We start from the raw sequence: 144,179 nt of genomic DNA on the forward strand, positions 1-144,179 counted from the left end.
TTTAAACGAGTCCGATACAATTCGCAAGCGGAAACGCAAGATAAATAGACATGCTGCAGATTTTAAAATACGCACCACCAGTCAATTTACGTGCAGAAAAAAAAACGTAATGTGTAGATGAGATTTCTTGAGATCTCATTTACTTTGCTGGTACTGCGGATTTGCCACAGAAAAATACGTGCGGCAAATCCACGTGTAATACGCATCGTGTGCATTTGGCCTCAAATAAACATTATTTATGGGGTTTTCAGGTATTCTCATTTCAGATATTTATGGCATAACCACAGGCAATGCGATGATCCCTGATCCATGATCCCTGTCCTGCCTCTGAGTTATAAAGTGGCAGGGTTTTCCAGAAACAGACGAGCACATTTTTCTACGCGGCTTCCGGAACTTCCATAGAAGTTAAAGAAACATCAAGCTCAGGTGTTTCCGTACTTCCGGCCACCTCATAACTCAGTGGCTGGGGAACCGTTGCAGAAGTCCCATTCTAGACATAGGTGCCACATCTATTAACCCCTTCGCGCACCCAGACGTGGTACTACATCTGGGTGCGGGGGGTTATGTTTGGTGCATGCTGAGAGGGCTCTATAGGCTGCGGGTGTCCGCTGTATTTTACAGCGGACACCTGGGACTAACAGCCGGGGTACCTGGCTGTTTAACCCCTCGAGTGCTGTGGCCAATCGCGACCGCAGCATCTGAGGTTTTGAAAAGAGGGGGTCGGCCCCCTCCGACAGCTCACCCCCCCTCTCCGCAGTGATATCGGGGGGGGTGACGACGGTTGTTATGGCAGCCCAGGGGACTAATGAAGGCCCCCAGCACATCCTTCCGCCTGCCTCTGCTAAGCCCTGCGGCAGGGCTTAACAGAAGCCTGTAAATATGACAATAATACGTTAGTATTGCAGTATATTGTACTAACGATCGCTGGTTCAAATCCCCTAGGGGGGCTAATAAAGTTTGTAAAAAAAACAATTGAAAAAGTTTTTAGTAGTGAAAAAAATATATATATTAAAAGTAAAAAAACAAACACATTTTTCCCCTAAAGTAATGTAAAATATTGGTATCGCTGCGTCCATAAAAGTCTGAACTATTACAATATAGTGTTATTTAATGCGCACGGTGAATGGCGTAAAAAATTAAAATGGAAAATTTGTGCTAAAAAAAAAATGGAATAAGTGATCAAAAAGTTCTACGTACCGATAAAAACTACAGCTCGTCCCACAAAAAAATAAGCCCTCAAACCGATCAATCGGTGAAAAAATAAAAAAGTTATGGTTCTCAGAATGTGGCTTCACAAAACATTTTTTTTTTTTTTTAAAGAAAGTTTATTATCAATAAAAGTAGTAAAATAAAAAATCTATATAAATTTGGTATCATCGTAATCGGATTGAGCCACAGAATAAAGATAAGTTGTCATTTTTATCGCATGGTGAAAGCCGTAAAAACTAAACCCCAAAAACAATTGAGGAATTGCAGTTTTTTCCAACTTCAGCCCGCAAATAATTCCGTTTGGAAGTTTGAGGTAGATTTTCCTCTGCCTGCATGCCGATTTTCACCCGCGGCCATTGAGCGCCGCGGGCATAAAACGCTGCAAAATAAGCTTTCTCTGCCTCCCATTGATGTCAATGGTAGGTCAGAGGCGTAAACGCCCGAAGATAGGGCATGTCCCTTCTTTTTCCCGCGAGACAGTTTTTCCGCTCACGGAAATAAAAACTCCTCCGCCTCCCATTGAAATCAATGGGCGGCATTTTCAGCCGTTTTTTGGTGCGTTTTGCGGCACTGTTTCTGCGTCAAAAAACAGTGTGAACTCACCCTTATACTGGCAGAAAAGTATATAAATAGCAAAGAAATGCATGTCCATTTTATTTCTTTTTTTAATAAATTAGGAAAGAGGGGGGAAGGTGGGCTGGAAACCCCAAATTATGCCTTCTTAAAGGGTAACTAAACTTTCAAAAAACTTCTAACATGTCAAGTTTTGATCGGTGGGGGTCCGAGCACTGAGATCCCCACTGATCGCTAAAACGAAGCAGCAAAAGCGCTCAAGTGAGCCGCTTGGTTTCTGATCGGCTTGGTTTCTCAATAGTCTATTAGTCCATACACGTTACATCGGCTTTCCGAGAAAAGACTATCAGAAACTTAGCGGCTCAGCGTTTACCCGAATGCATCTGCCGCTTCGTTTTAGCAATCGGTAGGGGTCTCAGTGCTCGGACCCCCACCAATCAAAACTTCTGGCATGCCACTAGTTTTCTGAAAGTTTAGTTACACTTAGGCTGGATTCACACGAGGTCATTACGTCCGTAATTGACGGACGTATTTCGTATCATCCACTTCTCTTCAGAACGCCCAGCTTCTGGCAGTGCACAGACACACAGCGTGTTCTCGAGAGATCACGCTGTGACAGCACTCACTTCCTGCCCCAGGTCCTGCATCGTGTCGGACGAGCGAGGACACATCGGCACCAGAGGCTACAGTTGATTCTGCAGCAGCATCAGCGTTTGCAGGTAAGTAGCTACATCGACTTACCTGCAAACGCTGATGCTGCTGCAGAATCAACTGTAGCCTCTGGTGCCGATGTGTCCTCGCTCGTCCGACACGATGCAGGACCTGGGGCAGGAAGTGAGTGACGTCACAGCGTGATCTCTCGAGAACACGCTGTGTCTGCACTGCCAGAAGCTGGGCGTTCTGAAGAGAAGTGGATGATACTTCTCGTCAGAACGCCCAGTTAGTAAAAGTAGTAAAAACGCCCCGATGTACGCACATAATACACGCCCACTTGGACTTTTGCAAGCCTCATTTGCATAAATACAAAAATGGTCATAACTTGGCCAAAAATGCTCGTTTTTTTAAAATAAAAACGTTACTGTAATCTACATTGCAGCGCCTATCTGCTGCAATAGCAGATAGGGGTTGCAAAATCTGGTGACAGAGCCTCTTTAAGGAAACATTGAAATCGCATTATTATTTTACTGCAAATTGTGGATGACGTTGTGATGCCATGAAGCCCTAACCTATTATTCTGAAGGTGACTTTTTTCACCCAAGGCAAGAAGCTGTTAAGGCCTTCTAAGGGCCAATGGACATGCAAATCAGCGTTCATATGAATGCTTGATCCCGATCAGTGCCCTGTATAAACAGGGTAACGATCAGCCGATGAACGAGCAAACGCTCGTTCACCAGCTGATCTGCTCATTTATGCAGCATTAAAAATCGTTGTTGGCAGCAGATCTTGTTTTTACGGCCCATGTCGGGCCAGGCAATAGGACCTTTATCATTGGGGAGGCTCCGCCTAGGCATATGCTGGCTGCTGCAGGAGAAATGTTGCATTAAGTGGTGACCATTCAAATGAATGGCCGTCCATGTAATGCATGGACGTGCCGGATCCACCAGAGCGCAATTGTGGCTCATATTGGGGTGGGGGGACCCTCTTCTGTGATTTCCATATGCCATAATAGGACAAGGGCTGCTCTCTTGAGACAATCCCCTTTAAAAATCAATTCTACTAAAAATAAAAAAGTATTTCTGCTGTTAAACATGTTCACTTATTTCTCTTCCCTTTCCAAATATGGGGGGAAAAAGTCAGTATAGCTTCTCTAAGGGGTTGTCGAGAAGCTTTCCTAGGCTACTGAATGGCAAAACTTTATAGTTATGAAGTAATGGGGAAATTCTCTTTTAGGCCCTGGTACACAGTGCAGATGTGCTGAAGATTTTGTGTGCATTTATTAAAGCTAAAACCAGAACTGGATCCATGTGGAGACACTTTAAGACTTTTTTTTTTTTCTTTTTTTTTTAAAATAAATTCTTTTTGTTATTTTGTATTACAAAAACGTTCAAAGTATACACAACATAGTTCGAAAATGGCAGTGCAAAACATTCAACAGGTCACAGGTCAGTTATCAGCATCACATAAGTGCATGGGGTCACTTGAGAGTACCATGTCGCTGGAAACAAATGTTTAAGGAATCTCCGATATGCACCCTGAACCCGCAGCCGTGCATGGTATTCCAGAAGCGAGCATGAGAACATTAAAAGGAGGAAAGAAAAGCAGACAGTGAGAGGGAAAAAAAAAAAGGGGGGGGGATGCTGACCTGACACACCGGATCTAGGTGGGAATTCACGAGGCCATGATGGTCTTATATTCCTCGGTTGTTTGGAATCGGATCCAATCACGCCATGTTTTTAGGAAGGAGGCATGGGTCCCCTTCATTGATGCCGTGAGGTCCTTCATTCTCATGATCTCCTGAATCTTGTCGAACCACATGCCCACTGTCAGGGGACGGGATTGTCTTCACAGTGCAGGAACACACGCCCTAGCCGCGTTCACCAGGTGTTGAACTACCGAGCGTCTATATGAGGACAGGGGGACCTCACACAAATGAAGCAGGAAGAGGCCCGGGGATCGCAGGAGGGGGAAATCCGTAAATTTTGAGGAAATGCGCCACACCTCGGACCAGAACCTAGTCAGGAGTGGGCAGTCCCAGAAAATATGCATGATTGTACCCACATGGTCCCCACATCTCCAGCATAAGGGCGAGGCCGCCGGGATCATTGCATGCAATCTGGAAGGCACCCTATACCAACGGGACAGAATCTTGAACCCTGCCTCCTGAAATCTACTGGCCATGGAGGACTTATGTGTCATGGTGAACAAGCGTTCCTGTTGTTCAGGGGTAAATGTTTCGCCTAAGTCCCTCTCCCAGCTAAGCAGGTAAGTGGGTGGAGGCAAATTGGAGGGTGAGATCAAGAGCGTATAGAGTCTGGACAACTAGTGACGGATCGTGCCCGTGCCTGTACACAGGAGTTCAAACGAGGAGCAGTCTCGTAGTTGCGCTCCAGGATGGTCCAATGACGCCAGGAAATGTCGCAACTGGGTAATCTGCCATGCCGAGAAAGGGACCGGATCTGACAGAGACCGTATTTGAGCGCTCAACATCCACCTCCCATCCTGCTCAAAATGTATAGCCTGTCCCTTACCCGCCCTCAACCATACTTGAAATGGGCCACTATCCAGTCCCGGTGGAAAGGCAGGATTGCCTAAAATCGGAAATAGCAGGGAGGGGGACGGCGAGAACTCCGCCCCGAGGGTGGGGCCTATTGTCGGGTGTGTCCGCGCGACCCGGGGAACATGTCTGCCCAACCAAGGTAGTGCCTGCAAGGGGATTGTCATAAAAGCCTGTTCCATAGATACCCATTCTTTTATCCCGCCGTGCCAGAACCAGTCTAAGATTCGTGCCAAGTGGGAGGCGTGATGATAGGAGACAAAGTCTGGTAGACCAATGCCCCCCTCCCTCTTTACATGAAAAAGCAAGGATCAGGCAATATGTGCCGGTTTCCCTGCCCATATGAATTTGTGCACCAGGGACAGCAGAGATTAAAAGAACGGGCGCGGGATATGTATCGGTAGGGCCTGTAGGAGATACAGAATCATGTTCATTTTAAAAATCGCACACCTACCAAACCAGGTGAAAGTGCCCGACGTCCAAGAGTCCAGATCCACCTTTATACGTTGAAGAAGCAAGGGAAAGTTCACCGCATAAAGGCGAGATAGATCACTGGGAAGTCGGACTCCCAGCTTTTAAGTGAGTCCCTTGCCCACTTGAAAGAAAAGGACTCCGACAGGTCAGTAACCAGAGTCTGTGGTAACGAGATGTTAAGAGCCTCTGACTTCTGGTAGTTTATTTTGAAGTTGGATAATCTCGAGTATCTACTCAACTCCGCCATCAGGTTGGGCAAGGAAATTCTAGAGGCTGGGAGGAAGAACAGTAGATCGTCCGCGTATGCGGCAACCTTATGGGATCTGCCTCCCAGGTCCAAGCCTGTAATGTCTGGGTTGGAGCGGATATGACACAACAAGGGTTCCAGGCATAAAATAAAGATCAGTGGAGATAAGGGGCAGCCTTGTCGTGTACCGTTGGTGATCCTAAAGGAGGATGAGAGGTGCCCCTTGACCTGAGCTGACGGGGAGGAGTAGAGACCAGAGATCCAGGACATCATATGAGTCCCTATTGCTATATGTCGTAAAGTGGCCAGCATAAAGTCCCAGCTGACCCTGTCGAAAGCCTTTCCGCGTCCGTTGAGTGTGGAGTGACGAGACTGCCGCCTGGTACATTAAATTAATTGCCCGCGTGGTGTTATCTCTCGCTTCCCGTAAGGGCATAAAACCCACTTGGTCGGTATGTATCACGTTATGAAGGAACGGAGACAACCGATATGCCAGAATCTTCACAAAGTGTTTCAAATCTACATCCAGTAGAGAAATAGGACGATAACTCTGGCATAGGGATGGGTCCTTCCCCTCCTTGGGTATAACCGTGATGTGCGCCCTCAACGTATCCCCTGGGTTGGAGCCCCCCTCGGTAAGCGAATTAAAGGCCCGGATAAAATGAGGTGTGAGCACGTCTGAGTAGGTCTTATAGTAAGGCAGGGACAGGCCGTCCGGTCCCGGGGCCTTCCCCGTGGGTGAGTCTTTCAGTGCCCATGACAACTCCTCAGGGGAGATGGGGGGCTTCTAAGGCTGCAATATCGTCCAGTCGCATGGATTTCATCCCAGAGGATCGAAGATACTCCTCGATCTTCTCCAGTTGGCTACCGCCGTCCTGTTAGGAGGGTGCCTTTGGGAGGTTGTAGAGAGAGTGATAATAGGCACGGAAGGTCTCTGAAATGTCATGTGGGAGTTGCAGTCGTTCATTATGTGTGCCTAGAATGTGCCTAGTATGTGCGCGAGCGGGTTTTCCGGAGGGCACGGGCCAATGTCCTACTGGGTTTATTACTGAATTCGTAAAAATGTAGTCTACATTTAACTAGGGTGGCCTTCGCCTTGGCAAGACAGAGTGAACGTACCTGCTCCCTCAATTGCGCCAATTGTGCCCCTAATAACCGGTCCTGTGATACCTTATGGGACTGTTCCAGTCTATATATTCGGGACAGTAGGTCTCTAAGGTGGGCTGTCCGCTCCTTCTTAAGTTTGGCTCCCATTCGTATAAGGGACCCGCGCACCACACATTTACGCGCCTCCCATATACAAAAAGGATCCATCCCCGGTGTGGCGTTTTTGTCAAAGTACTCCACCAGGTCTCGGCATACATCGGAGACCACTGTCGTATCCTGCAGGAGGGTGGGCCATTGGACGAGCTATGATTAAGAACGCAGTCTGCGTTCTAAACACGTAGGCTTGGGTACATACCCGGATACTCCTGTCTTGAGACTGCGTCTCCTCTCCAATTTTAATGATTTTTTCAATAAACATGGGAATCGTCTTTTTCCCTTTTAAACTATCATCAGCGCTGGATCATACTTTCCTTTTCTCTTGCAATATACACCGCGGGCCGTCGCGGGGATCCGAGCGATACTTCTGGAGACGCAGAACCGGTGAGCTGGATGTTTCCTCCCTTTATACTGTCGAGGGTAATAAGGGCATGGTCAGATATCGTTATGTCATCTATTGAGGATGATGTAAGGCTAGGGAGATGTGCATGACGCAGGAAAAAGTAATCTAACCTGGAGTAGGAATTGTGTGGTGCCGAGTAGTACGTGTAGTCCTTGACTGAGGGATGCAAAACCCGCCACGCGTCAACAAGTTGGTGTTCATGCAGCAGTCGTCGTATACGACGATGCGCTGCCCTGGGTAGGGAGGAGTGCCCTCGTGATGTGTCTAAGACGGGGTCTAGGGTGACATTTAAACCCCCCCCCCCCCCAGGACTAGGGTGCCTTCCAGAAAGCCATCCAGAGCCCTCAAAACTCTGTCCAGGTAGGCCACCTGACCAGAGTTAGGGAGATAGTATGAGGCCAGTGTGTACAGTGCATTATCCAACTTACCCTTCACGAAAAGGTACCGTCCCGCTTCATCTGTGCAGGTGTCCAAGTGTTCCCAGTGAAGGGAACGGGAGACCAGGATGGAGACTCCCTTGGTCTTGGAGTCAGGGGACGCACTATGATACCCATCGGGGTAGTTAGCGTCTGTGAGCTTCGGGATGCAGTCTGCCCGGAAGTGAGTTTCCTGCAGAAAGGCCACGTGCTCTTTTCTTTTCCACAGAAGACGGAGAATGGAGGACCTCTTTTCCGGAACATTCAAACCCTGTGCATTTAGGGAGACAACAGTAATGTCACACATGGTAGCGGAGTTTTTAGGGATGGACAGAGGGGGAAGGAGAAGAAGAAAAAGAACGAGCTCCTACACAGGAGCGGTAGAACCAAATGTATCAAAAGCAAGCTCTCTAAAGTCGGAGTACAATACCTCTCCACTACTCAACGCGAGCTGTGTCGCCCGCAGAAGGCCTTCAAACACGACACAGCTACACGGATCCCTAATAGGGAACGAGGAAAGACCGGAGTGCGGTAACAGCAATTAAAGTGTCAACTAGATAATTCAATTAACTAAAGTGCCTTGAAGCCCCGGACTCACCCCATCAACAGTTAACATTCCCAGCACCCACCTTCCCCTACGTGATGACACAGATTAGGCAGGTGAAACAGTTAGAGCAGTTAAAACATCCCCCAACAGGTGCGGACCTTCCCGCCCCCCAGTAATTCAACTGGCTATATGGCAGTACCAGCAATGTGTTCCTGACAGTCCTCCAAGAACCCTATGGGAAAAAAGAGAGAAGGAAAAGAAGTACAGGAAAAAGTCCACATAAAAGGTGTCGGTGAGCATTCAGTCCCTCCGCGGCGAGCGGCGTCCAGGGGGATGGGGGTCAACGGGCCCTGTCCCTCGGTCTCTGCATGGAGGTCAACGTTCGGGTGGCTCCGCTCCTGGTCGGATCGGAGGACGGGACCCATAATCCGGATACGGGCCTCCTCTGGGAGCGAATGGTGCCGGCGGTTCGGTCCAGTCTGGTAACCGCACTGGTGGGGTCTCCAAAAACCGGAATGCCTCCTCCAGGTCTTCAGGGGAGCGGACTGCAAACGACATTCCCTCATGCACCCTGCCCATCGCGTCCGGGAACAGGCTGGTGCTGAATATTGAGGAGGGGGATTGTCTCTGTCGGGGCCGGTGGAGGTGGCCCTGTGCTTTCTGCCCCACACTGACCTCTGTCTGCCGGCTGCATCTCTCCTCCAGGGCCTCTAGTACAGGCGCCGATCTGTAGCTGGCCGGAGGGGGAGGAAGGCGGGGTGTGTCCACGCGGCGACGGGGAGGCTGGATGCGGCCTACTGGAGGGGACGAGGAGGACCGCTGTGGGGTGTCTTGTGTGGACCGGAGGAACCGGCCGATAGACGGGGTGCCCGATGTGTCCGGGAGGTGCCGACGGTGTTTCCCCCTTGTCATGCTGGTTCAGGCGGCTGGTAAGTATGCCCTGTCGGCGATTTTCGGCGGGGTGAGTCCGGAGCTGCAGTCACACGCGTCCTCACACCGCCATGCCCCCCAAGACTGCCTTTTTTTTTTTAAATATATTTCTTCTGTTTCGGACTTTATATAAAAAAATAAATAAATGCAAACTCTACATAATATTTGCCCTTTGTGAATGAGACCAAAAGGCTAAGGCTCCATGATATTGCCCTGAAGTGGCTGTAAAACGTTAAGGTTGTGTCACTAAACTAGGGTTGTCCCGATACCGGAATTTAGAGTTAGATACCGATACTTTGAGTAGTATTGCGATTCTCGATACCAAAATGATATTTTGGCAACAATAATAACTAATGTTCTTCCATTTTCTGATGTAAGGCACGTAGTGTGATGAATTTTGAACCTCCATGTGCCTCACATTAATAGTAATTAACCCCATCATGTTCCTCAGTCATAAGACAACAGTTAATGTGTGAGGTACATGATGGGGTTAATTACTATTAATGTGAGGCACATGGAGGTTAAAACTGCATAATACCACATGCCTCACATTAATCAGCGTACACATCATAAATGACGCTATAAATATGTTGTGCAAGTTATTAGTCGCGACAATACCGATGTGTGTATTTTATGTATTGACTTATTTTAAGGTTTATTGTAAAAAATGTGTTTTTATATATTTTTTTTTAAACTGTAATGTACAGGCATATCTATATACCAGTACATTAGCCTGTGTACTGCTAGTACACAGGCAATTGTTAGGACATACCAAAGTATGCCCTAACAGGAAATATGGTCAGGCAGGCCTGGGGTCCTTCAGTGGACCCAGGGCTGTCTGCCCATATATGGTATGTCCCTCAATCCCTGTGACGCGACCCAAGGGGCATCCCCCCTTCTCATTTCCTACTTGAATGCTGCGGTCAGCTATGATCGCAGCATTCAAGGGAATAGCGGCACCGATGAGGTTTCTCGGATCTCCGTTACAGCGGGGCTGCGGCTGTGTAATACAGCCATGTTCGGTCTTCAGTGCCGCCGCTCATTAGTGCAGCGCCGGCCACATCACATCGTGCTGACCGCGCACGCACACTTGTCAGGAATGGAGCAATGGTTGTATCAGTCGCCGCCCCGCTCTAACTACATTCCTGTGTTACAATACTAAGCTGCACAGCCTCATATCGAAATACATGAATTAACGGTATTGAACATTTCAGGGTGCACGGCGTCAAAATAAGATCGCTATTTCGATGCATCGTGCAACCCTATCTTAAACTGGTAATTTTACTGCAGCTCGCGGGTGACACTGGGAAGCACTCGCCTACAATGAGATGCTCAGTCAGTTGAGTGTCAACATCGGTCAGGTGTAAAAGAAAGTAATCCACTTCACTGACAGCTTTATGTAGGGGTCTATTGTCAAGTACCCTCATCTGTGCATATGGAAGGTGGCTAATACACGCTCTCCTTTTGAACTCTTGGGCAATGCCAACCACTCAGTCCAACACTGCTTGTAGCAAAATAGCAAATAAATTTACCAGATAAGTGGCATCCCCGGAGGAAAACAAAGATTAATGCACTGAAATGATCCACACACACAATGAGCCTTTTTACTACCTTTATTAAGAACGTCCCAGACAGGTTGCTGTCCCACACTGCAGGACAAGGACACAGGTTTCAGGGCAAGTTGTAGACCGTACCAATGCAGTCTAAGCCCTGTGGGCTTGCTCACACACACACAAATATACAAATGTTAAAACCACCAATAACACATTTTCTGGAGTTGGAAATGTAAGGTTAACAGAAGAAATATGCACTCATAATGGGTATTGCCAGGGAAAGTAGCTGCAAGTAAATCGAAGTCCTGTAGTTGTCGACAATCTCCTATTCAGTTATATCTTAGTTATGTGATTGGCTGCAATTAAAGCTTCCACCAAGCTTTTCTGCCAAGTTATACAGTGAGACGGTAAGGTAGGTTTGCCACTAAAGGAGGTAACCGGGTGAGAACGCCTGTAAAAACTATAATGGCAGCCATATTTGTTGTACTCACCTTCCCTAAAAACGAAGATCACCAAGAAACTTCTAAGTTAAATTTCTAACATGATGACCAATCAGGAACTTCTATATTTATTACAGCAGGGAATGTTCTTTTAATCATTGACTATGAAAGACAGACATTGTCCATTCTAATATACAGGAGTTAAACCATCCTAGAAAACAAGGCAGATTATTTTGTTTTTCTCCCTTTAATGTTTGCATAAAAGAAAGTGTCCTTGTGCTCAACTTGACAAGGGCCTGTTTCTCACATGTTTGCTGTGCCAGTATTTTGCATGTCGATTTGCGGAGAACCAATTAAATAAGTAATTAAAATATTCAAAGGGCCCTAAAATATCAATGAGGTGAACTGAAAGGCTATTCTCAGGCTACACGCATTTCAGTCCAGTGGATGGCTCCACTGTGCACAGAAGCCAGATCCATATAAAACCATACCAATAAACTACTCATACAGCTCAGTCTTTCCTTCAAAAAACATGAGAAAAGATGCCATGCCAGCACAAAGAATAAGGAAAGACTTTTCCAAAAGGAACGATCTTTGTTTTCCCTCCCACTGGGATCCTCTAGCTTATAGAAAAAAAAATGACCGCAAGAAGAAACATGGAGCTCAGATAAGGTCTTGCAGTGCCAGTCCATTTTACACATGTCAAAAGAGCAAGCTGGGCGATGGGCTCCAGAACTAGAATAGTCTATTTCCACGAAGAGTAGCAGAAGCCAATTATCAATTAAAATTTTAAGAATTACATTTCTAAATCCTTTTCTACCCCTGCACTGGAGTAAATTAAGGCTGTATGTCCTGTCTTCTGAAAAAAGGGATTGGATGGCACAAGCAGATTAGTAACCTAAGGTGAATACAAATAATGCCCTCTGTAGACATTTACTATACAAACACATTTATATTCGTCCTAATGAATGACAGTCCATAAGTGGGCATTTGCGGGGAATCAGCCAACAGCAATACCCTTAGAACCCCTAGTAACATTTACTGATATGATGATTGATCGGAACTCAATTTGAAGGTGCAGAATCTGCTTGAACGTGTTATATAGTACAGTGCATGATTCTATTTACACATATTACATACAAAATACAAATATTATATATAAATACATTTGCAGAGAAAATGGTACTTGGCTGCACTGCTTACACAAGGAAGATTGGACTTGGCTTCAGAAAATTTCCTAAGACACAGCTTCATTCTCAAAGAACTAGTCACAGAAATCCAATGATTTTGGACCTGCATCAGCGAGTCAGAATCCATAACTCAAAGTGTATCAAACGTACTGGGAGAGTACAAATCCTAATGTATCCAACAATGTACTCATGTGCGCAGTGGATCCTTTACAGGTGATATCCCTGGGAAGAAGATATGTACATTACAGTCATCAATGTCCAGGGATTTTAGGGCAGATTGTTTATCAACTCACCAAGTAGGAACTGAATCCAGAACAAAATTTTGAGCAAAAAGTTCATATTTACAGCCCAAGGGAAAAATGATAAGTCAATCAATCAATGAGGAAGCTAGACTTCTATATCCACGAGTGGACTGTGATGGCCTTTCTTGGTGTAGCCCTACTACAACCGTGTAATGCCCAATCAAATAAAGAAAGGGGCAAGTAACTATAGAACAGGTCTCATCCTGCCTTGCACCAGTAGGGTCATCATCTGTTTCTGGTCTTTGAGCCTCCTCTTACAGTACAAATGATAGACTAGAGAAAAACCCCAGGACTTGGCACATTTGACTCCATTCTTCAGTTTATCCAGGCCACAGTTTACAGGGTCTCACCAAAATGATCTTTTCTGTATTCGGCTGCATCCACTTGCCCATCATTTTCATCATCTAAATAAAGGAAACAAAACATTAGGTAAAAATGCAAAAGCCACACATACAATAAACTAACGACTGCCGAAGAGGAAACTGGTATCGACAAGATAGCGTGCAAATATGTTTAAGCCACGCCAAAGACTACCCAACCTAGCCCATCTTCCCTCAGACATTCTGGAAAAGGCACCCCTAGGCGCAAATCTTCCCCGTTAAATTTTTCCTAGAGCCTATTAGTTAGCCTGGCTAATGTACCATATTTAACCCTTTCATGACACAGCCTGTTTTAGCCTTGTGGACGCAGGCGATTTTTTTCAAGTCTGACATGTTAGTTTATGTGGTAATACCTCCGGAATGCTTTTACCTATCCAAGTGATTCTGATATTTTCTCGTGACATATTGTACTTTACATCAGTGAAAAAATGTGGTCGATAAATTCAGTATTTATTTGTGAAAAACACCAAAATTGAGAAAATTTGCGAATATTAGCATTTTTCTAAATTTGAATGTATCTGCTTGCAAAACAGATAGTAATACCACGCAAAATAGTTACTAGTTAACATTTCCCATAGGTCTACTTTATATTTACAACGTTTTTTGAACGTCCTTTTATTTTTCTAGGACGTTACAAGGCTTATAAGTTTAGCAACAATTTCTCACATTTTCAAGAAATTTCCAAAACCTATTTTTTCATGGACCAGTTCATTTATGAAGTGGCTTTGAGGGCCTTCTATATTAGAAACTCCCCATACATCACCCCATTTTAAAAATTGCACCCCTCAAAGTATACAAAACTGCATTAAGAAAGTTTCTTAACCCTTTAGGTGTTTCACAGGAATTAAAGCAAAGTAGAGGTGAAATTGACAAAAAAAAATTTTTTTTGCAGGAATTCATTTGTAATAAAAAAAAATCTGTAACACAGAAGGTTTTACCAGAGAAACGCAACTCAATATTTATTGCCCAGATTCTGCCGTTTTTAGAAATATCCCACATGTGGCCCTAGTGTGGTAATGGACTGATACACCGGCCTCAGAAGCAAAAGAGCATCTAGTGGATTTTGGGGCCTCCTTTTTATTACAATATATTTTAGCCTCCATGTCTGGTTTGAAGAGGTCTTGTGGTGCCTAAACAATTGAAACCCCAAAAGTGACCCCATTTTGGAAACTACTCCCCTCAAGGAATTTATCTAGCTGTATGGTGAACATTTTAACTCCACAGGTTTTTTTTGCTGAATTTATTGGAATTAGTCTGTGAAAATGAAAATCTACATTTCTTCTGAAGAAACCGACCGTTTTAATTTTTACAAGGAATAAAGGAGAAAAAGCACCTCAACATTTGTAAAGAAGTTTCTCCTGATTACGGAATTACCCCATATGTGGTCATAAACTTATGTTTGAACACACGACAGCCCTCAAAAGGGAAGGAGCGCCATTTGGCTTTTGGAGCTCAAATTTTGCTATAATGGTTTTACGGGCCGTGTCGCATTTGCAACGCCCTGGAGGGACCAAAACAGCGGAAACCCTTCAAAAGTGACCCCATTCACGGTCAGAATCCAAGAGAGCAAATGCCTCTTCAGCGGTATATAACTTGCGTGCCATTTTTTTACGTATTTCTTTTTAACTTATTTTTTGTAACAATTTTAAATAAAAGTAACAAAGAAAAAGTCCACTAATTCATTGATCAATAAATTTATACACTACCAACAATCAATTAGTATCTAGAATTAATAGAACTGTAAAATATAGGAAGAAATTATTGCATCTAAATGTGTGTGTATATGTATATATTACGTATGCATATATAAATCAATTGAATCTTCACAACTAATCAATTGTTGAATGACTAATAACTTTATGAACGACCCTATCAATTATGAGATGTAGAATTAATAATTTATATGAATGTTTGTATAAGTATATATTACGTGTGCGTATATCTATACCACATTATAGATATATGTAATTAATTAAATCACAACTAAATTATGACGACCCTAATAAATAAATTTATGAACAACCCTAACAATGAATCAATGTATAGAATTTACAGACGTGTAAAATATATGAAGAGATTTATGTATGTGTGTATATATTACATGTACGTATATATCTCTATGATGTCCGTTATAGAACGTCCCTAATGATTAATGTTTAGTATTAACAAATTTCAAATATGTCTATATATAATATACATTACGTGTGTGTGTGTGTGTGTGTGTGTGTGTGTGTGTGTGTGTGAGATATATATATATATATATATATATATATATATATGCGCTTGAGAAAGGCTCCAGTGGACGGAGCTGAAACGTCGCACGGGCAATAAAGTACCCATTTCTTCACTTGAACCTTGGAGTTGCTGCTTATTTTTCGATTTGTGTATAGTAAATATATATATATATATATATATATATATACACACACACATATATATACACACACACACACACACATATATACACACACACGAATATGATTTTATAGATCTACTGTATATACACATTTATTATAAGCCCCAATTGATAATTAATTGCCCTAATCTGCGTATTATCTACCTTAAAGCCTGTTCACATCACCGTTCGCTTTCCGTCGGAGGTTTCAGTCGGGTGAACCCCGCAGCGGAAAATGAAAGTGAAACCACAGCTTCCGTTTCAGTCACCATTGATATCAATGGTGACAGAAACATCGCTAATGGTTTCCGTTCGTCACCATTCCGGCAGGTTTCCGGTTTTCCGACTGAATAAATAGCCCAGTCGACTACGGAAGGTTTCCGTTTTAACACCGGAATCCATAGCGGAGTCGACTGGGCTATTGATTCCGTCTGAAAACCGGAAACCTGCCGGAATGGTGACGAACGGAAACCATTAGCAATGTTTCCGTTACCATTAATATCAATGGTGACGGAAACGGAAGCTGTGGTTTCAGTTTCACTTTCCGTTGCGGGGTTCACCCGACAGAAACCTCCGACGGAACCCCGGAACGGAAAGCGAACGGTGATGTGAACAGGCCCTAACTAAGACTACCTAAACTAGAACTAGCTGCCTACACTAAACTATGTGGAGGTGGTTTTTGTGTGTTTCAGTTAGGCCCTGTTCACACAGAGTATTTTGACGAGCTTTTTGGAGCGGAAACCGCTCCGCAAAACTCATCAAAAACCAGCCGCAAATGGCTCCCATTGATTTCAATGGGTGGCGGGGACGGTTTTCTCCCGCGAGCGGTAAAACCGCCTCGCGGGAGAAAGAGGGGACATGCCTTATCTTCGCGCATTTAAGTCTCTGACCTCCCATTGACATCAATGGGAGGCAGAGAAAGCGTATTTCAGAGTTTTTTGCCCGTAGCACTCAATGGGCGCGAGCGAAAATCGCGGCAAACGACATGCAGGAAGGCCAAAATCTGCCTCAAAATCCGAAACAGAATTTTCCTCCTGCAAAAAAATTCTGTATGTACGAGGCCTTAGGCTGGGTTCACACGACCATGTTACGTCCGTAATGTACGGAACGTATCTTCGGCCGGAACACCCGGACCGAACACAGTGCAGGGAGCCGGGCTCCTAGCATCATAGTGATGTACGATGCTAGGAGTCCCTGCCTCTCTGCAGGACAACTGTCCCGTACTGTAATCATGATTACAGTACGGGACAGTAGTTCCACACAGAGGCAGGGACTCCTAGCATCGTACATCACTATGATGCTAGGAGCCCGGCTCCCTGCACTGTGTTCGGTCTAGTAGTGGACAATCCCTTTAAGTTGAGAAAGTTCTCTCTCAGGCCCCTTTTAACTTTTCTAGCTCCCTATTCTTCTACATTTCTATTATTTTATGGCATGGTGGAATAAAATCTCCAGACACACTTTTCAGTGTAGAGGGTATTTTGAATGGAGACGCTCCTTTGCTCAATGATTAAAAAATAAATTAAAAATAAATCAATGAAAAGGTAGTAGTCACACGTGTAGTCTGGTGCATGTGGTGGGGGGTCCAAAGTCCCCTCTGCCACATAAGAAAAAAAACAATATGATAAGTAGCTGGGGGGGGGGGCAGATTTTGCATTGGGAGCTTTAAAGAGGCTCTGTCACCACATAAGTGCCCTATCTCCTTTATAAGGAGATCGGCGCTATAATGTAGGTGACAGGAGTGCTTTTTATTTAATAAAACGATTTTACCACTATTAGTGATTTTAGATTTATGCTAACGAGTTGCTTAATGCCCAAGTGGGCGTAGTGGGCGTTGTACAGAGGAGTGTATGACGCTGACCAATCAGCGTCATGCACTCCTCTCCATTTCCTCAGCACATAGGGATCCTTTTAGATCGCTATGTGCTGTCTTATACTAACACATTAACAATACTGAAGTGTTTAGACAGTGAATAGACATTCCACGGGATGTCTATTCACAATCTTGGCACTTCGTTACTGTGTCTGTGGTACTTACAGCAGAGGAAGCGTAATTTCATTGTAACCTGTCATTTACCGCTTAATCTCGCGAGATTACGCTTCCTCTGCTGTAAATACCACAGACACAGTAACGAAGTGCAGAGATTGTGAATAGACATCCCGTGGAATGTATTCACTGTCTAAACACTTCAGTATCGTTAATGTGTTAGTATAAGACAGCACATAGCGATCTAAAAGGATCCCTATGTGCTGAGTAAATGAATGGAGGAGTGCATGAGGCTGATTGGTCAGCGTCATGCACTCCCCTGTACAGCTCCCACTTGGTCTAAAGTAAAAACACGCCCACTTGGGCATTAAGCAACTCATTAGCATAATAAAGTGGTAAAATAGATTGTTTTATTAAATAAAAAGCACTGCTGTCACCTACATTATAGCTCCGATCTCCTTCTATAGGAGATAAGGCACTTATAATGTGGTGACAGAGCCTCTTTAATGTTGGACCTCTGGACTTTCTGCAGTAAGAGATTAAATAAGAACTACACCTTTCAAACGTTTTCTATGTCAGAGACATATCAAAAGTTCATATCGGTAGGGGTCCAGGTGCGGAGACCCCACCATTGCTGAAAAAAAGGGAGCAGAAGTGCTCAGCTGAGTACTTTGCACCTTCGACAGTGCTCAGCGCTCCATCAGGCTGAAGACGGCTTACATAGACATTCTATGGAGCGCTGATCACTGCCGAAGGTGCAAGGCACTCAGCTGAGCACTTCTGCTTCCTTTGGATCGGTGTGGGTCCATGTGCTAAGACCCCCACCGTTGCTGAAACAAACTTCTGATGTGTCTCTGACATTTCAAAAGTTTAATGAAAGTGCAGTTACTTTTTAAAACTGTTCAGAAAGCGACTGAAGCCAAACAACCCTTCTCCTAAAAAAATAAAAACATCTAGGTGAAGCTGTAAATCAAGGTCTACTGGTCACTATTTCTACACAATGCCAGAAGGCCTTCTCCTCAGAGCGATAACAACCAAATGAAGCAGTAAACATCTGGACAAAAACAACACACACATCCGGAGCAAATAGTTACGAAATGTAAGATTATTTTTTTTTTATTATTATTATTATTATAAAAGATCTCTCCTTAATGACCAAGCTATTTTTCACGTTTTTCCATCCTTGCATTCCAAGAGCTCTAACTTTTATTTGTGTGTCGACATAGCTGTATAAGGACTTGTCCCGCCAAAAATTTTTATGAACTTTTTTTTGGGGAGGTAATAGAAAGAAAGAAAAAAAAAACAGCAATTGCGCCACACTTTTTTGCGTCCTAGATTTACGCAGTTTACCACGTGGTATAAATAACACTAACTTAATTTAGCAGGTTGTTACAAAATAAATTTGTACATTTGCAATCGTATGTTTTACTACTTTTACACTGTAAAAAAATTAATTTTCTCCAAAAATTTGTGTCTCCATATTTGAAGAGCCATAACTTTTTTTATTTTTCCCGCTGATGCAGTTGTATGAGGGTTTTTTTTTGGTTTTTTTTGCGGGACGACTTGTAGTTTTTTATTGGTACCATTTTGGAGTAGATGTGACTTTTTGATCACATCTTACTACATTTTTAAGGCAGGATTCACAGAAAACAGCAATTTTTGCATTATTTTTTTTTTTTTTTTTAATTAAAGCAGTTCAAGTGGAAAGAGTGGGTTTTTCATTTTTTTTTTACTTTTTTATTTATTAACCTTATTAAACTTTTTTTTACCAGTCCCACTTGGGGACTTCACTATATGATCATCCGATCGCAATTATAATACACCGCAATACTTCTGTACTGCAGTGTATTACTGCCTGTCCGTGTAAAACGGACAGGCATCTGCTAAGCCATGCCTTTGGCATGGCCTAGCAGGCATTAACTGGGGCAGACCTGGGAGCCTTTATTAGGCCCCTGAGCTGCCATTGAAGACACCAGTACCCTGCGATCACACGCAGGGTGCCGGTGGGGTGAGAGATGGAGCTCTCTCCAAAACCACCCAGATACAGTGCTCGCTATACAGCGCCGCATCTGAAGAGTTAAACGAGCGAGAGGGATACGGATCGATCTCGCCCGTTCTAGCATGGATTTTCCCAGCCCTCAGCTAACTCCGGTAGCTGAGAGCAGGGAGATTTAATGGCTTCCTGGTCTATTTATTTATTCTGATGCAGCGCCGTAAAAAGGCTACTGCATCGGAATAAAGCCCGTTAGTGGCCGCTGTAAAAACACTATGGGGCGGTCACTAACTGATTAATCCTCCTCAGGCCCCATGCACATGACAGTATTTTCATCTATCCCGAAATACTGTCTGTAAATACAGATTCGTATTCCATCCGTATATACGGATCCGTACAAAAAGAGAGGTTGCAAATAATGCCATCAACCTGTTGCCTAGCAATGCTTCCGTGTATACAGACGGTTTACAGATGCACATCCGTATTTACGGAAGCTCCCTCAGACTTCTATGGGAGAGTCCTTTCCGTAATTACTGACAAAAATAGGACAGGTTCTATCATTTTTTCAGCACGGACACCCATCAGTAAAAATGGTGTCCGTGGCCAATAGAAATGAATGGGTCTGTAATTACTGATGAAAAATACTGTGTGCATGGGGCCTTAGATAGAGATCTCTCATGCAATTACCTCCTTCCAAAATTCTAATGCGGAGCTCACACATGTAATTGGGCTTGAGAGAGGGAGAGAACAGACTTTTGCTTAATACCGCTCATCCAGCTAGTGGTTGGATGTTGGACAATTTTACTCTACTACCCATATTCACATCCCTACTTTTCTATTGCAACCCTCAAGTACCCCCCAACAGGTCATGGTTTCCAGATACCCTAAGTATTTCACAGGTCATATAATTATTATCAGTATATCAGGGATTGCCCCAAAGTTCTCTCTCTGGGATATCCTCAAATCATGAACTGTAGGGGTTACTTGAGGAGTAGAATTGAGAAGTCTTAGAGCATATAAAGAGTCATTCACTACATGCGCGTTTTAATATCCTCATCCTACAGGCAACCCTTTCAGGGCTGAACGTAAACTGTGACAAATCCAGTATAAGGCTATGTTCACACGGGGTATTTTGCAGAGTTTTTTTACGCGGAAACCGCGTTGCAAAACTGCAAAAACGGCCCGAGAACGCCTCCCATTGATTTCAATGGGAGGCATCGGCGTCTTTTTCCCGCGAGCAGTAAAACTGCCTCGCGGGAAAAAGAAGAGACATGCCCTATCTTCAGGCGCTTCCGCCTCTGACCTCCCATTGACTTCAATGGGAGGCAGAGAAATCGTATTTCGCGCTGTTTTATGCCCGCGGCGCTCAATGGCCGCGGGCGAAAAACGGCGCGATAATCGGCGTGCAGGGAGAGGAAAATCTGCCTCAAAGTTCCAAACGGAATTTTGAGGCAGATATTCCTCCCCCAAAATACTCCGTGTGAACATAGCCTAATAGATCTGGGAGGGCCACACTCCATAACATACTTTGCCATTAAAATATCTTGCAAAATTTGATATACTAAATTCCAAGCTTGTATTTGCCTTAATTCAATGTAAGGCTTATCCCAGGAAGAAATTTACTTACCACCTCCCTTCCCAGATGCATTTATAAAGGCCACAAATCAGAAAGGCAATATTAAGGTCAGTATTTGTAAGCCAAAATGAAAACTTGGTCCAAAGAGGTACAAATCTTTACAACATACTTTTTCACAGTGTAGGTTCCACTCCTGGTCAGGGCTTTCAAATACTGACTTAAATACTGCTGTGTGAAAGAGACTTAGGTTGGGTTCACACGACCTATTTTCAGACGTAAACGAGGCGTATTATGCCTCGATTTACGCCTGAAAATACGGCTACAATACGTCAGCAAACATCTGCCCATTCATTTGTATGGGTTTGCCGACGTACTGTGTCGACGACCTGTCATTTACGCGTCGTCGTTTGACAGCTGTCAAACGACGACACGTAAATTGACTGCCTCGGCAAAGAAGTGCAGGGCACTTCTTTGCAACGTAATTTGAGCCGTTCTTCATCGAAGTCAATGAAGAGCAGCTCAAGATTTACTAGCGTCAAAGACGCCTCGCATAATGCGAAGAGGAGCTTTTACGTCTGAAACAACGCAGCTGTTTTCTCCTGAAAACAGTCTGTCTTTTCAGACGTAAAAGACAGTTCTCGTGTGCACATACCCTTAACGCCTAAAACAGAAAATGTTTCACATAGGTTAAACTGCGATGGGAGGAAGAGCCCATCACTTTTCGATGAGAAGGGGGACTTACTCCTCAACTTTCCAAACACTATTGTTCCAAATTGAAATTAGAGGCTTCTATATTCATCAATTTGATAAAGAGTATCTTGTCCACAAATAATGGACCACTGATGGTCATATATGAAAGAACGAAAGCCACAACGTATGGGACCTCAACAAGCACTCAGATCACGAATAGATAAAATTAGTTATTTATTGTAATACACTAAAAAAAAATTATAGAGGATTTTATAAATGCTGTGCAACTACATCACAGACCTAACCAAAGCCTGTCCTACAAACAAGCCAGCGATAAATATAAATCTTTACATATAATAAGTAGACAATCATTTGATAAATGGTTACTATAGGACACCTATAATGTGTAAGGATTTGCTGTGGAATCGCTGTGTGAGACCAACCACAAGAAAAAGTTACAGTTAGAGAGCGGGATATATAATGTGTGTCCAGGATTTTTACAATAATGGCAACCAAATAGGCTGGGATTCAAGAGTATTTCAATGTTCCAAATATAAGTACCAACAAATCCGGTGCAGGTGCATATGCCATGTAACCAGCAGAGCATGTATATTGTACAGCGGCCAGTTTGTTTCGGTGTTACAGACCGTGCATCAAAACGGATCCTCACAGCTTGAGCATCTGCAAAGTTGGCAAAGTGGCATAATATACATACTTCCAAGGTAAGACCTGTAAGGCACCAAAAAGAAAAACTAGCTCGAGAGGTTGAGCATGTACACAATCCCCTTAAAAGTCACCGCTGTGCTCAACACAAGCCAGTCCAAAAAACCAGGTCTGACAGTGCCAAGAGATCACTTCACAATATCGCAAACAGAGAACTATTATAATACTCTGACAACTTATAAATTAAGTGTAATTTCATTATTTAGATCCAAAGAGGCAATGTGTTCAATACGTAAATCCAGAGCGATTCTAAGGCAAAACCGGAGAGACCTTTTTTATGGACACGCATAAAGTAAGATGCCAATGGCTTTTCTAACATTAATATTTTTACACGGACGCTGAATAATATATACTATTATTGTGGATCTACAGTTAAAGAAAGTTTTCACATCAAGAGGTAGTTCTCACACAGTATTTAGGCGCTGGTTTTGACACAAAAACCACGTCTGAAATAGCGCCAAAAAATGCCCGAAATCGCCCCCCCCCCCCCCCCATTGATTTCAATGGGAGGTGGGGTGTGTTTTTCCCGCAAGTGGTAAAAAAACGCTTGCTGGAAAGAGACATGCCCTCTCCGGGTGTTTCCATCTCTGACCTCCCATTGACATCAATGGGTGGCAGAGATCGCGTTTTTCGCGGCAGTCTTTGCCCGCAACGCTCAATGGCCGCGGGCGAAAAGTGCCACGAAAAACGTGGCAAGTGTTTTGCCGGCAAGTCCAAATCTGGCACAAAATTCCTGAGGGAATTTTGAGGCAAATTTTTTCTGCCCGCAAAATACAGTTTTAACCCCTTCACTCCGCAACCCTTTTTCAGATTTTAATTTTAGTTTTTTCCTCCCCACCTTCCAAAAGCCATAACTTTTTTTATTTTTCCGTCGATATAGTACTATGAGGGCTTGATTTTTGCGTGACAAGTTGTCGTTTTTCGTAGCACCATTTATTTTGCCATATAATGTACTAGGAAATGGGAATAAAAATAATTTGTTGGGTAGAAAATGAAAAAAAAAACTGATTCCTCCATGGTTTTTTACGCGCCGTTTTTACGGAATTCACTGTGCAATTAAAACAACACGTTAACTTTATTCTGTGGGTCAATACGATTACAGCGATCCCAAATATATATAGTTTTTTATATATTTTACTACTTTTACAAGTAAAAACCTAAGTGTAAAAAATAAAATTTACTTTGTGTCGCCAAATTCCGAGAGCCATAACTTTATTTTTCCGTCGATTAAGTGGTACGAGGGCTTATTTTTTGCGGGATAAGTTGTCGTTTTTAATACCATTTTGGTGTACATGTGACGGGTTGATCACTTTTTATTTCATTTTTTTTTGTGGGAGATGAGGTGACCAAAAAATAGAGATTCTGGCGTATACAATTTTTTTTTTTGTTCACTGTGCGGGTTAAATAATGATATATTGTAATAGTTCAGACTTTTACGGACGCGGCGATACCAATTATGTTTATTTATTTACTATGCTCTAGGGGGAAAATGTTTTTTTTTTTTTTTACTTTTAATTTATTTAGTTTTACACAAAAAAAAACATTAATTTTTTTATTCGTCCCCTTAGGGGACTTCAACCAGCGTATTGTATTGCAGTTTATCGTGATTCTGACAGGCAACTATTAAGCCGATGCCGCTCGTTACTCTGAAGTGTCGGGTGTAATAAACAGCCGACACCCGCATCGTATGGAGCGGATTCACTCAGTGAGCCCACTCCATACTTCCCCCTACCCGACTTTGGCGTATGGGTACGTCGAATGTCGGGAAGGGGTTAACTAGTAGAATCAGTGAATGTATCATTCTTTATCACAAAGTTGCATATTGAACTACTATACCATACTTAAACATGCCCTTGCGGTGATTGTTTAGCCACATACTGTTAGGGTATGTGCACACGACCTATTTTCAGATGTAATTCAGGCGTTTTATGCCTCGAATTACGTCTGAAAAGACGGGTCCATTACGCCTGCAAACATCTGACCATTGCTTGCAATGGGTCTTACGATGTTCTGTTCAGACGAGGTGTCATTTTAGGCGTCGCTGTCAAAAGACGGCACATAAAATTACGCCCGCGTCAAAGTGCAGGACACTTCTTGGGACATTTTTGGAGCCGTTTTTCATTGACTCCAATGAAGAACAGCTCAAATTACATCCGTAAAATACGCCACGAAAAATGTGAGTACATGCAAAAACGTCTGAAATTCAGGAGCTCTTTTCGCCTGAAAACATCTCTGTAATTTCAGGCGTATTTTGCGATTGTGAACATACCCTAACAAGAAACCTTCCTTTTGAATCCACTTCTTACCAAGATGTCACGTAGGTTTAATGCCCTTCTGGCAACCACTCTGGAGTCTTTACCAACATTGGACTTTATTTCATCATTAAGCGTCAAATGACGCTGATTTTTATAACATTTGTTGTAGTTGGTCCCAATGGTTAGCATATTTGGTAATCTGGTAAACCCTATTATCTCTTTTGTTTTATATTTTTTTTAGTTTATCCATTAATCAAAACATGGGGGTGATGGTAATCACTGGGATTAACTACAATATTACAAAAAAATTATATAATTGGTATCAGTTGATGCTAAATTATGAAATTAAGTTCATTGTGGGTGAGTACCAGAGTGTGGTTGCCAGAAGGTCATCAAACCTATGTGAAATATTAGTAAGAAGTAGATTCGAAAGAAAGGTTTCTTGTAACAGTATGTGGCTGATCAATCGCGCAAGTGGGCATGTTTAAGTGTGGTAGAGTAGTGGCAACTTTGTGATCAAGAATGATACATTCACGGATTCTGCTTTCAAAACATTTAGGCCTCATGCACACGGCCGTGATTTTCGGGTCGGCCGGCTGCGGACTGTCAGCCGCAAGCCGCCTGCAAATCGCGGGCCATGCACATGGCCACGTCCATTATTTTCAATGTGCCCGGACCGCAGAAGACGGCCGTAATAAGGCCGTAATAAGGCATGTCCGTTCTTTCTGCGGTGCGGGCTCCCAGGCCATGCATGGACTGTAAAAACTACGTCGGGTGCACGGCCCCATAGAAATGAATGGGGCCGCAATTCTCCCATGGATTTTCGGGGGAATTGCGGCCGCAAAAGCACGTTAGTGTGCATGGGGCTTAATTGTGAAAAATTTATTGACCTGTAGATCAACAATAATAGTGTATATTCAGTGTCCATGTAAATTTTTTTGGGGAAAAACAAGAAGGGACATAAAAATGATTGGGCATCTGACTTTATACATGTCCAGAATAAATGTCTCTCTGGTTTCGCCTCCATGGGCATCTATCAATTATATAAGGCTAGGAGAGGTGGTGACAGAGACCGGTTCCTCCTACAAAAGGAACCCATGTGGATGTATTTAACACGTTCACCCCTTTGTGTCAAAATAAATTGTCAGAGTATTATAATATTTAATAGTTTGTGATATTGTGAAGCTATCTATTGGTGAGACTTGGTACACAGACCTGTTTTGTTTTTTGTTTGGCTCAGGTAAGCTTTACGCATTGCGGAATTATACATGTATTTTCTCCTTAAGAAACCTGTTTACCTGGCCAGTTTGCCTTTAAAAAGCGAGCTCATCTTGCGCTACGCACACACGCACGAACCCTGATGAAGTCTTGATTGGATGAAACTCGTTAGTGACATCCGATGCCGCAGCCATGTGTTGTGAACTCCCGGCTGGAAAGTCTTGTATTGAGATAAGCATTGACTTCAGGAGGAATATGAAAATGGTCTTCCTCTCGGCCTAGTTTTCTCTCGATGTATATTAAAGGGGTAGTCCCAGAATCAAAAATTAATCACCTTTCCACAGGATAGGTGACAATTTTCTGATCGCCGGGGCCCTGCTTGTTGCAAGAACAGGGGTTCCAAACTCCCATATCCTTTCACTGCAGCCCAACCCCCCCCCCCCCTCCGCAGTGAGGAGGAGCTTGAATGAAGCGGCGGTCGAGTACGCGCCTGCCGCTTCATTCAATGTCTGAGAATGATGGAAACAAGCACCGGTCCATTTAATGTTCTCACTTGCAGGTGAGCTGTGAGGAGAAACAGAGTTTGAAACTCCAGTTCTCGCGATCGGTGGGGCACTCAACTATCAAAAAATTATGACCTATCCTGTGGATAGGAAATTTTTCATTCTGGTACAACCCTTTCAAGCCACCTCACCAACTTTGCAGATCCCCAAGCCATGAGGATCTGTCAGACGCATGGTCCATGAGTAACACCGAAACCACTGCCGGTTATACATTATACATGCTCTGCTGGTTACATGGCATATGCACCTGCACCGGATTCGTTGGTACTTCTATTTGGAGCCATAAAATACTCTTGAATGCCAGCCCTTTTAGTTTCCATTATTGCAAGAAGCTTGAACACTAATTATATATATATATATATATATATATATATATATATATCTCCCGCTCTCTAACCTTAACTTTTTCTTGCCATTGATCCCATTTGTAATTTGAACTTCCATTCAGCTAGGAATCCATAAGCCAATGGTCTCACACAGCGGTTCCTTACACATTATAGATGCCCTATAGTAACCTTTTATCAAGACGGACCGTTGTCAATATATGCATGTATCCGGACTGTGTGTATATATGTGCGCATATATATATATATATATATATATATATATATATATATACACAATCTCTATCTTTTGTTGGCCTCACTGTCTTATTAGCACTTTCCGTACGCGGTCGCTCTCTCCCCAGTCACTGCTTTGCAGGTTTGAACGTGTTACGTCTGTTTATTTGTGACTGTGGTGCGAGACGCAATGGCTGCACCACTTGTGAAAAAAAAAAAAAGCACCGTGCAGGGACTAGTTTTTTGTGGTCTGAGGGTGTGTCTGGTGCCAATATATATCAAAGATTTTGTGCACAGTATGTAGAAAGTGTTTTGTCGCTAAGAAGTGTGTATGAGCGGTTAGAGAAGGTCATAAAAGTGTCAGCCATGAAGAAGGAGTGGGACGCCCGTCCACGACTGATAATGTCGAGCGTGCACGTGAACCGATTCTATTGGATAGACTATCACGGTTTGGTCCCCTGAAAGAAGCCCTACAAGAATGAAGACTCACATCTGATGAAGAGCTGAAGACAGCGGTGCATTCGTGGCTTGCAGTTCAGCCTAAAACACTTTTTAATGTAGAAATATGAAAGCTTGTTGACGGATGGACAAAGTGTATTGAAAAGCAGGGAGATTGTCGAAAAATGTGTCGTGTGCAAAATCACTAATACATTTTATTTGCCGAAATGCAAATGCTCTGGAAATACTACACATTCAATCAAAACAATTACATGGATCCAGTTTGTGTTAATACTTTACAGAAAGTGAAGAATAATGAATATTAGGCTGTTCAAAACAATAGCACGGCCAGCTAAAAAAAAATAGTCACAGCCGTTTGGAATTTTGGGGCAGATTTTCCTCTGCCGCCGATTTTCGCTGCGTTTTCCGCCCACGGGCATAAAACGCAGCCAAGTACGCTTTCTCTAGACTCCCATTGATGTCAATGGGAGGTCAGAGGCGTAAACACCCGAAGATAGGGCATGTCCCTTCTTCCCGCGAGCCATTTTTTCCGCTCGCGGGAAAAAACGCCTCTGCCTCCCATTGAAATCAATGGGAGGCATTTTCGGACGTTTTTTGGTGCGTTTTCCGCGTCAAAACTGTGTGAACTGGCCCTTACTGTATAAACAATTTTTTTTTCAGATTTCACTTTACTAAACGAATATTTAGTGGCATAACCATTGTTTTTGTTATTGGCATAATATTTATCGCTGGCTAGCTTGCAGGACAGGCTTTGGTTAGGTCTGAAGTAGTTGCACAGTATTTATGAGCTTTCGAACATAAACTTTTTAGTGTATTACAATAAATAATCGCTTCTATGTAACAGTGATCTGAGTGCTCGTTGAGATCCCATACTTTGTGGCTTTAGTTATTGACTTCTCCTTGCGATGCACCATACATTCATTTATTGTACCATGACTGAGTTGTGGGGTTTCTAATAAAATAGATGCTGTCCAGATCAGGATAATAAAAATCTGGCTGACCCATACAGCTTGCCTACACCTCCCTCAGGCTCCATGCACACGACCGTATTTTCATCTATCCCGAAATACTGTTTGTAAATACGGATCCTTAGGCATCCATATTCCATCCGTATATACGGATCTGTAAAAAAAAGGGAGGATGCCAATGATATCAGCATGTTGCATAGCAACGCTTCCGTAAATACGGACAGAATATGGATACCGTCCGTATTTACGGAAGTCCCATAGGCTTCTATGAGAGAGTCCTTGCCGTAATTACTGACCAGAATAGGACAGGTTCTATAATTTTTTTCAGCACGGCCAATAGAAATGAATGGGTCCGTAATTACGGTCAGTTATAACTGATGAAAAATACGGTCGTGTGCATGGAGCCTCAGGCTTAGACTATCCAGTGAGTTTGTGTGGTGGTGATTCTTGGTATTGTTCAGATATGTTGTTTTTAGCATCATTACTGTTCATAACATCTAAAGATCTCCCCCATCTTGGCTAGGACGCAAACCAATATAGGTGGTACGGCTCGGATGATGTTTTTGAGAATACATGGGGTCCTAATTTAAAGCAAATCCTTTAAGAAGACATGGCACACTATGCAAGCAGTAGTTACGTTAAAACATGCAATTATATTTCTTACACCATCAGGGCTGGACTAAACCCTGGAGCCAGGTAGCCATTGCTTCCGGTGTTTTTTTGTTTTTTTTTCTTGTTTTTATGTTTTTATTACTATGCCACTAAAAAGGTCTAACTTAACTAGGTCTATAGGGCTTCTAGTCTAAAATCAACTTGTCCAACCCCATATTCAATGCAAACAGGAATTCATCGCACACTTTAGGAAAGGTCGTTTTAACCTATTCTAATGTACATACTCTTAACATTGTTGCAAATTTTTTTCACACCAAGCATTAGGATCAATATATAACATATGCGACAAAGAAAGATAAAATACCACAAACCAGATGAACCCTATACACAAACACATGAATGATGGTGGTGAGTAAAATGAAACATAAAGATTAGCGATAACACGGAGACATACAAGAAACATGCAGTCCAAATACTAAAATGTACAGAGAATCACACCTCAGAAAGTAAAAAAAATGGAAGCCTTTACTAGAGAATTAATGCACAGAAATCAGGCATGCAGAAATGAAGCACAGAACCCCACAGTCATCTAATGTCTCCAGCAATAAATGTATTGAAAGCCATTGCTGAGAAACGGTTATAAATAGCAGAAAGTCTTGGTGACGAGTTATGTGACGTGGACAATCCAGAGCTGGATTGTAAACAACATGGGGATAATTTGACGCAGGCAGAGCCCACGCTCACCTTGTACGTCTTCTTCTCCCCCATCACCATCCTCTTCCTCATTGTAGGCCAGCTCTGCCTGCTTGTCTGCCTCGTACTCACCCACATTACCATCATCCCCGTTATAATCTGCCACTTTAGAACCATGTTGAGCATCAACAGGGGACTCATTCTCATCAAAAAACCGACCTGGAAAGTCGGGAGTGGGAAGGAGCAGAAAGGGATAGAAGAGAAGGAAAGAAAATGTGAGAAAATTAGGAAAACATCAGTATAGACAGGACATGACTTTTATCCTAAAGACGAAGTCATCTAAAGATCACTACACCTGTCAAAGCAATGGCGAGGTCTAAAAATGTGGCAGCAAAGTCCCGGACAAGAGATTCATTGTACCTTTAAAATTAGAGAGAGGAAATGCTCTGACAGAGGGTAGGGGGCAATAGTATTTAGCAACTCAAACTCAACACAGTTATATGACACATACAGAAGAATAAATTACATCAAAACTTATACTCCATGTCCGGTAACAATAAAACACAACCGTTGTATTTAAATAGCAATCTATTTATTATTAGATAGTGGGGACTTGCACAAATCCAGAATAAATGGCACATGCATGGGGATCATGCATTAATAGTGAGCAGTCAAGTGTTATTGTGCTGCCACAAAGGCAAACTTTACAGGAATAGGAACCACTTTGTATAAGGAGTTTTACTATAAAGGTCAATATGATGTTAGGATCAGAATCTCCCCTTTTGTAAGCAAGAGCAATTCCAATTGTTAATCTGTAGGAATGTGATGATATCACAGCACCTGCAAGGCAGTAGAAGGGAATGGAAGTAGAATAGATATGTAATTTAAGGCCCTATTACCCCAGTCGATAATTAGCAGATGCAGCGAGCGCCACCAACGAGACATCGTTGATTGGGCCTTGCTTGCTCCTGTCATATGGAGCTATGGATGGGGACGAGTGGTCGTTACTCCGATCGCTCGCCCCCATACATCATGAGGTGTGCTGCCGGCAATGATAATATTTGACTTTTTTTTAAAACTATACGACCAGCAGATGATCAAGTGTTTGCTCTTACACCTGCTGATCGCTGCCCTGTTTACACAGGGAATCGGCAACGAGCGTTTTATGAACGCTTGTCTGCTTGATAATCGCCCAGTGTAAAACCTCCTTTACAGTAGGCTGTATTCTATACCAAAGCCCATTATTACATCAGCCCAAGACCAGAACAAAGGCTGCCAGAAATGGCACCTGCATTCTGACAACAACCTCCAGAGTGACCAGGAGCCTGCTTTTTCCTTGAAGCTCTTGAGCCCCATGCAAAATCTGTAACAGAATCTGTAATCTAACTATCTCACATCATTCTCCCCATATGAGACAGAGGGATCTTTGCCCCCCCCCCCTCAGGCTCCAGGGTTCAAGTGTGCTCGTAACTTCTGCACCCTTTATAGTAATAGAAAATATACTGATACTAACAGATGACAGAACTGCTCAGAATACCACAAAGGTAAGTCCACACGTACATGTTACATGCAGATTTCACTGCGGATCAGCTGTGTATTTCACCAATTACAGAAGAATGAGCATGCAGATCTGAAAACCCTCAGTTTGCTCTGATTTGCGGGCAGATTTTTGGTGCATAAAATAATATTTAATGTACAGGGTGGGCCATTTATATGGATACACCTAAATAAAATGGAAATGGTTGGTGATATTAACTTCCTGTTTGTGGCACATTAGTATATGGGAGGGGGAAAACTTTTCAAGCTGGGTGTTGACCATGGCGGCCATTTTGAAGTCGGCCATTTTGTATCCAACTTTAGTTTTTTCAATGGGAAGAGGGTCATGTGACACATCAAACTTATCGAGAATTTCACAAGAAAAACAATGGTGTGCTTGGTTTTAACGTTACTTTATTCTTTCATGAGATATTTACAAGTTTCTGACCACTTATAAAATGTGTTCAAAGTGCTGCCCATTGTGTTGGATTGTCAATGCAACCCTCTTCTCCCACTCTTCACACACTGATAGCAACACCGCAGAAGAAATGCCTCTCTATCTGACCCCCTTAGACTTTTATCTTTGGGGTCATCTGAAGGCAATTGTCTATGCTGTGAAGATACGAGATGTGCAGCAACTGAAACTACGGATACTGGAAGCCTGTGCTAGCATTTCTTCTGCGGTGTTGCTATCAGTGTGTGAAGAGTGGGAGAAGAGGGTTGCATTGACAATCCAACACAATGGGCAGCACTTTGAACACATTTTATAAGTGGTCAGAAACTTGTAAATAACTCCTGAAAGAATAAAGTAACGTTAAAACCAAGCACACCATTGTTTTTCTTGTGAAATTCTCGATAAGTTTGATGTTTCACATGACCCTCTTCCCATTGAAAAAACTAAAGTTGGATACAAAATGGCCGACTTCAAAATGGCCGCCATGGTCAACACCCAGCTTGAAAAGTTTCCCCCCTCCCATAGACTAATGTGCCACAAACAGGAAGTTAATATCACCAACCATTCCCATTTTATTTAGGTGTATCCATATAAATGGCCCACCCTGTAGATCCAAATCTGAGCGGTACTTGAATGTAAAAATAAGACCAAAAGTAGCATAACATGGGTGAGAATAATGCGAAACCTCAACCATCAGTTCACACATTTTATTGGCTCTGATTTTTGACGTGGACACCACGTCTGAATGAGTGCCAAAAATTTGTTTATAGAATTGCCCCCTATAAACTGTATTTGCGGAAAAACCGACGTATTATGGAGTATCAGATGTGGAGGATGTGAACATAACATATCCATCAAGGCAACCCCTTTTTAAATTAAAGCCAGTGATCAGCGGATCACAACGGGTCCGGCTTCAGAATCCCTCGCCTGGCTATATTTGACATGACATTGGGGCACATTTACAAAAATTGGCACAGACAGTCATTTTGATCAGATGTGGAGTAGAAAAGGGCATATAGTGTTTATATAGCGCACATCTAGCCGTCACTTTTCTCTTTTTCTAATAGCGGAGGGTTATCCAATGATAAATGTGGTCACAAAATGTCAAATAGTCACCTGATTCATAAGGCTGGAATCACACATGCAATTTTCGTGGCAGTGTTTTGTGCCAAAGCCAAGAGTGAATCCATAAAGACGGAAAGCTATAAAGGAATGACTGATACTTCTCTCTTTTGTATCCACTCTTGTGTTTGGCTTAGAAGACTGCCACGAAAACTACATGTGATTACAGCCTAAGGCCGGGTTCCCACGGGTCGGATACTCTGCATAAAAATCACGAATTGTGCCCGGCCTTGAACCCGAACTACATTCCGTCCGAAAAATCCCACCACATTGTGGCGCGGTTTTTTCAAATGGAATTTCCACAGCGGAAGAAAATCGCTCATGTTTACCCCCTCCGTCATCTCTGCACGTAGTCCGGCCTCCTATGACGACGTTGCAGGCCTTGACACGATGCAGCCTGTGACTGGCTGCTGCGGTCACATGGGATAAAACGTCATCTCAGGAGGCCGGACTGCAGGAAGAAGGAGAGCGTTTTGGGCAAGCATTTTTTATTTATTTATTTTTTCCGTAATTGCGATTTTTGCGGTGTAATCGCTGCGAATACGCTGCAAAAGTCGCAACACTTGGCTTTCTGTTGCAAGATTTGCATCCCCATTGAATTCAGGATTAAACCCGCAACGGAAAATCAACTAAAACGCAGCATAAGTCGCTATAAATAATTTATGCTGCAGAATTAAATTCCGCACCGCAGATCAATTTATTAACGTTTACGCTGTGGGTTTTTTCCGCAGTGTTGGCATGAGATTTTCTAAACCTCATCCACTTTGCTGCTACTGTAAATGCTGCAGAAATTCCGCAGTGTTTACGCTACATGGGAACCCGGCCTAAGAGTGAATATACACACGGCAGATTTGTTGAAGAAATTTCTGGGACTGTTCCAGTCATTTGAATAATAAAAATATCATCCGCCCACCAATGCGACATCAGACCACACAAAACTTCTAGAAGCTGAAATGTTCAGGTTATTGCCGCCTCTCAATCGCTGACTGATTTCTGGTAGATGCTTTACAATATAGAATTTGCTGTATAAAAAAAACAATAATTGTATTTCAATGTCTGAGAACCTATAAAAGAATATCTTGTCACCAGTAGTATAAAACCACCTCTAGATCAGAAGAGTGGTAAGGGTGGCATCAGTTTCCTCTAATCCGCCATACTGATATCTGCAGCGCACCCTCCACACTTCATATACTATTTCCATACATAAATTATTAACTCAAAGTGGCCAAACGTTTAATTAACCTACTCAAAGCATGTTACATAAGCAGCTCTAAGCAAGACACGCTACAAATGGGTAGCCCGGCCCACCGTACAGAGAACGACCAATGGACTAGATGCATTTATATTCAACTGCAGCAAACCCGGTCCCCATCCAGTACTCTCATGGGTCAATGGAGAAAAAACCTTGTGTCTGGGGAAAGCTGGCTATATGTCAGGGCTTGCAGATGGCGGTTCTCTGAATGACAGTCATGGTCGGTCTGTGAAGGCTGTCGTTCTGCACAACGCCGCTATAAGTTAAAACCACAAATCGCCGTTTGATATCGGTCTGAATCTGTGGCCCGGCCGCAACTTCTATTGATGGGATGCAGATTTGGCATGAGCGACTATACAAGACTGCAACCAACAACAACCGAAAAGATCCAACTCGGTAGATCAACTTTCCCCAGATATTTGTCTTTGGTCGGTGTCTGCCACGATCGTTCTGGACTCTGACAGTCAGCACAACAGAGTATAAATCTGGCTTCTGAGCCGTCCAAGACTGTTCACACTACTGCCATTTCTTTTGTTATTTCATTTAGAAACGGATTCTAAATAATCCATTTCAGCTATAGGTATAACTGTAGCTGCAGACTATTATTCTTGCCCTCAAAAACACTAGAAGCCAGACTGAATGGAAAAATACGGTAGTGTGAACAACGCCTAAGTAACTGAGAATAAATGTATTTTGGAGGGATTTTACTAACTATTCCGCTGAAAATTCTGGTTACGGTCAGTGATCAAGTCTGTGAAAATCATTTGTATTATATAAGCTGATCAAACTGACATTACATAAATAATATGAGTTTTAAGCAAAATTGTTATGTCTACGAGCACCTTTAATAGGGGTTGTCGCATGAAGACATCCCCATCAATCCGCTGTTATTGCCAGGAAACCACGTCTAGCCATAGATTTTCTGTGCAGCCATAACTGGAGGTTTTCAGATGTTAGTTTTTTTTAATCAAGGCCATCCCATCAAAGGAAAAAACCGTGTGTGCCAACACTTACACACCAAAGAAGCGTGTGGAAGGATATGGAATGACAATACGTTTTACCCATTCACTAAACAGTATCTGTATGAACTGGTTTACATTAGTTGTAATACCTGATGAGACCACAGGATGGCAATGCATCCCTCTGCCATAAATTGTCAGGTATCCACTAAATTGTTAGCGCCAGTTTACATCTGCGTTGGAGGCTCCTGTAGGGGCTCTTCGTCACAGATTCGGTCCAAAATGCCGGATACAATTGCGTAGCCTGCTGCGCTATATTTTACGCAAAAATGACAGGCACCATGATACCTGACAGAACCCACTAAAGTCAATGGTGTCAGTCATGCAGCGGAACCAGCGCTTCCGGTATTTTTATTGTTCTGCTCCTCTGACGGAGCAGAGGAACGGAAACCCTAAACGCAGATGTGAACAGGCCCTTAGGAATCCCCTTTCACATACTTTGATTTTTGCACCTATAATATCTTTATATTATAAAAGAATGTGCTTGCCAGGAAGGACCATGCAGAAAAATGACAATTATTACAAACCATTAACCGCAAACATGCCAGCAACACAATACCGGAAGGGAACAATAACGAATGACGACATTACTAGCAATGGAGTTTCACTACCGATAACATGTTGCAACTACAGCTATCCGTTTTTTCTTTTCTTTTTTTATAAAAAGGATTGTTTAATGAAAACATAAGAATTTCCTAAGCAATTCAGAATTTCAGACTTACTTTGCTTTATATTTGGAAACATCCTGGACTTGGTCTCTTTGGGGATTTGCTTCGGAGGCAGCTGACCAAAATGCAGAGCGTTGTCTTCTATGGGGGACAGAGACTCCTTCTTGGCAGCACCAGGAGGAACGTGCTTGGCTAAGGCAGTAAAAAAAAGACAATTTGCAGCTCTGCCCTTAAAGTCGTTTTATCCAAAACACATACCTCCCATATTGGTGGTTCATTAGTGTACCCTTGGTTTAACTGTACAGACATTTTTAAATTGACAGGTCAGCTCTCAACTTATTTTATTGGGAATACATTTATTTGCTAAAACATAATTCTGGAATTCTCTTAGATCTTTATGTTGTGTTGTCCCTCATTAAAATGTATAACTAAATTGACCGATGCGTGTTATCTTTCATATTATCAATAAGGTGCGTCCTTACAGTATCAGGCCGGATTCACACGAGCGTGTGCGTTTTGCGCGCGCAAAAGGTACATAACAGCTCCGTTTGTCATCACCATATGATGTGCGGCTGCGTGCTTTTCGCGCAGCCGGCATCATTATGACACTCTGTTTGTAAACAGAAAAGCACGTGGTGCTTTTGTGTTTTCATTCATAGTTTTTACTGCTTCCGTGTGCTGCGCGTGATTTTCACGCACCCATTGACTTCAATGGGTGCGTGATGCGCGAGAAATGCACAAATATAGGACATGTCGTGAGTTTTACGCAGCGAACACCCGCTGCGTAAAAATCACTGACTGTCTGAACGGCCCCATTGACTAACATAGGTCTGTGCGAAGCGCGTGAAAATCACGCGCGTTGCACGGACATATATCACGTTCGGCTGAATAAGCCCTTACACTGTAGGGACACGTCCCATTGACACAGGAACGGTAACACCCAGCTGGTAATCTATTCACGTATTTCCAGGTGGAATAAAAAGAAGAGCGACAAAATTCAGCTGTCTAAGAACCCAATCATTTACTAAAACCGACATGTCAAGAAAGCAGAGAGGTCCTCTAAGTTGTTCTGCCCAAAAGCATTACAGCGTATTCATAAGCTTTGTGCCCCCCATTGAGTGCTTTCTGGGTTTAGTTTAGAGCCTCTGTCGGTAGTGCTGTCACATTTGACATTAAAAGGGGTTATGTGGGGACCAAAAAGTATTAGCAGTGTAGTCACTGCAGTATGTGAGTACACTCGCTAATATACATTCTGGTCCCCCGTCGTGCTGATTCTTAGAATATCAGATTTATATAGCGCTGCCGGGGGGGACCAGAAGTCTAGTTGTACAGACTTTCTTCATGACGACACGACTCATCATGTGACTGGCCCCCCCCTGTACGGATATGAATCAGCGCAACGGGTGACCGGAATGTATATTATCGAGTATACTCTCATACTGCGGTGAGTACATTCTGGCTGTCAAATCGACAGACGTGGCTTCCGTACAGCGAATCCCAATGGCGCCCACCTGACCCCCTGTAATTAGGTCTCTCTGGGTTCTGTCTGGCACCATTGGGATCCATCGTATGGAAGCCGCAACATAGATGTGAACAGAACCTTTGATATATATTATTACTATTAGCATTGTATGTTCTATAATGTCCAGCCCTGCAGTTTAGAGTCTGCAGTCCACTATACTTTCCCCCAAGTATAATAATTTTATAGCGACATCAATACTCTTTTGCATAGGAGAAATGCAGCCATTCGAATGAATGGCACACTATGTATTGCATGTACGACTTGAGTCTGTCAGAGGGAGAGCCACTGCTTGTTAGAATCCCTCTGCTCTAGTATATAGAGGGGAGGACCAGTCTATGGCGTTCATACGCCCAAACAAGACATGTGTACAGGGGTGGTCTTTGTAAGAAAAAAACGGATGTGAGGTGACAGAATACTCGACATTACTATACAATTCAAAATACATAACCTTAGGAAACTGAGCGCAGAATTTCTTATACTTATCCAGTTCTTTTTTTTATAATGTAATGATTGTGTACTAGAAAATGTATGTTTAGACAACTCCCTATTGAAGGAAAAGGACAATAAAGTAGAGTTCACTTGAGCCCCTTCCCAACATCTGCCCTACATGTACAGGGTAGGTATGGAGCGGGTTCATGAGCTATGCATGCTCCATACGCAGCGGGTGTCAACTGTATATTAAAATGGACACCCTGCTCGAACGGTCGGTATCGGAGAAAACTCTGATCCCGGCTCTTTAACCCCTTTGATGCCGCAATCAATACAGACTGCAATATCTAAGTTGTTAGAGTGGAGCCCCTCTGTCACCCCATTTGCAACCTCACAACACGATCGTGGGATGAAGAGGAGTGGTCATGGCAGCCGGGGGCCTAATAAAGCCCTCAGGTCTGCCACGTTAGTCCTCCTATTAAAACCTGCCAGCACAATACACCGCAATACATAAGTATTGCAGTGCATTGTACAAGCTATCAAACGATTGCTTGTTTAAATCTCCTAGGGAGTAAAAAAAAAAAAAAAAAAAAAAAAGAAACAAATAGTACAAAATATGGTTTAGTAAAGTTTTTAACAATATAAAGATTCAAAAGTTTTTTCATTTTTCAGTACATTATATGGTACATTAAATGGTGCCATTTAAAAATACACCTGGTCCCGCAAAAAACAAGCCCTCATACGGCTATGTCGACGAAAAAATAAAAAAGTTATGGCTCTCCTTATGGCTGGTAGGGAAAAAAAAAAAAAACTAAAAATGGCTGCCATGGTAAGGGGTCATCTAGCCACACTTCTATGTCAGCACAGTGCAAATGGTACCTACCTTGGGCATTTGCAATAGAGTCCGGTTGCAAAGAAGGTTGTTTCTCAGACTCCCCAATCTCATTTGCCAAAGCACCAAAGTCTACCTTCTTCTCAGCTACATAAGAGACGTGAATGAATAAAGAACTGTAAAACAGACCACGGAATAGTTCAACCCCATTATATCCACCTCAGACTTACCAGTGGGCACCGCGTCTGGCTTCGCTGGCTCACTGTCTTCTATTTCTGGCATTCCTGCATCCCCTCCAGCTTTGGCAGCATCTAAAGTGTAACATATCCAATCATAAATATACAACTAGATAATACACAAAAGACATTGATAATGCCATGCAGGAATGAAGTAACCTACACATCAACTTATAGCTTTCTAATGAAATGCAATAACCCATGCAAAGCATATGAGAAGGTCACAGATTTGTTCTGTCGTGCCATGAATGGAAATCGCCCTGCCTTCCTTCTGTAATATAGAGGGTAATGGTCTTCCTGTGAAAAATAGCCCTACTGTGCGATTGGTTAGAATAGGGGAAACTAGACTGAGGACAGGGCCCGATGTGAGCACACGCTCTGCACAACACTGTGGAATATGTTGGTGCTATAGAAATGCCAAATAAGAAGATTAAATGCAAACAAAGGCACTCATTTTAAAGCGTAACTAAACTTTCGGCAAAAAAAATAAATATTAAACTGCTATTATGTCACTATGTGAACACATTACTACTACCAATTTTTTTCACTGCAAAGTACCTTTTTTTGCAGCTTTTTTTTTTCTTGCGAAACAGTACACATCTATTTTCTCACACTTCCTGATTTTGACCATTTGCTAGGGACACGTCTTACCGTGTGTGATGTTTGCCAGTACTGCATGCAATATTCAATCTGCCCATAGGACGGTCTCTCTGCCTCTATGTACTATACAGTTCTCTATAGAGCAGCAGGCAGCAGAATGCAGGGAAGAGAATGTGATGCGCTCTGCTGCTGTCCGGTCTATAGTATGGGACAGGCGCTTCACTAGAAGCAGTGCAGGTCTGGCGGCTCCCTGTACCCCTATTTCCCCTCTCTATACACTTGTGGAACTGGCAGCAGCAGAGAAGAGAATGTGATGAGCTCTGCTGCTGTCCGGTCTATAGTATGTGACAGGCGCCTTTAGGAGAAGAAGCGCAGGTCTGGCTGCGGCTCCCTGTACCCTCGCTAGACCTGCGCTTCTTCACCTAGTGAAGCGCCTGTCACATACCATAGACCGGACAGCAGCAGAGTGCATCACATTCTCTTCCCTGCGCTCTGTTGCTGCCGGTATAGAGAGGGGGGGGGGGGGGGAAGAGGGTACAGGGAGCCGCCGCCAGACCTGCTCTTCTAGTGAAGCACCTGTCGCCAGTGGCGGATCATCATTTGGGTGGCCGCCCGGAGCCCAAGGCTCCCAGGGGGCCTATGGCCGCTCGAACTGCATGGACCCCCTCATGCCCGGTGGCGTCACTAGCACCGGAGGGGGTGCCAGGGCCACACCCGTCATGAGGCAAGGAGAGCTTCTGTCCGACTCCCAGCTATTAGCAGCCGTGGTCTGTGCTGCGATCTTACATCTCCCTGTGCTGCTTTAGAAGCTACCCCTCCAGCCCCCTTTCCCTGCTCTACACACCTCCCCTTCTCCTGCTGTTACCAGTCAGGACGTGAGGGAGGGTAAACTGTCTGCGGCCCTGTGTCGGGCCATCAAGCTGCTGAACGCCCTTCACAAATATCCTACATAAAAGGAAAGTGCATGTGTGTTTACAACGTGTAGATGGATAGATTAGATTGGATAGATTAGATTGGATAGATAGAGTGTATATATGCAGAAATTCCGCTGCAGAAAAAAAAAACGGAATTTTTGCTGCAGAAAATGGTGCGTATTTTGCTGCGTTTTTCTCAATGTTGGGAGATGGTCACGCAGCAATTCTGTCCACTTTCCGCAGCAGGAATTGACATGCTGCAGTACGAGAAATACGCACCGCAGGAAAAAATGTCTGGTCGGAAATTTTACGCAGCGTCTGGATGAGATTATACAGATAATACAGTAGCAGCAGACTAAATTAGATGTGAACTATTCTCATCCACACGCTGCGTAAATGATAAGTGGGAAAAAAAAAAGCTCAGAAATTGACACGCGGTGCGTTTTTTTATTCCGCGGCATGTCAATTGTATTTGCGTAAACGCTGCTTATTTGTTTCGGGTTTTCCCTGTTTAATTCAATGGGGAGGTAAAACCCACAACAAATAACCGATGTTATGTAAAAACGCAATTTAGAAAAAATAAAAATCTTATACTTGCCCAGAATTCTGTTTCTTCGTCCGGGCCGGCCTCCTGGGATGACGTTTCACCCCATGTGACCGCTGCAGCCAATCACAGGCCAATCACAGGCTGCAGCAGTCATATGGGATAAAATTTCATCCCAGGGATGTGTATACAAGGAGGGAGTGCTGTATGGCACTATATACAAGGGGGGAGTGCGGTGTGGATCTATAGGGGGCGGTGTGCCGCTATCTACAGGGGGGCTGTGTGTGGCGCTATCTACAGGTGTGTGGGGGGGGGCGCTATCTACAGGGGGGCTGTGTGTGGCGCTATCTACAGGTGTGTGTGGGGGGGGCGCTATCTACAGGTGTGTGTGGGGGGGCGCTATCTACAGGGGTGTGTGTGTGTGTGTGTGTGTGTGTGTGTGTGTGTGTCTGTCACTATATACAGTGGGGCTGTGTGGCGCTATATACAGGGGGTTGTGTGTGTGGCGCTATCTACATGGGGGGGTTGGTGCTATCTACAGGGAGCACTGTGTATGTGGTGCTATACTTTACAGTGTGTGACACAATTCTATTCAGAGGGCAGTGCATGGTGATATTATATTTAGGAGCTGCAGAAATGGGTCATGGCCGGGAGAAGTCGTCATGAGCTCTGGACCAGGTGGAGAAGAAAAGAGGAAAAATAAAAACTACTAGCATCTGAGACGTCGTCACCTGTGAGTCACTGGATTTGTAGAGAATCTGTCCCCTCTCCTGACGTGTTTATTATTGGAAAACCTTGTATTCCACATAAAGTCTGTGCAGTCCAGGACTGATAGAAAAATTGGTGTTACCAATCCCCTGGTCAGGAGGATGTGTCCCTGCACAGTGTGATACTGTCAGTATGTAGGGACACAGCCCTGTGAAAGGGGAATCGTAACACCCATTTGTTAATGCTTGCGCAAAAAGGTAGTGTTAGCAATAGTTACGACGCGGCAGTGTGGCGGTGGAGAAAAGGGGCCCAAGTTTGGGTAACTGCCCAGGGTCCATGGTCTTCTTAATCCGCCACTGCCCGTCGCACACTAAAGACCGGACAGCAGCAGAGCTCATCACGTTCTCTTCCATGCACTCTGCCTGCTACTCTATAGAGAACTGTATAGTACATGGAGGGAGAGAGACCGTCCTGACGTCACGATGGGGGTGTGCACGTCTGACGTCAGGATGGGGCCGTCCACCCGTAAACACAGGCAGCTCAGTCCGAACACCGAGTACATGCAAACGGTCTATGGATTTCTGCTAGCAACAGGAGTGGCCATTTAAAACACATAACACAAAAAGGAGCCCAAATTCATTAATAAAGTAGATTACAAAATATATTTATATTACACATGCTGCTAGAAAATAAAAAGTTGATTGAATGTTTAGTTACGCTTTAAGGGATGTTGCAACGAACAGGGATCATAATGAGGAAATCTCAGCTCTTTGTGACTACTCTAGTAACCAGTGTGAATACTACAATACTTTAAAAATATTTTTGTTGATAGTCAAAACAAAAAATTATATTATAATATATATATTTTTTTTATTTTTTTTAAGTGTATAATAAAAACTAGTTTTAAAGAAGTGATACGATGGCTATATACATGAAACCTCCAGATACTCAATAGCACGAGGGAGGGAAGTGTCTCGCTGTGGCTTATCTCCCAGCACAAGAAATTATCAGGCATGTTGTAATCCAACATTCACGTTTTACACATCTGCCGTCAGGAGGCCCCTATACACATTCGTTTGTCCGATTACGCCAACATTAATCGAATTTGAAGGAGCATCTTAAATGGAGTTGTCACACCCCAGAGAACCAGCAAAGTACGATTCCTTCGCCCAGGAACACGTGATACACCATAGCAGCTTGTTCATCCAGCAATGATCCTGGATGAACAAGTCAGAAAGTATACAGATGGAAGAAGTGCTTTACCTCTGTCAAAATGTAGGCGGTTACTTGAAGGGTCCTCTGCACGTTCCTCTTTGGCTATGGTGGCAATTATGTGCATCTTATTCTCAGGTTCAACTTCACCGGCTTCCACATTGCTGGGGAACTTCTCTGCTTCCTCCTACAAGAAAGAAATAAAAAAAAGGTTTCGTTTACACAGTGTTACTACCACATCAGTTCTTTTTATAGAGATGAGGGTTTTGTCAGATTCAAAAGTATTAATTTAAAAACAGCGCTATCCGAAAAAGTTTCAGACTAATCTCAAGATGAATCCGAACCTGTAATTCCACCCAAACATAAACCATTAAAAAAAAAAAAAAAAAAAAAAAAAATGGTTGTCATGTCATCACAATATGGATTGGTTGGCTGAATCCTAACAATAGGTATATGACATAAAAATATGACTGACATAACAAGCAAATGATATAAACACTATCAGGGGAATAGAAGTAATCACCAGGGAAGTGGCAGCTTACTGTTCAATACTACCGCAGTAATGTAGTAAAGTATTAAATAGCAGCCACAAAGACAAAAATCAATGGGAGGTGGTGTGGCTGTTTAATAGACAGAAGCGCACTTCTTTGGCTGACCGAGGTAGACCCAAAGCTCCAAAATAGGGATCATGGAAAGGAGGTATTCCAAATTTAAAGGGATTTTCCACTTTGAAAAGTAGATCCCTCTAATCTGAAATTTCCCTAGGAGTTTGGAGAAGTTTGTCCTACCTTGTTAGGCCTCATGCACAGGGCCGTAGCAGTGTGCACCGTCCGGGATTACGACATGGACGGCCGCGGAGTGTCATCTGCGGGCCGTCCGCAATTCACGGATCGTGCACACATTCAGTTCAATGAGCTCAGACCGCTAATCCTGACCGTATCGTCCTATTTCTTTGCGGTTCGGGGTTCCCAGCCAATGCACAGACCGTGGAAACCACGGTCGTGTACATGGGCCCATAGAAATGAATGGGACCGCAATTCATTTGCACTTTTGCGGATGAATTGCAGACTCAAAAACACGTTAGTGTACATGAGGACTTAGTCTACCTTTACACAAGCATAATACGGGTGCTCTTTTGTGGCCGTATTATGAAAGCAATACTTGGACCGCCGTAGTTCTTCATAACCGGAGCTAGAGCACCATAGGCTCCCGTTCTGATAAACCGCAGGCAGTCCAGGTGTTGCATTCCTAATAAAATAATCCATATTATGCATGTGCGAAATCAGCCTTGGGGAATTGCATAATGGGTCATTCTTACCTCCCCATACACATGCATGGATGGAGAGAAAAGTGTTTAACGGTGGTTTATCTTTCAGCGCGACAAATGATCAGACATGCTGAAATTTAAAATGCCCCATCCTCGTTTCTCTCAACATCTACTGCTGAGGAACAGTCGTGAGACCCCTATACACAGTCGGGATACCGCAAAATTAACTTAATGCGCATGAGCAGCTTAAAGGGACTGCCTCAAAAGAGAGCCCCTTTTATACGGGAGCCGCCGCCATGAAGGGGCTGTCTTCATGAGACAACAGCAGTGGGAAAGGCTTCGCTACTAAAAAGATCAGTTGTTAAAGGCTATTACACATTAGAAATAGTATTTCGTTTTTATTTTTGATAAAAATTTGTATCAGTGTGTTTGGTGCAACTTTCTAAATACTTTTTATTTTTACTTCGAGATGCAGCTGCTTTGTATACTGTATACAGAGCAGCTGTATCTTGCGCGGAGACCTGAATCTGTCAGGTCCGCGGGACTGACTGGTTCAGTGACAGCGGGTCCTGGGTGTCTCTGACATGCAGGATCCACCTATTATCGATCACATCTAAGTGATGAACTTATATGTGATCGGTAACAATTCGATCCTGCATGTCAGAGACACCCAGGACCCGCTGACCTGACAGATACAGGTTTCAGCGCTAGATACAGCTGCTCTTTATACAGGATACAAAGCAGCTGTATCTCAAAAAGTAAAAATAATTTTTAATAAAGAGTATTTAGAAAGTTGCACAAAACACACTGATAGATAATTTTTATTTCAAAAAATAATAATTTCAAAAAGGTGTATATAGCTTTAATTAGATTTCTCTTAACATTTTATCAAAAGTAACTTAAAAAATACAAACATGTGCTAGTCTACAAGTAACCTTCTCTTATTCCGCCCACCTTGTCTTTGTCCGTCTGCTGGAGTCTCTGTATGCTCTCTTCACATTCACGCTTCTTATCCGCCAGCAGTTTTGCGCACTGTTGACTAATATGAAAATCGTAGAATTAGTGGACTAGTTAGTGTACATGTAACCATATAACCATTGCAGCGGAACAGAAGGATTTGTCCTGACCTCTCTTCCCTTAGCGTCCTCTGGAGAAGGGTATTATTGTTCTTGTTCTCATGTAGCTGATCCTCCTGTTGCAGAAATTCTTGACGAAGCTCATGTAACTGTTCTGTAAAGGCAGGAACAGATTATACCGGGAGTGGTAAAGAGAGACGACATTCCTAAATATTACCGCAGTTAGCATTCAATGGCACCAGCCAATCAGAAGACTGATCGCTTAATATAATGTATTCAATATAGGGATTTCCATCTAATTATACCTTTCAAACATGTTTTGATATAAGTGGGACAAATTTTGTATGGAAATTAATTCTAATTATTGCAAAACTATTAACAAATGCATTTCCAAACTGACCTACATGAGATATTCCATGCGGATGTCTGATAAATGCTACAATAGTACAGCTAATGGCGAGAGATGTTTCAAGGATGTCTGACATATTTTTGGCTTTATGGGGCCGATTTCTATGGGTTTTAAACAATAGGATTACTACTATGGAAACCAAAGGATAAAGCTGGCCATAAAAATAAGATCTATCAAATGTGAATGAAGTCAGGCCAACCGTCCTTGATGAAAACAAGTATCAGGCACGTTAAATGGTGTCTGACAGCTGCTTAACCCCTGAAGTAAGTCTGCATGCTCAGCCCATCCGATCTTACATATTTATGCGAGTGAGCTATCGGACTAACGCTCGTTCAGCTGACGGAGATCTTAGGTCTATGGCCAGCTTTACACTCATATTTAATGATGCTATCAAATTTCACTGGCTCGTTTTCAGACCTTGTAGAAAAAGAAATGGATCTTTTTCCTACAAAAGGGGGGGGGGGATTATGTTCTATTCAGGACCTCCACTAATCAAGAATGTATTTTCTTACTCTGGAGGACCTGCACAATGATTTCAAAGACCATCATGTAATGCTTAATCTGCCCTGTGGTGGCGCTGAACATAATTGAGCACTTGCTGAAAAGGTTTATAAAATAGAAAAACTAACAACCCCTTTAAGGGTCATCATTTCTTTAGCTTCATTGCGGCGGATCTGTTGCAGAGATTCCCGTCCCATGACTACATGAAAAATAACGATCGCACCCGATTCTGAGATCAGGCAAAAAGAAAACTGAAAATTCAGCAACGTTGGCATATAAATGTACAAAAAGTGAAACACAATGAAATGCAGTAATTTGTCATTGTCCTGTAAACCCACACAGTATTGAGAGACAGACAGACATTTATCCGGCAGTGCCAGGGCATACAAATATATCTTACCCTTCAGACGAGTGATGTCTGCCATCTGGAGTGACACGTTGCCCAGCAGCTTCTCCTATAAAACAGACAAATAATATTTATACAATGAGACTGCACCGTAAATAATACACCACAATCGTCGGCTGGTAAATACTAAACAGTCGTAGCTTACAAATTAATTTGCTTGTTAAAGAGGCTCTGTCACCAGATTTTGCAACCCCTATCTGCTATTGCAGCAGATAGGCGCTGCAATGTAGATTACAGTAACGTTTTTATTTTTAAAAAACGAGCATTTTTGGCCAAGTTATGACCATTTTTGTATTTATACAAATGAGGCTTGCAAAAGTCCAAGTGGGTGTGTATTATGTGCGTACATCTGGGCGTGTTTACTTCTTTTACTAGCTGGGCGTTGTGTATAGCAGTATCATCCACTTCTCTTCACAACGCCCAGCTTCTGGCAGTGCAGACATAGCGTGTTCTCGAGAGATCACGCTGTGACGTCACTCACTTCCTGCCCCAGGTCCTGCATCGTGTCGGACGAGCGAGGACACATCGGCACCAGAGGCTACAGTTGATTCTGCAGCAGCATCGGCGTTTGCAGGTAAGTCGATGTAGCTACTTACCTGCAAATGCCGATGCTGCTGCAGAATCAAATGTAGCCGCTGGTGCCGATGTGTCCTCGCTCGTCTGACACGATGCAGGACCTGGGGAAGTGACGTCACAGCATGATCGGCCAGAAGCTGGGCGTTCTGAAGAGAAGTGGATGATACTTCTCGTCAGAACGCCCAGCTAGTAAAAGTAGTAAAAACGCCCCGATGTACGCACATAATACACGCCCAGTTGTACTTTTACTTTTCAACACGCCCAGTTGTACTTTTGCAAGCCTCATTTGCATAAATACAAAAATGGTCATAACTTGGCCAAAAATGCTCGTTTTTTAAAAATAAAAACGTTACTGTAATCTACATTGCAGCGCCTATCTGCTGCAATAGCAGATAGGGGTTGCAAAATCTGGTGACAGAGCCTCTTTAAAGAGGCTCTGTCACCAGATTATATGTGCCCTATCTCCTACATAATCTTATCGGCGCTGTAATGTAGATTACAGTGGTTTTTATTTTGAAAAACGATTATTTTTGATCAAGCTATAAGCAATTTTAGATTTATGCGAATTTGTTTCTTAATAGACAACTGGGCGTGTTTTTAGTTTTGATCAATTGGGCGTTGTACAGAGGAGTGTATGACGCTGACCAATCGGTGACCAATCAGCGTCATACACTTCTCCTTGTTCCAGCCCATTGTTAGTGTGATTGTGCAGTGAAAGAAGCTGGGCTGGAACAATGAGAAGTGTATGACACTGATGGGTCACTGATTGGTCAGCCTCATACACTCCTCTGTACAACACCCAGTTGGTAAAAAGTAAAAACACGCCCAGTTGGTCATTAACCCCTTAATGACCGGGCCATTTTGCACGTTAATGACCAAGGATTATTTTTTGTTTTTTCACGGTCGCATTCCAAGAGTCGTAAGTCTTTTTTTATTCCGTCTACATAGCCGTATAAGGGCTTGTGTTTTGCGGGACGAGTTGTATTTTGTAATTGTACCATTTTTAGATGCTTATAATATATTGATTAACTTTTATTAACTTTATTTTAGGAGAGAATTGAAAATAAGCAGCTATTCCAGCATTGATTTTCACGTTATAAATTTACGCCGTTTACTATGCAGCGTAAATAACATGTTAACTTTATTCTGTGGGTCGGCACGATTACGGGGATACCAAATATGTAAAGGTTTTATGTTTTCCTACGTTTGCACAATAAAAAGCCTTTTAGAAAAAAATTACTTGTTTTTGCATCGCCGCATTCCAAGAGCCGTAACGTTTTTATTTTTCCGTCGATGTGGCCGTACGTGGGCTTGATTTTTGCGGGACAATGTGTAGTTTTTATTAGTACTATTTTGGGGTACATAGGACTTATAGATTAACTTTTATTTTATTTTTTATGGGGGGAATGGGAGAAAAGAGAGAATTTTGACGTTGTTTTTTGCGTTTTCTTTGGACGCCGTTCATCCGGCGGTTTAATTAATATGTTCATTTTATTGGTCAAGTTGTTACGATCGCGGGGATACCATGTATGTGTATGTGTGATTTGTTTTGACCGTTTTACTAAATAAAACCACTTTTTGGGCCAAAAAAGTAGTTTTATTTGACTTTGACTGTAATTATTTATTTATTTTTTTTACAAACTTTATTTAACTGTTTTAAATTTTTTTTTTTTTAGTCCCACCAGGGGACTTCACTATGCGATGTGCTGATCGCATATATAATGCTTTGGTATACTTAGTATACCGAAGCATTATTGCCTGTCAGTGTAAGATGCTGAAGGCAGACCTGGGGGTCTTTGTTAGACCCCCGGCTGTCATGGAAACCCGACGGCGACCCGCGAATTGTTTGCGGGGGCGCCGATCGGGTGACAGAGGGAGCTCCCCCCTCTGTCAAACACATTAAATGCCGCTGTCACTATTGACAGCGGCATTTAATGGGTTAAACTGCCGGAATCGGCGCGCGCTTCGATTCCGGCAGTTGCAGCAGGAGCCAGGCTGTGTATAACAGCCGTGCTCCTGCCGCTGATCGCGTGGGTACACTGGCAGTACCCGCGCCATCACAGGACGGATATATCCGTCCTCCTGCGCGAACTAGCAGCTGCAGAGGACGGATATATCCGTCCTTCGGCGTTAAGGAGTTAAGAAAGTCATTAGCATAAATCTAAAATTGCTCATAACTTGCTCAAAAATGATAGTTTTTCAAAATAAAAACCACTGTTGTTATCTACATTACAGCGCCGATCAGATTATGTAAGAGATAGGGCACTTATAATCTGGTGACAGAGCCTCTTTAAAGGGGCTGTCTGGTTTAGAAAACCCAATTTCAAATACCATATTAGGGAATTCTGAGTTGGAGGGGAGTCTTCCACTGGAGATCTCCATCTAGTAGCCGGAGCGGAAAGCAGCTAAAGAGAGCAGTACAATCCGTATACAGTAAACTACTCCTAGCATTCCTGCAGGCACACAAAATATTCAGCACAGAATGGTCCTACAAAAAAAATGGTGTTCAAGGGTGGAAGGTAGACCTTCTCTCTGACATAATCCCGAAACAGAAATGGCCTGCTGCAATACGGGATCAGAAAGTTACTTCAGTTTATTCCTTTTCTCCAAGGTTAGGTCTATTTTTAGTATAATCACAGGACTGGTTTGGTGTGCACTTTACACAGCTTTATCCGTTGTCCGACTTAAAGGAACAGTGTCACCCAAAAAAAATTTTTAATATCAGTTTGATGTTAGTGTTTTATTAAAAACGTTTGTATTAATTTGTGTGTTACTTTTTTTTATTTTTACACTTTTTCTTCCCTATGGGGGCTGCCATTTTTTTTTCCATTTCTGTATGTGTCGATTAACGACACATACAGACATGGAATACGGCAGCTCCAGTCCATAGGAGTCAATGAACGGGACCCGTCCCATTGACTTTGCACTATGGCTCTGTCCTGCGCAGACGCAGGTCAGAGTCACACAGAGCAGAGCAGCTGTTTGCAGGGAGAGAGCAGGCGCCATCTTGAAGACCAGCTGCACTGCAGGTAAGATGTGTGTCTCTGCATGTCCCACTCTCTACCTCACAGACCCCGCTCTCGTGAGCCCTGCCCTCATGCCATAGTTGTGTGGTTCTGTCTGCGGTGATGGCGGTGGGTGGCTCTGACACCCGCCTCCCCCGTCGGGTCATCTCAGGACAGAAGGGGTGTCCGGATTGGAGACACAGCGCCGCACCTGTCCTCAGGTTGTGTCTGGTATTGCAGTTCACCTCCATTGAAGTGAATAGGACAGAGCTGTAATACCACACACGACCTGAGGACAGGTGCGGCGCCATGTTTTCCTGGACGACCCCTTTAAGACTTTTCCTGTGTGTGTGTGTGTGTGTGTGTGTGTGTGTGTGTGTGTGTGTGTGTGTGTGTGTGTGTGTGGCGCAGAGTGGAGTGTGCACGGGCGCCGCTGATACTTCATAGCCGCTTATCAGCTGTTTTGAAGAATCAGCGGCGAGAACACACACACACACACACACACATATAAAATCAAGTGTAATCAAGCGTTTTTTCTGTGTTTTTTTTGCACGTAAAATTTGCAAAAAAAAAAAAAAAACATGGCAAATACACGGCGTGTGAACCGGTCAACTGAAAAGTCATTCACTTCACTTTCATCATTCTAAGGCTGGGTTCACACGACCTATTTTCAGGCGTAAACGAGGCGTTTTACGCCTCGATTTACGCCTGGAAAGACGGCTCCAATACGTCGGCAAACATCTGCCCATTCATTTGAATGGGTTTGCCGACGTACTGTGCCGACGACCTGTAATTTTACGCGTCGCTGTCAAAAGACGGCGCGTAAAATAACAGCCTCGGCAAAGAAGTGCAGGACACTTATATACAGGACACTTCTTGGGACGTAATTTGAGCCGATTTTCATTGAATTCAATGAAGAACAGCTCCAAATTACGGCCGTAATTGACGCCTCGCAAAACGCGAGTACGAGCAATTACGTCTGAAATGACGGAGCTGTTTTCAGCTGAAAAATCGGAAGCAGAACGCCTACAAGCATCTGCCCATCGGTTTCAATGGGAAATACGGCGTTCTGTTCCGACAGGGCGTTTTTTACGTGGTCGTTTTCCAAAAACGGCACGTAAAAAGACGCCCGACCAAAATGAAGTGCACATCACTTCTTGGGACGTTTTTGGAGCCGTTTTTCATTGACTTTATAGAAAAACCGCTCCAAAAACGGCCGTTAAAAAACACGAGTTTGATTAAAAAAATGGCTGAAAATCAGGATCGGTTTTCCCTTTGTTTAGTAAGCGTGTGAACATACACTTAGGCCTCATGCACACGACCGTAGCCCGACCGTAGCCGTGTGCACGCCCGTGATTTTCGTGTCGGCCGGCTGCGGACTGTCAGCGGACTGTCAGCCGCAAGCCGCCCGCACATGCACATGGCCGGGCCATTGTTTTCAATGAGCCCGGACCGCAACTCCGGACCATAATAGGACATGTCCGTACTTTCTGCGGTCCGGGTTCCCGGGCCGTGCACGGACCGCAAAAACTACGGTCGTGTGCACGGCCCCATAGAAAAGAATGGGTCCGCAATTCTCCCGTGGATTTGCGGGGGAATTGCGGACGCAAAAACACGGTCGTGTGCATGAGGCCTTAGCCTTTTGGTGTGTCCTATAACTTCTTCCAGCTGCAAAATCACACCCAATATGGCTGCCAGACACTGCTTAGCAATTTGAAGACACCTTTACCTGGCTTGTGAGAGGGGGGGTGAGATTCCCTCCCACATTTACAGCAGCTATGAGTCAGGTTGCTTTGCCTTATTCACCTTGCTGTAATTCTGGGAAGTGCTCCCCCTGGTGGCCAACATTGGAAAACATGTCAAATTATTATTTAATTTTTAATACTTTCCACCATACGGAAAAAAAAAATAAAATACAGCAAAAAACGTAAAAAATATAATAGAAATAAGTAACGACACTTAAAAAAAAAAGGTTTAATTTGCGACACATTCCCTTTAACCGCCTTTAGCTCAAATACAATCAATCTTTCGAAAAGAATGACACACCTTTTGGACTTTACTACTGACAAGGTTGTACCATGGGATGTACGCCAAAAAAAAAATTAATAGCCTACTGAATTGGAGAGCAAAGTCTTGCTCACTCCCCAGGTTCACTCAAAGTTTCTGCTGTTATCTTTATTATTTTAGTCCAATGAGGTGAGGGTTTAAGTACGCTGGCGAGGTGTGTAACAAACAAATATTTATCGACATCCATGAGCCTTCTCTCTCTTAAGGTCCATTTACATGGGCCAATGATCGTGAAAACGATTGTGTATATGAATGCTTGTTCCCGATCATTGCCCTATGTTTACAGAGCAATGATCAGCCGATGAACGAGCAAATGCTCATTTAAAAAAAAAAACAAAAAAAAAAACGGCAGATCGCATAGTTTATGCAGTACTAAATATTATTGTTATTGGCAGCACATCGCTCGGTTTCTGCCGTGATGGAAATGTATGGGGAAGAATGATCGTAATAACGATCGCTCGTCCCCATATATAACCAATTATAGCTTGGGAAAAGAGCAAACGATCAACGAGCGGTCTCGTTGATCGCCGTTCGCTTTCACAGCCCATATTGGCCCGTGTAAAAAAATAAATAAAAAAAAAATACTTTGTGCCACGGCTAAATATTACATTTCTCTGTTAGATCATGCAAAACATTAGCATGTTTTAATTAGAATCATTAGAAACTTCTGTGTCTAGATATTGATGTTGCATACTTGTTTTGGCACCCCCTGGTATTCTTCCCTCATTCATTCTCAGAACATCCACCTAATGTGTCCAGTGCCAGTGATCATACATGCTCAATCCCACTGCCTGGAACTTCATGTACAATGGGTCGAGTATGGATTCCGGCTATTGTGTAGGCCATACATCTTAGATATCTGCCGGCCGAACATCTGAAAGCTATTCTTCCCAAGCCCCCCATACCCACATATGCTCAGGCAAGATTGCATGTGTACTCAATGTAGAGAGGGGACACATTAGAAGATAGTCAGGTCCAGATGGAAAAATTTATGGCCTGTTTAATCTATCTCACTATAGTGGATCTACTGGCTTCTGAACCCTTGTTGGGACCATGGAACTTAAAAAATTTTCTGAGGTTCTTAAATCTTTAGTGATTCTTAGGTACTGGACTAGGCATCTCCTTACGTCCAGGCAGTTAAACTGCTGTTCCCTCAGATTTTTCGGGGAATCAAAAAAGGAGGGGAGAATAATCTCTTGGTCTAGATGAAAAGGAGAGACCACCCTAGGAAGGAAACCCGGTGTAACGTAGGGTTCGTGGATCCACAGGGCCATACTGCCTTGGCGGTATGGCAGCTGGCCAACAGGGCGCAGGTCAGAGTCCGTAGTTCATATAGGGTACCAGTGGCAGCTCGGACAAGCAAGGCAGGCTTGGCTGGGACTAGGCAGCAGGTAGACGTCAGGCGTGGTATACAGCACATCACGGCAACAGCTCAGCATGGCACTAGATCAGGATACAGGAACAGGGAACACTGGGAGCAGGAAACACTAGGGGACCATTTGCAAAACAGACTTAGGATTCGACAACACTCAGGCATAGAAGCAAGGGGCTGAACCCCTCTTATAGTCCAGGGACTTATGGGCTGATAGTACATTAAAGTCCGGTGCGCGCGCAGCCCCTTCAAGAGCGTGCACGGGCGTGCGCGCGCACCCTACAGGATCCGGCTGAGGTGAGTGGAAGCAAGCGCTGGCGTCTCCTGAGGTGGAGACTGGGGCCAGCCCTCAATGACTCGTGGCTGCGGCTGTCAGGGAGAGAGTGGAACCGACGGCCCGCAACCACGGACATGACACCCGGTAAGGTCTTTAAGATGTCTATCATTTAATAGTAGAGTATATGGAGGAAAGGCAGAAAGGGCCTGAATCTCACTTAGGGCGGATTCACACGAACGTGAGCATTTTGCGCGCGAAAGGCACTTGACAGCTCCGTGTGTCAGCCCCGTATGATGCGCGGCTGCGTGCTTTTCGCGCAGCCGCCATCATTATGACACTCCGTTTGGATGTTTGTATACAGAAAAGCACGTGGTGCTTTTCTGTTTACATTCATTATTTTACTGCTGTTGCGTAAATCACGCGCGTCCCACGGAAGTGCTTCCGTGTGGTGCGCGTGATTTTCACGCACCCATCGACTTCAATGGGTGCGTGATGCGCGAAAAACGCAGAAATATAGAACATGTCGTGAGTTTTAGACAGCGGACTCACGCTGCGCAAAACTCACGGACAGTCTGCACGGCCCCATAGACTTGCATAGGTCCGTGCGACCCGCGTGAAAACCACGCGGGCTGCACGGACGCAAATCACGTTCGTGTGAATCCCCCCTTACTCTACAGGCCAATGTAATGGCTAACAAGAACGTAATTTTGAGTGTCAGCATCTATATGTTTATAGAGTCTAGTGGTTCAAACGGTGGGTTTGTCATAGCCTGGAGAACAATATTTAAGTCCCATGGAGGAACTGAGGATCTAATCTGGGGTTTAAGTCTAGAGGAGGCTGTCAGGAATCTCCTAACCCAGGGGTGTTCCGCCAATCTGAAATCAAAGAAGGAACTTCGTGCGGATATCTGAACCTTTAAGGTGTTCGGCTTGAGGTTCTTATTTAATCCTGCCTGGAGAAAATCTAATATCAAAAGGGATATCTGGTTTGGTTAGAGGATTTATGTCCACCCCTGAAAAATTTGTAAACGCTTTCCGGGCTCTTCGATATATTTGAGGTAACATTTTTCCTACTTGCTAGCAGAGTAGAAATGACAGACTGAGAACCCTCTCTGTCTAAGGATTACCCTTTCAGTCTCCAGGCTGTTAAATTAAGCTTTTGAATTTCAGGGTGCATTACTGGGCCCTGGTATAGGACATCTGGTATGGTCGGGAGAATTCAAGGCTGGTCTGAGGACATTTTCCTTGACCATGTGAACCATGGTCTCTTTGGCCAGAAGGGGTTATCAGGATTATTGAAGCTTTGTCTTTCCTGATTTTTTTGATCACTCTTGGGAGAAGGCATAGGAGGGGGGGGGGGCATAACCCGTCTCTTGACCCCAACACTGGGAAAATGCATCTATTGCTGTTGGGTGTTCTGATGGATCCAAGGAGAAGAATCTCTTGACCTTCCTGTTTCATCTGGATGCAAACAGGTCTATTGAGGGAATCCCCCATCTGTAAACAATCTTCTGAAATATTTTTGTATTCAGAGACCATTCTGACTGGCGTAACCGTTCTCGCTTAGGAAGTCTGCCACCTGGTTGTCCCTTCCCTTCAGGTGGACAGCTGAGAGGGTCAACAGATGGTGCTCTGCCAGAGAAAATATCTGGGAAGATAAATCCATCAGTGGAACAGATCTCACCCCCCCCCCCCCATAGCCTGAAAAACTGCTACAAGTTCCCTGAAGTTGGAGGATCTCTGCGCGGTCTGGTGATCCCACTGACCCTGAAGACAAGGGGAGTCGTAATGAGCTCCCCAACCCCAAGGAATCGCATCCGTAGGTATAATGAGATTAGGGGTTGTTATCCATGGAATGCCACCTTAGGTTTTCCCTGTTCAACCACCATCCCTCCAGAGGGACAGCCTGGATGAGATGCAGAGGGATTGATCTGGGGAGGCACTGTTCTTGTCCCACTGATCTAGAATGTGCCTTTGTAGAGCCCTGGATCTGAAGCGAGCCCATAATACTACTGGGATGCATGATGTCATGAGGCCCAGAACGGACATAGCTTTCCTGAACGAGGTTATATGGTCTACATATAGCTCTGTGACTGTCCATCAGGGGATTGATCTTCCCTTCTGGAAGAAAGGACATCTGCCTGGAATCTAGCAGAAATCCCTAGAAAGACGCATTTGTTTGATGGGATTAAACTTGATTTTTTTTTTTAGATTTGTGTTTCATCCTAAATTCGTTAGGATAGAGGACATTTTTTCTATTGGGTCAAGTTTTGAGATGTTTCTGCCACTATTAGAAAATTGTCCAGGTAGGTGATCAGGAGGCCAAGGAGGACCCTTGGGGCTTGTGAAATGCCAAAAGGAGAGGACTGTACTGTAGGTGAAACAAAGACTTGTTGAGCGTCACTGCTACCCTTCGATATTTCTGGTGAGGACTGCATATTGGCACGTAATAATATGCATCCTCCAGGTCTAGTGATGCCATCACACAATCTTTCGAGAGGAGATTTATGGTTGAAGGAATGCTCTCCATGCGAGTTTAAATCCTTTAGATTTATTAGGACTGTGTATTTTCCTTCTGAATAAAAGCCCTGGCCTATCTCTGCACTTAGGACTTGAATTAGAACCCCTTTTGTTTTTATATAAGTGACAGAATTTCTGACTCTAATACTTACTAAACCTCTGAATTTTTTAGGGTCTTTGTGGGAAAGAATCTGTTTGGGGGAAGAGAACCCTGTTTTTATAATTCCTAGGATCCATGGATTAGTTGTTTTTTTTTTCCCCAATTTTTGAAAAACGGATAGATGACCCCCTACCATGGATCCTCTGGCGTCATTGTTGGTGGTTGGTTGTGTTTTTGGGGACGTTTTGAGGCCTGAAGAATCCCTTTTTGAGGCCTTAGACTCCTGTCCCCTAGGGTTAGGTCTTTTATTAAACCTCTTGGGACAAAAGGAATCCATTGGTTTTCCTTGTGTAGGGAACCCCTTCTTTCTATCAGACACTTTCTCTAATAGTATATATGTTCAGATCGCACCAGATACGGGGGGAGTGGGGTTTTGCACAGCTAGGGGCCCAACCCGAAGAGGAGTTAGTAAAGAGTATCCGGCACACCAATTGGAGATAAAAGGTAATTTTTATATATGGCGCCATGACAGCGGCCAGCCGCTATTATTTTGACAAGCGCTCGTCCATACAGTCTAAACAGCACGATTCAGTGCCTGAAGGTCGCCTTGACCAAAATGTTGCACTCTGCCGCTGGCATTAAAAACAAAATAAAAATTACCTTCATCTCAAATTGGTGTGCCGGATACTCTTTACTTACTTTCTCTAATAGGTCATCTAGCGGTGGCCCAAACAAATAATCTCCACAGCAGGGAATAGCACATAGCTTCCCTTTTGATCCAGTGTCCCCCTTCCAGGTTTTTAGCCAGATAACCCTTCTAGCAGAGTTTGAGAGAGCCGCTGATTGGACAGAGGCGTACAGAATCTACCGAGGTGTCGGCCAAAAAATCTGCTGTCTTAGATAGCATTGGAAGGGAGGAGTGGATCTGCCCTAGAAGTCTCATCACTAATGTGAAGCTCTAATTGTGCTAGCCATATCTTTAGAGACCTAGCCACACATGGCTGCAATGCCTGGCTTAAAAGCCCCCATATAAGCTTCCCAGGTTATCTTGAGGTAGTAATCAGCTTTTCTATCCAGGGGATCGGATAAAGAGCCTAGATCCTCAAAGGGGAGAGCATTCTTCCTTGATATTTTTGCCACTGGGGCTTCAAGTCTATGGGTATTATCCCAGTCCTTGCAGACCTCTTCTTCAAAGGCATATTTCCTTTTGAAGAAATTTGGGAATACCAACTTTCCTATCTGGATTTTTCCATTCCCTTTTGATGAGGCTTAATACATTCCAATGAATGGAAAAAGTTCTGTTTTCTAGGCCCTAAGCCTTCAAACATTATGTCCTGGATGGAACGAGGTTCTTTGGGGTCATCAATATACATAATTGCTCTTACAGTTTTAAGGAGCTGGTCTAAGTCTTCTGTTAAGAATAAATTACCCCCCCCCCCCCCTTGTCCTCTTCTGAGGAATTATCTGAAGGGCTCAGCTCTCCTTCTAGCCGAAAATCCTCTTCAGCAGAGGAATCCGATAAATCCACCCAACTAGAAGAGGTGAACGGTAGATCCTTCTTTTTCTTTAGAGACTTTAGGGAGTTCCTAACTTCTGCCCTCACAAACTCTTTAATGCTTGAAGCCAGATTTGTAGATTCTTCCGTGATGATCTTATCTAAGCAATTCTGGCAAAGTCTTTTATTATAAGAGGCTGCTAGATTTTTATTACAAACTGCGCATTCCTTGTTACAGGTCTTATCCAGTTTCTTTCTAGGACCTTCCCTGGCCTAAACATACGTACAAGAGAAGAGGACAGTATTAGCAAAGAAAGAGGGTTTTTTTGTATTACCCTATAGTCGTGCCTTCTCCTCAAGTCCCAGACTGGAGGATCTTGTGGCATCCGAGCGGTAAGTGCGTCCTATTTCTTCTCCTGGCGTTTCCATTATGGGAGGAGATGCTGGAGACTGAGGCTCCGTATCGTTCAGGCCAAAATTGGCCTTGGATTGGCTGGGGAGGTCCTCTGCTCTGGACGCATGGAGTCCCTCTTCCCCATTGGGGGTCGCCGGAACCAACGCTTCTTGGAGCGTAGGACGCGTCACCCCGCCGGAGGTGACGCGTCGCAGTGACCAGAAGTCTTGCACAGAGTGCGCCGGAAGCCGCCAACGCTGTGCATGCACACCGGCCCCACCAGGGAACAGAGTATGACCCCGGGAGAACCGCTCTCCATCCAGAGGAAGGTCTCACCTCGTGGGACCTAAAACCACCTCCAGGGAGGGAAGCGATGAACTGGGAGAGGAGGGAGTAACCAAACCCAGACTTAAAGAGGCTCTGCCACCACATTATAAGTGGCCTATCTTCTACATAATATGATCGGCGCTGTAATGTAGATCACAGCAGTGTTTTTTTTATTTAGAAAAACTATCATTTTTGACTGAGTTATGACCTATTTTAGCTTTATGCTAATGAGTTTCTTAATGGACAACTGGGCGTGTTTTACTTTTTGACCAAGTGGGCGTTGTAGAGAGAAGTGTATGACGCTGACCAATCATCTGAGATTACGATTTAACCTGTCATTTTAAACGAGATTACACTTGCCTTTCCGTAAATATCACACAGACACTACAGAAGTATCAGGATTGTGAATAGACATCACTTCCTGGCTGGAGATAATGTATATTCACTGTCAGGACACTTGAGTAACGTTATAGTGTGTTTATGTGGCTGCACATAGTGATGTAATAAGATCACTATATGCTGTGTAAATGAATGGGGAGAAGTGTATGACGCTGATTGGTCAGCGTCATAAACTTCTCTCCACAACGCCGACTTGGCCATATAGTAAAACACGCCCAGTTGTCCATTAAGAAACTCATTAGCATAAAGCTAAAATAGGTAATATCTCCGTCAAAAATGATAGTTTTTCTAAATAAAAAAACACTGCTGTAATCTACATTACAGCGCCGATCACATCATGTATAATATAGGGCACTTATAATGTGGTGACAGAGCCTCTTTAAGGTTGCTCCCTCCAAAGGAGACTTACCTTTTCTCCCTAGGGGTGCTCTGGAAGGTGTAAGAACCTTGCTAGGGGGTCTGCAACCCAGGGAGAAGTGCTTTTTTCCTTAACTGGTTGCCGACACAGGACAAGAATGCTCGTCGTGGAGCATTAGGAGGAGCATTCTCGTCCTGTGTGACAGCCGTCTGTGGGCGCGATAGAGAGCGGGGCACCGGCTGTAATACACAGCCACGGCCCGCTCTGACAGCGGAGAGGAGAGAAACATCTTGAGATAATGTGCCTAGGCACACATGGGTCCCAATTTCCCAACCACTGTTTAGATTGTAGCAGTAAAAATGTAACTTTTATTAGTATATCAAATAGAGGACAAACAACAAGCAAAAGTTAAAATTGTTTTCAAGAAACGGCCAGTTGTCATAGGAAGTTGAACCAGTGTATATAGCACGTCGCTGTACACAGTGTGAAAGACTGATTTGGCAGCTGCAGACTGCCGTTAGTTCATACAGTCACACACACACAAGTGAAAAGGATCACTGAGCCGTCAGTGAATATTAAAATGGCGATAGCCCCCCCGACATGTTTCGCTGCATAAGCAGCGTCCTCAGGGGATAATTCGGGGCTACTGAGCGCGCGTTTGATTTCCTGCTCCTAATATAAGCTTGTACTCATGACGTATGACATCATCATCACTCCTTAGTGCCAATCGGCTACTCTCATAAGACAGGCCTCCATGTCGGGTGAATGACACAGTCGGCGGCCAATGAAGTGCCGAAAGTCAAGGTCCAATCAACGCGTGCCTCACGCGCATGCGTATAGCAGTCAAAACGGGTGACTGAAACTACCACCGACGTCTACCATACAGATCGTAAGTAGAAGATGAAAATCAATAAATGTATATAACTCGGTGGGGCAGCTAATAGCATTAGATGACAATAGGGCGCCAGTGAGTGGAGAGTATAAATTCAGATATCTACCCCCACAACAAAGTTATCACTGGGCACAAATAGGATATATGCATCCATGAGTACAGTGGATAATGATCATGTAATGGAGAAAAAGCAGGAATCAAAATACTAAGTTGTCTGTAATGTCAGTGATATCAAATCAGGAATCCATTTGCATTAGTAGTGTTTTATAAACTGTCAATCTGACAGTAATAACATGCTGCAAAGGTAAAATTCTACAAGAAGGCCATAAAGGTGAAGCCTTCATTGAGACCATTGGGGCTGAGGGAATTCAGCCTATGTATCCAACGGGCTTCCTCCTGTAAGAGCCTCTTGTCTAGGTTGCCAGCCCTGGGGCCCAGTTTTACATGGGTGATGCCCCAAAATTGGAGGGCCTTTGGGTCGCCCTCATGGAAGAATCTCACATGCCTAGAGAGGGGAGTGTCCTCTTTCGTATTGATGGTACTGACATGTTTTGAGATCCTTCTCCTGAGTTGTTGGATGGTCTTGCCAATATACAATTTTGGACAAGGGCATCTGGCGGCATATATGACGCCACTGCTCTGACAATTAATAAAATGTCTAATGGTAAAGTTATGACTGTCTAGGGGGTTATTGAAATGCTTGGTCTTAGGCATGTATATACAGAAGGAGCATCTGCCACACGGGAAGGAGCCCACAGTAGGAGACGCAAGCCACGTATTACGAGGAATGAGTGGTCTCGAATAATGACTCCGTGTTAGGAATTCACGAAGATTCCTACCACGTCGATAGGTGATGTTCGGGGTATTTGAAATCACATCAGCCAGATCTGGATCTGACTGTAGAATAGCCCAGTGTTTTTTTTAGGATTTTAGAGATCTGGGTGGAGCAGGTATCGAAATTCCCTATGCACCTAATATTGGAATGTATGTCATGTTTTTCCACTGTATTTGGTTTTTCTTCCATAGAGTAGTTCCTCTCGTGGGGTAGCTCTAGCTCTTGCATACGCTCGATGCAGGGTTTTCTTTGGATAACCTCGTGCTAAATTTTTTTGAAAGAGAGCATCACATTCCAACTGAAAAGTATGTTCCTCAGAGCAGTTTCTTCTGGCCCTGAGGTATTGTCCAATTGGTATTCCCTTCTTGAGAGCAGGTGGATGAAAGCTCCCATAGTGTAGAAAGCTATTGGTAGCCGTCTCTTTTCTAAAGATATTGGTGTTGACACCACCACCAGAATCCAGAGAGATTTGAAGATCAAGGAAATCAATAGTGTTTTTGTGTATACAGTGAGTGAATTTCATACCGATGTCATTATGATTATGTCCATAAAGTCAAGAAAGAGTGTCATATCACCATCCCAGAAAATGAGTATATCATCGATATACCTCCCCCAAAATAATATGTGACATGTGAAAAAAAAGTAAATCTTCATTAAAAATTAGAGTATCTTCCCACCACCCCAAAAATAAGTTGGCATAAGTGGGTGCACAGACTGTGCCCATGGCAGTGCCTTTCACTTGATAGAATTTGCCATCAAATAAGAAATAATTGTGAGTAGGAATTTGAGAAGGGAAAGTATAAAGGTGTTGTGTGCCTGAAACTGTATCCCTTTGGTATTCAAAAAGTATTGTACCGCTTTCAAACCTAAAATCGTGCTTGATGTTAGTGTAAAGTGATTCTACGTCAATGGTGGCGATTAAAGTGGTGTCTGTGACATTAATCCCCTGGATTCTGGTGAGGGTGTCCTTGGTATCTCTCAAGAAGGAAGGTAGGGCCTTAACAAAAGGTGCCAGCATTTCATCAACATAGTCTGTGCACCCACTTATGCCAACTTATTTTTGGGGTGGTGGGAAGATACTCTAATTTTTAATGAAGATTTACTTTTTTTCACATGTCACATATTATTTTGGGGGAGGTATATCGATGATATACTCATTTTCTGGGATGGTGATAGGACACTCTTTCTTGACTTTATGGACATAATCATAATGACATCGGTATGAAATTCACTCACTGTATACACAAAAACACTATTGATTTCCTTGATCTTCAAATCTCTCTGGATTCTGGTGGTGGTGTCAACACCAATATCTTTAGAAAAGAGACGGCTACCAATAGCTTTCTACACTATGGGAGCTTTCATCCAGCTGCTCTCAAGAAGGGAATACCAATTGGACAATACCTCAGGGCCAGAAGAAACTGCTCTGAGGAACATACTTTTCAGTTGGAATGTGATGCTCTCTTTCAAAAAATTTTAGCACGAGGTTATCCAAAGAAAACCCTGCATCGAGCGTATGCAAGAGCTAGAGCTACCCCAAGAGAGGAACTACTCTATGGAAGAAAAACATGACATAAATTCCAATATTAGGTGCATAGGGAATTTCGATACCTGCTCCACCCAGATCTCTAAAATCCTAAAAAAAAACACTGGGCTATTCTACAGTCAGATCCAGATCTGGCTGATGTGATTTCAAATACCCCGAACATCACCTATCGACGTGGTAGGAATCTTCGTGAATTCCTAACACTGAGTCATTATTCGAGACCACTCATTCCTCGTAATACGTGGCTTGCGTCTCCTACTGTGGGCTCCTTCCCGTGTGGCAGATGCTCCTTCTGTATATACATGCCTAAGACCAAGCATTTCAATAACCCCCTAGACGGTCATAACTTTACCATTAGACATTTTATTAATTGTCAGAGCAGTGGCGTCATATATGCCGCCAGATGCCCTTGCCCCAAATTGTATATTGGCAAGACCATCCAACAACTCAAGAGAAGGATCTCAAAACATGTCAGTACCATCAATACGAAAGAGGACACTCCCCTCTCTAGACATGTGAGATCCTTCCATGAGGGCGACCCAAAGGCCCTCCAATTTTGGGGCATCACGCAAGTAAAACTGGGCCCCAGGGCTGGCAAAGTAGACAAGAGGCTCTTACAGGAGGAAGCCCGTTGGATACATAGGCTGAATTCCCTCAGCCCCAATGGTCTCAATGAAGGCTTCACCTTTATGGCCTTCTTGTAGAATTTTACCTTTGCAGCATGTTATTACTGTCAGATTGACAGTTTATAAAACACTACTAATGCAAATGGATTCCTGATGTATATTTATTTACATTACACAGTGCTCATTAAGCATATACAGTATCACTGACATTACAGACAACTTAGTATTTTGATTCCTGCTTTTTCTCCATTACATGATCATTATCCACTGTACTCATGGATGCATATATCCTATTTGTGCCCAGTGATAACTTTGTTGTGGGGGTAGATATCTGAATTTATACTCTCCACTCACTGGCGCCCTATTGTCATCTAATGCTATTAGCTGCCCCACCGAGTTATATACATTTATTGATTTTCATCTTCTACTTACGATCTGTATGGTAGACGTCGGTGGTAGTTTCAGTCACCCGTTTTGACTGCTATACGCATGCGCGTGAGGCACGCGTTGATTGGACCTTGACTTTCGGCACTTCATTGGCCGCCGACTGTGTCATTCACCCGACATGGAGGCCTGTCTTATGAGAGTAGCCGATTGGCACTAAGGAGTGATGACGATGTCATACGTCATGAGTACAAGCTTATATTAGGAGCAGGAAATCAAACGCGCGCTCAGAAGCCCCGAATTATCCCCTGAGGACGCTGCTTATGCAGCGAAACATGTCGGGGGGGCTATCGCCATTTTAATATTCACTGACGGCTCAGTGATCCTTTTCACTTGTGTGTGTGACTGTATGAACTAACGGCAGTCTGGAGCTGCCAAATCAGTCTTTCACACGGTGTACAGCGACGTGCTATATACACTGGTTCAACTTCCTATGACAACTTGCCGTTTCTTGAAAACAATTGTAACGTTTGCTTGTTGTTTGTCCTCTATTTGATATACTAATAAAAGTTACATTTTAACTGCTACAATCTAAACAGTGGTTGGGAAATTGGGACCCATGTGTGCCTAGGCACATTATCTCTCGTTGTTAATATATCCCTGCCAACCACTAGGGGTCCACCTCTGTTTCTTTAAGAGAGAAACATCTTCTCTCCGCCGTTAACCCTTTGGATGCCGCGATGAAAGCTGATCGCGGCGTTCAAGGAGAGGGGACTGCACTTTGATTGCATCACAGAAGATAACTGACGCGATCAAAGCCCACAACTTGTATGGCCAGACAGCCCAGGGTTCATTGAAGGTCCCCAGGGCTGTCTGAACATATTTCCTGTTGTTAGGGCATACTAAGGTATGCCCTAACAACTGCCTGTGTACAATCAGTACACAGGCTAATGTACTAGCATATAGATATATGCCAGTACATTACAGTTACAAAATCTAAATGATAAATCCCTTTATGGGATTAAAAAAAAAAATGTTAAATGAAATGTAAAAAAAAAAAAAGAATGGGTAAATAAATAAAAACTAAAATAAAAATACACAAAAACAAATTTTTTTATAATAAAGAAACTTTTTAAAATAGAAGTCCCAAAACATGAACTAACGGACATATTTGGTATCGCCACGACCGTAACAACCTGTACAACAAATGTATAACATTATTTATGATGATCGGTGTATGCTGTAAAAAATTAAATTATATATATATATATATATATTACAACTGCTGCAGAACTGCTTTTTTTCAGCATTTTTCGCCAAAATAAAAATGTATATAAATAAAACGATAATGTATTTGTACCAAAAAATGGTACCTACATAAAGTACAACTCGTCCCGCAAAAAACAAAGTCTCATACAACTACGTTGTAAAAAAAATAAAAAGATTTTAGCGTCGGGATGCAAAGAGGGAAATGTAAAAAAATTGTTCTGTCCTCAAGGCCAAAATTGGCCGTGTCCTTAAAGAGGCTCTGTCACCAGATTTTGCAACCCCTATCTGCTATTGCAGCAGATAGGCGCTGCAATGTAGATTACAGTAACGTTTTTATTTTTAAAAAACGAGCATTTTTGGCCAAGTTCTGACCATTTTTGTATTTATGCAAATGAGGCTTGCAAAAGTCCAAGTGGGTGTGTTTAAAAGTAAAAGTCCAACTGGGCGTGTATTAGGTGCGTACATCGGGGCGTTTTTACTACTTTTACTAGCTGGGCGTTCTGACGAGAAGTATCATCCACTTCTCTTCAGAACGCCCAGCTTCTGGCAGATCACGCTGTGACGTCACTTCCTGCCCCAGGTCCTGCATCGTGTCAGACGAGCGAGGACACATCGGCACCAGAGGCTACAGTTGATTCTGCAGCAGCATCAGCGTTTGCAGGTAAGTCGATGTAGCTACTTACCTGCAAACGCTGATGCTGCTGCAGAATCAACTGTAGCCTCTGGTGCCGATGTGTCCTCGCTCGTCCGACACGATGCAGGACCTGTGAGTGACGTCACAGCGTGATCTCTCGAGAACACGGCTGTGTCTGCACTGCCAGAAGCTGGGCGTTGTGAAGAGAAGTGGATGATACTTCTCGTCAGTACGCCCAGCTAGTAAAAGTAGTAAAAACGCCCCGATGTACGCACATAATACACGCCCACTTGGACTTTTGCAAGCCTCATTTGCATAAATACAAAAATGGTCATAACTTGGCCAAAAATGCTCGTTTTTTAAAAATAAAAACGTTACTGTAATCTACATTGCAGCGCCGATCTGCTGCAATAGCAGATAGGGGTTGCAAAATCTGGTGACAGAGCCTCTTTAAGGGGTTAACAGGACTATCCCATCCGGAGGACAGGAAACCTGACTGGGTGTGTGGAAAGGTGTGTCCTTTTTTATATCCTCAGGCTTCCTGTCCAGCGAATGGGATGTCTCTCCAGGGGTGCGGTCATAGGTGAAAGGGTAAAATATGATTACAACTAAATCCTGTGTTGTCTGATCCTGTAGTCTGTAACCATAGAGACACACAGATCTGCATAAGAGCTGTGTAACCGAAAGGGTTTGGTTTTTTTTGTTGTTTTTTTTAAGATTTGTCAAGTTGCTTAGTTTAATTTATTATAGATGCATTAAGGCTTCCTTCACACACAGTTTAAAGAGGCTCTGTCACCAGATTTTGCAACCCCTATCTGCTATTGCAGCAGATAGGCGCTGCAATGTAGATTACAGTAACGTTTTTATTTTTAAAAAACGAGCATTTTTGGCCAAGTTATGACCATTTTCGTATTTATGCAAATGAGGCTTGCAAAAGTCCAAGTGGGCGTGTTGAAAAGTAAAAGTACAACTGGGCGTGTATTGTGTGCGTACATCGGGGCGTGTTTACTACTTTTACTAGCTGGGCGTTGTGTATAGAAGTATCATCCACTTCTCTTCAGAACGCCCAGCTTCTGGCAGTGCAGATCTGTGACGTCACTCACAGGTCCTGCATCGTGTCGGCCACATCGGCACCAGAGGCTACAGTTGATTCTGCAGCAGCATCAGCATTTGCAGGTAAGTAGCTACATCGACTTACCTGCAAACGCCTATGCTGCAGCAGAATCATCTGTAGCCTCTGGTGCCGATGTGTCCTCGCTCGTCTGACACGATGCAGGACCTGTGAGTGACGTCACAGCGTGATCTCTCGAGAACACGGCTGTGTCTGCACTGCCAGAAGCTGGGCGTTCTGATGAGAAGTGGATGATACTTCTATACACAACGCCCAGCTAGTAAAAGTAGTAAACACGCCCCGATGTACGCACATAATACACGCCCAGTTGTACTTTTGCAAGCCTCATTTGCATAAATGGTCATAACTTGGCCAAAAATGCTCGTTTTTTAAAAATAAAAACGTTACTGTAATCTACATTGCAGCGCCTATCTGCTGCAATAGCAGATAGGGGTTGCAAAATCTGGTGACAGAGCCTCTTTAAGACCGAAAAAAAGGCTTTAAAAAAAACCCCTAAGTTTATTTTAGTAAAATGGTACATGCATTTATGGAGTTTTTTTTTGCAAACAGTGTGTTTTACGGTCTAAGTTTTATTTTATTTTCTACATTACTAATAACATAACTTTTTCTGAAAAGCTACACAAAAAACACTCCATTAAAGAACGCAACACACATTGACACAAAACGCAACACACACTGTCTCAAAATGCAAGTGTCAATGTGTGTTGCATTTTTTAATGGCATTTTTCAGAATAAATCATGTGTTGCAAAGAGTAATCTTTTTGCATCACATGATCAAGTTTTGAAGAAGCAAAAAAAAAAAAAAAACTATGGGGGAAACACGCTTGAAATAATGCCGGAACCAGCCTCGCTGCAATTAAAAAAACAAAAAATGTCGCCGATCCAAAAAAAACCTTATGTTTGTATTGTTTTTCATTTCCCTAAGGACTTCGAACTAACATCTAGCTGCAGTGTTTTTTACCGCCAAAAAAGCGACAGGAAAATTGATACAAAAACACGCCGTTATTCCCAAGAACGCTGCGTGTGAAGTCACCTTAAGAGCAATACAAAAGGCTGCAGGAGTACATAGCCCTCAAGTTTCTAATACACTCACTGATCATATTTGGTTAAGGCGTAAGAACAGATGGTGCAAACAATGATTGTTTACGTACATAAACGTGGGACATGCCCAGTAGTAAGTAACCCAAAAAAAAGTACAATCACTAAAAGGAGGCGTCAGTCACATCCGCGTTAGCGTTTCCGTTGTTCTGCTCCATCATAGGAGCAGAACAACCAAAAAAAAAAAAAAAAGGAAGTGCTGTATCCGTCGCAAGACAGACACCAACGGCACCCATTGACTTTAATGGGTTCCGTCAGGGTTCTGTCATTTCGTATGCTGCGCTATTTTCTCAGATATTTTGGACCAGATCTGCAATGGAGCCTCCAACACAGATGTGAACATAGCCTGAGTCTTCGGCTCTGTTCACACTGGCATCAGATACACGTACCTTGTTCAACACCAGACTGCTGTACAGGGCATGTTTGTAAAATATATATATATTTTTCCAAAATGCAGACATAGACCCCACTACTGCAGCGAGATGTGAGCTACTGCCACCTGAACATTAAGGCTGGGTTCACACTGAGTTTTTTTGTAGATTTTGCTCTGCCTGCACTCTGATTTTTGAGGTGTTTTTAGCTGCATTTTTTGCCCATTGAGCGCCGCGGGCCAAAAACGCAGCGAAATACGCTTTCTCTGCATCCAATTGATGTCAATGGGAGGTCAGAGACTTAAAACGCCCGAAGATAGGGCATGTCGCTTCTTATTCCCGCGAGACGGGACTTGTATTTGTGAATGGTATCCTTTTGGAGTACGTATTTATTTTCTAACCCCACCCAAAAAAAAAAACAACAACACTAAAATAAACAACCAGCAAATCCGCCATTCTTTGTCGCGTCTGAATTTTATGCAGTTTGTGTGACATAAATTACATAACTTTAGTCTGCGGATCATTACAATTAGGATACCAAATTTATATACCGTATATTTTTTTATGCTTTGCTACTTTAGCACAAGACATGATTTAAAAAAAAATAAAAATGTTTACAGTATTTGTTTTTGTGTTGCCATATTCTAAGAGCCGTAACATTTTCATTTTTCCGCAAACCTAGCTGTATGAGGGTTTATTCTTTGCGGGACAACTTGTAGTTTTTATTGCCACCATTTTTGTGTACATGCAATAAAAAGGCGATCAAAAAGTTGTATTTTTTGGAAGGCAGGATGAACAGAAAAAAAAACCAAACATTAAGGCCTCATTCACACGGCAGGGTTTCCCGGCCGGGTGCCGGCCGTTCATAAATCGTCCGGCACCCGGCTGCATTAGGAATAATAGACCCCTAATGGGGCTATTCACACGACCGATTTTTTGACGGCCGGGAAAACCGGCAGTCAAAAAATAGGACATGCTCTATCTTCGCCCGGGTACCCGGCCGCCCGGCCCCCATAGAAGTCTATGGGGCCGGGTAATACACGGCCATCACCGGAATGTGTCCCGAGTGATGGCCGGCTTTTCCGGAGCTTGCGCTCTATCTCCTCCTCCTCCTCACAGCGCAGAGTGCATGTGAGGAGGAGGAGTTGATGCCATTCTGACGAATGGCATCGCTGTACACTGTGTGGCAGGGCCAGGGTGTACAGCAGGTGGAAGGGAGCGCTGCGCTGGCTCCCTTCCCCTGCTTGTTTTAAAAGCACCCTGGCCCGGCGACACCTTCGATGGCGCCGCTAGCAGCTGCAGCTGCTGCGGCTGCTACTACTACTGTAGCGACGCCACTATAGCAGATCGGGGAGGTATCTCCCCGCTCTGCTATGTGCTAGCCGCACTTTAGCTCCTTGAAGGAGCGGAATCCCCGTGTTTTCGGGGATTCCGCTCCTGGACAGAGCGCTTGATGTCTCTGTCCATATCTGGGCAGTGACATCAGGGGAAACTCCTGAAGCTGAATCCCCGAACACATGGGGATTCCCCTTCAGGAGTTGCCGCTGATGTCCCTGTCCGGATCTGCCCGGCCCGGCACGGATGCAAAACTTAATGCAAACCGGCCGGGCAAAATGGCCGATTTTACCGGCCGACACTCGGGCTCGGGAACGACCCGGTCGTGTGAATCCCGCCTAAAAAGGTAAAAAACAAACCAAACAAACTCCCCATTGTTTTTACAGAAAATAATGTAAACAATAAAAAAATAAACAGAATTGAAATCATTGCGTCAATAACTTTCTGAACAATTACAATATACAGTTATTTATCCCGCAGGGTAAACGCCATAAAAAAACAGATATAAATTTGGTATCACCGGAATGGTACTGACCCTCATACGCCTATGTCGACGAAAAACTTAAAAAGTGATGGCTCTTGGCAGGTGGGGGATGAAAAAAAAAAATGAAAACTGGCCTGGTCCTGAAGGGGTTTTCCGCTAACCATAAGCCCCGCAACTTCCTTCAAATTACTAAAAATAATAAACGGATATCTGGTACTCTTTGTGGGAACAGACATGGTTATAATAGAATGGCTATTTTCTCTGATTGAAATGGTAAGAAATACGCTGAGAAATGTAAAGTATTATGCACCTGCACAAAAGGAATGTGTTTATTCAAGCTCAAATTCCAAAATGTTCTAACCAGGATTACAATCTATTTTTATTTCCTGCCTGCTGAATAGACACATCTTTCCAGATTCACTCCTGCAATCCAACTCGAAGTCTTGTAAATGGCTAAACACTAGTTATCAAACATATTATGTTGACCTTGCCACACACAATGAATTGGAAAATAAAGAGATTCCCGAGAAATGACATCATGAATTATTATTACTTCACGTGGCACAGACATAGGGTCATAAAAAACATGTAATGTATTAGATATTATAAAAAAGGTAAGTGGTAGACAGTATGGTCTATATGCCACAATTTTGATTGACCTTGAAATGACAATATAGGAAATTTCCAATACTGCAGTATTTCTGCCACTGTCCCCTCCCCTGAGGATGCTTCTCCTGAGCGGACCATTCAGCTCAGGAGGAAAGGGTGAATAGTCAATAAGATGTGTAGCCTCACCCTCCGGACATGATGGGGATGTCAGGCTGGGTATTTGAGAATGGAACTGGGGCACAGGGGTGGGTAGCTCCTCTCACTCACTACTAGCGTCCCATAGTGTGCTGCCCTTGTACATGATATAACAAGATTTACTTACACAACCCCAGCAAGTTTTAAAGCACTTTACAATCAAGGAAAGCGGCACACATCAAAAATGACAAATAATAAAATCACATCAACAATGAGCCTGGCTATAACAGAATACAATCTAAAGCAGGGGTCTCGAACACGTGGGCCGCAGGCTGTCATCTGCAGCCCATGGGGCACCGTAGCTCCCTCGTGAAGGGAGAGAGCAGGCCGAAGGAGGAACGCGCCGGTGCTCCTTCATGACATCATGAAGTAGCGCAGTCCGTTGGTGGTATGTGAGCAATGGCCACACAGCCCCCTGTAGATTTCGCCCCATACACACCCCCTGTATATAGCGCTACATTCCCCCCGGGCCATACATCCCAAACGTCCCGGATTCCGGGCGGTGTCCTGCTGTCAACTGTATCTGCGTCTTCAGGACGCAGATACAGTTGAACCCAATGCTGAAGCAAGGAACCGTCAGCTCCCTGCTTCAGCATTAGTTCAGAGCGGAGTAGCAGAAGGAGTTCCTCCGTTCGCCGTGGACTCCCCGAGCACAGCGCTACGTTAAGCGCTGTTGCCGAGGAAGCCCTTGACGTCACTGTCCACGGGATGTCTATTCACAATCTCTGCACTTTGTTAATGTTTCTGTGGTAGTTACAATTTACATAAATGTTAAAATGCTCATAACTTTGTCACTAATAAACTTTTTTTTTTTTTAAAACAGTTAGCTACAACACAACGCCTATTAGATTAGGTAGGAAATAGGGAAGTATGAAACTGGTGACAGAGCCTCTAAGTGGCAGCTGAATTGATGTTGCATTCTTCAATTACATAAAATTGCTGGATGTAATGGTGACCCTTACTCCTTTTACAATTTACTATATCTTGTGACTCAGTTTACTGGCTGTTTTAGTACCAACATCAGTCAAGCCCATATTACTGAAGGTCCACTCACTGCCGCTCCTACATAGTCCCTAAGGTGTGTTCTGGATCCTGATCATTAAGAGGGACTAGTGCAATAATAATGGCCATGACACAGTTATCCCTACAATTAAAGCTCATTAACTGAACCGTAGAACCTTTTACAGTACATATGCAAATACAGGAGCTTTTATGACATCCCTTTCTAAATCCACAGGCATTACCATAGAGTTAGTTCCCTCTCTGCCGCTAAGACAGCTTCCACTCTTCTGGGAAGACTTTCTACAAGATTTTGGAGTGTGTCTGTTGGAATTTTTGCCCATTCATCCAGAAGAGCATCTGTGGTCAGAAACAGATGTCAGATGAGAGGGCCCGGCTCACAATCTGTTCTAGTTCACCCCAAAGGTGTTTGATGGTGTTGAGGTCAGGGCTCTGTGCGGACCAGTCAAGTTCTTCCACACCAAACTCACCCAACCATCCCTTTATGGACCTTGATGTGTGCACTGGGGCACAGTCAAGCTGGAACTGAAAAGGACCTTCCCCAAACTGTTCCCACAAAGTTGGAAACATACAATTGTCCAAAATGTCTTAGTATGCGGAAGCATTAAGATTTACCTTCACTGGAACGAAGGAGCCTAGGCCAACCCCTGAAAAACACCCGATAGCATTATCCCTCCTTTTCCAAGCCCCGGAAAAAGCCGGAAGGGCGAAACCCAGGGTCGGGCTGGATGTGTTTGGTGTGACGTTTTTATACATCTTACTACATGCTTGAAACTTTTTATCTTTGAGCGTATGGGAATAAAATTTTTGTTGTGATGTATTATCCAAACGGTGTTGCACTATGCGTTTCTATTCTCAATCTTAGGCCTCATGCACACGACCGTAAAAACTCCCGTTATTACGGGTCGTAATTACGACCCGTAATAACGGGCTCATAGACTTCTATTGGCCACGGGTACCTTCCCGTTTTCTTACGGGAAGGTGCCCGTGCCGTTGAAAAAGATAGAACATGTCCTATTTCAGGCCGTAATAACGGCACGGACAGTCCATAGAAGTCTATGGAGCTCCCGTAATGACAGGTAGCTTCATGTGTGCACCCGTCATTACGGCAGCGTTGCTAAGCGACGCCAGTAAATAGTCACTGTCCAGGGAGCTGAAAGAGTTAACTGATCGGCAGTAACTCTTTCAGCACCCTGGACAGTGACTACCGATCAGAATAAAGAGCAACCTGTAAAAAATAAAAATAAAAGACGTTCATACTTACCGAGAACTTCCTGCTTCCTCCAGTCTGGTCTCCCGGCCGTTGCCTTGGTGACGCGTCCCTCTCGACATCCGGCCCGACATCCTGGCCGTCCCTGGATGACGTTTCAGCCCATGTAACCGCTGCAGCCAATCACAGGTCAATCACAGGCTGCAGCGGTCACATGGACTGCCGCGACATCCCGGGCTGGATGTGAAGAGAGGGACGCGTCACCAAGACAACGGCCGGGTAAGTATGAATTTCTTTAACTTTTATTACAGAAAGGGCTGTCCCTCCTCTCTATCCTGCACTGATAGAGAGAAGGGGCTGCCGATTAGTGCAGTGCTATTTTGCCGCCAAAAACGTGCCCGTAAATACGGGTGGAATACGGGTGACACCGGACCCATATTTACAGGCACGGGTCCGTAAATACTGGTGCAAAACGGGTCGAATACGTGTTACACCTGACCCGTATTTACGCCAGTATTTACGGGTGGGAAAAAATACGGTCGTGTGTATGAGGCCTTAGAAACATTAAAATCTGTTACCTGATGTTACTGCGTGCACTGGCAAAAGCTTGGAAAATCTGAAACAGCCCTCATAGAAATACAGGTCTCAGGAGGAATAGTGAAACCTTTTTGGGACTTTATTAAGTTCCTATCTTCATAGTAAGGCCTCATGCACACGACCGTATTTTTTCCCACCCGTAAATACTGGCGTAAATACGGGTCCGGTGTCACACGTATTCCACCCGTTTTGCACCAGTATTTGCGAACCCATGCCCGTAAATATGGGTCCGGTGTCACACGTATTCCACTCGTATTTACGAGCACGTTTTTGGCGGCAAAATAGCACTGCACTAATCGGCAGCCCCTTCTCTCTATCAGTGCAGGATAGAGAGAAGGGACAGCCTTTTCTGTAATAAAAGTTAAAGAAATTCATACTTACCCGGCCGTTGTCTTGGTGACGCGTCCCTCTCTTCACATCCAGCCCGACATCCCTGGATGACGCGGCAGTCCATGTGACCGCTGCAGCCTGTGATTGACCTGTGATTGGCTGCAGCTGTCACATGGCCTGAAACGTCATCCAGGACGTCGGGCCCGATGTCGAGAGGGACGCGTCACCAAGGCAACGGGCGGGAGACCGGACTGGAGGAAGCAGGAAGTTGTCGGTAAGTATGAACGTCTTTTATTTTTATTTTTTACAGGTTTATACTGATCGGTAGTCACTGTCCAGGGTGCTGAAAGAGTTACTACCGATCAGTTAACTCTTTCAACTCCCTGGACAGTGACTATTTACTGACGTCGCTTAGCAACGCTGCCGTAATGACGGGTGCACACATGTAGCCACCCGTCATTACGAGAGCTCCATAGACTTCTATGGACTGTCCGTGCCGTTATTACGGCCTGAAATAGGACATGTTCTATCTTTTTCAACGGCACGGGCACCTTCCCGTGAGAAAACGGGAAGGCACCCGTCGCCAATAGAAGTCTATGAGCCCGTTATTAGGGGTCGTAATTACGACCCGTAATAACGGGAATTTTTACGGTCGTGTGCATGAGGCCTAAGTGTTATTTCTCACCCTAGTGCTGGATTCTCAGCTACACTGTTATTACCGCTGTATAATCTCCTCTACGTTACTGCTGTTTCTATAAATGTGATAGATAAAGATAGGAGCAGGATTCTCCCCTTCTAAGCGCAGTGTATAGAAGACATGATCGTAGTAAAGGGGGCTTTACACTGGGCAATTATCGGGCAAATGATCGTTCATAGAACCCTCATTGCAGATAATTGCCCTGTGTAAACAGGGAGGCGGTCAGCAGATCAACAAACACTCGTTCATCCGATGATCATATAGTTTAAAAAAAAAACGTTAAATCTTATGTTGGCAGCACATCTCCCTGTGTAAACAGGGAGACGCACTGCCGACGTTATAATAATGTATGGGGACGAGCAATCGGAGTAACAACCGCTCATCCCCATACTAGCTCGTGACAGGAGCAAACGAGCGCCCATCAACGACCTGTCTCGATCATCGCTCACTGCACCGGCCAAAATCGACTGGTGTAATGTAATAGGGCCTTTAGTCTTCACCCACTATCTCAGAGAAAACAGAGAGTTCAAAATAGAGCCTGCAGAAGGGAAAACTGTTAAATAATGCCACATACAAGTCATATAATGGGGATAAAGAGAGTTATTCCTCATGTACACACATATGACCGCTTATTCTGAAAAATCACCTGAAAGGTTAGGTATGCTTTAAAGAATTGTGAATTTAGCTCTGGGTGAGAATTATCTAACCAAAAGGTTCTCACAGTTTAGGCTTCGTTCACATCTGTGTCAGGGTCCCGTTCTGACGTTCGTCTGAGCTTCCCATCAGAACGTGACCCTGACTGACACAAACTAAAACCATAGGTTGCCATCACCATTAATTTCAATGGTGACGGATCCCATGCCAACGGTTTCCATTTGTCTCAGTTGTGCAAGGGTTCTGTCGTTTTGACTAAATGAATACCGAAGTCTACTGCGCTATTCATTCCGTCAAAACGACGGAACCCTTGCACAACTGAGACAAAACGGAAACCATTGGCACCAGACCCGTCACCATTGAAATCAATGGTGATGCAAACTGAAACCTATAGTTTCCGTTTGTGTCAGTCAGGGCTCTATTCTGACAGAAAGCTCCAACGGAAGGTCAGAACGAAGCCTATAAAGATGATATATAAGTAAAACGGTGTTCAAAAGGTCAACCTACTGTAAACTTTAAAAGTATAACAAACCAAGTCTTATCTAGAACAAACCAAGTCTTATCTTATCTCCCTTGGCTATGAAGTTGTATACAATGTATTGTTCCCTATAATTTGTTATTTTGGGCTCGGGAGAAGAGAATGCGATAACACAGAAAAAAAAACACGTCTGGCCCCATGATCATTACTTTATCTCCCACACCTTCAGTCCTGACAACCTGCAGATTTTATGCACACAAACATTTATATACATATTTTTAAATGACATTAGCAGCATTTTCTGGCCATTATATGACTGGTCTTCTGCATTATTTAGCAGATTTCCCCTCTGCAGGGTCTCTCGAATTCTCAATGTTCTGTGATCTAGTTGGCAGAGCCTAACTGCCATCATGTCTTCTATACCATGAACACATAGAAGAGGAGAATCCTGCTCTCCTGTCTCTATCATAGATAGCTGCAGCAGCATGGAGGACATTACACAGCAGTAATGACTAGTGTAGCTGAGAATACAGCACTGGGGGGGGGGGAAATAGAACTCTTACTAGAAGGTGTAGCATTATCAGTGTGCCTCTGCCTCTTTCTTACTCCGCTCCCTACTCTACCCTCCCTTCTCCATAGACTTCTATGGGAAGCTGGAACCTGATCGCTCAGAAAATAGATATTCTGAGATAGATTTAGCAGTAAATTTGGAGTAGGTGAACAGTTTGGAGCGGGGGGGGGTGGAGCCTTATAAGTTGAGAAAGATACATTTTTCTCTAATAAGATATATTACAAAGTAGTTACTTATATTTGCGTATACTATTGACTTACAAAAAAACTTTGTTCGGAGAGCAACGCCTATTTAATATTTAATGGCCCTTTAAGGACGACACAATTCATACACTGAATGCAGGGAACTACATTCATTCATACAGGCCTGAAATCACCTCACAAGAACAGCCCCTAATAAAAGGCTTATTTCTCTCCTATCCACACGTTAGGCCTCATGCACACGACCGTAAAGGGTTTTTACTGTCTGCAAAAACGGATGCACATCCATAGCCGTCTGCAATTGTGTAAGCGCCCATAGACTTCTAAGAGCGAGTCCGTACCACAATTGCCGACAAAAATAGGACATGTTCTATATTTTGCGGATCATTTTTACGGCCCGGACACACACAAATATACTGAAAGGTGTCCGTGGCCAATAGAATTGAATGGGTTTGCAATTTCATACGTAGTTACCTGATCTATAATCACAGATAAAATCTACGATTGTGTGCATGGGGCCTTAGGGGATAAACGCAAGATGGTTGGGGTCACAGCAGTGGTACCACCACTGATCACAAAAATGCCCCGTTCATCTCCTCCTGGCATGATTCTAGAAAGCAGAGTTCACGTTCCTGTGATCAGTGGGTGATCAAACATTTATCATCACTCCTGTAGATACACAGAGATTCTCAGATGGGAAAATATATACTTCACAGACACCCGGGGGGGGGGGGGGGGGGGAACGGGACAAGGGACCGTGGCGCTCGGTAAGCTCATGAATTTCTTTGGCACTCATCACTGGATTGGATTTAATAAGTTAACATTCACATTGACATAGCTTCAGTTTGTGTATTTCTTGGGATCCAATTCTATTTTTTGGAAAGGTGCAGACTGAACACACAGAAGTGTGAACGCGCCCTTATCCAACACAAATAGAAATCTACTCATTTTAATGGTGTATTATTGTGTCTGGGAGCTCGGCCTCGTTCAGACAGCTGTAATACTACCGGGTGATATACAAAGTGCAAAGAACAGGGTGGCATCCAGCCAGGACCAGGGTGAACCTTTGGATTCTCAGCTTTGTCCAGAAGGGACCGGACTACAGAATATACAACTCCTACAAGTTGCAGAAATTGGGGGGCACCATCAAGAGCCACATTTCATTATGTGGAGCATTTATAGTCACAGTCCATTAACCCCAAAACACATCTGCTTCTAACAAGTGGACAATGCCTCTAAATGGTTAAATATATGTGTGTATAATATATAGAAGACATGTAAAGCTAGAGCAGCACAGGCCAGTGTGTACCGATGACGTCACAATGAGGTCTATATTAGAGGGGCCCCATTAATCATGGACAGGACCAGACGTATGATGTCACAGCCGGATGTACTACCATGAATAACCCAGATCTGGACCGGGGGCGTCCTCACACCGCACAAAGGCCTGGGCAGGATGATCACACACAGCTTCGGTCACTCCAGTCTCTCACCCTGTCCGCCTCGCAGCGCTGGGCCTCCAAGTCCCGGGCCTGTAGTCGATCCCCCACGTTCTGATACTCGCCCAATCGTTGCTCAAGCTGCCGCCGGTTGCTCTCCGACTGCACCATCAACTCCGAATGACGCTTCTCCAGCCGGCTCCGGGCTACCTCTGTACGCTGGACCTGCTCCTGAAGAGCCGCAATATCCTCCTGCAGGGCGGCCTGCCGGGCGGACACACTCCAGTAGTTAAAGGCCAGGAGGGCGATGACCACTAACAATGTCACCAACACAAAGGGGGGCAGCCGGCCCGTACGCCGCGGGGCTCCGAACCCCACCATGATCGCCCCCTCGGCCTAGTCCTATCAGCTCTCACACTGCCTTTCTCCCTTCTTCGCCGCTGCCAAACCTGCTGTGACAGCTAACGCGCTGATCAAGTCAATGCTCCAATAGGATGAAAGGCGTCCTGCTTCAGGGAAGCGATGATTGGGGAGGAGGTTGCGTGACTCCGCCCACACTGTTGGGTTGAACGAATAAGTGTTTAGGAAAAAAGAATCACCAATGTACGCATGCGCAGTACAGTTCCGCATTCGTTGTCATGGCCGCGTTACCTGTCTCCGGGGGGCGTGGTTCGCACATCCGGTTACCATGGGGATATAACAGTTTAGCAAAGTTTAGCTAGCACTCAGGCGGCAATCAGTATATCGGTATCTTTAGGTATATACGGCGGGGTGGTACTATAAGGCCTTGTTCAGATTTAGATTTTGCATGTGTTTTTAAAAGCAAAACTAGGAACGGAACTTAAACATAAAACTTCTTTAAAGGAAGGCCTTTAAGTAACTCCTCTAAGATGCAAAATCTGCACTGTGTGAACCGGTCCTTATTCATTTCCCTTCCCTGATTGTGCAGGACATATCACTGTATAATCTGTTAATTGATGTTCCTTATGCTGGCTGTACATGAGATAACCATCAGTGACTGGACACTGACCACCATTGAACACTAGACACACAGAGGGTTTATTTTTTCCATGTTGGAAAAACTCAAGGAAATGTGAGATATTTATGCGATCATGCAGAAAAAAAAAGTTTAAATCCTTATACACCGGTGAGCTCTAAGATGTCTCACTGCCAATAAGAACGTCTGGAGGGGGAATACGTCAGAAGCAGTGGCGGATTAAGTAGACCATGGGCCCTGGGCTGTTACCCAAACTTGGGCCCCCCTTCCTCACCGCCGCCCTGCCGTGCCGTAACTATTTTTAACACTACTTTTTTGGGCAAGCGCTCCCCCTTGTATATAGTGCCACACAGCGCTCACCCTTGTATATAGTGCCACACAGCGCTCCCCCTTGTATATAGTGCCACATGTACACATTTAAAAACTTTATATTATAAATATATATATATATATATATATATATATATATATATATATATATATATGTATATATATATATAATGTATGTGTGTGTATCAGTGTGATTGATTGATTTTATTAAAAAATATTTTTACTTTTTGAGATACAGCTGCTTCGTATCCTGTATCCGTCAGGTCAGCAGGACTGACGGGGATCAGTGACACGCAGGATCCACCTCAAATCTATCACATCTAAGATTATAATTTAGCGCAGGGCCCGTTTCACTGATCCCGTCAGTCCTGCTGACCTGACGGATACAGGATACAAAGCAGCTGTATCTCAAAAAGTGAAAATATTTTTTAATAAAACATAATTACAAAGTTGCACCAAACACACATTTTTATTAAAAAAAAATAAAAAATAAAAATATAATAACTGCTGAGAGCTCTATGGGGGGGGGAGTTATACTGCAAGGGGTCTAACCATCTGACTGCAATTAGAGGGCTCTAGGAATAATCCCGCCTTCCCCCATAGGGTCCTCAGTAGTTACTATACTGCAGGGGGGGGGGGGGGTTGAGCGTCTAACTGACTGAAGAGAGCTCTATGGGGGGAAACTATTATCCCCCCCCCATAGAGCTAGCTGCCGTCAGTTAGATGTTAGCCCTCCCCTTACTGCATAATCTCCCACCTAGCGTCGGCCAGTGACTTTAACCAGTTCAGGACCGGGCTATTTTGAGCCTTCAGGACCAGACACCGTTTAGCCCTTTTTAGCACGCGTTAGTTAAATGGCTATAACTTTTTTATTTGTTGGGCTAACGACGTGAGTTTTGCGACGTTTTTTCCGTAGACAATGCAGGTTTATTTATCGTTTTTATGCACACCTTTTTTGCTATTTTAGAATTTTTATTTATAAAGTTTGAAAATAATAGTAAAAAAATAAGCTTTTTTACGTTTCAGCTATTTTTTTTTGGTAATAACATAGTTTCACCCTAAAATAGACCTTTTATTTGTAATCGTCATTGTTTACCGTAAATTTTAATATATTACATGTCTATATTAGGGTAATTGGGTCAGCGCTAGGGTTACAACAATGATTGGCGGGGGGAACGTTTTTTTTTGGGGTGGGTATTTTATGTGTATTTATTATTTAATTTCTCTTTGCACTTTACTTTAATTTTTTTATTACTATGGTCTGTCCCTCAAAGGTTAAAAAAGACCTTTGGGGAACTTTATATATTTTTTTCTTTCTTTTACACCATGTTTTTCCACTGTAACTGGGGCTTCACAATCAGCCCTCTCATAGTGACGATTGTCACTAATAGGGCTGTACTGGGTCTAGTAAGACCCAACACCAGTCTGTCACTAACGGCACCCGGCGATCATGTGACCAGCTAAAGCTGCTTCTATGTTCTCCTCAGGGTCCCCGGCAGTCACTGACAGCCGGAGACCCGACATTCAGCTGCCCGATCGCGCAGGCAGCAAGTTAAAACCTGAGCCGTAAAAAGTCTATGGCTCGGGTTTTAAAGACCCTGACCGCTGGCCGTAAAAATACAGCCAGCGGTCGTGAACCAGTTGGGCAGGAGGATAAACCGGCAGCCAGTACTAACCTCAGCGACGGTGACCGCCTGCCCGGCTCTTCTCTTCCAGCTTTGGAGTAACAGAACAGCCGTCCGTCGCTGTTCTGTTACTCAATGGCGGCGCCCGCACTGTCAGGGAGGCGTGTCCTAAGCACTAGCAGACGTGCTTAACGCCTGCTATCTACCCCTATCCCGGCCAATTCCCTGCTCCTCCCCATCTCCGTAGCGGCAGTTAGCAGCGCTAGCGCGCTGAATAGTTTTATAAGACGATGTGCGGTTCGGGCTGCCATGGGCCCCCTGTGAGCCCATATGATAATCCGCCACTGGTCAGAAGGCTGTGTCCGAATAGAGAGGATGTGAGGCTGCCACTGTCTTCCTAATGTGTAAGGCCGGGTTCCCACATAGCGTAAACTCTGCGAAATTTCTGTAACAGAATTCTGCAGAAACTCCCGCAGCATTTACAGTACAAGCAAAGTAGATGAGATCTAAAAAATCTCATGCCCACGCTGTGGGGGAAAAACGCAGCGTAAACATTAATAAATTGATTTTAGGTGCGGAATTTAAATCCTCAGCATGTCAATTTTTTGCTGCGTTTTCATTGCTTTTCTGTTGCAGGATTTCTCATTGAATTCAATGGGGATGCAAAACCCGGAAAAGAAAGCCAAAGTTGCGGCAGAATCGCAACGATTCCGCCGCAAAATCGCAACTCAGGAGAAAAAAAAATCATACTTAGGGCAGATTCACACGAGCGTTGCGTTTTTGCGCGCGCAAACAACGCAGCGTTTTGCTCGCGCAAAAACCATTTGACAGCTGCGTGTGTCATCCGTGTCTGATGCGCGGCTGCGTGATTTTCGCGCAGCCGCCATCATAGAGATGAGGCTAGTCGACGGCCGTCACTGTCCAAGGTGCTGAAAGAGCTAACTCTTTCAGCACCCTCGACAGTGAATGCCGAACACAATATCGCAAAACCTGTAGAAAAAAAATAAAAAGTTCGTACTTACCGAGAACTTCCCGGCCGTTGCCTTGGTGACGCGTCCTTGGTGACGCGCCTCTCTTGACATCGGGCCCCACCTCCCTGGATGACGCGCCAGTCCATGTGACTGCAGCCTGTGCTTGGCCTGTGATTGGCTGGAGCTGTCACTTGGACTTAATTGTCATCCCGGGAGGTCAGACTGGAGGAAGAAGCCGGGAGTTAGCGGTAAGTCAGAACTTGGTTTTTTTTTCTACAGGTTCATGTATTTTGGGATCGGAAGTCACGGTCCATGGTGCTGAAACAGTTTAACTCTTTCAGCACCATGGACAGTGACTATCTCCTGACGTCGCGTACCGATAATTTTTTTGCCGGGATCGGCCAAAACTAGTTTGGCCGAACCCGGTGAAGTTCGGTACGCTTGTCCGGCTTCGCTCATCGCAAAGACACTCCGTTTGGATGTTCGGAAACAGAAAAGCACGTGGTGCTTTTCTGTTTTCATTCATCCTTTTCACTGCTGTTGCGCGAATCACGCTCGTCCCACGGAAGTGCTTCCGTGTGGTGCGCGTGATTTTCACGCACCCATTGACTTCAATGGGTGCGTGATGCGCGAAATACGCAGAGTTATTGAACCTGTCGCGCTTTTTGCGCAGCAGACAAACGCTGTGCAAAAAGCACGGACTGTCTGTACTGCCCCATAGACTTGTATTGGTCCATGCGTGCCGCGTGAAAACCACGCGGCCCGCACGGACCGAATACACGCTCGTGTGAATCCCCCCTTACCCAGAACTCTCCCCTTCTTCCTGCAGTCCGGCCTCCCTGGATGACGTTTCATCCCATGTGACGCTGCAGCCAAGAGGGAGGTTTTTTTTGGATGGAGAGTGCTGCTTGTTCCAGGTCAGATATACGCTGCGCAGTTTTTAAGCAGTGTATCTCACCCATGGGAACCCGGCCTAAGGCTCTGTTGACCTCTGCACTGTGGCCTCCATTTATAACGGAAACCATGACACAGTGCCAGATCTGTCGCACAACGGATACTAGCAGCGCCCAACGTACCCAATTGATTTACAATGGGGTCCATTGTTTTGATGGGAAAAAAAATTCTGCATACAGCGTTATTTTTCTTGCGTTATTTGTCGGAATTTGCGACAGAGTCTCTGACACTGATTTTAACTTCGTTAAAAAATTGCACCATAAGGCCGGGTTCCCACAGAATGGATACGCTGCGTAAAAAGCATGCAGCGTATCCGAGCTGGAACCTGCAGCACATTCTGTACAAAACAACACTATATTGTGGTATATTTTTTCGGACAGAATTTCCGCTTCGGAAAGCAGTGGTAAAAAACGCTCATACTTACGTAACCCATTGTTATGGTGACACGTCCCTCCTTGTTCAGTCTGGCCTCGGATGACTCTGCAGCCCATGTAACCGCTGCAGTCTGTGATTGGCTGCAGCGGCGGTCACATTGGAGGTAACGTCATCCCAGGAGGCCAACTCTCTGACGTCATACAGGCCGGCCTCCTGGGATGACGTATCATCCAATGTGACCGCCGCTACAGCCTGTGGTTGGTTTCAGCGTTCACATGGGATGCAACGTTACCCCAGGAGGCCAGACTGCAGGAAGAAGGAGGGTGTTCTGGGTAAGTATGATTTTTTTTTTTTCCGTAGTTGAGCGTTTTGCGGCGTAATCGCTGCAAATACGCCGCAAAAGTCGCAACACTTGGCTTTCTGTTGCGGGTTTTGCATCCCCATTGAATTAAATAGGGAAAATCCGCAACGGAAAATCAACAAAAACGCAGCATAAATTGACCTGCTGTGGAATTAAATTCCGCACCGCAGGTCAATTTATTAACGTTTACGCTGCGGTTTTTTTTCCGCAGCGTGGGCATGAGATTTTCTGAATCTCATCCACTTCGCTGCTACTGTAAATGCTGCGGAATTTCCGCACACAATTTTGTTATGGAAATTCCGCAGCGTTTATTCTACGTGGGAACCCGGCCTAAAACGGCAACTCTGTGCGTGTGATACTGGCCTTAAACTATTTAGAGAATCCCTTAAAAACCCTTTTTTTCCATATTGCCTATCTACCTCCAGCTGTCAGCTCTTTTGGATAGGGCTTCTTCTACTGTATCTTGTGTCTGTATATGTCTTGAAGGGTTCCTTATTACAAGTCAACTAAAATATTAGAATTCTTAATGTATCTTTTTTATTTATTTTGTTAGTTCAAGACATCATTTCCATATATAGATATAACTATCTCCTCTCTAAATGTCATATATTTTATATTCCTTCTATTTACCCTTTTTTATTTTTGCATTTTATTTAATCGCTGCACAGCGTGATCTCGCTGTGCTGTCACTCATAGCTTAGATCACGCTGTGCAGTTATTAAGTCCCACACAAACTTTACCGAAGTGTCGGCATTGTGAATAGACATCGCGCCCTGGCTGGAAGTGATGTCTATTCACTGTCAAGACACTTCAGTAAAGTTAATGTGTGTGTATGTGACAGCACAGCGTGATCTCGCTATGCTGAGTACAAATGGACATGAATGGAGAGAAGTGTATGACGCTGATTGGTCAGTGTCATACACTTCTCTTTACATTGCCCACTTGGTCAAAAGTTTTAAAACACGCCCAGTTGTCTATTAAGAAAGTAATTAGCATAAAACTAAAATTGCTCATAACTTGCTCAAAGATTATCGTTTTTCAAAACAAAAACAAAAAACACTGCTGTTACCTACATTACAGCGCCGATCACATTATGTAGGAGATAGGGCACTTATAATGTGGTGACAGAGCCCCTTTAACCACTCTTCATTATTGATACCAGTGCTTTCCTGGCTAAAGGCCTGTTCACATCAGCACTGACTTCCATTCGTCTGTTCCATTCAACATTTCTTTCAGTAGAACAGATAAACGGAAAGTCAAACGGAAACTATCGCTTCCATTTGCATTACCATTGATTTCATACCGACCAGAGTTATCTCATCAGAATGAATTTATCGTGGACATGTTGGAATTCATTTTGCCCCATAATTGTTTTGGTTTTGATGGCAAGTATTATCTGTAAGTGGAGGGTACCGCTATGGGGTCATGTTGCGCACCTTCCTATTCATGCCTTCACCTCGGCTATTGGGAATCGGTGGCTGTCTATCCTTGTGAACCTTTTAAGAGACATGTCTATTGTTGGTATAGATACATTGATGACGTCTTTATGATCTGGAATGGTACACATGACCAGCTGAGGGACTTTGTTGGAGTGCTTAACTGCAATGACTGCAATATCAAACTGACATACACTACCAGTACTCAGGAGATCAGCTTTCTTGATCTCATGAGTAAGAGGAATAATGACAGACTAGAGACATGCACCTTCAGAAAATCTACTGCTGGTAATAGCCTCTTACTGGCTCAAAGCCATCACCCAAAATCCTAATTCGGGGGATTCCAGTAGGTCAGTTCCTGCATCTTCGCAGGAACTGCTCTGACTTATATACTTTTAAAAAAGAAGCGCAGGACTTGGCACTACGATTTAAACAAAAGGGATACTCTGGAAAAAGTATAAAACGTGGATATAATAGGGCGTTACACACTGATAGAAAATCCCTTTTATATGACCATAGACAGGAGATATGAATGACTAGCCAGCTAGATAATATGACTCCAAATCTCACTATACCTAGTAGAGCCAGATTTATATCAGGTTTTGGACAACACTGGGAAAAGATAAGGGTGATCTTACAAAACAATTGGTCACATCTGACACTCTGTAAAGAAATACAAGATATGATAGGTGAATATCCAAGTATGACCTCTAGAAGAGCACAGAATCTGCGTGATCTCCTTGTAAGATTTGAGTTTAAAAGATCAGACAATACAGCATGGCCACAGCACCCTTTGAAAGGGATGTTTAAATGTGCCACATGTCCACAATGTAAATTCATGAAAAAATCCAATATTCTTGTCACGGGCACAGGGTATGTGGACCCACTAGGCTGCTCCGCCGTAGCGGGGAGGCAGCTGACCAGGTCACAGTCTAAGCAGAGGTAAATGGCAGACAGTATGCTTGGGTACCTGAAATAGTCCGGGCGGTGGCTGTGGCTTCAGCACGGATGGAGGCAGGTGCGGCAAGTGGCGCCAGATGTGGCGGGCAGTATCCGATGACACTTGATGTGGCAGATGGCACTTGACGTGGCAGATGGCACTTGACGTGGCAGAAGACACTTGACGTGGCAAATGGCACTTGACATGGCAGATGGCACTTGACGTGGCAGATGGCACTTGACGTGGCAGAAGACACTTGACGTGGCAGATGGCACTTGACGTGGCAGATGGCACTTGACGTGGCAGAAGACACTTGAACGCGGGTAGGCACAGGAACAACACGGAATACAGGAACGATAACAGGGCACGGGTAACAGCTGGAACGGGAGACACTACGGAACCATTTGCGAGACAGACTGGGAAAGACTAACAACGCTCAGGCAAGGATTAGAAGGCCAGGAGCCTTCTTATAGACCAGGAAATCGTGGCAGTTGATGGTGATGACGATTTCCTAATTGCGCGCGCTGGCCCTTTAAGGCCGGGCGCGAGCGTGCACGCGCACCCTACGGGATCCAGCCGAATGGAGCGGAAGTGAGCGCTGGCATCTCCTAGGAGGGAGACGGAGGCCAGCGCTCACAGATCCATGGCTGCGGGCGTCGGGAGGTGAGTAAACCCGACGGCCCGCGGCCATGGGCGCTACAGTATCCCCCTCTTACGCCCCCTCTTCTTGGGGCCAGAGTGAGAGAGGAACTTTTTAATAAGAGCAGGAGCACTGAGGTTCTCTTCTGGCTCCCAGGACCTTTCCTCAGGACCAAACCCTCTCCAGTCCACCAAATAGAAAGTCCTTCCTCCTACTCTCTTGCGGTCCAGGATCTCCTTTACCTCAAATACATCAGAAGGACCGCTGGGAGCAACTGTGGAACTAGAGGTCTTGCTGTAGCGGTTCAGGACCACTGGTTTCAGGAGGGACACATGGAAGGAGTTAGGGATTCTGAGGGTAGGAGGCAGCCGCAGCTTATAGGAGACAGGGTTAATTTGTTGCAGGACCTCGAAAGGACCAAGGAACCAGGGAGCGAACTTGTATGAGGGCACCCTCAAGCGAATGTTCCGAGAAGACAGCCAGACTTTAGTCCCCGGAAGATACTGAGGCGGCTCTCTTCTCCTAGTATCTGCCTTTCGCTTCATGCGTTCGACCGCCAGCAAAATAGAGGACCGGGTCTGTTGCCAGATTTGCAGGAAGTCCCCATATGCAGAGTCAGCAGCGGGTACCTGAGATGAAGTCGACACAGGAAGAGGGACTCTGGGATGTTGACTGTACACGATGTGAAACGGAGTGGAAGTGGTGGACTCACTTGTGTGGTTGTTGTATGAAAACTCCGCCCATGGAAGAAGCTGTACCCAGTTATCGTGCTGTGAAGAGATGAAGTGGCGGAGGTAATTTTCCATGACCTGGTTGATCCTCTCAACTTGCCCATTGGACTGGGGGTGATAGGCAGAGGAAAAGTCCAAACTCACATCCAGGAGTTTACAGAGGGCTCTCCAGAACTTGGAGGTAAACTGAACCCCCCGGTCGGACACAATGTGAAGAGGCAAGCCATGCAAGCGGAAGATGTGCAGAATGAAGAGACTTGCCAGTCGAGGGGCAGAGGGTAGGCCGGTCAGAGGGATAAAATGTGCCATCTTAGAGAACAGGTCCACCACCACCCAGATGGTGTTGCATCCTGCTGAGAGAGGAAGGTCCGTGACGAAGTCCATAGCAATGTGCTGCCAGGGGGCACTGGGTACAGGCAGGGGTTGAAGCAGGCCGGCATGCTTGCTTTGAGTCACCTTGTTGGAGGCACACACCGTGCAAGCAGAGACAAAGTCCAGAACATCCTTAGGTAGCGTGGGCCACCAGAAGTGACGAGCGACCAGGTGTTGGGTTTTACGGACACCAGCGTGCCCAGCCAGTTTAGAACAGTGTCCCCAGCGGAGAATTCTTTTTCGGTCTGCCAACCGAACAAAAGTTCTCCCCGGAGGGATATCTCTAAGCTGCAGAGGATTGGCGGTGACAACGCAGGATGGGTCTATGATCGTCTGAAGGGACTCCACCGTGTCTTCCGTCTCAAATGATCTGGACAGGGCATCGGCCCTCACATTCTTGTCAGCGGGACGGTAGTGGAGCAGAAATTGGAAACGGGTGAAGAACAGTGACCACCTGACTTGACGGGGATTCAGTCGTTGAGCAAACTGAAGGTAAGTAAGATTCTTGTGGTCGGTGAAGATCAGGATGGGGTGAGCAGCGCCCTCCAGAAGGTGTCTCCACTCCTCCAGGGCCAATTTGATAGCCAGTAGCTCCCGATCTCCAATGGAATAGTTGCGCTCAGCAGAGGAAAACAGTCTTGAGTAGTAGCCACACACTACTGCCTTTCCTTTGGAGCTCCTCTGGAACAGAAGTGCGCCTGCACCAACAGAGGAAGCGTCCACTTCCGGTGAAAACTGCCGAGATACGTCAGGGTGATGGAGGATTGAAGCTGAGGTGAAGGCTCTCTTGAGGCTAATGAATGCGGACTCTGCCTCTGGAGTCCACACCTTGGCGTTCACACCCTTCTTGGTAAGGGTAGAGATGGGGGCCGTCAGAGAAGAAAAGTAAGGAATAAACTGCCGGTAGAAGTTGGCGAAACCCAGGAACCGCTGTATGGCCCTTAGGCCTTGAGGACGTGGCCATTCCTGGACAGACTTTAGCTTCTCAGGGTCCATCTTAAGGCCTTGATCCGAGATGACATAGCCCAGGAAGGGCAAAGACCTCTTTTCAAAGGTGCATTTCTCTAACTTGGCATACAAGCGATTCTCTCTTAGTCGCAGAAGAACTTGACGAACATGCCTCCGATGGGTCATCAGATCTGGGGAGAAAATTAGAATATCATCGAGATAAACTACAACACACGTATAGAGGAGATCTCGGAAGATGTCATTAACGAACTCCTGAAATACTGCGGGAGCGTTACACAGTCCGAAGGGCATCACTAGGTATTCGTAGTGCCCATCGCGGGTGTTAAATGCCGTCTTCCATTCGTCACCCCGGTGAATCCCGATTAGATTATAGGCCCCCCCCGCAGATCTAGCTTGGAAAAAATGTTGGCTCCTTGTATGCGATCAAACAGCTCGGAGTGGCAACGGGTACTTGTTCTTTACCGTGATCTGATTGAGACCACGGTAATCAATGCAGGGTCGGAGAGATCCATCTCTCTTTTTAACGAAGAAGAATCCTGCCCCGGCCGGGGAGGAAGATTTTCGAATAAAACCCCTCTCCAAGTTCTCCTTGATATAGGCTGACATCGATAAAGTCTCTGGCAAGGAGAGAGGATATACTCGTCCACGGGGAAGAGAAGCATTGGGAACCAGTTCAATGGGACAGTTGTAATTCCGATGTGGAGGCAACGTCTCAGCCTCTCGTTTGCAAAAGACATCCGCAAAACTGGCATACTGAGAAGGTAGATCGGAGAGTGACTGAGGCAGAGGAGGCACAACAGGACGGACTTGTGACAGGAAATGGCTATGGCATCTGGAACCCCATTGAAGAACTTCTCCAGAACTCCAGTCGAGTGTCGGGGCATGTAGACGGAGCCATGGCAGACCCAGCAGGATAGGATTGATAGCCTTGGGTAGTACCAGGAAGGAGATCTGTTCCGAGTGAAGCGCTCCGACCCGTAATGTCACCGGCTCAGTGATGAGCATGATTGGATCAGGCAACGGTAGACCATTCACAGAAGCAACTGCCAGGGATCTCTAGAGACGGACTGTGGGTAGTTGAAACCGGTCCACTAGATCCAGGTGGATAAAATTAGCAGCCGCTCCAGAGTCAAGATAGGCGGAGGAAGGATGTGATGCCTGTCCGGTGACGATGGCCACAGGTATCGACAATTTGGAAGAGGTTTTAACGTTTGGAGACGTTCCACCGAGAGTTGCCTCTCAAATCAACCCTAGGTACCTGAGTTACCCGGTTTCTGTGAGCATTGGCGCACAAAATGACCCTTGAGGCCACAATACATACAAAGTCCAGAGGAGCGTATGCGCTGCTTCTCCTGTTCAGATAACCGGACTCTGTCTACCTGCATGGGTTCCTCAGGTAGCGCACTAGGAGTGGACAATAGTGGTCTCTGGGCAGAGGGTGCTGGTCTGTGGTGCCCGGCTCTCCTGACGAACCTCTTGAGAGCGCTCCCGGATTCTCATGTCAACCCGGGTGGCTAACAGGATGAGGGCATCCAAGGTAGAAGGAAGGTCGCAGGTTGCCAGTTCGTCCTTGATGTGAGAGGACAGTCCCTGCCAGAAGGTCGCCACCAGTGCCTCATTGTTCCATGCCAGCTCGGCTGCTAAGGTACGGAAGGAGATAGCATACTCCCATACTGTGGAGCCTTCTTGCTTGAGGGTCAGCAGAGTGGCTGCGGCAGAGGATGTTCGACCCGGATCCTCTAACACGGCACGAAAGGACTGCAGGAACAAGGCTAGGTCCGCGGATACAGGTCCTTGTTGCTCCAAGATTGGGTTTGCCCATGCGAGGGCCTTGCCAGCGAGGAGAGAGATAATAAATGCCACCTTGGCCTCCTCGGAGGGGAAGAGATGAGGCCGTAGCCTAAAATGCACTGTGCATTGGTTGAGAAATCCTCTACATGCTCTAGGGTCACCGTCGTAGCGAGGAGGAAGAGGCAGAGGAACTGAGGATCCGGAACAAACAGGGGGAGCATCAGGCAGTGGCACGGCAACAGCTTCAGGGGGAAGAACCGGGGGTGGAACAGCGAGTAGATCCAGGCGGACCAGGATAGAATTCACCGCCTCAAGGAGTTGATCCTGACGTGTGCGGAGGTCCTGAATCTCTGTCTGAATCTTCTGTACTGGGGTCTTGGGCTGGCCAGCGGGTTCCATGGCCTGAGCGTACTGTCACGGGCACAGGGTATGTGGACCCACTAGGCCGCTCCGCCGTAGCGGGGAGGCAGCTGACCAGGTCACAGTCTAAGCAGAAGTAAATGGCAGACAGTATGCTTGGGTACCTGAAATAGTCCGGGCGGTGGCTGTGGCTTCAGCACGGATGGAGGCAGGTGCGGCAAGTGGCGCCAGACGTGGCGGGCAGTATCCGATGACACTTGACGTGGCAGATGGCACTTGACGTGGCAGATGGCACTTGACGTGCCAGAAGACACTTGATGTGGCAAATGGCACTTGACGTGGCAGATGGCACTTGACGTGGCACATGGCACTTGACGTGGCAGAAGACACTTGACGTGGCAGATGGCACTTGACGTGGCAGATGGCACTTGACGTGGCAGAAGACACTTGACGTGGCAGATGGCACTTGACGTGGGAGATGGCACTTGACGTGGCAGAAGACACTTGAACGCGGGTAGGCACAGGAACAACACGGAATACAGGAACGGTAACAGGGCACGGGTAACAGCTGGAACGGGAGACACTACGGAACCATTTGCGAGACAGACTGGGAAAGACTAACAACGCTCAGGCAAGGATTAGAAGGCCAGGGGCCTTCTTTTAGACCAGGAAATCGTGGCAGTTGATGGTGATGACGATTTCCTAATTGCGCTCGCTGGCCCTTTAAGGCCGGGCGCGAGCGTGCACGCGCACCCTACGGGATCCAGCCGAATGGAGCGGAAGTGAGCGCTGGCATCTCCTAGGAGGGAGACGGAGGCCAGCGCTCACAGATCCATGGCTGCGGGCGTCGGGAGGTGAGTAAATCCATGGGTGCTACAATTCTTTCTGACTCCACCGGCGATAAAAAATTCAAGGTACAAGTTTTTCTTAACTGCCGCTCCTTTATGGTCGTTTATTTGATCTACTGTCCTTGCAGAAAAATGTACGTAGGGAAAACCATAAGAGAGGTACAAGTGAGGATCTCGGAACATATGAGAGATATAAGAAATGGAGATGAAAGGAGTCCTCTAGCCATGAATTTCAAAGAATGTCATGGGCAATCGCCAGATCGACTAACGTTTATGGCTATATACCAACTTCCCAGAAATAATAGGGGTGGCAATCGTGATCGGTTGCTACTCCAAAAAGAGAGTATGTGGAATTATAATCTTAAATCTGTCAATCCCCTGGGATTGAATAATGAATTTAAGCTTCATATGTTTCTTTGATGAGACCTCGGCTCTGGGACCCAGTCCGCAAGACTGTACCCAGTCCGCGGTTTGGCTCCAGGAGCCCAGGCCCCATCCTCCCTCTTCTCTTTTTCTATACTTCACCTCTTTCATTACTTTTTATTTTATCTCACTTTATATTTATTTTTATTTAATTTTATTTATATTTTTTATTTAATTATTTATAGTTAATTACATTTTTGATTTTATTTTATTTATTTTATTTTTATTTATTTTATTTCATTTTCATTTATTTCATTATTATTTTTATTTTATTTTATTTACTTTACATCATGTAGATATCCAGTCAGATATATACTCTAACATGAAAAATGAACGTATACACTTACCTGAAGCCATTTTGTGCATTTGGGGTTAACTCAATCTGAGAAATATCGACACGAATCTTTGATTGGCTGCCGATCTGCTCAAATAGATGACTAATGCTATTGTCTGCATGCAGGCACTGAGGAAGTCACGTGGTGACAAAACGCGTCAGCGTACTTTTTGTGTCTTGATGTCACATGCTTGGAGTGCGTGGATTGATCCAGCATACTGTTTGAATACAAGTGCGGTCCGAGCGACGCTGTGTATGATTTGTCCTGCTGAGCTCTGTATGGACTAAACCCGTTGATCAGCTTGCTGTTACTGGGGCTTTTACTACATCTCCTCCACAAGCTGGAGAAGGAGACATAGGACTGGGACGGACAATCCTTATTCCGAACTACAAAACTAAACTTGCCGGTGGAGAACGATGTACTGATTGACTTCACAGAGACTGCACCTGACAGCGATAAGTACAGTGAAGGAAATAAGTATTTGATCCCTTGCTGATTTTGTACGTTTGCCCACTGTCAAAGACATGAACAGTCTAGAATTTTTAGGCTAGATTAATTTTACCAGTGAGAGATAGATTATATAAAAAAAAAAGAACAGACTTCCGGTGGGCGGGGCATCAAGGTGGCCGCATTTTAGCTGAGCTCCCGCAGGCTGTTAAGAACTCGGCCCGGCGGACGAGATACCGGAGCTGCACAGCGTGGATTTCGGGCAGGAGCAGAGGAGCCCGGTCTGCTGAGTCGCGGGAGCGACATAAGGACACTGGAAGTCGGCCCGGAGAGTGGGCACAGAGACGCCGCGCGCGGTGGTGAGGCTGGACCCCACCATCTTGGAGAGCGGACCACGTGGCGCTTCCACTGCAGGCGGGAGATCGCAGAGCACGGGCGGCCCGCGGACCTAAACGCCTGCTTCCCGGCCCATAGCAGGGCTTGGATGTGAGGACGCTGCCGCAGGAGGACACCGAGGAGGGAAGGGAGTCGGACCGGCACAGATAAGTTAAACGGGGGGGGGGGGGGAGAAGGCACATATCTCCCTATCCCCTTGCTAGTAGACCCTGCTACACAGCGAATACACCCTGCAGGCTGCTGAGGACCTCATAACACCCCACATAACGCAGGACTGCTCTATATCCCTGCACCCACTTCCCACTGAGAGGGGACAAAGTCTGCGTGGCAAATCATACCCTGAAACGCTGTATGGATGCCTAATTTACAACTTTCTGCTGACATAGCCACTATCTCACCTACTGCCTAGACATCCTGGCGTGAGACCTGTGAAGAGCGGTGGGAATAACCATAGAAAATCCCTCCTGGGACGTGTGTTTGGTCTTCTGGGGGACCCTCTCCTGCTTTTGATGATCTTCATGCCGCTGTATATGTGAGTTGAGCGGCCCTCCCCCACAGTGCACTTATCCCGTATATAAAAGCTCTCGGCCCGCCTGGCCTTTACCATCTGCTGGATGGACAAGTACTTGCATAAATCTGGGCAGGCTAGAGCCACCCGATCCTCCTCGACGGCGCTTCCTTCTACCGCGACAGCCTCCACGATGCAGTCTACACAGCGGAAAAATGGAAAGGGCTCATCAAAGGGCCTGGCCGTGGCAGCCGCACAATCACACCAGGAGACGCCTTCCGGTGAGTCAGTGTCTGGAGACATAACACCACCAAATCTTTCAGGGCCTCCGAGTCCGTCTTCCCAAGTATCGTTAATGCACATCCAGGCCACTGAAGTGGCACAAGAGGTATCCCGCCTCATCATCCCTATCTTTGACAAAAGATTGGACCTTCTACAATCCTCTATTAACACGGTGCTGGCTCAGGTGACCGCAAATTCCCAGAAGCTGGGGGACTTGGAGACCAGAACCATGTCCTGTGAGACGGAGGTGACTCGTCTGGAGGGTCTAACCACCCATCAAGATGCCCTTATTCACACACTGCAAGAAAAACTAGATGATTTGGAAAATCGAGAAAGGCGCAATAACCTGCGATTCGTTGGTATCCCGGAGGAGGTTACGGCGGAAACACTTGCCAAGTATTTGTCTACTGATCTGCCCAGGGCTCTTGGAGTTCAAACGCCGGAAGATCCCCTGTCCATTGAGCGGGCCCACCGCCTGGGACAGAGGAGAGACCAGGGTGGAGGGGGCAGGCCGAGGGCTGTCATAGCCCGCTACCATAACTGGACAGTTAAAGAAAGGATCCTCAGGGCGTACAGACAGGCCCCAGAGCTTCGGGTTCAAGGCCACAAAATCCTAATGTTTCAGGACTTTTCCATTCAAGTGTCCCAGAAGCGCAAAGCTTTCACACCAATCTGTAAACATCTCCATGACCACAATATCCGTTTTCAGCTGCTATATCCGGCAAAATTACGTGTGGTGGAGAATGGTCGGGCCCGGCTGTACGACTCCCCGGAGGAAGCTGCCAGAAGATATCCTCCAGCGGTGGCGGACTGATGTATTCATTATACTGTGGCGGAGACTGTTCACTTTCTGGCCTATTGGCTTCTTGTTGGTTAAATGGGTCGTGAGATCCTTGGTTTGCTCTATGGAAGCTATCTGTGTTTTTTCGCCTGTAGATGGGGGAGGGTTTATAGTACCCACCTTACTCAATGTAATGTGTTTACTGGTATCATGATGTTATTTTGTTTTTTTTTGGTTAGGTTTTCATGCTTGCCGCCTCTCTCTTTTAGGTTACCTGTAGCCTCTTGTGACCGGAAACGGTCCCCCCGTTCTTGTATGCTGACTACACTTCGCGCTCGCTGGGACGGGAAGTGGCGTCGTAATAGCGTTTGGATCATATTGACAGAAGTCATACGTCTAGACACAGGATGAGTACCCTAATAAGCACATCACATGAGTCCCATACACCCCCCACCCTACGCATAGTGTCATGGAATGTGGCAGGTCTGAATACCCCTGAAAAACGGCGCAAAGTGCTCGCACATATAAAGCGCCAACGCGCAGATATCATCTGTTTGCAGGAAACTCACTGGAGAACGGACCACTATGTTCCTATCCGGGCATCCTGGTTAGATGCGTCAGTGGTCTCCACGTACTCCACCAAGACACGTGGGGTCGCTGTATATTTCAGGAAAGGCCTGCCATACTCCATCCAAGATAGGTATTCTGACCCCGATGGCCGTTTTGTGTACATCCGACTTATTGTAGCTGACAAATCGTACTCTCTCCTTAACATTTACGCCCCCAACCTGACGACTGACGGTTTTTATCCTAAACTACTGGAATTCTTGTTGCAAAGGGAATGCTCGGACCTGATTGTGGCTGGAGACTATAATTTAGCTTCTTACCCTCCCCTCGATAGATCGGGTGGAGACCATGCTGACTCCCCTCCCAGTTCGCAGATGGCCTTCTTCATGGAACATCTCTCCTTATGTGACCCCTGGAGACTCCATAATCCACAAGTGAGAGATTATACTTTTTACTCTGCAGTACACGACTCTTTTTCCAGAATCGATTACATAATGCTCACTACAGGCTTGTTTTCAAGAGTGACACGGACGGATATCCGACCCATCGCCATATCAGATCACGCCTTGTATCCCTAACCTTAGAGGGGATGCCCCCTATGCCCCGGACGAATCTGTGGAGATTCCCATCATACCTTTATGAGTCAGAGGACTTCAGAAGTTATCTAAAAACACACTGGAATAACTATATCCATGATCACATCCAGCAGCTAGATGATGTAGCCTTGATATGGTTGGCCTCTAAAGCAGTGATGAGGGGGCATATAATAAGTTATGTAAACTTAAAACGTAAGAAAACACAGACACAACTTCTCGATTTACAATCTAATCTCCTTAGAGCACAATCCATACACGCGGGCAACCCCACCCCTGACTCTAAAAAAGAATTCTTAGATGCGCAGGGCCTACTGAACACTTTCTTACAGGGGCACGCAATGTGGCAGGTGAAGACCTCCCAAAACAAATTTTACAGGTGGGGCAACAGGGTAGGATCCCTATTAGCATATCTCACGCGACCCCCACGCAACACGGGCCGTGTGCTTTTGGCAAGGGATACACGCTCAGGGGCACTACACTCGGAAACTGAGAAAATTGAAGCAATATTTGCGGAGTACTATGAAGACCTCTACAGGGCAGCTCCCACTGATATGTCAAAAGTGAAGGCCTTTTTGGAAACTCTTTCCATGCCTAGGGTCTCTGAGGAACAAAACACGCTTTTAGAGGCGGACATCTCGGAAGAGGAAGTCCGCCTAGCTATCTCCTCTTCACACAACCACAAATCCCCAGGGCCAGACGGTTTTTCGATTGAGTACTACAAGATGCTATCCCCAGACATAGTCCCACATCTAACTCGCTTACTCAACGACATTTATCGCAACAACCTGGTAGTAGACTCGTTTTTTGACTCTCGAACCATAATTATCCCTAAACCAAATAAGGACCCAGTCTTACTCCAGTCCTACAGACCTATCTCCCTGCTCAATCAGGACTATAAACTCCTGTCTAAAATTTTAGCTAATCGTATACAGACATTCCTTCCCGCAATTGCCCACCCTTCCCAGATGGGGTTCGTCTCTGGCAGATACTCCTCTAAAAGCATCCGGGCGGTGATTGCTGCGACAGTGCGGGCACAGGAGGCTGACCAACTTCCGACCATGCTACTCAGTCTAGATGCTGAAAAAGCCTTTGATAAGGTCTCTTGGCCCTTTTTAAACGAAAGGTCAGGAATTTTGGTCAGACCTTTCTGACGTACCTGCACTCCTTACAGACGCAGGCCACTACAAACCTATTTATTAACGGACACCTTTCTCAAACGATAGATTTATTCAGGGGCACAAAACAGGGTTGTCCCCTCTCCCCTATCCTATTCAACATGTCATTAGACCCCCTATTATACCACATTTCCATGTCATCCACGTTCAGGGGTGTACATCTGGGGAGATACGAATTGAAGATGACGGCATATGCGGATGATCTTCTTCTTGTGCTCAAGGACCCCAGACACACTTTGTCCCGGGCCCTGGAGGAACTACAAACGCTGGGGAAACTTTCCGGCTACACCCTGAACGTGGATAAAAGTGAAGCCCTAATTCTAAAAGGCCCTTGCACGCCCCTATGGTCATCGCAGTTCTCCCTGAAATGGTGCATTTCTTCGATAAAATACCTGGGAGTTGAGATCACTAGAGCGCCTTCTACCCTTTATAACTGCAATATTTCTAAATATCTTGTAGCCTTAGAATCCACATTGAAATCTTGGCAACACTTCTCTCTCTCATTCATGGGCAGGGCAAATTTACTGAAAATTGTGGAATTCCCTAAACTTCTTTATCTTTTTCAATCCCTGCCTGTGTATTTGAGACCGAAGGATGAAAAGCTTATAAATAAACTCTACAGGGAATTTATCTGGGCGGGGGGCCGGCCGAGAATCCCGTTTCATGTTTTACAACAACACAGGTCTAACGGCGGTCTGAACTTCCCCAACAGTAGGACTTATAATCTGGCGGCGTTGGCCAGGGTGATATCGGACTGGGCACAAGGCACCTCATACTACACTACCCCTCAGGTGGATCAGTATTTTACCCCGGGGATATCCCTTATAAACCTTCTACATCTCCCATATGACATGTTGCCTACTGACTCTAGGGTCAACCCACTCATAATTACAATTTGGAGGACTTGGCATAAGATCCGCCACATGCTACACCTAGACACCCAATTCTCACCAGCACTGACCCTGGTCAGGAACCTGCGGTTTCAGCAAGGTACCTCACACCGTATTTTTACCTCTTGGCACGATAATGGTATTAATTCCTTGGGGGCCCTCTTGCATCCCACGCTCCATACAATGCTCTCCCTACAGGACTTACAAATTAAATACCCACACATCTCTCTCCCCTTTTTTAACTATATACAGGCCCAGAGTTATGCGCAGGTGGTGCTGGGTCACATTTCACCTGAGGAATGGACTTCCCCTTTTAAATCACTGATACTAGAGCCAGGAACACATCTTGCGAGAATATCTAGATTGTACAAATTTTTCCATCCCTCCATAGAATATAGTACCCCTGACTCAGGCCTAGCGAAATGGGAGGCGGACGATGCGACTTTAACCCCTACAGTTATACTACAGGCCACAATCTTTGCGCACAAATTCTTGCCCTCAGCAAGATATGTGGAAATGTGGCTCAAGGTGGCCCATCGAGCATATATTACACCCCAAAGGGGCCACAGGATGGGACTGTATGAGACCTCGGACTGTTTTAAATGTGGTGAGACGGAGGCAAACCTGTACCACTGCCTATGGGCGTGCCCTCGTATCCGGGAGTTCTGGGAGAGGGTTGGAGACTTTGCAAAGACCAACATGACGGGGCAGTTTGCTTTGACCTCCCAATGGGCAATACTGGGGTATGTGGAAACAGGCACACAGGATCATACCCGACACGAACTTTGCATCCTACATTTATTGGCAGCAGCAGGCAGGAAGGCAATACTGCAAGTGTGGAACCACACCCAGGCCCCACAACTTCAGGTTTTCCTGGAAAAATTATCCTTCATGATGAAGATGGATTGGGTGGAGGCTTCACACCAGAAGGAAAAAAGGGTTAAGACTTTCTTTCAGATCTGGGAGGGCTTTATTTCTCTACTACCCCAACGAGTAAAAGATAAAATACATACCTGCTTCCAACCCACTACATGGTATCAGAGGAGGAGGCTGGCTGGGGATATTATGCAATAGGACTTCCATACATGCCTGAGATAGGGTGTAGAAGGGGGGAGTGTAGACAGCGAGGGACAGGAAATGGATGCAACAGACTTCTAAAAGGAGGACTGGGGGGGATGACACGTGGTAAACAGGAGAGGCGGCGGGCAATGAAGGTTTTATTTTCTGATAGTATGTTGGTTTTTATGTTTGGTTATGTGTCCGAGCAGTATGGCCCACGGTTGTGTGGCCGAGAAGGGGGCTAAAGTGCACGATTGTTCCCTCGCTGAGACGAGATAAGCACAATGGAGACGTGGTAATGACATGTATAAACTCTCGTTCTGTATAAAGGCACAGAGAATGTATTTACTTATCTGCCTGACTTGCAAGTCAGTATATGCTTTTCAAGTGCACTAAGTCGCCTGAGATGACTTTATGTTGTTATTGTGTTGTTTATACGGAAAATTAATAAAAAAATTAAAAAAAAAAAAAGAACAGAAAATCACATTGTCAAAATTATATATATTTATTTGCATTGTGCACAGAGAAATAAGTATTTGATCCCTTTGGCAAACAAGACTTAATACTTGGTGGCAAAACCCTTGTTGGCAAGCACAGCAGTCAGACATTTTTTGTAGTTGATGATGAGGTGTGCACACATGTTAGATGGAATTTTGGCCCACTCCTCTTTGCAGATCATCTGTAAATCATTAAGATTTCGAGGCTGTCGCTTGGCAACTCGGATCTTCAGCTCCCTCCATAAGTTTTCGATGGGATTAAGGTCTGGAGACTGGCTAGGCCACTCCATGACCTTAATGTGCTTCTTTTTGAGCCACTCCTTTGTTGCCTTGGCTGTATGTTTCGGGTCATTGTCGTGCTGGAAGACCCAGCCACGAGCCATTTTTAATGTCCTGGTGGAGGGAAGGAGGTTGTCACTCAGGATTTGACAGTACATGATTCCATCCATTCTCCCATTGATGCGGTGAAGTAGTCCTGTGCCCTTAGCAGAGAAACAACCCCAAAACATAATGTTTCCACCTCCATGCTTGACAGTGGGGACGGTGTTCTTTGGGTCATAGGCAGCATTTCTCTTCCTCCAAACGCGGCGAGTTGAGTTAATGCCAAAGAGCTCAATTCTAGTCTCATCTGACCACAGCACCTTCTCCCAATCACTCTCAGAATCATCCAGATGTTCATTTGCAAACTTCAGACGGGCCTGTACATGTGCCTTCTTGAGCAGGGGGACCTTGCGGGCACTGCAGGATTTTAATCCATTATGGCGTAATGTGTTACCAATGGTTTTCTTGGTGACTGTGGTCCCAGCTGCCTTGAGATCATTAACAAGTTCCCCCCGTGTAGATTTTGGCTGAGCTCTCACCTTCCTCAGGATCAAGGATACCCCACGAGGTGAGATTTTGCATGGAGCCCCAGATCGATGTCTTCCATTTTCTTACTATTGCACCAACAGTTGTCTCCTTCTCACCCAGCGTCTTACTTATGGTTTTGTAGCCCATTCCAGCCTTGTGCATGTCTATGATCTTGTCCCTGACATCCTTAGAAAGCTCTTTGGTCTTGCCCATGTTGTAGAGGTTAGAGTCAGACTGATTAATTGAGTCTGTGGACAGGAGTCTTTTATACAGGTGACCATGTAAGACAGCTGTCTTTAATGCAGGCACCAAGTTGATTTGGAGTGTGTAACTGGTCTGGAGGAGGCTGAACTCTTAATGGTTGGTAGGGGATCAAATACTTATTTCTCTGTGCACAATGCAAATAAATATATATAATTTTGACTATGTGATTGTCTGTTTTTTTTTAAATATAATCTATCTCTCCAGTGGCGGATTAAGTAGACCATGGGCCCTGGGCTGTTACCCAAACTTGGGCCCCCCTTCCTCACCGCCGCCCTGCCGCGCCGTAACTATTTTTGACACTACTTTTTTGGGCAAGCATTAACAGTGTTACGATTTCCCTTGTCACAGGGCTGTGTCCCTACATACTGAGTATCACACTGTGCAGGGACACAACCTCCTGACAAGGGGAATTGTCTATCAGTCCTGGACTGCAGAAAGACTTTTTGTGAAATACAAGGATTCCTATAATAAACATGTGAGGAGAGGTGACAGATTCTCTATAAATCTAGTGACTCACAGGTGACGACGTCTCAGATTCTATTCCTCTTTTCTTCTCCATCCGGTCCAGCGCTCATGACGACTTCTCCCGGCCATGACTCATTTCTGCAGAATTTGCCACTCAGACGTCTCCTCACTTTTCCAACATTTCCACACCTATAAACGAAAATAAAGTTATCATGGTGCCACATACTGTGCCCCTAAATATAATAGCACCAAACACTGCGTGCCTGAATATAATAATACCACACACTGTAAAACACCACATACACACAGCCCCCTGTACATAGTGCCACACACAGCCCCTGTAGATATTACACACCCCCATAGATATCGCCATACACAGCCCCCTCTATATATCACACATCCTCCCCGTAGAGAGCGTTACACACAGCCCCCTGTAGAGAGCGCCACACAGCCCTCCCCCTCTTGTAAATAGCACCAAAAAGCCCCCCCTATAAAGAGCGCCATACACATACCACTGTGGATAGCACTACACAGCCCCCCCTTGTATATAGTGCCACACAGCGCTCCCCCTTGTATATAGTGCCACACAGCGCTCCCCTTGTATATAGTGGCACACTGCGCTCCCCCTTATATATAGTGCCACACAGCGCTCCCCCTTGTATATAGTGCCACACAGCGCTCCCCCTTGTATATAGTGGCACACAGCGCTCCCCCTTGTATATAGTGGCACACAGCGCTCCCCCTTGTATATAGTGGCACACAGCGCTCCCCCTTGTATATAGTGGCAAACAGCGCTCCCCCTTGTATATAGTGCCACAAGGTTATGTACACATTTAAAAACTTTATATCATAATTTTATATATATATATATATATATATATATATATTACCCAATTACCCTAATATAGACATGTAATATATTACAATTTACGGTAAACAATGACGATTACAAATAAAAGGTCTATTTTAGGGTAAAACTATGTTATTACCAAAAAAAATAGCTGAAACGTAAAAAAGCTTATTTGTTTACTATTATTTTCAAACTTTATGAATAAAAATTGTAAAATAGCAAAAAAGGTGTGTATAAAAACGATAAAAAACGAAACCTGCATTGTCTACGGAAAAAACGTCGCAAAAATCACGTCGTTTTTATTTATTTTTTATAAAAATGTGTGTTTGGTGCAACTTTGTAATTACGTTTTATTAAAAAATATTTTTACTTTTTGACATACAGCTGCTTTGTATCCTATATCCGTCAGGTCAGCAGGACTGACAGGATCAGTGACACGCAGGATCCACCTCAAATCTATCACATCTAAGATTATAATTTAGCACAGGGCCCGTTTCACTGATCCCGTCAGTCCTGCTGACCTGACGGATACAGGATACAAAGCAGCTGTATCTCAAAAAGTGAAAATATTTTTTAATAAAACGTAATTACAAAGTTGCACCAAACACACATTTTTATAAAAAATAAATAAAAACGACGTGATTTTTGCGACGTTTTTTCCGTAGACAATGCAGGTTTCTTTTTTTATATCATTTTTATACACACCTTTTTTGCTATTTTAGACTTTGTATTCATAAAGTTTGAAAATAATAGTAAAAAAATAAGCTTTTTTACGTTTCAGCAATTTTTTTTGGTAATAACATAGTTTTACCCTAAAATAGACCTTTTATTTGTAATCGTCATTGTTTACCGTAAATTTTAATATATTACATGTCTATATTAGGGTAATTGGGTCAGCGCTAGCGTTACAACAATGATTGGCGGGGGGGGGCGGGGAGACGGTTTTTATTGGGGTGGGTATTATATGTGTATTTATTATTTCATTTTTTTTTGCACTTTACTTTCCTATTTTTTTATTACTGTGGTCTGTTCCTCAAAGGTCAAAAAAGACCTTTGGGGAACTTTATATATATTTTTTCTTTCTTTTACACCATGTTTTTCCACTGTAACTGGAGCTGCACAGCAGCCCCAGTTACAGGGGAAATCAGCCCTCTCATAGTGACGATTGTCACTAATAGGGCTGTGCTGGGTCAAGTAAGACCCAGCAGCAGTCTGTCAGTAATGGCACCCGGCGATCATGTGACCAGTCACATCATCACCGGGAGGAATAGAGACAGCGCCACTGCTGCTGTCTCTATTCCTGTACACAGCGTTCATTGAGCGCTGTGTAAGAAGACATCGGAGAAGACAGAAGCAGCGAAAGCTGCTTCTGTCTTCTCCTCAGGGTCCCCGGCAGTCACTGACAGCCGGAGACCCGACATTCAGCTGCCCGATCGCGCGGGCAGCAAGTTAAAACCCGAGCCGTAGAAAGTCTATGGCTCGGGTTTTAAGGACCCGTCCCTGACCGCTGGCCGTAAAAATACAGCCAGCGGTCGGGAACCAGTTGGGCAGGAGGATAAGCCTGCTGTACTGACCTCAGCGCCGGTGACCGACCGCCCGGCTCTTGTCTTGCAGATTCGGAGTAACAGAACAGCCGTCTGTCGCTGTTCTGTTACTCAATGGCGGCGGACCGCACTTGTCAGGGAGGCGTGTCCTACCCCTTTCCCGGCCAATTCCCTGCTCCTCCCCTCCTCATCTTCGTTAGTTAGCAGCGCTAGCGCGCTGAATAGGTACCTTTGCAAGATGATGTGCGGTTCGGGCTGCCATGGGCCCCCTGGGAGCCTCGGGCCCCGGGCGGCCGCAGAATCGCCCATATGATAATCCGCCACTGTATCTCTCACTGATAAAATTAACTTAGCCTAAAAATTCTAGACTGTTCATGTCTTTGACAGTGGGCAAACTTACAAAATCAGCAAGGGATCAAATACTTATTTCCTTCACTGTATATGCTGCAGTTAAAACCTCTCCACATGCTATTGAAGTTACACTACAATAATCAGTGCCACTCTGTGGCTAAAGTTTGATGTCTGCTAGTGTCGCTTTGGTTGACTGATTACCGTCTGTGCTGTACGAACATTCATTATACAGCCACAGCTGATGAGACATCTATGCTTACTTGATATACCAGCTGGATCATTCACTCTTGTTTTCCCTACATTACATGGGATTACACTTAGGGTATGTGCACACACACTAATTACGTCTGTAATTGACGGACGTATTTCGGCCACAAGTCCCAGACCGAACACAGTGCAGGGAGCCGGGCTCCTAGCATCATACTTATGTACGATGCTAGGAGTCCCTGCCTCGCTGCAGGACAACTGTCCCGTACTGTAATCATGTTTTTAGTACGGGACAGTTGTCCTGCAGCGAGGCAGGGACTCCTAGCGTCGTACATAAGTATGATGCTAGGAGCCCGGCTCCCTGCACTGTGTTCGGTCCGGGACTTGCGGCCGAAATACGTCCGTCAATTACGGACGTATTTAGTGTGTGTGCACATACCCTTAGTCCCACACTTGCACTAGCCATACGTGCTCAAATTTTGACCAAGTATTCTTGCATGACTACACTTTATGTTTTAACCTTGGCTGCAATTATATGCATTGTGCTCTTTTATGCTTGTGATTCATGTATGTGTTTGTTTTTTGTGTTGTTTCACTTTGTTATTTATACAAGGGACTGTGTTACGTCTATGGCCGGGGGTCGTCGTTCAGACTTACCCCTTGACGATCCCGGCCATTGACATCTCTCTTCTCGGCGTCCGCTCCCTACAGGGAGACACCGGCACTCTCTTCCGGGTCCTCGGACTGTGTCCCGCAGGGCGCCCGCGCATGCACGGCCTTAAAGGGCCACCTGCCTTACATCAATTATCAGCCCAAATGGCTGCTGGACTATAATAAGGGGCCCTGTCCACTGGTTCCTTGCCTGAGCGTTGTTGTATACCCTAGTTTGTCTTGCTAAAGGTCTCCCAGTGTTTTCCAGTTCCCAGTGTTACCCGTTCCTGCTGCCTGTACCCTGTATCCCGTGCTATCGTTACCTGCTGTGAAAGTCAAGTCGTGTCTTCCCGCTGCATCCGCGGCGTCACCTGCTGCGAAAGTCAAGTCGTGTCTTCCCGCTGCATCCGCGGCGTCACCTGCTGTGAAAGTCAAGTCGTGCCCCTTCCACTGTCTACATTGTCTCAGGTACCCGTTCAGGACTATAGACATTGTTTTGTACCTTGTTGGCCAGCTGCTACCCCGCTACGTGGTACGGCCCAGTGGGTCCACACCCCGCGCCGCGACAGTACGCTCAGGCCATGGACCCCCGCTGGCCAAGTCAAGAGCAGCCTGTCATCCTCCCAAGCCATGCAGGCGGACCTACAGGATCTGCAAGCACGACAGGATCAACTCATTGTGGCAGTAGACTCCATGGCACAGCATCTTGGTGCGCTAGTTACTTCCGTCACCACTCCAAGTCGAGCTCCTCCGATCGACCCTCCTGCTACACTTCCTGGCAGCCACAGTTCGGACTCTCGGTTCTCGCTGCCATTGCCACCTCGGTTTCATGGAGACGCAAGTTCGTGCAGGGAGTTCCTGAACCAATGCCAAATCCACTTCACTCTGCACGCCCAAGCATTTCCTTCGGACGGAGCCAGGATCGCCTTTATTATATCCCTACTCGACAGCAAGGCCCTGGCATGGGCAAATCCAATCTGGGAACGACAGGGTCCCGAGACCAGAGACTTCCAGGGGTTTGTGCGATTGTTCTGTTCCGTATTTGAGGAGCCTGGACGAGTCTCGTCGACAGCCACTGCTATCCTTAACTTGCTTCAGGAGGACGTGTCCGTGGGCGAATACACCATCCAGTTCTGGACTCTGGCAGGAGATTTGTCCTGGAACAATGAGGCCCTGGTAGCATCCTTCTGGCATGGCCTATCGCCTGAGATCAAAGACGAACTGACTGCTCGAGACCTCCCATTTGCCCTGGATGATCTGATTCTACAGGCTACCCATGTGGACATAAGGCTCAGAGAGAGATCCCAAGAGATTCTTCAGGAAAAACGGCTTTCTAGACTGGCGTCCAACTTCCAGCAACCCCTCTTGCCTTGTTCTTCTGCTGTGTCCGAGGTTCCGTCGCAGGTGGATCGGCTTAAACTGTCCGATCAAGAAAAACAGCGCAGGCGCACCTCTGGACTCTGTCTGTACTGCGGCCTTGCTGGCCATGTCGTGCGTCTGTGTTCCCAGAGGCTTAAGAAACCCCAACACCTGGGATTGGTTGGAGAGACAACCCTGGGCGCTACTGCACTTGATAGAGAATTCTTGTCCAAGCTGTTCATTCCTGTGACCATCGTCGTTGGCGAGAGACCTCATCCAGCCTCTGCCTACCGGGACTCTGGCTCCGCAGCCAATTTCATCTATCAAGACCTCGTGGATCTTCTTCAATTGCCTACTGTTTTGCTGGAGAGACCGTTAATCGTTGCCTCGGTAGATGGACTACATTTGCCTGACCCAGTATTGTCTGTGACCAAGCCATTGAGACTCCAAGTGGGAGCTCTTCATTCTGAGCTTATCTCCCTGTATGTTCTGCCCAAGGCCGTCAACCCCATGCTGCTGGGTTTGCCTTGACTCCGTCTTCACGCCCCAGTTCTGGATTGGAACTCCGGAGTGGTTCTTCAGTGGGGCCCCAAGTGTCTAGACCGCTGTCTGGGTCATGTTCATCGATCCCAGCCTTCTTCGCCTCAGTCATTGACAGGGTTGCCTCCTTGTTACTCTCAGTTCGCTGATGTCTTCGACAAAAAGGAGGCCGAGATATTGCCACCAAATCGAGAATACGACTGTCCTATCGACTTGGTTCCTGATTCGTCCCCTCCTCGCGGTAGAGTATACCCTCTCTCCTTGCCAGAGACCCAGTCTATGTCGGCCTACATTAAGGAGAATGTGGAGAGGGGCTTCATACGAAAGTCTTCATCCCATACCGGAGCCGGGTTTTTTTTGTCAAAAAGAAGGATGGATCCCTTCGACCCTGCATTGACTACCGGGGTCTCAATCAGATCACGGTGAAGAACAGGTACCCCTTGCCGTTGATTTCTGAGCTCTTTGATCGTATACGGGGGGCAAATTTTTTTTCCAAGCTTGACCTGCGGGGGGCTTACAATCTAATCCAGATCCGTCAGGGAGACGAGTGGGAGACTGCATTTAACACACGTGATGGACACTACAAATATTTGGTCATGCCCTTCGGCCTGTGTAACGCTCCCGCAGTATTTAAAGAATTTGTGAATGACATTTTTCATGACCTCCTCTATGTCTGTGTTGTGGTGTACCTCGATGATATCTTGATTTTTTTCCCCAGATCTTGTGACTCATCAGGGCCATGTCCGCCAGGTGTTGCTTAGATTAAGAGAGAATCATCTTTACGCCAAGTTGGAGAAGTGCGTGTTCCAAGAGAAGTCTCTACCCTTCCTGGGCTACATCATCTCTGATCAAGGTCTCAAGATGGACCCTGAAAAGGTCAAGGCTGTCCTGGAGTGGCCACGTCCCCAAGGCTTAAGGGCCATACAACGCTTCCTGGGATTCGACAACTTCTACAGACTGTTAATTCCCAACTTCTCTTCTCTGACAGCCCCCATCTCCACCCTCACCAAGAAGGGTATGAATGCCAAGGTATGGACTCCAGAGGCGGAAATCTGATTTGAAACCATAAAAAAGGCCCTCACGTCAGCTTCTATACTTCACCACCCTGATGTATCCTTACAGATTTCATTGGAGGTGGACGCCTCCTCTGTTGGTGCCGGTGCACTATTGTTCCAGAGGGGTTCGAAAGGCAAGACTGTGGTATGTGGTTACTACTCCAAGCTGTTTTCTTCTGCTGAGCGCAATTACTCGATTGGAGATCGGGAGTTACTGGCCATCAAGCTGGCTCTGCAGGAGTAGAGACACCTACTGGAAGGCGCAGCTCATCCTATCCTGATCTTCACGGACCACAAGAACTTGACCTACTTACAGACGGCTCAACGGCTGAACCCTCGTCAAGCCAGATGGTCATTGATTTTTGCATGGTTCCGGTTCGAACTCCACTACCGACCTGCCGACAAGAATGTGAGGGCTGATGCCTTGTCTAGGTCATTTGAGACAGAGGACACTGTGGAGTCCCCACAGAATATTATCGATCCTTCCTGCATCTACTCTGTCAACCCTCTGCAGGTCAGAGACATTCCTCCAGGAAAAACTTTCGTACGGCTGGCAGACAGAGGAAGAATCCTTCGCTGGGCTCACAGTTCCAAGCTGGCAGGACATGCAGGTACCCGTAAGACCCGAGACCTAATTGCTCGTCAGTTCTGGTGGCCCACGCTGCCCAAAGACGTCATGGACTTTGTCTCCTCCTGTACGGTGTGTGCAGCCAACAAAGTTGCCCACTCTAGACCAGCCGGTCTGCTCCAACCACTGCCTGTGCCAGATGCTCCCTGGCGGCATATTGCTATGGATTTTGTCACAGATCTGCCTCTCTCTGCGGGATTCAGTGTGATCTGGGTGGGTATGTGACGTCTTTTATGTTTGTGATTCATGTACGTGTTTGTTTTTTGTGTTGTTTCACTTTGTTATTTATACAAGGGACTGTGTTACGTCTATGGCCGGGGGTCGTCGTTCAGACTTACCCCTTGACGATCCCGGCCATTGACCTCTCTCTTCTCGGCGTCCGCTCCCTACAGGGAGACACCGGCACTCTCTTCCGGGTCCTCGGACTGTGTCCCGCAGGGCGCCCGCGCATGCACGGCCTTAAAGGGCCACCTGCCTTACATCAATTATCAGCCCAAATGGCTGCTGGACTATAATAAGGGGCCCTGTCCACTGGTTCCTTGCCTGAGCGTTGTTGTATACCCTAGTTTGTCTTGCTAAAGGTCTCCCAGTGTTTTCCAGTTCCCAGTGTTACCCGTTCCTGCTGCCTGTACCCTGTATCCCGTGCTATCGTTACCTGCTGTGAAAGTCAAGTCGTGTCTTCCCGCTGCATCCGCGGCGTCACCTGCTGCGAAAGTCAAGTCGTGTCTTCCCGCTGCATCCGCGGCGTCACCTGCTGTGAAAGTCAAGTCGTGCCCCTTCCACTGTCTACATTGTCTCAGGTACCCGTTCAGGACTATAGACATTGTTTTGTACCTTGTTGGCCAGCTGCTACCCCGCTACGTGGTACGGCCCAGTGGGTCCACACCCCGCGCCGCGACAGTACGCTCAGGCCATGGACCCCCGCTGGCCAAGTCAAGAGCAGCCTGTCATCCTCCCAAGCCATGCAGGCGGACCTACAGGATCTGCAAGCACGACAGGATCAACTCATTGTGGCAGTAGACTCCATGGCACAGCATCTTGGTGCGCTAGTTACTTCCGTCACCACTCCAAGTCGAGCTCCTCCGATCGACCCTCCTGCTACACTTCCTGGCAGCCACAGTTCGGACTCTCGGTTCTCGCTGCCATTGCCACCTCGGTTTCATGGAGACGCAAGTTCGTGCAGGGAGTTCCTGAACCAATGCCAAATCCACTTCACTCTGCACGCCCAAGCATTTCCTTCGGACGGAGCCAGGATCGCCTTTATTATATCCCTACTCGACAGCAAGGCCCTGGCATGGGCAAATCCAATCTGGGAACGACAGGGTCCCGAGACCAGAGACTTCCAGGGGTTTGTGCGATTGTTCTGTTCCGTATTTGAGGAGCCTGGACGAGTCTCGTCGACAGCCACTGCTATCCTTAACTTGCTTCAGGAGGACGTGTCTGTGGGCGAATACACCATCCAGTTCTGGACTCTGGCAGGAGATTTGTCCTGGAACAATGAGGCCCTGGTAGCATCCTTCTGGCATGGCCTATCGCCTGAGATCAAAGACGAACTGACTGCTCGAGACCTCCCATTTGCCCTGGATGATCTGATTCTACAGGCTACCCATGTGGACATAAGGCTCAGAGAGAGATCCCAAGAGATTCTTCAGGAAAAACGGCTTTCTAGACTGGCGTCCAACTTCCAGCAACCCCTCTTGCCTTGTTCTTCTGCTGTGTCCGAGGTTCCGTCGCAGGTGGATCGGCTTAAACTGTCCGATCAAGAAAAACAGCGCAGGCGCACCTCTGGACTCTGTCTGTACTGCGGCCTTGCTGGCCATGTCGTGCGTCTGTGTTCCCAGAGGCTTAAGAAACCCCAACGCCTGGGATTGGTTGGAGAGACAACCCTGGGCGCTACTGCACTTGATAGAGAATTCTTGTCCAAGCTGTTCATTCCTGTGACCATCGTCGTTGGCGAGAGACCTCATCCAGCCTCTGCCTACCTGGACTCTGGCTCCGCAGCCAATTTCATCTATCAAGACCTCGTGGATCTTCTTCAATTGCCTACTGTTTTGCTGGAGAGACCGTTAATCGTTGCCTCGGTAGATGGACTACCTTTGCCTGACCCAGTATTGTCTGTGACCAAGCCATTGAGACTCCAAGTGGGAGCTCTTCATTCTGAGCTTATCTCCCTGTATGTTCTGCCCAAGGCCGTCAACCCCATGCTGCTGGGTTTGCCTTGACTCCGTCTTCACGCCCCAGTTCTGGATTGGAACTCCGGAGTGGTTCTTCAGTGGGGCCCCAAGTGTCTAGACCGCTGTCTGGGTCATGTTCATCGATCCCAGCCTTCTTCGCCTCAGTCATTGACAGGGTTGCCTCCTTGTTACTCTCAGTTCGCTGATGTCTTCGACAAAAAGGAGGCCGAGATATTGCCACCAAATCGAGAATACGACTGTCCTATCGACTTGGTTCCTGATTCGTCCCCTCCTCGCGGTAGAGTATACCCTCTCTCCTTGCCAGAGACCCAGTCTATGTCGGCCTACATTAAGGAGAATCTGGAGAGGGGCTTCATACGAAAGTCTTCATCCCATACCGGAGCCGGGTTTTTTTTGTCAAAAAGAAGGATGGATCCCTTCGACCCTGCATTGACTACCGGGGTCTCAATCAGATCACGGTGAAGAACAGGTACCCCTTGCCGTTGATTTCTGAGCTCTTTGATCGTATACGGGGGGCAAAAATTTTTTCCAAGCTTGACCTGCGGGGGGCTTACAATCTAATCCAGATCCGTCAGGGAGACGAGTGGGAGACTGCATTTAACACACGTGATGGACACTACAAATATTTGGGCATGCCCTTCGGCCTGTGTAACGCTCCCGCAGTATTTAAAGAATTTGTGAATGACATTTTTCATGACCTCCTCTATGTCTGTGTTGTGGTGTACCTCGATGATATCTTGATTTTTTTCCCCAGATCTTGTGACTCATCAGGGCCATGTCCGCCAGGTGTTGCTTAGATTAAGAGAGAATCATCTTTACGCCAAGTTGGAGAAGTGCGTGTTCCAAGAGAAGTCTCTACCCTTCCTGGGCTACATCATCTCTGATCAAGGTCTCAAGATGGACCCTGAAAAGGTCAAGGCTGTCCTGGAGTGGCCACGTCCCCAAGGCTTAAGGGCCATACAACGCTTCCTGGGATTCGACAACTTCTACAGACTGTTAATTCCCAACTTCTCTTCTCTGACAGCCCCCATCTCCACCCTCACTAAGAAGGGTATGAATGCCAAGGTATGGACTCCAGAGGCGGAAATCTGATTTGAAACCATAAAAAAGGCCCTCACGTCAGCTTCTATACTTCACCACCCTGATGTATCCTTACAGATTTCATTGGGGGTGGACGCCTCCTCTGTTGGTGCCGGTGCACTATTGTTCCAGAGGGGTTCGAAAGGCAAGACTGTGGTATGTGGTTACTACTCCAAGCTGTTTTCTTCTGCTGAGCGCAATTACTCGATTGGAGATCGGGAGTTACTGGCCATCAAGCTGGCTCTGCAGGAGTAGAGACACCTACTGGAAGGCGCAGCTCATCCTATCCTGATCTTCACGGACCACAAGAACTTGACCTACTTACAGACGGCTCAACGGCTGAACCCTCGTCAAGCCAGATGGTCATTGATTTTTGCATGGTTCCGGTTCGAACTCCACTACCGACCTGCCGACAAGAATGTGAGGGCTGATGCCTTGTCTAGGTCATTTGAGACAGAGGACACTGTGGAGTCCCCACAGAATATTATCGATCCTTCCTGCATCTACTCTGTCAACCCTCTGCAGGTCAGAGACATTCCTCCAGGAAAAACTTTCGTACGGCTGGCAGACAGAGGAAGAATCCTTCGCTGGGCTCACAGTTCCAAGCTGGCAGGACATGCAGGTACCCGTAAGACCCGAGACCTAATTGCTCGTCAGTTCTGGTGGCCCACGCTGCCCAAAGACGTCATGGACTTTGTCTCCTCCTGTACGGTGTGTGCAGCCAACAAAGTTGCCCACTCTAGACCAGCCGGTCTGCTCCAACCACTGCCTGTGCCAGATGCTCCCTGGCGGCATATTGCTATGGATTTTGTCACAGATCTGCCTCTCTCTGCGGGATTCAGTGTGATCTGGGTGGTGGTGGATCGTTTTTCTAAAATGGCTCATTTCGTTCCCCTGACTGGCCTGCCTTCTGCCGCTCGACTGGCTGATCTCTTCATGCAACACATCTTCCGTCTTCATGGATTACCTCTGCATATTGTCTCGGATCGAGGGGCCCAGTTCACCTCTAAGTTCTGGAGAGCACTCTGCGGCCTACTCGGTGTAAAGTTGGACTTCTCCTCAGCTTACCACCCTCAGTCCAATGGACAAGATGAGAGGATTAACCAAATTATGGAGAACTACCTGCGGCCCTTTGTCTCGAGAAGACATGACGACTGGGTGGAGCTGCTCCCGTGGGCGGAGTTATCTTATAATAACCATACCAGTGAGTCCACCACCTCCAGTCCGTTCTTCATTGTCTACGGCCAACATCCTCGAATACCCCTGCCCGGCTCTACTATGTCTCAGGTGCCTGCAGCCGACTCTACCTTCAGGAACTTTCTGCAGATATGGCAGCAGACACGATCTTCTATTCTGCTGGTGGTGGACCGCATGAAGAGAAAGGCAGACACTAGAAGACGAGAACCTCCCCAGTTTCTTCCAGGTACAAAGGTCTGGCTGTCTTCCAGGAATATCCGGCTGAGGGTGCCGTCTTGCAAATTTGCTCCCAGGTTCCTTGGACCCTTCAAGATTCTGCTGCATATCAATCCTGTGTTGTACAAGCTTCGACTGCCTCCTACCCTCAAGATCCCTAACTCCTTCCACGGCTCCTTGCTAAAACCCGTGGTTCAGAACCGCTACTCCAGGACTCGTAGTTCCGCAGTTGCTCCTGTCGGTTCCTCCGGAACTTTCGAAGTGAGGGAGATCCTGGCCACCAAGAAAGTAGGAGGCAGGACGTTTTACCTGGTGGATTGGAGGGGATTTGGTCCAGTGGAGAGGTCTTGGGAGCCAGAGGAGAACATCGATGCCCCTGTCTTCGTGAAGAAGTTTCTTTCCCGCTCTGGTCCCAAGAAGAGGGGGCGTAAGAGGAGGGATACTGTTGCGTCTATGGCCGGGGGTCGTCGTTCTGACTTACCCCTTGACGATCCCGGCCATGGACGTCTCTCTTCTCGGCGTGCGCTCCCTCCGGGTAAACGCCGACACTCTCTTCCGAGTCCTCAGACTGTGTCCCGCAGGGCGCGCGTGCACGGCCTTAAAGGGCCAGTACGCATCCAGCTGCCTTACATCAATTATCAGCCCAAATGGCTGCTGGACTATAATAAAGGGGCCCTGCCCACTGGTTCCTTGCCTGAGCATTGTTGTATACCCTAGTTTGTCTTGCTAAAGGTCTCCCAGTGTTTTCCAGTTCCCAGTTCCAGTTCCTGCTGCCTGTACCCTGTATCCCGTGCTATCGTTACCTGCTGTGAAAGTCAAGTCGTGTCTTCCCGCTGCATCCGCGGCGTCACCTGCTGTGAAAGTCAAGTCGTGCCCCTGCCACTGTCTACATTGCCTCAGGTACCCGTTCAGAACTATAGACATTGTTTTGTACCTTGTTGGCCAGCTGCTACCCCGCTACGCGTGTACGGCCCAGTGGGTCCACACCCCGCGCCGCGAATGACTGAAATTGATGCTACTTTGTCTCATTTAATTAATCTTGCTAATAAATTTGATATTTTTTTCTATATTTGTGCTGATCTGAGTGCCTGTCTTTCCAGAGGTTATTTCTGATTTTTTTCCCCTTCTTTTTTTTCTTGTGTCTCCCCCCTTTTTCTCAAATTTATTATTTTTCCTTTCTTTTTTCTGTTTTTTCACTCTTTGATTATATTTATGTCTATTCACTGTCAAGACACTTCAGTAAAGTTAATGTGGGTGTATGTGACAGCACAGCGTGATCTTGCTGTGCTGAGTACAAATGGACATGAATGGAGAGAAGTGTATGACGCTGATTGGTCAGCGTCATACACTTCTCTTTACATTGCACACTTGGTCAAAAGTTAAAGTTAAAACACGCCCAGTTGTCTATTAAGAAAGTCATTAGCATAAATCTAAAATTGCTCAGAACTTGCTAAAAAATGATCGTTTTTAAAAACAAAACAAAAAAAACACTGCTGTTACCTACATTACAGCGCCAATCACATTATGTAGGAGATAGGGCACTTATAATGTGGTGACAGAGCCTCTTTAACCACTCTTCATTATTGATATCAGTCCATGCTTTCCTGGCTAAAGGCCTGTTCACATCAGCACAGACTTCCATTCGTCTGTTCCATTCAACATTTCTTTCAGAAGAACAGATAAACGGAAAGTCAAACGGAAACTATCACTTCCGTTTGCATTACCATTGATTTCAATGGTATTTTTTCTCTTTCAGTTGGTATCAGTTTGCCTCCATTCCGCTAGGTTTCCGATTTTTTTCACGGAAACAATAGCGCAGTCGTAGTGTAGTTCACATCAGCCAGCGCTGATGTGAACAGGCCCTAAATGAAGTAGTCCAGACCTGACTGTTCCAGACGTCCTTGGGTTGATTCTAGGTGATTAAAGGGGTTGTCTACTCACGACAACCCCTCTTTCTGATCATGGGTCCAGCTACTGAAATGACGGGCGAAGCTGCAGATGTGCCGGCTTTTCAGTAGAATAGCTGACCATGTAATACAAGGATGGAACGGTCCCACTGCTGATCAGTGATGTCCCAAGGTAGGGCCCATTACCAATGATATATTGATGGCCCATCCTAAGGAACCAATCAATATAATATGCTGAAAATATAATATTACATATAGATGATGGAGATTACCATGAATTGCCTTTAAGATGTGTTCCAGTAATGACATTTTGCTATGGAAAAAAAAATAGAACTAGCTTTCACCAGAAAATCAGAGGCTTTCTCAAAGTAATAAGATTTACATAATTCCACTTTAAATTATTCCTGCTGTGTTTTAACCCAACATAGACTGTTCTTAGATCGGCTTCCTCCATTCTCCTGACCCCAATTCATGGCTATATTCAAATATCAGTGGTGTGGACTGGATTTATGACATGCAATCTAACTTACTAGACATGTTACATGGGACACGGGACACAATGATTTGCTGCTATATTATATATATTCATGTATTTTTTATGTAGATACGTTCTGATATTTAAAGAACATCTCTTAATAGATAGAGCTCTATTTAATTTAAGGGGATATATATTAATATATATATATACATTTATTTATATATACAGTATATGTATATATGTATATATATATATATATATATATATATATATATATAATACCATATTGAAATAAAGTTAGTTATTGCACGTGTACCCACTACTATATTAGAGGATCATATGATGCAGAAACTTGCCCCTAATTGTAAATAAGTCTGAGCCCATTTAACCAATTTTTGTAAGTGTAATATGAACAGATAACGTCTCTAATATTTCAGGAGCTGAAGGTGCTTACATCTTAATTTACATAGAGGGCATATAACTTCTGGTCTCTTAATCAGAGGATTGGGGGCTGTAACGTCTATGGCCGTTACCCGTAGTTCTGACTTACCCTCTGACGGCCGCGGCCATGGACACATGAGTTCCCTGCGGCGTCTCCCTCCTGTGAGACGCCGGCACTCACTTCCTCGATCTGAGACTGTCTCCTGCAGGGCAAGCACACCCGCGCGTGCACGACCTTAAAGGGCCAGTGCGCACACAATTGCAGGAAGTCTGCAATCAGTCCAGAATGCTTCTGGACTATAAAATGGACTCTGCCCTCTTGATCAATGCCTGAGCGTTGTTTTGTACCTAAAGTTTGTCTTGCAAATGCTCTCCTAGTGTTTCCAGTTCCCAGTGTTACCCGTTCCTGCTGCCTGTACCCTGTATCCCAAGCTACCGTGCCTCTGTGCCGTCTAGAGTCGAAGTTGAGTTGTGTCTTCCACTGCATCTACTGTGTCACACCCCGCCGGGTGTCCGCCTACTGCCAGATCCTTATCTTCAGCCTGAATCACCGCTACTGTCTACATTGCCTCAGGTACACTTTCTGGACTATAGACTTTGTACTGTACCTGTTTGGCCAACTGCTATCCCGCTACGTGGTACGGCCCACTGGGTCCACACCCCGTGTCGTCACAGAACACTCAGGCCATGGACCCCGCTGGTCAATTTAGGGGCCTGTCAGCCTCCCAAGCCATGCAGGCGGATTCTTATGAGGCGTGGTAACTAAAAACTAAAAAAACGCAATTCTACTATTGTTTTTTACTCCTTTTTTTACAGCGTTCACCGTGCACTATAAATGCACATTGGACTGAGGGTGATAAGCTGAGGAGAAGTCCAACTTTACCCCGAGTAGGCCAGAGAGTGCTCTCCAGAACTTAGAGGTGAACTGGACCCCTCGATCTGAGACAATATGCAGAGGTAATCCATGCAGACGGAAGATGTGTTGCATGAAGAGGTCAGCCAGTCGAGCGGCAGAAGGCAGGCCAGTCAGGGGAACAAAATGAGCCATCTTTGAAAAACGATCCACCACCACCCAGATCACACTGCATCCTGCAGAGGGGGGCAGATCCGTAACTAAATCCATAGCAATATGCCACCAGGGGGCCTCGGGCACCGGCAGTGGTTGGAGCAGACCGGCTGGTCTGGAGTGGGAACCCTTGTTGGCTGCACACACTGTACAGGAGGAGACAAAGTCTATGACGTCCTTGGGCAGCGTGGGCCACCAGAACTGATGGGCAATCAGGTCTCGGGTCTTACGGGCACCCGCATGTCTTGCCAGCTTGGAACAGTGACCCCAGCGAAGGATTCTTCCTCTGTCTGCCAGCCGTACGAAAGTTTTTCCTGGAGGAATGCCTCTAACCTGCAGAGGGTTGACAGGGTAGATGCAGGAGGGATCGATAATATTCTGTGGGGACTCCACAGTGTCCTCTGTTTCAAAAGACCTAGACAAGGCATCGGCCCTCACATTCTTGTCGGCAGGTCGGTAGTGGAGTTCGAACTGGAACCGTGCAAAAAACAATGACCATCTGGCTTGACGAGGATTCAGTCGTTGAGCCGTCTGTAGATAGGTCAAGTTCTTGTGGTCCGTGAAGACCAGGATAGGATGAGCTGCGCCTTCCAGTAGGTGTCTCCATTCCTGCAGAGCCATCTTGATGGCCAGTAACTCCCGGTCCCCAATCGAGTAGTTGCGCTCTGCAGAAGAAAACAGCTTGGAGTAGTAACCACATACCACCGTCTTGCCTTTCAAACCCCTCTGGTACAATAGAGCCCCGGCACCAATAGAGGAGGCGTCCACCTCTAACGAAAACTGCAGAGACACATCAGGATGGTGCAGAATGGAGGCAGACGTGAAGGCTTTCTTTAAGGTTTCAAATGCGATCTCCGCCTCTGGAGTCCATACTTTGGCATTCATACCCTTTTTAGTAAGGGTGGAGATGGGAGATGTCAGAGAAGAGAAGTTGGGGATGAATAGTCTGTAGAAGTTGGCGAATCCCAGGAAGCGTTGTATGGCCCTTAAGCCTTGGGGACGTGGCCACTCCAGGACAGCCTTGACCTTCTCAGGATCCATCTTGAGACCCTGATCAGAGATAATGTAGCCCAGGAAGGGAAGAGACTTTTCTTGGAACACACACTTCTCCAACTTGGCGTAGAGATGATTCTCTCTTAATCTAAGCAACACCTGGCGGACATGGCCCTGATGAGTCACAAGATCTGGGGAAAAAATCAAGATATCATCGAGGTACACCACAACACAGACATAGAGAAGGTCACGAAATATGTCATTCACAAATTCTTGAAATACTGCGGGAGCGTTACACAGGCCGAAGGGCATGACCAAATATTCATAGTGTCCATCACGTTTTCTAAAGACAGTCTTCCACTCGTCTCCCTGACGGATCCGGATTATATTGTAGGCCCCCCGCAGGTCAAGCTTGGAAAAAATTTTCACCCCCCGTATACGATCAAAGAGCTCAGAAATCAACGGCAAGGGGTACCTGTTCTTCACCGTGATCTGATTGAGACCCCGGTAGTCAATACAGGGTCGAAGGGATCCATCCTTCTTTTTGACAAAGAAAAACCCGGCTCCGTCTGGGGATGAAGACTTTCGTATGGAGCCCCTCTCTAGATTCTCTTTAATGTAGGCCGACATAGACTGGGTCTCTGGCAAGGAAAGAGGGTATACTCTACCGCGAGGAGGAGAAGAGTCAGGAATCAAGTCGATAGGACAGTCGTATTCTCGATGTGGTGGCAATATCTCTGCCTCCTTTTTGTCGAAGACATCAGCGAACTGAGAGTAACAAGGAGGTAGCCCAGACAATGACTGAGGTGAAGAAGGCTGGGATGGAAGGACATGACCCAGACAGCGGTCTAGACACTTGGGACCCCACTGAAGAACCTCTCCGGAGTTCCAATTCAGGACTGGGGCGTGAAGACGGAGCCAAGGCAAGCCCAGCAGCACGGGGTTGACGGCCTTGGACAGGACATACAGAGAGATCAGCTCGGAATGAAGAGCTCCCACCTGGAGTCTCAACGGCTTGGTCACAGATAATACTGGGTCAGGCAAAGGCAAGTCCATCTACCGAGGCAACAATCAATGGTCTCTCCAGCAAAACAGTGGGCAACTGAAGGAGATCCACAAGGTCTTGACAGATGAAATTGGCTGCGGAGCCAGAGTCCAGGTAGGCAGAGACTGGATGAGGTCTCCCGCCAGCGACAATGGTTACAGGAATGAAAAGCTTGGACGAGAATTCTCTATCAAGTGCAGTAGCGCCCAGGGTTGTCTCTCCAACCAATCCCAGACATTGGGGTTTCTTAGGCCTCTGGGGACACAGACGCACGACATGGCCAACGAGGCCGCAATACAGACAGAGTCCAGAGGTGCGCCTGCGCTGTTTCTCCTGATCAGACAGTTTAAGCCGATCCACCTGCATCGGGACCTCGGACGCAGCAGAAGAACAGGGCAAGAGGGGTTGCTGGAAGTTGAGCGCCAGTCTAGGAAGCCGTCTCTCCTGAAGAATCTCTTGGGATCTCTCTCTGAGCCTTATGTCCACGCGGCTAGCCAGCTGAATCAGATCATCCAGGGCAGCTGGGAGATCTCGAGCAGCCAGTTCGTCTTTGATCTCAGGCGATAGGCCATGCCAGAAGGATGCTACCAAGGCCTCATTATTCCAAGAAAATTCTCCTGCCAGAGTCCGGAACTGGATGGTGTATTCGCCCACGGAGACGTCCTCCTGACGCAGGTTAAAAATAGCAGTAGCAGCCGATGAGGCTCGTCCAGGCTCCTCAAATACGGAACGGAACAACCGCACAAACCCCAGGAAGTCTCTGGTCACGGGTCCCTGTTGTTCCCAGATTGGGTTCGCCCACGCCAGGGCCTTGCTGGCGAGTAGGGATACAATAAAGGCGATCCTGGCTCCGTCCGAAGGAAATGCTTGGGCGTGCAGAGTGAAATGGATTTGGCATTGGTTCAGGAACCCCCTGCACGAACTTGCATCTCCATGAAACCGTGGTGGCAATGGCAGCGAGAACCGAGAGTCCGAACTGGAGCTGCCAGGAGGTGTAGCTGGAGGGTTGATCGGAGGAGTTTCACTAGGAGCGATGACGGAAGAAACTAGTGCACCAAGATGCTGCGCCATGGAGTCTACTGCCACAATGAGTTGATCCTGTCACGCTTGCAGATCCTGCAGGTCTGCCTGCATGGCTTGGGAGGATGACAGACTCTTGACTTGGCCAGCGGGGTCCATGGCCTGAGCGTACTGTCACGGCGCGGGGTGTGGACCCACTGGGCCGTACCGCGTAGCGGGGTAGCAGCTGGCCAACTAGGTACAAAACAATGTCTATAGTTCAAAACGGGTACCTGACGCAGTAGTAGACAGTGGCAGGATCACGACTTGGCTTTCACAGTAGGTGACGCCGCGGATTCAGCGGGAAGGCACGACTTGGCTTTCACAGCAGGTGACGCCGCGGATGCAGCGGGAAGACACGACATGGCTTTCACAGCAGGTGACGCCGCGGATGCGGCGGAAGACACGACTTGGCTTTCACAGCAGGTGACGCCGCAGATGCGGCGGAAGACACGACTTGGCTTTCACAGCAGGTGACGCAGCGGATGCGGCGGAAGACACGACTTGGCTTTCACAGCAGGTAACGATAGTACGGGATACAGGGTACAGGCAGCAGGAACGGGCAACACTGGGAACTGGAAAACACTGGGAGACCTTTAGCAAGACAGACTAGGGTATACAACAACGCTCAGGCAAGGAACCAGTGGGCAGAGCTCATTTTTATAGTCCAGCAGCCATTTGGGCTAATAACTGATTACTGGCAGCTTTAAGGCCGTGCACGCACGGGCGCGCGCGCCCTGCGGGGAACGGCGCGAGGACTCGGAAGACAGTCCGGCGCCTGCCAGAGGGAGGAGGATGCCGAGCAGAGAGGTGTCCATGGCCGGGATTGTCAGGGGGTGAGTTAGAACGGCGATCCCCGGCCATGGACATTACCATTCTGGAAGTTAGGGTTGCACACCAAGGACATATGAAGAGATAGCAGAGGAGAAAGATGAAAAAGAGATCTTATTCTCTGCCATGCCTTCCAAGTAGTAAAACGTAAAGGGTTGGCCCTAGTGTCCATTGTCAAGCTCCCATAAGGAAGATGCAAGAGTCCCGATAAAGCACTTCCCATGAACAATTCCGAGTCAAGAGGCGAGGAGGTGTATACGGAGGTGTTGTGTAGCCAGTCAGAGATATAACGAAACAATTCTGCTAAATTATAATGTTTAATATTGGGAAAGTTAATACACCCATTGCCCCTGGGCTGTTGTAGGATTATATAGGCTATGTGAGATTGTTTCCCGCCCCAAATAAAGGTTCTATAAAGATAATTAAAGAGACTCTGTCACCACATTATAAGTGCCCTGTCTCCTATATAAGGAGATGGGTGCTGTAATGTAGGTGACAGAAGTGCTTTTTATTTAAAAAAAACGATCTTTTTTCACAATGTTAGGAGCGATTTAAGTTTATGCTAATGAGCTTTCTTAATGCCCAAGTGGGCTTACTTTTACTTTCGACCAAGTGGGCGTTGTACAGAGGAGTGCATGATGCTGACCAATCAGCATCATGCACTCCTCTCCATTCATTTACACTGCACTAGCGATATAGATATATCACTATGTGCAGCCTCATACACAAGCCCTAACATTACTACAGTGTCCCGATAATGAATACACATGAAATCCAGCCTGGACGTCATGTGTACTCAGAATCCTGACACTTCTGAATCTTTTTTGTGAGATTCCAGCAACGGATACGAAATCTCGCGAGATCTCGGAGCTAAAAGAGATTTGGTGTCACTTGCCGGAATCTCACCAAAAAAGATTCAGAAGTGTCAGGATTCTGAGTACACATGACGTCCAGGCTGGATGGTCATGTGTATTCATTATCAGGACACTGTAGTAATGTTAGGGCTTGTGTATGAGGCTGCACATAGCGATATATCTATATCGCTAGTGCAGTGTAAATGAATGGAGAGGAGTGCATGACAACGCCCACTTGGTCGAAAGTAAAAGTACGCCCACTTGGGCATTAAGAAAGCTCATTAGCATAAACTTAAATCGCTTCTAACTTTGTGAAAAAAGATCGTTTTTTTAAATAAAAAGCACTGCTGTCACCTACATTATAGCGCCGATCTCCTTATGTAGGAGATAGGGCACTTATAATGTGGTGACAGAGTCTCTTTAAGTCTACGTTCATCTTTGGGGGTGAGGTAAACAGGAAGTGTATGAAAAAGATATAAAAGACGTGGGAATTCCATCATTTTGAGTAGATTAGCCCTGCCCAGATAAGAAAGCTTAAAGTGTTTCCAGGAGAGAAGTGTCTTTTCCAATTTGGATATGTAATGTGATATATTGGTTCTATAGAGTGCAGACGGGCGTTTTGTGATTTGGACTCCTAGATATGTGAGGGCCTGAGAATTCCATTTAAATGGGAATCTCTGGGACCACAAAGGTTTGGAAGGGCCTTTCAATAGCATCGTTTCTGTCTTATCTAGGTTCAGGATGTAGCCTAACAGTCGCCCCACCCCCTCCAATTCACGCAAAAGAGGGTCCAGGACCAGTTTTGGATTAGATACTGCTAGCAAAATATAATCTGAAAAGGTGGCCACTTGTAGTTCAATATTATGTAGTTTGATTCCCCGGAAGGTAGGTGTCTGGGAAAGATGACGCAAAAGGGGATCTAAGGCGAGATTAAAAAGGAGGTTTGGATAGGGGACATTCCTGTTTAGTGCCTCTAAAAATATCTATCGGGGCCGTGGTATGCCCATTGACCATCACGCTAGTCGCACAACCAACACGGAGTGATTGTATGAATTGAGTAACAGTCGACACGAGTTTTGTCCTCCCCAATACCTCATCGAGAAAAGGCCATGCGACGGTATCAAAGGCCTTCTCAGCATCAAGGCTCATCAGCATAGTAACTGGTTCATCCCGATCCTGAGCTATGACTGTGGCAGCAACAGCTGATCTTATGTTTTTAATACTAGTCCTGCCTTGTGTGAAACCCATTTGAGCTCCGCATAGAAGATCAGGGAGGACGAGCTGGAGTCTATCAGCCAATATTCTTGCCAATAATTTATAGTCTTGGTTAAGTAGTGAAATTGGCCTATAGGATTGGGCCAGAGAACCAAGAGAACTGTGCGAGACTCTGTGAATCGGTCAATGGGCATCTGACGTATGAAGGTGTCATTGAATAAATTAGTTAGTGTGTGGATTATTTGGGGAGCCAGGATTTTATAATATTCCGCAGGGAAGCCGTCTGGACCCCGTGTCTTACCATTGGAGCTCAGAGAGATAGCTCGTCTCACTTCCTCCTCCTGTATGTCCGAATTCAACAAGGATTGCTGAGCTTCAGATAATGAGGGTAAATTTATTGTGTCCATGAAGGCGTTAATATCTGAGAGAGATCCCGGGGTAGCTCTATAAAGATCAGCATAATATTCAGAGAAAATCTGTGCTATATCAGAGGAATTAGTGACAATAGCACCTGTGGCAGGGTGCCGTAGGGATAAAATGGGTTTGAAGGGATGTTTCTGTTTAGTTAGGGTGGCAAGCAATTTTCCAGTTCTGTTCCCCCACCTATAGAAGTTGTTATCCCTGTGTTTTACCTGCCAGTGGGATTCATCGTGGACAAAAGTGTCCAAAAGCTGTCTAGCCGTCTGATAAACATTTTGATTATATGCGAAGGAATCTATGACGTACGTACGCTGAGCTGTCAGTAAAGCCTTATGTAAGGCATCAAAGCGTTCCCTTCTCGTTTTCCGCCTACTGCACAGATAGCTGAGGACATGTCCTCTCATTACAGCCTTTGAAGTCACCCACAACAAGGGGAAATGATCAGTGTGAGAGATGTTGTCGTCTAAGAACTGACACCAATGCATTTGGAGATGCTGTCTAAAGTCATCAGTCTGCCATGTACGCAGGAAATCTCCAAATTCTAGTTCTCACTTTGGATGGGGATAAGGATAATGACAATGTAATTGGAGCATGGTCCAATATGGCTATTGGATATATACGCGATGCATAGTGTGACTCAAACAGGGGGGAGGATATCACAAAAGTAGTCAATACGAGAGAATGTTTTATGGGCTATGGAATGACATGTGTACTCTGTAGCCCCAGAATTCGTCACCCTCCAGGGATCGCACACATTAAGGGAGTCAGTAAGAAGAGTAAGGGAGTCAGTCGCTATCTGGGATTGAGATGTAGGGGGGGGATCTGTCTAGTGTGGTGCATTGTACCAGATTGAAGTCGCCTCCAATTATTAAGTGACATTTGGGAAAGCTCGTTATGATTTGGAGAACCTCTGGGTAAAAAGTGTGTTGGACATGATTAGGGGCGTAAATGTTCACCAGTAAATATGCTATCCCGGCAATTAAGACCTGTAATATTAGGTATCTACCCTGAGGGTCTGCTATTGAATTCTCCACAATGTACTGGATATCCCTTTTGAAAAGTGTCGCGACCCACCGCGAAGAGGAAAAGTGTGAGGCGGAAAGGCAATCCACTAGTCATGGGGCCTTCAGCTTGCCCTGCGTGCCTGATCTCCAATGAGTCTCCTGAAGAAAAATAATATCAGGGGAGAGTCTTTTGAGATGATTAAGCACCTTTTTCCTCTTCAGGGGCGTGTTCAATCCAGCTATGTTCCATGAAAGGAACTTAATATGGGGACGTGTACTATAAGTGTCAGGGTGTAATGTGTTTGAGGTACTCATCCTGCGTCGAGATGGTAGATTTGGATAAAAGTTATTGAAAGCCAGATGCTGCACCCCACGGTCCCAGCGAGCCGCGAGTACAGCCCCTTCCCAATGATGCCTTTACAAACGGGAGTCACGCCCCCCACCACCTGAAAAAGGAGAAAATAGGTATGCGAGCATAAATAACACAAAAAACAAACACGCAAACAACAACAATTGTAGCGGTGTCTTCAAGTAACTGGTGTTCTGCTACGAACATAACCGCCTCAAGTTGCTCATTAAGTCGCCAATATAAGCAAAGTAAGCACATATCCATGAGTGAGAGGACCAACTTTTCCTCTCGAAAGCTATCTACAACTCTTCATCCCTCACTTCCAGATGGAGGCCCCTTCTGGACAAAATTGGGTCCTCAAACATTAGCGTACGGTCTCCCATTTGCACTTTCAGCTTGGCCAGGAAGAGGAGTTGAAATCGAGTGTTCTGTTCGTGCAACAATCGGCAAACTGGGGCAAAGGCTTTTCGCTTTTGTGCGACCGCCGCCAAATAGTCTTGAAAGATTAGGATTTTGGAGTCATTCACATGAAGTTCCCTCTGCTGCCTGTATGCTCTCAAGACTTTTTCTTTTATCACCAAGTGAAGATATTTGGCAATCACTGGGCGTGGCCTATTGTCTCCTGCGGCCCCTCTGGCTCTAGGTGGTCCCAACCTATGCACCCTCTCAATCATGAGGGGGTCATGTCCAAGGTCAATTTTGAGGGCCTTGGAGAGATCTTTGGTGATGTAGTCCAGTAATTGGTCATCCGTCACTCTTTCAGGGATACCCACAAAACGTAAGTTGCTGCGTCTATCCCTATTTTCTAGGTCGTCCAGTTTGTCTCTCAAGGCTTGGGATGTAGCCTGACTTTGGTGTAAGGCAACCTCCATTGCGGAGATAGTGTTCTCTGCGGTATTAAACCTTGTTTCCATATCTGCAATTTTTTGAGAATTTGAGCTGATCAGCGCCAGTGCAGAGTTTATGGAGGTATGCAAAATATCCAGCCATTTGTCCAATAGGGGCAGCAAAAGCTTGGAGACCTCCTATGCCACAAAAGTCGCCTGAGTCGAGTCAGTCATGTGATGGACTGTATTGTGGGGATAGTCTAGGTGGCGTGACATCATCTCCAGTAAGAATTTCAGGGGAGAACCGAGGCTGAGCGGCAGAGCCTCTAGTAGATGAGGATCTGGGAGTCTGCTTATCCCCCTTCGTATGACTTTTGGATTTATGCATTTTGGAGGACTGAGGTATCCCCGACGTTAGAGTGGTGGGAGAGCGAGTTGGTTTATTTCTCAAAGATTTTGTCAAATATTTGTCCATGTCACGTTCCCCTATCAGGTTAGTGAAAAGAGGAATTATATAGGCAGTGAACAGGCAGCAGAGGTATACAGTAGGAAAGTAGTCCAAAGAGCTTTACATCCTTATAGACCCATCAACAAGTGTATGGTTCTGGAAGGATCGCTGAGACGAAACATAGACTCAACAGTCAATGTCCAGCTGAAACGGTGAAGCAAACTAAGGTGAACCAAAAGGAGGGTCACTGAGGCTTGGTTTATCACAAATTTGTTACACAGTGTTGGGACTGGTACTTATCACCAAGTGATAGTTGTTCTGAATATTCTCCGACTAAGGGAAGGCACAGTCAAGCAGGTGTGCTTGTCAGATGGGGATTGTCCCTTTAAGTGGTGTGAGACAGTGACAGGTAAAGTCATTGAGGGAAGGTACATTTCCCCTAGAATCCTGTCATATGTATCCTAGGCTCCAGGGAATGAGTATTTTTTGCAATAGAAAGCTCTAGCTTTCCAATCTCGGCTTAAGGAAAAGCTGGAAAAAGGGCCTTGAGTTGGATTGGGGAAGAGCAGGGCGAGTTCCCCAATCCCTAGTTCATCTCTGTTTGTAGGACAAGGCTGCTGCTCAATTAGCTGCACCTGCAGCCTGTGTATAAAAAGGTGCAGACACAGTGTGTGTCAGTCTCACCCCTGACTCAGACCGGAGACTACTAAGTCTGGAGTAGCCTGTATTCTATGTGAGTAAAGACCTGTGTTACTTTGTGTCCAGTGCCTGGTAGGAAGGCACTTGGTATAGTTAGATAAAATCTTGTTTAGTTAGTGCTCAGACGAGCAGGATTTATTTTGTGTTTTGCCTTGTTGTACAAGAGGCTGTTTCTTTGACAAGAATAAAACACAGGCAAAGCCCTGTTATGAACTTTAATGCACGGTGTCCCTGTCTCTGGCTACTAAGAAACCGCTGTACCAACTTCTCCTGATGCTAAACCCCCACAGTGGGTATATTGAGGTTGCTTGCCTTATGGTTCAAAGAGGACCTTCCCGCTGATTTGGGGGCAATATGTTCACACTCTATCTGGCTGTGCAAGAGGAACAGGGTCCTGGAGTGACTCTTTTCAGGTGCTATTAGGCCTGCAGTTACCCATTGGTCGGTACAGTGGGTCAATAGCAGCCAAGCCTCACAGGGTCCAGGCCTGAGCAGGCCAGGCATGCATGGGAGAATGTGGCTCTCACCTGGGGACTGGGTCACCGCTCCTCCCGCTCTCTTCACTGGCCTCGCGGTGTGCATGCAGTCCCGCCTCTGATGTCGGCAGGCCGGGTAGTGCCACCCGCAAGATGGCAGCCGAGATGCATCCTCTCGAGTAGAGCCTCACACAAGATGGTCGCCGGGAGTGTCCCTCGTCAGACCTACACCTACCCGCCAGCAGGTATATCGGTCACGCTCAGGGTCACAGACTCCACAGTCCCCTCTGCTAGGTCTGAATCAGCCGGGTATGCGTGTGGGGCGGTGCCTCTCACCTGGCAACTGCGCGGCTGCTCCCTCCTCTCCACTCACCGGCCACGTGGAGCGGATGCAGTCCAGTGCTCATCAGGCCGACTAGTGCCACACACAATATGGCTGCCGACACACTTCAGATACCTGGAGGCCGAGAAAACGTAGGTCCCGGCGTTGGGTCACACTCACCCGGCATGGGGAGCGGGGTCTCGATGCTGGTCCCGGCAGTTGCTGTGTGGCTGTTTGCCCGCCGAGGGCAACGACAGGATGGAATCAGGAAACCTCGCGTTCCAGTCAGCGTTCCACCGCCCACGGCTTCGGGGATTTCAAAAGGAGAGTCTCTCTGGGGTAGTCACGGTCACCCGTGTCAGGAAAATCGCCAGCAATGTCTCCCGAGGTAAGATGGCTAAGATTCGCTCTCAATATCTTGCTATTGAGAGCAGAAAGAATTGACTCCCCTTGCCGGCTTTCTCTTCTTCCATGCAAGCACAGCACACAGCAAACATATTTTAAAAGTGTGGCGGGTACTGAAAACTCCACCTAGCTCTTTAATAAACGTGTATTATGTAGTGACGCAACGTTGGCATCACATTATATCGCTAGGTCACCATGGAGATGGAGCCTGGGTGGGTCTGGGTTGCAGGGGCGTAGCTAATTGCTCATGGGCCCTGATGCAAAAGTTAGTCTTAGGCCCCCCCAACTTCTTCTCTCATGGCAGATGGCCCGCAGCTTTCAGCTGCATTGCTGGGTGTCCTAAGTGACCCAACAATGCAGCACTAGCAACCAGGGGCATCGCTGAGGTCTTAAAACATCAGGGGAGACAGCATATCTATAGCACTAAGAACCTATAGCTATGGATAGGATTAGATACAGTGGCTCAGTAGACTGTATCACATATGATAGGCTTAGATATAGGGCCCAGCTCCCTGTCATTGCAGCTCTAGCGCTGGACCCAGGTTAGGTAAGTATAATAGAGTAAATATGAAAATCAGATCATATCAAATGCTAGAGCTCAGTACAAATCGTACGGTGCCAACCAGTGAATAATAGTAATATTCATATAGAAAGGGAGGAGGGGATGGAAAGAAGGGAGGAAATGGGGGGAGGGAATAAGGAATAAGCAGAGGATAACCACTGGTAAATAGGCACTCGGCTCAGCGTTCTTATAAAAGTATCAAAATTTATTAACAAATTATTAAAATATGACAGAGGTAGCACTAAGCACAATCCTATATTTGAATGACACAAAAACACATACAATAAACAAACAAGGATAGACGTCACAGGCCCGGCCGGGTCACTAATAAATAGCTCACATAAGTCATCTCTACCATTAGTTTATGATAACATATATAGTACAAAAACAAAACGATGTTGCTTAGAATTTGCAAGTAGGGGGCTTGGCGATGGCGGAGTGAGGACGCGTGTGCTTGGAGCTCCGGACCCGCACCACTCACTATACACTACCCCGGGTCTCTCTCACCTGCTTCGTCGCCGCGATGACCAAGGGGAGACACCGCAAATCCCAGTCGATCACTCCGGGTCCCTCCTCGATGGATCGCTACCTCCGGTCCGGCCGTGACGGGTCCTCACCGTGGCCCTCCTCCATTCCAGCGGTAGGCCGCAGCCGATCCCCGATGTCACGTGGGGACTATCCGCCCCCCGGCACCGCAGCTCCCGCCGGATCCTCCAGGGGACAACAGGAACGTGCCTTTGCTGCTTTATCCCCGGAGGTAGGTCCAGATGCAGAGACCGTGGCAGAGTCTGTGCCTCCTGGGATAGTTGCCGCTCCCCTCCCCCAGCAGAATCCTCCTGAGCCCAGACAGGAACATGGCCGCCGGGCACTAAAAGGTGCGTTTGATAAGGCGCCATTTTCCCCTACCGCCCTCCCGCAACCCCACGTAGAAGACATGACACCCCTGAGCCAGGGCACACCAGCCATATTAAGGGGCCCGCTCACCACCTCCGCGAACCGCGGGGACCCCCACCCAATTTCTTCTACCGGCCCCCCTCCTTCCATGGAACGGACACTGGCAGAGTTATGGGAGATGGTAAGGGCATTGCCCACTAAATCAGATTTGGACGCTCGTCTCGTCCGTATGGAAGAGAAACATGACCGGGCCATAGGGGAAGTGTCCCAGGATATACGATCATTAACTGCTCGGGTAGACGCCCTGGAGCACCAGAATTCTGATCATATCACGGATATCTCGGTTCTCTCTCAGTCAATGGACACTCATGCTACCCAAATGAGAGCCTTCTCCCTGCACCTGGACGACGTGGAGAACAGGGGGAGGCGGAACAACCTAAAGTTGAGGGGCATCTCAGAATCTGTGCCGCCCGAGGATCTATACGAAGTTGTCACCCATATTTTTAACAAGCTTATGGACAGACCTCGTGACTCGGCCATTGAAATGGATAGGGTGCATCGCTTAGCAGGCCCACGGAACAGGGACAGCAACCACCCGCGAGATGTCATCTGCAGGGTGCACTTCTATAAGCAAAAAGAGGACATTGCTCGGCGGGCCTGGGTGCGGGGGGCCGTCCCCTTCCAGGGCGAGGAGGTGTCCATCTTGCCGGATGTTTCTCGGCTGACCCTACATATGCGCAGGGTGATACGCCCTTTGCTGGAGACTACCAAAGAAGTGGGCGCTTCCTATAGATGGGGTCATTCCTTCCACGTCATTCTCCACCGACAGGGGCAATCCTTTGCCGTCCGCTCACCGGATGATTTGGAAGAAGCCTTCCGCTTCTTAGACATCTCTCCTGTACGCCTTCCAGACTGGACAGAGCCGCCACCATCGCTCTTCCCCAGGGGGGGTCTGTATTCGGACACTCCGCGCCCTCCTCTGCCACATCCTAGAGACGGTCCTCGGGAGCAACGGGCATCTGGACGACGGTCGACCCGAAGAAACTGATCCACTTGCGACCAGAAGGCTAATGGACCATTGTATCTATAAGGGAGTCTGTGGGGGTCTGTTTTGTTTGATATGAGTGTCTAACCCCCCTTCTTTTACCCCTCAGGTTTCTTCTCAGGTTTTGGCGGGAGGGATTGTTAGTAGGCCGAAGGGGAATTTAGGTGGGCCAGGGGGGCTTTTTGTCAGTCTGGTCCAGGGAATTGTCTGAGGGACCCTTTCCCCCCCTCACACTGCGCTGCGGTGGGAGGTCGGGAACCTTCATGCACCCGTTACAGTTGCTGCATGAGTCCGGGGCTCCGGGCAGCTCTCTTTTTGGCACTTACTACCTCAGGCTCTTCTGGTGGTGAGTCTCAGGGAGATCACCTCTTCACGCTGCTGTCCTTCTACGCTCCCCACTAGGTTCCGCGCAGTAGTGTCGTGCTTAGGGGGTATTTTCTCCCGGGTCCGGCATTACACGCGAAGTATCGGTTAGGGGTTCTGTACCCCGCTGTTAGTGGGACGCTAGTGTCCCTCTTCTCGGCCCTCATTCTTCTATACGGAGGTCTCCATTTCTTTTCCCGCCTTTCCCTCCCCTTTCTGTTTCCCTTCTGTGGCTCCATATGTCTAATATTACGGTTGTTTCCCTGAATGCACAGGGCCTGAATGTTCCAGAGAAGAGATCCTCCATCCTCCGTCTCCTATGGAAAAAGAAAGCGCATGTGGCGTTCCTCCAGGAAACTCACTTCCGGGCGGACAGCGTTCCACGGTTGACGGACTCTCGCTATACGGAGGGGTATCACAGTATCTCACCGGACTCCAAGACCAAGGGGGTCTCTATCCTGATCTCCCGCTCTCTACCATGGGAGCACGTGGAGACTCGTACAGATGGAGTGGGACGGTATATCTTCGTGAAGGGTAGGTTGGCTAACACACTGTTCACACTGGCCACATGCTATCTCCCTAACACTGGTAAGGTCGCCTTCTTTGAAGGGGTCTTGACGGAGTTGGATGGTTTTTCGGAAGGCACTCTCATACTAGGGGGGGACCTGAACCTTACATTGGACCCGACTATAGACTCCTCGCGTGGACATTCGTCGCTACCCAGATCGGCACATCGCCGGGTGCGGCGGCTGCTACATGACCACCAACTGATAGACGTGTGGAGGCTTATGCACCCGACGACTAAAGACTACACCTTCTTTTCGGCCCCCCACAACACATACACCAGACTAGACTACTTCTTTCTGCGCCACTCACATCTTTCCACCCTCTCCTCAGTCGCTATAGACAACATAACCTTCTCGGATCACGCCCTCATTACACTCTCTCTCTGTCTCCCTGCAGCCCACCCTCGCTCCTGGCAGTGGCAGTTAAATGACTCACTTCTGCATGACCTGACGGTAATCTCAGAAATACACAGGGACTTACGAGAGTACTTTGCTACGAATGTAGCTCCAGATGTAAGTCCGCTTAGTGTCTAGGAGGCACATAAGTGCGTGATCCGAGGTTCATTTATTCGGATCGGATCTAAACTCAAAGGGAAAGGACGGCTCACTTGAGCGTCCTGTTATCCCGTATACACCTCCTCGAGCAGTCCCACAAGGCTTCCCTGGACCGGGTGGTGGGGGCGGAGCTGGGGCAGTTGCGTGTTCAGGTCCGGTCTCTTTGTCTTTCTAAGGCGAGGGTATCCCTAGTAAAGTGTAGGCGACACTTCTATGAATTCAGTAACAAACCAGGCAGGACTCTGGCACGGGCACTGCGGAAAACCAGGTCACGAACCTATGTCCCCCAAGTGCAGACACCCGGATCCGGGAGTGTACACCGCCCTCAAGACATCTCAGAAGCCTTCCGGGTGTACTACCACTCACTCTACAATCTCCCGCGGACCTCCCCTTCCGCAGAAGGGGGAACTAGACGGGAGCAGATGGAGGCATACCTCCACTCTTCGGGGATGAAAAGTATCCCGCAGGAAGCTCTAGCGGCCTTGGAAGAGCCGATTTCTCCAGAGGAGTGGTCCTGGGCCCTGAAGGATTCCCCGGTGGGGAAGTCGCCGGGCCCGGATGGTCTTCCCATTCAGTACTACAAGGTTTGCTCAGACCTTCTCGGGCCTCATTTCCTGCAGGCCTATAACTCCCTCACAAACGGGTGTCCTCTCCCTCAGGATGCCTTGCGGGCATATATTACGGTCATACCCAAGGAAGGGAAAGACCCCACCAGCTGCCAAAATTACCGTCCCATCTCCCTGCTAAATGTAGATCTCAAGTTGTTTGCAAAGATCCTGGCCCATAGACTTACCCCCCTTCTCCACAGTGTGATCCACTATGATCAGGTGGGCTTCATGCCCCAGAGGGAAGCTAGGGACAATACTACTAGGGCAATTAACCTGATTTATCACGTGACTGCCTCGTCTCTGCCCACTCTACTGCTGTCCACGGACGCGGAGAAAGCATTTGACAGAGTGGACTGGGACTTCATGTCGGCCACTTTGCGGCACGTCGGACTGGGTTCCCACATGATGCAATGGATCTCGAGCCTCTACTCATCTCAATCTGCCAGGGTTAAGGTGAATGGTACCTTATCATCTCCACTCTCTATCTCCAATGGCACGCGGCAGGGTTGCCCCCTGTCTCCCTTGATCTTTATTTTGTGCCTGGAACCCTTCCTCTGTCGGGTTCGTTCCAATCCAGATATAGCAGGTGTATTAGTGGGGGGAAGATCGCATAAAGTGGCGACGTATGCGGATGACATTCTGTTCTTCCTCACTGCACCCAGGATCTCCCTGCCCAACCTCATGGCGGAGATGAGTAGATACTCGAAGCTGTCAAATTTTTAAATTAATTATCAGAAATCTAAGGCTCTAAACATATCATTGCCACAGTCCCTAGTTGAGGACTTATCGGGGTCCTTCTCCTTCAAGTGGGCTAGAGACTCGCTTCAATACTTGGGGGTCCAGCTCTCCAGGGATCTCCCTCGCCTTTACGCAGTTAACTATCCTCCACTCCTGCAACGGGTAAAGAGCGATTTGGATTCCTGGAGGGCACCTTCACATGGTTCGGCAGATGTGCAATCTTCAAAATGAATATTCTCCCACGGATATTGTACTTCTTCCAAGCCCTACCGATCCACATTCCCCGCACTTTTTTCCGAACTCTGTTGTCCTTGCTCCACCGCTTCATTTGGATGGGGAAACCGGCCCGTATAGCCCGCTCGACACTTTTTCGCTCTAAGAGTGAAGGGGGCGTGGGGCTCCCTGACTTTATTTCCTACCACCAGGCCTCGCACTTGACGCGCATCCTGGACTGGTTCCGCCACACGGAGGTCAAACAATGGGTATCGATGGAACAGTCTTCTATGGCTGTCCCCCTACAGGCTCTGCCTTGGCTGGGCAGCGACACCCCTCTGACAGCAAAAACACATCCGACGATAGGGCCCTCACTGACAATGGCATTAAAGGTCTTTCCCCGGAAAGAGATCTCCCCATCCCCGTCCCCCATGTTCCCGGTCTTAGGTAACCCAGCGTTTCCTCCAGGGCAGGAGGGGGGTCCTTTTCGGAGCTGGTTGCAGGCAGGTAGGGGCCCCGCCTCCCATTACCTGCACGGGGAGTCATGGATGACTGGCCCGCAACTGACGTCTTTGACAGACCCTCTCCCTCTCACTCCCTGGCAGGTTACTCAGCTGATACACTTCCTGAGGTCCTTACCTAACTCTGCGGAATATGCGCGGGCCAAAACCCTGTTTGAACTCCTCTGCGCAGGCACGGGCTCGATGCAGCACACTCTATCCAGACTATACTCCCTACTGATCTCCCCATCTACCCTCTCCACACCCACATATTTGCTACGGTGGGAAAGGGATTTGGGAATTTCACTCTCGGCTGAACAACAAGATAGGGTATACACGATGACACATAAATCGTGCATGGCCTGCAGGTATCAAGAAACTTTTAACGCGATGGTATAGGGTGCCTTCCAGATTACATGCCATGATTCCGGCGGTCTCCCCGCTGTGCTTGAGATGTGGTGACCAGGTGGGAACGATTCTCCATGTCTTTTGGGAATGCCCGAGGCTGACTGACTTTTGGTCAGAAGTGTGGCGCATCACTTCTAAATTCACGGACTTCCCGCTCCCATGCACACCGGCCTTCTTCTTGCTCCATCTGTGCGAGGTTCCACTATCCTCATATCGTCGCTCAGTGGTCCGCCACCTGGTGAATGCTGCCAGGGCCTGCATACCAGCGCTGTGGAGACAATCTGCTGCGCCGTCGCTCAGCATGTGGTTTAATAAGATACAGGAGATCATGAGGATGGAGGATCTCACGGCATCCATGAGAGGTACTCACGTCAAGTTCATGAAGACCTGGTATCACTGGGTCAGGTTTCAATCATCAATGGAGTTCAGGAACATCGTAGCCTCCTGATTTGTACCCTTTGCAGGGCATATAACACCAGAATTCGTCCTTTACCCTCCTTCCCCTGTCTTTCCTTTTTTCTCCTCTCCTTGTTCTTTCCCCCTCTTAAGTTATGTTTCACTGTGGGCCTAGTGCATGTCTGCAGGTTCGGGATGCAAGGGCCTAGCCCCAATTAATGTTGTTATTTCTCTGATTGCATATACATCTTACAAGATGACCTAATTTTCCGGCCTGCGTGCCGAAGTGCTATATGCTTGCAGATTATTTTTGCATCATCGTGTTATGTTTGAAAATTGATAAATAAAAGAATTTATAAAAAAAGAATTTGCAAGTATCTGGTAACTTGAAATGGATAGGTCATATATGAATCAGACAAGTAGTGAGCTAGAAATAGACCCGTTGAATTGAGAGTAATATCCGGACCACCCAATCGGTGTGTACCACGTCAAAATGGAGAATATATCAGCTGCAGGTATGAGGTAGATATTACCTCTTGATGCACATACAGTATATGATTATATTAGCGTATATAACCAATAAGCCCTATTGCATCCGCAATGCAAGTGGTTACATGGACGTAACAGACAGATATAGAACCAACAAAGATTATTCAATGACAAGTTTCTAATCATATACTCATCGCCAGATGATATGGCTTCTGGAGTGTGGATCAATGTGTAGTCACTAGATTCCATAGGCAGTGTCAATCTGTTGGTTGCAGGCGTTATGCCTTTCCAGCGGTCTGTATCGTGGCTAGCAGCCAGTAGCAGATTTCTTTATTGACTGTATAATATATAGTACCGATTTGGAGCCAAGAGGACAAGACGAGCCGCATGTGTATCAGCCAAAAGTCTCGATTTGTATGGGTCTCATCAAACTGAATGTAGTACAATTAGATCGTACATATGCAGCCCCCTTTACTGACGTCACACGCCGAGGAATGTGCGGATTTACCCGTGGATTTACCTGCTGCATATGTACGATCTAATTGCACTACGTTCAGTTTGATGAGACCCATACAAATCGAGACTTTTGGCTGATACACATGCGGCTCGTCTTGTCCTCTTGGCTCCAAATCGGTACTATATATTACATCGGTTATTTTATTCTCTATAAAATGGCTGATGAGGATTTTGTGTTGTTTTTTTATTTCAATAAAATATTTTTTCTTTGTCTCCACTTTATTACTACCGCCTTATTAATGGCTGCTGGCTGATTGACTGTGTCCATTACTAAGGCGGGGCTTAATGTTAGCCGGTGAAAAGGCTAGCACTAACCCCAATTATTACCTCTGTACCCACCACCACTAGGGGTTCGGGAAGAGCCGGGTACGATCTAGTGCCCAGCCATCTGTAGTGATGCTCGCACACAGGGGCGCTTCCTCAGTCCTGTCACCGCATCTTCCCAACATTTTAAATTATTTTTGTCCGGGATCTATACCTCCAAAAGAAATGCTGGAAACCAGAACGGTCACAATTAAGAAAGATGGAAAGGACCCACTGTTTCCGGAGAATTATCGTCCTATCTCCCTGCTGAATAGGGACCTTAAAATTTTTGCGTCAGTTTTAGAAAGGTGTATTTCTACAGTGGGGATTTACTACGTATGTTGGTGATTATTTCTTTAACCCCTTAAGGACGCAGCCTTGTTTTGGCCTTAAGGCTCAGAGCCCATTTTTGAAATCTGACATATTTTACTTTATGTGGTAATAACGGCGGAATGCTTAAACCTATCCAAGCGATTCTGAAAATGTTTTCTCGTCACACATTGGGCTTTATGTTAATGGTAAAATTTGTTAGATATATTCATGTGTATATTTGTGAAAAATTGCAATATTTAGAGAAAATTTTAAAAAAATAGAATTTTTCTGAATTTAAATGCATCTGCTTGTAAAACAGATGGTTATACCCCCCAAAATAGTTACTAGTTCACATTTACCATATGTGTACTTTAGATTGGCATCGTTTTTGAACATTTTTTTTTTTCTTGGACGTTACAAGAATTAGAACATAAGCAGCAATTTCTCATATTTTTAAGAAAATTTCAAAAGCCTTTTTTTAAGCCTGTTCAGTTCTAAAGTGGCTTTGAGGGGCCTATGTATTAGAAACCCCCATAATACACCCCATTTTAAAAACTAGACCCCTCACAGTATTCAAAACAGCATTTAGAAAGTTATTTTTTTTAACCCTTTAGGCATTTCAAAGGAATTAAAGCAAAGTGGAGGTGAAATTTGCAAATTTCATTTTTCTTGTCCGCAATATACAAGGTTGGGTGCGGGATTCCCCTCTGTCTGACACAGATTACTATTTAGCCTCCCTGGTGGCAGGAAAAAATCTGATTAGCTTCCTGGAATACCCCCCATGCAGACCTACTTCCTATACATGTTCTGGCATTGGATATGGGCGTCACCAAATTAGGAGATATGTATGATAGTGGTTTGATCCTTACATTCCTACAGGTCAAAGAGATACATAATACTCCAGACTTGCAGTGGTTCAAATATTTACAAGCACGTCACGCCATACAGACTCAATTCCAACCTCATTCCACGATCATCTCAGCGTACCCTCTTATAGGCATACTGAAATCTCAAGGCCCTAAGGGTCTTATCAGAGCCCTATACACACATCTGATGTCGGCTAAAATTAACGATACCCCACTCCCGGTCCTGGCCAAGTGGAAGACACAAATACCAGACCTTTCACTGGAAGATTTGACTGACATCTTAAATTCACATTTGACAGTATTTCCGGCTATCAATAATAAACTCATACAATTATACATTATACACCAAGCTTATATCACCCCAGTGAGATTACACCGAATGGGAAAGTACCTACTTCAGCATGTCATAGATGTGGTCAGTCAGAGGCAGATTTCTGGCACCTTATGTGGGAATGTTCATATATATTAACATTTTGGACGAAGGTATATGAGGTTATTACTCCGTTATTGCCTAGTCCTCTGACGTTTTCCCCGAAGATAGCCCTATTGGGACTCATTGATGATGAAAACTGGACACGTCACACTGGTATTTTTATTAGAGAATCTTTATTTTTGGCTAGGAAAACAATAGTTATGCACTGGATGGCAGACACAGCTCCATCAATAATCTCCTGGAAACGATTGGTTGATACCGTTGTTACATATGAACAGCTGGTATACTCCCACAGAGGGTGTCCGGACAAATTTCAGGGAGTGTGGGGACAATGGTTAGACTCCAGAGTAGCTCCTGATGATAGCTTTATTCCGCAATAGGGTAATTTAATCCCCCGATTCTCAGGCAGGGGATAGGGCTCTAATATCTGTGACCTTGCAGCGCGACATAGGCGACCTGTTTTGTTTTGTTTTGTTTGATCTATCTATATAAATGTTCCCTTTCATATATGGAAAACAGCATGTAATAATCCTGTAATTCACTATTTGATCGACAATTGACTAGTAGATTATTGCTATAAAGATAACTGTCTTTAATGGTTATATTATATACTGTATATATACTGTCATCATGGATATTGTCATGTTATATCCAATTGCTGTGATACTCTGTATGTGATATTTTGAATAAACGAATTAAAAAATAAATATTTCATTTTTCTTGCTGAATTTCAAATTTATTCCATTTTTTTCCTGTAACTCAGAAGGTTTTACCAGAGAAACACTACTAAATAAGTATTGTCCAAAAGTTGGGGGGGATAGGGTGGTGGGAGGGGCAGGGGAGATGTTTTGGAGGGAAAGGGAGTTTGAAACGCAGTACGCTCTGATTGCCACCGGAAGTAATGGAAATAGCCACTGTCAAAAGCAAGAAATGTCCAGATGGGGGGTAGGGTAAATCTGTTGTCCTGGAACGTGAGAGGTATGGGGGAGGTAGCTAAAAGGCGAGCTATATTTGACTACCTGAAAGGGCAGTCTGCTGTGGTGATGGGCTTGCAGGAAACTCATCTTACTACTGATACGGTGCAGCAGGTGCATAGGGTGTGGATCCGGCACAGCTTCCATTCTTTTCATTCTACATACTCGAGGGGGGTTAGCCTCCTGGTTCATAGAGATGTACCGTTTAGCTGTTTAGATTCCTTTAAAGATAGAGAAGGTAGATATGTCGGGGTGCATTGTAAATTGTTTAACTGGGAATGTATAATTGTGATGCTGTATGTGCCTCCCCCGTACTCTGTGGTTCCAATAAGAGAGGTGTTGGAGAAACTGGCTGGATGGCCTATGATACCGACCATATTAATGGGAGACTTCAACAACATAATGGATAAAGGGTGGGATAAATTTCCAAACGGGGGGGGGGAAGAGATGTCTGGGCTTACGGATATTTGGCGGGCAAAGTGGCCTTCTACTACGCAATACTCGTGTGTATCGTTTACATATGGATCACTGTCCCGAATAGACCTAATGTTTAATAATGGAATGGGGATGGAATGTGTGGAAGGGGTGGAATATCTACCACGATCGCTGTCTGATCACTCCCCAATGTTATTAAAGATCCGAACAGGTTTGCAGATGGGAGGGTTGAGAATGCACTGGAGGCTAAACCCGTTCTGGATATGCTTGGTAGGAGAGGAGACCATAAATACGAGCCTGCGAGAATACTTCGAGTTTAATAAGGCTACGGTCCCTACAGATATTCTATGGGATGCTATGAAGGCGAATATAAGGGGGGTGTATATACGGGAGATCACGCTCATAAAAACTAAGACACGGCAAGTGGGTCAACATCTGACAGACAGGGTGACAACAACAGAGGAGAGCCACATTACTAATAACTCTGCGGAAACTTTAGCCCAATGGAAGGCTGCTCAAAAATTGCTTAGGGAACATCAGCTGGAACAAGCAGCTAATAAAAGATTGTTTTTGCAACAAAAATACTATGAGGAGGGTGAAATGACGGGCAGATTGTTAGCAAATATCGCACGGCCGACGCGGGAGAGTGCGTTCATTCACCAGTTACAGACAGCAAATGGGACTCTGGTTGGAGAAACAGGGGATATATTAGGTGTGTTGACATCATTTTATAAGGAACTATATCGCACTAAGGTGGACTATCCGGAGGATCTTCTGTCAGAATATCTAGCAGAAATGCAATGGGTTACTTTGGGGGAGGAAGAGAGGGAAGGGTTGGAGGAGTCAATTGCCTTAGAGGAAATACAGGAAGCGGTGAGTTCTATGGCGAATGAAAAGGCCCCAGGGATGGATGGTATACCCACTGAATTGTATAAAACATATGGAGAGACGGTTCTGCCAGAGTTACTGGAGGTGTTCCAGGATAGTTTCGCCAGAGGGCGTTTACCACAGACGATGTATGAAGCTGCTATAGTTGTAATTCCTAAAGATGGGAAGGACCGGACGCAACCTGACTCTTACAGACCGATATCTCTGTTAACCGCGGACATTAAAATTTTAGCTAAAGTACTGGCTAATAGGTTGTCGCGAGTAGTGACTAAAATTGTGGGGATGGATCAGTCGGGATTCATGCCATCGCGTTCTACAGCAGTTAACTTACGTAGACTTTTCTTAAATTTGCAGACAGATGCTCCGGATGTGCGGTGTAGAGCAGTGCTGTCTTTGGACACCGCCAAGGCGTTTAATAGTGTGGAATGGGGTTACTTGTGGGCTGTATTGGAGCGGATCGGCTTAGGAAGGAACTTTATAAAATGGGTACAATTACTATATAAGGAACCGGTAGCTAGGATCAGAGCAAATGGAAGGATGTCGGACTCTTTTAGGTTGGAGAGGGGGACGCGACAGGGATGCCCACTTTCCCCGCTACTATTTGCGCTGGCAATTGAACCCCTAGCAAATATGGTAAGACAACATCCGGGGATAGAAGGGTTTCGGTGTGGGGAGCTGGAGGAGCGCATAGCACTATATGCGGATGATATCTTGTTGTTCCTGGGGAGATAGATTATTCATTGCCAGTGATAATGACGGTATTGGAGCGGTTCGGCAGATTTTCAGGGTTAAAAATTTATTGGAACAAGTCGGTGTTGCTGCCACTTCAGCCAGTAGATACGCCATTGATGATTGGAGGAATTGAGGTACCGTGTGTACGGAAGTTTAAGTATCTGGGAATTACGGTATCGGCAAGGGTGCAGGATTTTGTTGAGTTGAATGTGATACCATTACTGAATAAATTAGCAGATAGGACCAAAGTATGGCTTGGGTTACCGCTGTCAGCGCTGGGACGAGCAAATCTCATCAAAATGATTCTGATGCCCCAGGTTCTTTATATTGTGCATAATGCCCCAGTGTGGTTGCCTAAATATTGGTTCAGGAGAATACATAATTTGTTTAGGGACTTGGTGTGGAAAAGGGGGATCCCCAGGATTAAAATGGAAAAGCTGCAACTACCAGCGGAACAGGGAGGGTTAGCTATTCCAAATGCATGGATATATTATCTAGCAGCTCAAATACAACACTTTAAAGGATGGAAGAATAGGGAGGAGTGGAACTCTAGTGGGAAATTGGTGTACTATTTGGGCCAGAGAACGGATATACTAGAGGCCATGGAGTCTCATAAATTAAGGAGGGAGGCGAGAGGGAAACCGACTTTGCTATTACTACATAAGAAAATATTGGGGGTTACAGGATGCTCCAATTATATGCCCTTATGGGATAATCCCTATCTATGGGAATTTAATATTTTAGAAGGATTTCAGGATTGGGAACAAGCAGGGATCAGATATGTGCACCAGTTGTATGAAGGAGGTACTCTTAAGCTCTTTGCACAATTACAGGAAGAGTTTGGACTCTCACATCGGCTGTTCTACCAATATCTTCAGTTAAGGCATGCGGCGCAGGCGCAAGAGAGGCTGGTGGACTTGAGTTGTTCCACTATGGGAGGGATGGAACCAGTGTTGGGGGCACAAGACACTAAAGGTATTATTTCGGTGCTATATAGTACGCTACTCTCCAAATTCCTAGGAGATCCGCTGGTGGAGATTAGACGTAAATGGGAAGAGGATGTAGGGACTATAGCGGATGAAGAATGGGAGGAAATACTTGGATCGTCCAAATTACTCTCTATTAGTGTAGCGCACAGGAGGTCACAACTCTTTCTGTTACATAGGGTGTATAGGACGCCTAAGGTGCTATGGCAAATGCGAATTAGATCAACAAAGGAGTGTCCCAGGTGTATGTTTGATGGGGCGGACATAAAACATATGTTTTGGAGCTGTCCGATGCTAAATGTATATTGGAAAGAAGTTAAAGGAATGGTATCTAGAGTATATGGTAGAGATTTCCCACTGGAACCTAAGATCTTTTTATTGGGCTGTATGGGGGAGGAAGGAGGGGATGGAGTGGAATTGCTGGCTATTAAAAAGGTCCTGTATCACGCTAGGAAATTAATTGCAAAATATTGGCTGCAGGCGGATCCCCCGGAAGTGTCTGAGCTGGTTGGATATGTTAACCACACGGTATCACTGGAACACCGAATATATCTGAAAAGAGGGGCAATTCATAAGTATGAGAAGCAATGGGGTAAATGGGTGAACACCTATGGTAATGCAGTACACTAGATGAGATTTGGAGGGGGGCTGACGCACTTATATGGTCAAGGTATGGCGGGATCCCTGTTTGATATGCAGGAAGGATGGAGGAGGTGGAGTGGCTTGACGAATCAGGAGACAGAGGAGGTACTGCGAGGGGGGGGGGGAAGTTAGGTTGATAGGGATAGGGACAGGGACGTATGTTAAGATACAACCAAAGATGATGGATACATAATATAATGTAACTGCAGGAATTTTGCATTAAGCACAAGATGTTATGCTGTTAGTTTGTTTTTTGTTTTTTCCTGTTATTTTTTATCAGAAATGCAAAAGCTGTATAACGCATGTTGTATTCTCAATAAAAACATGTTTGATTTAAAAAAAATATGTATTGTCCAGATTCTGCAATTTTTAGAAATGTCCCACATGTGGCCCTACTGTGCTCGTGGACTAAAACACAAGCCCCAGAAGCAAAGAAGCACCTAGTGCATTTTGGGGCCTCTTTTTTATTAGAATATATTTTAGGCAGCATGCCAGGTTTGAAGAGGTGTTGAGGTACCAAAACATTAGGAATGCCCCAAAAGTGACCCCATTTTGGAAGCTACACCCCTCAAGGAATTCATGTATGGTTGTTGTTACCATTTTGACCACAAAGTTTTTTATCAGCACGTATTAAAATTGGGCTGTGAAATTTAAAAAGGAAATTTTTTCCAATAAGATGTCATTTTTTATAACATTTCTTATTTTCACAAGAAATAGAATATGCCATTTTGTTGCCCAATTTGTCCTGAGTGGGGCAATACCCCATTTGTGTTGATAAACTGCAGTTTGGGCCCATGGGAGGGCTCAGAAGGAAAGGAGCGCTATGTGTTTGTTGGAGTCCAGATTTTGCTGGATTGGTTTTCGGGTGCCATGTCGCATTTGCAGAGCCCCAGAGGTATCAAAGCAATGGAAACTCACCAGAAGTGACCCCATTTTGGAAACTACACCCATCAAGGAATTGATTTATGGTTGTTGTTACCATTTTGACATCACAGTTTTTTCACAGCACATATTTGAATTGGGCTGTGAAATAAAAAAAAAATCTTTTTTTCCAATAAGATGTTATTTTTGATCAAAATTTCTTATTTTCACAAGTAATAAAATACCCCATTTTGTTACCCAATTTGTCCTAAGTGCGGCAATACCCCATTTGTGGTGATAAACTGCCGTTTGGGCCCATGGGAGGGCTCAGAAGGAAAGGACCACCATTTGGCCTACTGGAGCTTTTCTGGTGCAAAGTCATGTATGCAGAAGCCCCTGTGGTACCAGTACAGTTGAAACCCCAGAGAAGTGACCCCATTTTAAAAACGACACCTCTTAAGACATTCATCTAAAGGTGTAGTTAGCATTTTGACCCCACAGGTACTGTGTAAAAGATAATGCGCAGCAGATGGTGCAGAGTAAAATTTGCAATTTTTTCTATATATATGCCATGTCAGTGTCCGATATATTGTGCCCATCATGTGCCACTGGAGATATACACCCCATAAACTGTAATGTGGGTTCTCCCGGGTACGGCAATACCCTACATGTGGCTGTTATTAGCTGCCTGGGCACACGGCAGGGCTCAGAAGGAAAGGACCACCATTTGGCCTACTGGAGCTTTTCTGGTGCTAAGTCATGTATGCAGAAGCCCCTGTGGTACCAGTACAGTTGAAACCCCGGAGAAGTGACCCCATTTTAAAAACGACACCTCTTAAAACATTCATCTAGAGGTGTAGTTAGCATTTTGACCCCACAGGTACTGTGTAAAAGATAATGCGCAGCAGATGGTGCA

At 45.7% G+C, this 144,179-nt stretch overlaps 1 protein-coding gene across 4 annotated transcripts; it reads right to left on the bottom strand.

Moving 5' to 3' along the window:
* Positions 1-10,875: 10,875 nt before the first annotated feature.
* GOLM2 (golgi membrane protein 2) lies at positions 10,876-78,529 on the bottom strand. 4 transcript variants are annotated; one of them, XM_075858423.1, is made up of 10 exons: positions 78,087-78,528; positions 46,532-46,586; positions 45,273-45,375; positions 45,100-45,184; positions 42,930-43,065; positions 38,895-38,975; positions 38,716-38,811; positions 35,936-36,073; positions 29,963-30,049; positions 10,876-13,165 (listed from the first exon to the last, which is right to left on the bottom strand). In XM_075858423.1, exons 1-10 carry the CDS (start codon positions 78,411-78,413, stop codon positions 13,098-13,100), a joined length of 1,176 nt encoding a protein of 391 aa, XP_075714538.1. In that variant the 5' UTR covers positions 78,414-78,528; the 3' UTR covers positions 10,876-13,097. The 4 variants fall into 4 exon arrangements, with proteins under 4 accessions (XP_075714538.1, XP_075714537.1, XP_075714539.1 ...); XM_075858422.1 differs by having other exon boundaries at positions 29,882-30,049; positions 78,087-78,527; XM_075858424.1 differs by lacking the exon at positions 38,716-38,811 and having other exon boundaries at positions 29,882-30,049; positions 78,087-78,529.
* Positions 78,530-144,179: the final 65,650 nt, after the last annotated feature.

This window comes from Rhinoderma darwinii, chromosome 3 (assembly GCF_050947455.1).
Source record: "Rhinoderma darwinii isolate aRhiDar2 chromosome 3, aRhiDar2.hap1, whole genome shotgun sequence".
Lineage (NCBI taxonomy): Eukaryota > Metazoa > Chordata > Amphibia > Anura > Rhinodermatidae > Rhinoderma > Rhinoderma darwinii.

Excerpts from the sequence above, each read along its gene's own strand:
- GOLM2 (XM_075858422.1), bottom strand. The coding sequence starts at position 78,413 with ATGGTGGGGTTCGGAGCCCCGCGGCGTACGGGCCGGCTGCCCCCCTTT. Across the intron at positions 45,376-46,531 it reads AGACATCACTCGTCTGAAGG|AACAGTTACATGAGCTTCGT; the intron begins GTAAGATATATT and ends CTGCCTTTACAG. Across the intron at positions 45,185-45,272 it reads AGGACGCTAAGGGAAGAGAG|TCAACAGTGCGCAAAACTGC; the intron begins GTCAGGACAAAT and ends TTTTCATATTAG.